General features: G+C 34.8%; 8 protein-coding genes and 1 long non-coding RNA gene across 9 annotated transcripts; 8 read left to right on the forward strand and 1 right to left on the reverse strand.

Moving 5' to 3' along the window:
- Nucleotides 1–840: 840 nt before the first annotated feature.
- On the forward strand, nucleotides 841–2,699 carry LOC136818079 (uncharacterized). Its single transcript, XR_010848202.1, has 4 exons — nucleotides 841–986; nucleotides 1,275–1,346; nucleotides 1,939–2,125; nucleotides 2,480–2,699. It is a non-coding gene; the product is annotated as an uncharacterized lncRNA (long non-coding RNA).
- A 2,201-nt stretch (nucleotides 2,700–4,900) lies between these two features.
- On the forward strand, nucleotides 4,901–55,686 carry LOC136818097 (uncharacterized). Its single transcript, XM_067074453.1, has 35 exons — nucleotides 4,901–5,059; nucleotides 7,326–7,591; nucleotides 8,837–9,018; nucleotides 9,256–9,359; nucleotides 12,814–13,088; nucleotides 20,729–20,961; nucleotides 23,465–23,556; nucleotides 24,476–24,734; nucleotides 25,596–25,856; nucleotides 26,418–26,589; nucleotides 26,989–27,104; nucleotides 27,415–27,659; nucleotides 28,697–29,651; nucleotides 29,883–30,166; nucleotides 30,961–31,119; nucleotides 31,717–35,549; nucleotides 36,695–36,825; nucleotides 37,731–37,968; nucleotides 39,581–39,953; nucleotides 40,451–41,647; nucleotides 42,692–42,804; nucleotides 43,079–43,356; nucleotides 44,073–44,177; nucleotides 44,552–44,782; nucleotides 46,831–46,866; nucleotides 47,545–47,780; nucleotides 47,993–48,223; nucleotides 49,286–49,397; nucleotides 50,172–50,362; nucleotides 50,688–50,823; nucleotides 51,447–51,608; nucleotides 52,722–52,823; nucleotides 53,116–53,793; nucleotides 54,365–54,503; nucleotides 55,192–55,686. Exons 1-35 carry the CDS (start codon nucleotides 4,910–4,912, stop codon nucleotides 55,229–55,231), a joined length of 12,315 nt encoding a protein of 4,104 aa, XP_066930554.1. The 5' UTR covers nucleotides 4,901–4,909; the 3' UTR covers nucleotides 55,232–55,686.
- A 1,943-nt stretch (nucleotides 55,687–57,629) lies between these two features.
- Nucleotides 57,630–65,612, forward strand: LOC136818105 (uncharacterized). Its single transcript, XM_067074462.1, has 3 exons — nucleotides 57,630–57,849; nucleotides 63,892–64,082; nucleotides 64,489–65,612. Exons 1-3 carry the CDS (start codon nucleotides 57,807–57,809, stop codon nucleotides 64,633–64,635), a joined length of 381 nt encoding a protein of 126 aa, XP_066930563.1. The 5' UTR covers nucleotides 57,630–57,806; the 3' UTR covers nucleotides 64,636–65,612.
- Nucleotides 65,613–65,969: 357 nt separating this feature from the next.
- LOC136818115 (uncharacterized) lies at nucleotides 65,970–70,835 on the forward strand. Its single transcript, XM_067074473.1, has 6 exons — nucleotides 65,970–66,233; nucleotides 66,621–66,753; nucleotides 67,481–67,679; nucleotides 68,130–68,338; nucleotides 68,922–69,210; nucleotides 70,030–70,835. The coding sequence occupies exons 1-6, from the start codon at nucleotides 66,016–66,018 to the stop codon at nucleotides 70,617–70,619; spliced, it is 1,638 nt and encodes a 545-aa protein (XP_066930574.1). The 5' UTR covers nucleotides 65,970–66,015; the 3' UTR covers nucleotides 70,620–70,835.
- A 1,136-nt stretch (nucleotides 70,836–71,971) lies between these two features.
- LOC136818114 (uncharacterized) lies at nucleotides 71,972–97,532 on the reverse strand. The gene is made up of 8 exons (XM_067074472.1): nucleotides 93,957–97,532; nucleotides 88,519–88,634; nucleotides 81,274–81,347; nucleotides 80,790–80,902; nucleotides 79,296–80,494; nucleotides 78,517–78,663; nucleotides 72,857–73,011; nucleotides 71,972–72,439 (listed from the first exon to the last, which is right to left on the reverse strand). Exons 1-8 carry the CDS (start codon nucleotides 97,087–97,089, stop codon nucleotides 72,052–72,054), a joined length of 5,325 nt encoding a protein of 1,774 aa, XP_066930573.1. The 5' UTR covers nucleotides 97,090–97,532; the 3' UTR covers nucleotides 71,972–72,051.
- LOC136818041 (uncharacterized) lies at nucleotides 73,692–75,724 on the forward strand. The gene is made up of 2 exons (XM_067074404.1): nucleotides 73,692–74,473; nucleotides 74,712–75,724. Exons 1-2 carry the CDS (start codon nucleotides 74,203–74,205, stop codon nucleotides 75,722–75,724), a joined length of 1,284 nt encoding a protein of 427 aa, XP_066930505.1. The 5' UTR covers nucleotides 73,692–74,202.
- LOC136818116 (uncharacterized) lies at nucleotides 75,749–77,536 on the forward strand. The gene is made up of 2 exons (XM_067074474.1): nucleotides 75,749–76,441; nucleotides 76,616–77,536. Exons 1-2 carry the CDS (start codon nucleotides 75,913–75,915, stop codon nucleotides 77,209–77,211), a joined length of 1,125 nt encoding a protein of 374 aa, XP_066930575.1. The 5' UTR covers nucleotides 75,749–75,912; the 3' UTR covers nucleotides 77,212–77,536.
- Nucleotides 97,533–123,803: 26,271 nt separating the features above from the next.
- On the forward strand, nucleotides 123,804–134,012 carry LOC136818039 (prostaglandin reductase 1-like). The gene is made up of 8 exons (XM_067074402.1): nucleotides 123,804–123,965; nucleotides 124,798–124,843; nucleotides 126,029–126,085; nucleotides 128,724–128,888; nucleotides 129,466–129,736; nucleotides 131,863–132,010; nucleotides 132,604–132,725; nucleotides 133,411–134,012. Exons 1-8 carry the CDS (start codon nucleotides 123,851–123,853, stop codon nucleotides 133,519–133,521), a joined length of 1,035 nt encoding a protein of 344 aa, XP_066930503.1. The 5' UTR covers nucleotides 123,804–123,850; the 3' UTR covers nucleotides 133,522–134,012.
- Nucleotides 134,013–140,452: 6,440 nt separating this feature from the next.
- LOC136818061 (uncharacterized) lies at nucleotides 140,453–143,459 on the forward strand. Its single transcript, XM_067074424.1, has 2 exons — nucleotides 140,453–140,927; nucleotides 141,773–143,459. The coding sequence occupies exons 1-2, from the start codon at nucleotides 140,731–140,733 to the stop codon at nucleotides 142,554–142,556; spliced, it is 981 nt and encodes a 326-aa protein (XP_066930525.1). The 5' UTR covers nucleotides 140,453–140,730; the 3' UTR covers nucleotides 142,557–143,459.
- Nucleotides 143,460–144,179: the final 720 nt, after the last annotated feature.

Below are 144,179 nucleotides of genomic sequence, written 5' to 3' on the forward strand. Positions count from 1 at the left end.
GACAGTGCCAGCAGTGAAAGCTAAATTAATCATAACGCAGTTGCTTAAAAAGAGAGAATGGAGATTTTTATTGTGTGGAAAAAGCACCATAAAAATCGGAAAATACGGTATGAATGTGGAAATTTTCTATTACTGTAAATACGTAAAATTTCGCTCCCTTGGAGCATAAAAGGTACATGTCAATTTTAGGTGATACACGTTTTCTTTTTTATAAGAACATCCAAAATTTTTGAAGCCTTCGGATGTTCTTAACTTTTTGAAGCCTAAAAATGTTCTTAACATGCGTTCTTATTTTCGCCATTGTTTTATGTGTTTTTGTCCATTTTCCTAAGAAATTGGGTGTTTTAGAGTTTTAGAGCCTTAAAATGTTCTTAACTTGATCTTTTTTTGGCACCTTTAGTCTCAAATTGTTCTTATTTTGTTCTTATTTATGTGCAATTGAAGTATTTTAGGCGTTATACCCTTATTCACTACTTTGACCCCTAAATTGCTTTAAATTGAGATATTTCAGGCTCATCATTGTTCTCAAATTGTTCTTATTTTTTGGCGCTTTTGAGCCTCATTGTTTTTATAAGATTACTCATTTTTAATTATTAAAGTTTTTTAAAGCTAGTAATCCTGAGCGGTCAAAGAGACTCACCAGAAAAGTCCGCAAATTTTTGTATGGGTGTCTTATGTTTACCGAATGTTACCTTCAAAAGAAATGCTAGTATATAATTTAAAAATCTTCCTCAAATTTTGTTTTGTTTGCTGACTACAAAAATATTAAATTTTAAACAACAAATACCAAGTAGAGGACGTGCTTTCTATAACGATTTCTTTTCTCGTACAATCAAAGCTTTTAAACCATCAAATTTGAAATCTTCAGCAGACTCTGAGAAATCGATTGAGTTGATAGTGAGCGAAGCATTTTTAACTAAAGCAATATAAAGATATGACCATGCTGAGTGTTTTAGTTTTTACAATCGCAATTTTATTATCAGTAGGTGAGTATAAGTTTACACTTATGGGATTCATTCCTGTATCTTCATTAAAATCGTCCGATACATACGTCGAAACATTTTTTATATAGTCGGTCTTGACCGAGCTTCAGAGCTGCATCAATGATTACAAATTATTATGTTACAAGTACAAAAACACTCAAAAAATGGCAAAAATAAGACCGTGTTAAGAACATTTTTAGGCTTCAAGCTCGGCTCAAAAAGTTAAGAACAATCTTTAGCTGTCCCCAAAATTTTAGATGTTCTTATAAAAATCTGAATTTTCACTTTTAGAAGATGTATCACCATTGAGTGTTGATTGTGGCGAACATCTGGATGATTATCACCTCAGTGTCGGTTGCTTACGTAAGAGAAAATTTATAGAAATTATTAAATACAATAGAATTATTTTTTGATATTGTTTATTAATTAATAACACGAAATTAAACAGATGTTCGACAAGAAAGATTTTCCGCATTGAATGCGCAGTTTATCATTCACTGATTAGTAATTTTAGTCTAAATTTTAAAAAATTTTGATTTTCGTAATTTTGAAACCCTTAAAGAGACTTGATTGCTTTTTAATGATGTTTGTACCCATTTGAGGGGCTTTCGAGGGTGTGAAAAAGGGATGACCCTCATTGCTCGCACATACCCGACACCCATGTTGCCTAAGTACCCCCCGGATACAATACCGAGTTTATGTATGTGTGTTTTTCTGTGACGGAGACGGTAAGGTTCTAATTTGACTAGATCCTAACCAGCTGAGAACGACGGTAAATCAGCGCTTTTACCGTCCTCTATTTTGGGGGTCAGAAGTGCGGGTTATTCCAAATCGCTTCAGTCACTCTACCGTCCTCAAAAGTGCAAATACATAAACTCGCTAATACAAGAGGAACGATTCGTTTTCTTTTGTCGGTCATGGTCATTCAAGTTCGATACTGTTTTTCTTTTTCTAGACGGCTTATGCTCTGAAGGAAGATCCCATTACATGGGTTGTAAAAGAACATGCGATAATGGGTCAAGTTTGTTTGTCCGCAAAAAGAATACGGATGTTGGTGTCCACAAGGCTACGCTGAAAACGAAAAAGAAGAATGCGTTCCTCTTTCAAAATGTCCTTGCAGAGTAGGCGACAAAGTTTACCAGGTATGTTTCCGATTAAAAATATCTATGAACTTATTGCCTGAAAAAAGTAAAGCCAGCAGTGGATATTTTGCACGGGGTGAAGGGGGGGGGCGCGAATAAGGTTTGCACATACCCGGTACCCATTTTGCCTTAGTACCCCTCGGGATGTTTTGTTTTCCTTATCAAGAATCTTCTCAAATGATCAGCAAATTATTCGTAAAAAATATATTGATGATATTGTTAAGAGAGTATGCTAGCAAAGATCATAAAGAGAAAAAGTTGTGCATCAAAATCTAAAGTCAAAGTGTGCTAAACGAGGAACGAGCTGCCATTTATAAACATTTAGTCTAAGAGATTCAATTTGTTCATTTTTAGCCTGGGCAAACTGTGGTCAGAAGTCTCTGTACGACATGCACCTGTTTCAGTGGTTCTATGATCTGTTATGAGGTTTGCATTGTTTAGGTCCTCCTGATCTGGATCAGAATACAAAGAATTTACAAATATTTTATGTTTTGTTTTATGCTATAATCTATATTGAGTAGTTGTGAATGTAATTTTAATTACATAAAACTTGTACTTGAAATATATCACATGAATGACTATCAATATTTGTAAATTTGGAAAATGTTGTGCTTTAGTTTCCGTTTCTTTGAGATTGAGTGTTACCTTTGTACTTCTTCTCTGGAACCTAATAAACAGGGGAGGGATTACCAAAATTCTACTTTAGAGCAAAATAATGGAATGAAATAAATTCCTGTCTCAGACCCGGTGGTACTTTTCCTCAGTTGGGATGAAAAATTCCAATGGAGATGGAAAATCTATCTATAGTTTCAGATTAACAAAAACGCCAGCATTTTGGTTGGTTTTGGAGTGCATTTATTGGCCCAGTGCGCAGCGGAATGGGCCTTTAAAACACAACTGGTCGAAAAGATTTGATTTTGTCCGGGCCTATGCGCGCAATTATCAATTGACGAATCCAGGCTAGAAATTGAATTATCTGAATTACTATTGTGCTAATGCGTAAAAAGATAAAAACCACAAACAATTAATACTTCCGATTGACATGGTCAAATCTTTCTAGTTATATATAAATACTTATTTCAGAAAAATTAATTCTTTATTGCTCGCCCGACTCAAGCTGCTCTACATATCGAAATAATTCATACTCCTGTAAATTAAGTTGTATGGCGGCCCTACCACGGAGAATATGTTGACACTACCAACACTGCTGGGCCTTTAAGCCGTTTAGGCTTTCTTGTTTCCTTTTGATTTCCAATGAGCATAAAACCATATGACACTTTCCTAGTAGGGTCAAGTTTAAGACTAGATTTTCTACCAGACCAGGTATAATTTGAAAGATGAGCCAAGCTGACCGGTAAGATTTTGCAAGAACTATTTTGTTGATAAAATTACAGCTTGGTTTTGTCTTTTTCAAAGTTGCTGCACCGCAACAATATATGTTTAAGGAGCTTTTGGATTGTTTTAGGTACCTAAGTACGGTAAGTCAAGGAAATAATTTTGATTTACCGTAGTATGAATACATAGAGCTATTCAGTAGGAAAAAATCGGGAAAGCCAGTTTATTCTATTCTCTTTATGCTGACAAAATGACTAATTTCGACAGAAATGATAATGTAATGATTGAATACACAGCTTTAAAACCAATTTCAAAATATTTTTTGCCATTAATCATTTTGATGCAGATAATACAAAAGGATAGAAATTGATACCCTAATCAAGCTCCAAGAGCGTCGAAATAGTTGTTTTACGCATTTGACACGTGACTCTAATTAGATGAGACAGGGGTGAGCTTACTCTTCAATACAATATTTTCAAATAATTCATGATATGCACCATTGCAATGTCTTCCATTCCACCCAATAGTTGATTGGTTGAAAGTGACGTATTGACTGATTATACGTCACTTACAACCAATCAGCTGTTAGGTCCATGATGTAATGTCAGAAGACATCGCAGTGGTGCATATCATGAATAAGGAGAGAAACTCTACGTTAGAAAAAGGGAAAAAAAATCGCTGGTCGTGGTCGTCATTTCATTCTGGTCGATGTTTAGAAACTTTGGCTGATACCTAGTGGAAAAGTGGACGAAGTAAATAGCATATATCCAATGCTAATTAAAAGATTTTCCCACAGCCTTTTTTTGGTGGGCGGTTGCCAACAGTGTGTTTGAAACACGCTGACAAAGTTGAATATAACTTTGATCTCAAAGCTTTTACTAATGCCAAATCGTTTTAATTTTTAATCTTTGCTGATGGAAGAAACTCGAGTAAAACCTTTTTATCTTATTTTAAAACACATAAATCTCATTAAAAGCATGTTTTATTTTCTTTTACTTATTTTGTTGTTGATCAAAATCTAATCTAATGCGATCTCACGGCAGGAAAGTTGAGAAATTTTTCTATTGTCATTATTTTGATAATTATTAAATCAAATCTTTGGTATTGATATAAAAAGAACAAGCCGGTGCAAACTAAAAATTTAATTACCATAATATACGTTCTTTTATAAAAACATCCAAAATTTTTTAAGCCTTTGGATGTTCTTAAGTTGTTCTTATTTTCGCCATTTTTTCAGTATTTTTGTCCATTTTCCTTATGAAATTCGGTGTCCCCAAAGCGAAAATATTCTTAAATTGCTCTTAACATTTTGGTCGAAGCTTTATGTTTTTATATAGTTTGTTCTTATAAAAAATATGTCTGTCACAAAAAAAATTCTAAGAAATAGAATTTAATAACAAGTTGATAGCGAGGGAGTGTTTATATGACTAAATCATTTTACAAAAAGGTATGAGAGTGAAAAGTCATACACGAACATGCCATAATAAAAATATGTTGTGGTCTGTGTTAATTTCACTTATTTGTTTGTTTTCTTGGAGTGATGCATCGCATTTTCGAGGAGGTACCATCTCTTGGAAACCAAGTGGACGTGGAAATGAGGTTCATTGTTTTTTTTTCATTTAAATACGCAATTTAGTGTGGTAATTTTAATTAGTTTGAAGGTACAGTTGACGCTCTACTATTCGATACGCTCCATTTTTAATCATATTTAAAGCATCGTATCAACAAGAAACTTTCATAAACGGCGTTCTACTATTTTAGATAATCCCTTATTTGATGAAAATCAAATTCCCAAAGTCAAAGAAAATCAAATTAAAGAGCGTCAACTTTATTTCAAAAAGGGTCAAGTAATTCCCTGATGAATAAGTTTCTATTTTCTGCACTAAAATTTTGGGATTTATTCGCTATTTTTTCCCAGACAACCACTACGAGATTGACAGGGTTTTTTCTAAAAGTAACGGCAAATCTTTTGTTTACTTACGAAGCTCGTTTTTTAACTACTCAGAGAACTGGTCTTCTTTCCTGTGTGTGGCAGCGGAATCTTATTTTGCAGAGTATAATCTTATTCAAAACGATCGTTTTAGATTCGGGGGGGGGGTCACTCAAATGGTCCGACTCACGGCATGTGTCGCCCTTAAGGGCTCTGACCATATTCAAAAGATCGGTTACGAGATTTGGAGATAAAACTTTTACTTTGAGTTCCTTGACACTTTTAACAAAAAACTGTCTTTATAAACTTTTACGATAGAACATATAAACGTTAAAATATTTTCATTGACCAAAATTAATCCTTTTCATCTTGATTCCTAATTGCGTGCAAGTTATTACTTTTGTATTGTCACTAAGTGTAATTGACTTGCAAAAGCAATTAATGCAAAGGATGGCTGCGTTTAGACCAGCCTGGCATTTGTATTCTTGCAGTATTCTTTTGAATTCTATTGTTCCGCGCAATTGTTCGGTTTGTCAAATGCCTAATGATGCCAGCGTGTTGGCATTTCGTTTGGCATTTGAAATCATTTTGAGCAAAGGAATCCCCTTTTCTGGCATTTCAAATCAAACAAAGGAACCAAAACAAAGAGAAAAAATGACATTTTTGATTTTTTAAAGTATTTGCACGTTTTTTATTCAGTTCTTTCTATAGATTGTAAAATTTGCAAAATTTGCCATAGCCTAGCCCTACGGCAAAAAGTTTCAGTCTTAATGACTGCAGTTTTTGAGAAATTCCATGCTTTTCATTGTTTGATCTGTCAAAGTTGAACTTGAGGGAATCACCTTTTCAGTAATGACTCTAAAAAGACGATTCCACTTAAATGCCATGACAGAAAATACAATGGAAAAGCTATTAAAATCGAATCCCTCATGAGCAAATGTCAAATTACAAATGCCGATGATGGGATTAAAACTCGGACAAACAGTAATTTTGATGTCTATTTTTAGAATCACTACGGTATGCTATTTATTCTATCAAGAGTAATTAGCAATTTAATATGAACCTTAAAAATACGTTAATGAAATGTTATATTATCCTCTTTTACAAAAAGTGCTTAATTTTAATGGGTAATTAAGCTTTTTGTTTAAATTCTTTCTTAATTGTCTGCAAAAGATTGAACTATCTAAAATTTTCCCAAAAAGTTATGACTCTTTTTGTACGAAAAATTGGGATGAAAAATTGGTAAAAAACCACTATTTTTAAGATTTGAAACGAAGAAGCTTTTACAAAAATTTTTTGTTTTGCAAAAGATACACCATTTAGTGCAAAAAATCTTTCAAAATGTTTTTTCGAAAATAAGGTCCTTAAAGTTGAAATACTTTTTTTCACAAAAGTCTTCATTTTCTTCTTCATCAATTTTTTTCATCTCAAATTTTACTTTCAGGAATAGTTGGCCTAACAGAAAATATATAGTATGTCATGTTTTAACTGCGTAGATCAGTCAGAAAAACACATTTTTTACACGAATAATATGAAAATTCACTATGGTCAGAGCCCTTAAGAGTAGGTTTTTCGAGATCCTTGAAATGCTTTGTAAGTGTGTACTTTTCAAATCACTGTTTCCGTGCGAAAAACAAAATCGTGTCAGAAATTTTACTTTGGTGTTCTGCGGGCCCTAGGCGCTCGAGAAAGCGCACATTTCTTGATATTTTGAAACGGGAAACAGGGCTAGAGATTGAGGAACTGGGTACTGCAATGGCTGATCGAGAGCTGTGGAGGGAGGGCTATTGTTTATTTCCCACCTAGGTCCATCGGACCTAGATCGAAGGATGATGATGATGGTGTACTTTTGATAGAGTGCTCTACAAGGGTCAAGAAATTTCATGCATGTGTATGTCTACGGATATTTTTATCATAAACATCTTTCTCTCATAGATTTTAGTTGATTATCGTGTTTCATGGAGAAGAAGTTTCAACTGGCGAAATACAGGTTGTGATGATGCAACCATCCAAAATCGTCACGAATTTGGAGGTGAAGGTGACTTGCTGTATCATGAGAATAATCCAGACCGAAGATACTCTCTCACTAAAGCCACTTATATTTGCACTGATTACAGCGTGAAGGAAGACTGGACTACTGGTGAAAAAACAAGCATTCGTGTCAATGCTAGTAGTCCTGATAGGACGAAATTTTGGGTTGGGTAAGAGTGGTCTATGAATAAGACATACTGTTATCGAAGAGGATTAATGGGCTTTTCCAGAAAAAAACCGTGTACCCTCTGTTGAGGAGGTCCATCATTTTGTGGCTGGAATTGCTGCAACCCCCTGGAATTCCAGGCAATTTCAGGCTTAAACCCCTCTGGAATTCTGAATTTTAGTAGGATTTAAAATGCTACCCCCATGGAAATCCAGTTATTTTTGACAGATTTTTGTATCTCCCTATGGAATTCCGCCACATATCAAACCTTACCCCTTGAAACGGAAATGGACCTCCTCAACAGGAGGTATACGTTTTTTTTCTGGAAAAGCCCAATGATCTTTTGATTTTTATAGGTAAAATGATTTGTGAAAAGTTCTTCTTAAGGGAGCAAGGTTTTCCCTTTTATAGATACAGAGTAAAAGCTATCTCAGCTGACATACGACGTTGTTTCAACGTTCATCTAACGTTAAATGGACGCTGTGAACATTAAATTGACGTTGAAAGAATGTTGTTGGGATTGGAATTCTTCTAGTTATCAGTCTTGTGTCTCTAATTTTAGCATTGGGCTAAGTGTTAGTGTTGTAGCATTTTTGTCACATCATTAAGCAAGCGAAAACAAAGAAAGCAGTAGACTAAATCTGTTGTCAAAAAAATGCGGTGGAAATTTAGAAAATTTGGCTTTACAATCAAGAGCATTATATTACATAAAAAGAATTCCCTGCAAAACTTTAAAAACCACAAATGATTTTTTAGTGCTTTAAGTTACTTCTGGAATGTAGAGTTTTAATACAGAGTTTTAACTTCAGACGTATGAGGACTTTAGGATTTCAGGATATTTTAAAGTTCAAAACTGTTCCGTTAAGGCTGGGAATACTTAAAACCACTCTGGAATACTTAATTGTAGACTCCGACCATTTCTTAACACCCCTGTCTCATATGCCCGGTGAAACTTTTTCCAACAGTGGGGATAAGAATTTATATCGAAATCCCAATGGAGATAAAAATTCTATTGTTCCCGAGTATAAAATATCCAGTGGGGATGGTATTGGACAGCAAATTTTTGCATTGAATTTCGAATGGGGATGAAATCAAAGTTAATTTCCCAGTGGGGCTGAAATTGTAGGGTATTTTGTCAACTCGGGGACAAAATTTTCGCCAAATTTTTCAGGGGGTGTTCTTATGATCCTGACCATTTTATCCACATACTACTTCAATTAAACTAAACTCATAACCCTGTTTCATCCAGGTTCTATGGTAGGAATTGGATTGGCTCATTAGTTATTGGTGGTGGAGGTAACTGGGATGTTTGGAGTTGGGTCAATCTGACACGTCGTCATGACAATGGAAAAATCAACAGCTCACCTGTGACAAGAACTTCACCCATTATCCGTGTTCAACACGGTTGTTATCATGAAATCAATATTCTCGGTATGTAATTTTAAATTGGAAAATAAAATAATATTTTTACTAACCACAACAGGCGAAATCGAAATTTGAAATGATGATTTTTATTCATAAATAAATAAATTTTTTTCTATTTTTTTTCCTAGACACGCATACAATTTATTAGCGTCACTTTTTCTTATTTTGAAAAGACTTAGCTCACCAATATATCACAGGTTTAAGTCTCAATAATTAACACAATATTTCTTCCTCTCCTTACAGCAACTGATGTAGATAATGACGTCATTATTTGCAAATGGGCTGATCGAAACGTGGAAGGTTGTGGTGGAATCTGTAATGGATTGCCATACGCTGAACTTAACCCGGTAAAATTTTATATGAAATATCTTGTGTGTCATGTTAATACTTTTACCAGAACTATGCGATATGGTTTATCCGAGCGTTTTTCTTTTACTTGTGTGTGTAGCGATTGCCTGTACCAGACGACCACGGCTTTTTCCTCGATACCGTGTCGAGTGATAAAAAAATCGCGTGTTGGGATAGAGATAGGCTAGTGTAGCGAGTGTACCTCACCAAAAACTGGGATTTTTCATTCCGTTTCTTGGTGAGTTTCACTTTGATGATTTTTGAGAGATAGAAATCTTTTAAGTGTTCTGACGCAAATTCGATTTTTTTCTCTATATTGTAAAGAGCTTGAAAGTGATGTCAAAAAATCAAATGTTTGGAGCCCGAAAACCTGGGCTTCCAACATTCGAAAAAGTCACGCAAAGTGGAACAGACGTGCTGCGTAGAAAAAAAGCCGTGACGTTTAGTATAGGCTAACTTGCGTGAGAATTCCAAAGAAATTTGCTTTGTCTTTACCTTAACGCTACTAGCTCGAGTAATCTCAGCCACAACATGACGTAAGATATGGGTGAGAACAGTGCACTGTAGGATCATAGATTTATAAAACCCGAAGGGCTTTAAGCCATCGCAGGCAAAAAAATTGAATATTGGAAAAAATATTATTGCTATTATTTTCAAAAACCCACAAAGCTTCTGATTGGTCAAGCGCTGAAATTCTATTATAATGTCACGTGATTTAGGTAGGATTTCCTACCTAACTGCGGTACACTTTTCAGCAAAAGTACTCCATCTAGTCCTTCGGGATTTATAAATCTATGTGTAGGATTCGTATTTTGAGTACATTATATTTTTCTACGTCACTGAATTAATCAACTTTTTATGCCTAAACCTAAACACTCTTTTACGAATTGAGATTATAAGTTTTACAAAGGCAACGGCAATAGAAAAGAGCTCATGAATTCCAAGTCATCTTTTTCAACGTCGACCTCGAAGGGAAATCTCCACAGATTTGTGCATTGTGGGCATTTTTCCTCTTTAAATTGAATAGAGAACAGCATGTAACAGAAACACGTATCCTATGAAATTGGCTGATAGTTTTACTGACTAAAGATTAATTATAAAGTGCGTTCAACCATAGTACTCAATAGGAATTATTCTTTGAAAAATACAAAAGAAGATTTCTTAAATCTAGGCTCAATTAAAATGCTTTCAAAATTATAAAAAAACATACAAGATTCATATGCTTTGACTCATACACGTTTTATATAAGAACAAACTATATAAGAACATAAGGCTTCGATGACCAAAATGTTAAGAACAAGTTAAGAACAGTTTAAGGCTTCAACAATTTTGGATGTTCTTATAAAAAAAAAACGTGTACAATAATAAACTTTTAGATTGACCAGGCCACAATTCTACTTTAATTATGTGGAAGCTTAATTAGGATCATTAATATTTAATGCGAGTTTAATTAGTCTTTTTAACAGACGTCATACTGCTAAACTCCGGTCAAGAAGATTATTTTATCAATCAAAATGATCCTCAAACGCTCTATTGACTATTTAAAGCTAATGTAAAATCCCCACTGTTTTTGTGTTAATAACGCTGCTTAATTAGGTCTTATGAATTGTAGTTATTTTTTCACTATAAAACACAGCAAGATACTTGAGGTAAAACATTTATTGACAAAAAGTGAAGAAAAAATTATCGACGTTTATCTTTTGCCGCAATGCTTTACACGTTTTTTTATAAGATTTTTTATCTAAAATTTTTGAAGCCTTCGGATGTTCTTAAACAGTAGCGGTCTGGCTTAATTTTCTTGGTGGTGCAAACTATGAAATTGGCGCCCCTGATATTTTTGTCCTTATTTGTGCCCTCCACCATTAAGTGAAAATATTAAACTGTATGAGCAGTGACTGGTTGAAAGTAATGCCCGGAATATCTGAGTTACCAAACTTTTATTTTAATGATAACTTGATATCTATTTCCTTGTTATTTCCTGGTCTTACTTTACTGTCCATTAAAGATCACTGGCTGAAAGAGGCCCAAAAAATTAAAACGTGTCAAAGGGCGCCAAATCGCCCAACCAAACATCAAAAAAATTTTTGGTGCCCTCTTGAAAAGCTTTTTTGGCGCCCCTCTCAGGTCTTTCTGGGTGGTGCACTGCACACCCTGCACCCCCTGCCAGGCCGCCACTGTTCTTAAAATGTTCTTATTTTCTCCATTTTTTGACCATTTTTACTCATTTTCCTACAAAATCGGATGTTTTAGAGTCCGCAAAGCCTTAAAATCTTCTCAACTTGTTCTTAACATTTTGGCCATCGAAACCTTATGTTCTTATATAGTTTGTTCTTATAAAAACACGTGTATGATCAATATGATTTTTTCACTGAATGATATGGTATGATTACACCCTTCCTTTTTTATAAGCATAGCGTTTATAAACGTTCTAAGGCTCAGATTTTCAAAATAATAAGCATAATGCTAAACATATAGCTCGAAGCTGGGAAAATTCGTCATTCGCAAACATTGTTTTGAAAATGTGATCAATGAGACATTGTTGACAACAAATATTTTGACTTAAAGATATTGGGTTCCTTTTTACACCCTTGAAAGTCCCTCAAAGGGGTGCAAAAACCATTAAAAGCATATGTATGATCAAGCATTTGAGGCTAAAATGAAAAAAAAAATTGCTAAGCATAATGAGCGTTAGCCCGAATTTCCCATATGCTTATAAAGCAAAATAAGTGTATGCATGGCTTTATGATATCATCGTCAAAACGCTTTAAACCTTCATTTTAAAGCTTTTGATAGCAATATATATATATTTCAAAAGGCAGTACCGTTCTAAAGAATCAAAGTTTCATCAAATCAAATTTTTTACGCGCGCCATTTAAAAAAAAAATTTATTTTGCAAAATTCAACAATTTTCGGGAAAAATGGTTCCGAGAAGGTCAAAATGCCAAAATGTCCCAACATTTCAGTATATGTATGTTTTGAAATACCACTTCAAAATAAAATGGAGTTGATGCAGTGCAAAAAAAATTCCAAAAAGACTTCTGATATATGTCTCAGACTTTGATTTGACATCCCCTTATCCCCACCGTTGTTCGAAAAATCTCAATGGATTTTCGAAACAGGGGTACGACCAATGAAGTATAAGCCCGAAGGACTAGAATTAAATCTCCTTGGTAGGATTCGAAGCCAACAAATCCTACCAAAGTTGCGCGGCCTTGAGCGGCTCGCCTGGTTTTTACACAAATGACAGATTTAAACTAAAATTGACCGCTAAATTTCGAAAAGAATATCAATCGTAAACAAAGGAATTGCTAGATTCAATCTGTCGTTAAAAATATGGCGCATTTTTTAAGGCTTCTCTTTTTCTTGCCTGAGAAAGGTTAGAGATTCTACTCTAGCCCTTCGGGCTTTGAACTCAATGGGTAAGACTAATGAAATATTTTTTCACTTTCTTAGAGAACATGTGTCATTTCTTATAACGCAACACGCCAAGTTGGTTGGTTTGGAGTTGCGATTCAAATCTTTGATTACGCAAATATCATAGATCCTGAACCACTGAGTAGTATACCTTTGCAATTTTTATTGAGTGTTTATGAAGGTACAGGAGAATGTACTAAACAATCAATAAGATTTTCTCAATTAACGAGAAAGGATCAATCGTGTATTGGTGTACGTCTTAATGTGATGCATATTGAAAGATTTTATGCAACTACTGATTCTGAAGAAGAAATGTAAGTATTTTTGCACCGCTTTCTCACAGACCCACTGGCAACCTTTCCCACTCCTACTTATTTCGACTTGAAAACAAAAGAATTAGATCCCAGCCAAAAAAATATGGGAACGTCAATCCCATCGATTTCGGTTTCCAAGTACGACTTTTAACTGGCAATTTTTAATGAGCCCCTTGAAAAGAATAAATTATACGTATTTACGTCATTGTATATTTAGCATATATTAGCATATATTATATTATAGCATATTACAGTCCTTTGTATTCTTTTGAGTTAGTTTAGTTATGACCGTAGGTAAAGATAGTATATTTTATGAAATGGTCCACCGAACCGGATAAAAATAAAAGAAGATAGAAAATAAGAAAAAGTAACAAGAAGGAAAAATAAATAAAAATTTGAATTTATGGTTGTGGTTGGAAAGTTGTTTTGATCACTTCATATATTTTAGACACTGTTTGTTGATTGAGTTTTGAATTGTTTTAAATCGTTTCTTGGGCTTGTTGTATACAGTTTGCAATTATGGCTACAAAAAGAACGCTCAGATCGTTGACTAGTAATTTGAAAAATATCGAAGGAGATATAAATGGAATTCTAGATGAAAATGAAAAACTTGATACCGAAAGGATTAATGAGTTAACTGGTTTAATGAATATGATGTTGGATAAAACCAATCGTTTTGTACAAGCATGTGAAGAAGTCGGAGAAAACCATCGAATCAGACGGTGAGTTTGACACATTTGTTAACGCTAATTATGCAATTGAGAGTAGTAATGTAAACTTCTCATGAACAAAGCTGATCACAGGATCAGGGCCAGTTTGCCAGCCAAGCAGTATCAACCAGTTACAGAGGCTAGTGTATCGTCCAACAAAGCAAAATCAGTTGCGCTTCCGAAAATGAAAATTAAAACTTTCTCAGGAGACCCCACAGAATATCAATCCTTTTCTCAATCGTTCGAAGAGGCTATCCATAAAAATGGTCATTTATCAAACGTCGAAAAATGAATGAACTATTTAGTATCTTTGTTGGAAGGAGAAGAAGCGTCTGAATGCATTAAAGGCTTGAATCTTACGAATGAAAATTATGAGAATGCTAGAGAACTTTTAGCTAAAAGAAGATTGGTGTGATAAACAAACCCTTATTTCGGCCCATATGGACGTATTATTGGGATTAGAGAGTGTTGACGACGAACGAAAAAGACATAAAAGGATTAAGAAAACTGTTTGACCGAATTGAATCGCAGGTCAGAAGCCTAGAGGCATTAGATTGCAAGAGTGAAACTTTCGGGCCAATGCTAATTCCAATTGTAATTAAAAAATTGCCAAATGATTTTCGATTACTCGTTTCGAAGAAATACTCCAGGAGAAATTTGGAATATAAATGACATTTTGAAAGTTTTTGAAAATGAACTCTCTGCGAGGGAGAAAATTTCAAAAGATTTATTTTCTAACGAAAACAGTTATTATTCAACAACAGAAAGTTTATTCGTTTCACAAAGAAAGAAATTATCATCATCACAAAGAGAAGAGAGAGGAAAGAAAGAGCGGTGAACAACAAAGAGAAAGGAATTCACCAATGTGCGTCTTTTGTCGTCGAGGCCACGCCTCTAAAAAAACTGTGAAATAATAACAAAACCTGAAGTCAGGAGATCAATTTTGCAAAGAGAAAGACGTTGTTTTATTTGTTTTGCAGCTAATCATATGTCTTCTAATTGCTCGAAAAAGTGGAAATGTTTTAAATGTGGCGGTAGACATAACAATGCCATCTGTACCTTTAAAAAGAAAGACGAGTCTAAAAACGATTCACAAAGCCCAGCTCCTACCCCTCCTGCTACAACTCAAAAAACTGAGCCTGACACAACGACATCAAACTTGACTTCTGCGAAATTTCAAACTGTTTTGTTACAAACTGCTGTTGCAAAAATCAAAAACGGAAAGAATTCGGAAAATTTACGTCTCTTATTTGACAGTGGTAGCCAGCAAACTTACATCAGCCCTGAAGCGAAAAAACTTTTGAAACTAGAACCAATTGACAAGAAAACAGTGAGCATCAAATCCTTCGGAAACGGAAAATCTGAAAAGGATTTAGAACTTGTTGAATTTGAAGTGATTTCAAAAACCAATGAAAAAGTTTTGGTGAAGGCCTTAGTGTCTGATATTTGTCTTCCTATTGAGAATCAACCCATTGAGGTTGCCGTGAAAAGCTATTCCCATTTACAAGGGATTGAGCTTGCAGATAGTAATCTCTATAATTCCCCTTTGAAAATTGACATTTTAATTGGGTGCAAAGATTACTGGAGATTTGTTGGGAGTAATCAAATTAAAGGGACTTCGGGTCCTGTTGCTGTTGAAACGAATTTGGGTTTTATTTTGAGTGGTCCGGTTGATAAGAATTCCGGAAGCTCTAAAACGTCAGTGTTTAGTACGCATACGATGAAATGTGCTACAAGTCTTAGTCCTGATGAACAGATCAGAGAAAGTTACGCGAAGTGTTTTGAGACAAACCCGAAAAGTGACCCCAACGTACAAGAGATTCTTGATGAGTTCGAAAGTGACACAGTTTTCAAAGATGGTCATTATGAAATTAAGTTACCCTTCAAGGAGGAGATTACAAATTTGGGAGACAAACTACGCCAGAAGTAAGATTCGTTTGAAAAAATATGGTTCAGAAACAGTTCAAAGACAACCCAGAATTTTTGAAAACTTATGATGAGATTTTACAACAACAGCTCTCCGCCGGGGTGATCGAAAAAGTTGAACATTACGAAATTGGTCAAACACATTACTTGCCGCACAGACCGGTAGTGAGAGAAGATAAACAATCTACGAAAGTGAGAATAGTATTTGATGCATCATGCAAAAGTTACAAGGGAGGAGAAAGTTTAAATGACACTTTGAATCCTGGCCCGTCGATTACAGAATTACTTGGAGATGTTTTATTGAGATTTCGTAGTTACAATTATGCATTTACGGCTGATATCGAGAAAGCCTTCCTTCAGATAGGAATTACACCAGAACACAGAGATTTTGTTCGTTTTATCTGGTTTGAAAACCCTCACAGTATCGATTACGAAAATTTTGAAGAAAATAAACTTTGTGAATATCGTTTTGCACGTGTTTTATTTGGATTGAATGCATCCCCCTTTTTGTTACAAGCCACGTTAAACAAACATATCACAAACTGTACAGACTCTCTCGAAAACAAAGAGAAGTTGAAAAATTCTTTACATGTCGATGATATGACGTCAGGAGCTAACACAATTGAAGAAGCTGTTGACTTTTATATGAGTTCAAAAAAGAACCTCCACGATGGAGGGTTTAATTTGAGAAAGTTCAAAGCAAGCAATAGAGAACTAGAGAATATTGTTTATGATTTATTTCCTGAGGATAAAGAATTTTCATCTGAACAAAAGGTCCTAGGTTTGAATTGGGACAGAAACAATGATACCGTTTATTTCAATTTTCGAGAGCTTCGTGAAAAATTCGTCGCCATGCCAACCAAACGTGCTATTTTACATAACATGGCTTCGATTTATGATCCTTTGGGACTGATAAGCCCACTTTTCGTTTCGTTTAAAACTTTATTTCAAGATATCTGTGAGGAAAAATTTGACTGGGATGACATTTTACCAGATAGACTAACTGAGCGTTGGGAAAAAATTCTCCTTGAATTTAACAAAATTGACAAAATCGAAATTGATCGTCCCTATTGTATAGAGAGTCTCCATGACAATATTAAAACAGTCGGAGCTCATATTTTCAGTGACGCATCCAAATATATGTTTGGGGCGGCGGTATATCTTCGATTCGTATTGGAGTCTGGTAGTGTAAAAACAGCCCTTGTTTCGTCCAAGAATCGAATTATATCTGCTAAAACCTTAAAGTCAAAACACAATACAACTCCCAGAAACGAATTAAATGGTATCCTTTTGGCAACTTCGCATGGTCCTGTGGTTATAGAAGCCCTTAAGAACTCTTACAATATTTCAGAAACTTTCTACTGGACAGATTCGTCCATTGCTTGTGCGTGGGTCCAGAATGAGAAAAAGAATGAGGACAGTTATGTAGAGGATAGAGTGAAGAAAATTAAGACTGTCATTAAAAAGCCTCTATCCCACCTAAAACTTGTACCTTCAGAGATTAATCCTTCTGACATTTTGACAAAGGTACATTACCCTCTCGGTCTTGCTCGTAATGAATTGTGGTTTTACGGACCTCAGTTCTTGACTGAGAAGAAGAATGCCTGGCCAGATTTAAAACCAGGTTTTAGTTTTAAAACTAATACAAATTCTGTTACAGCTACACCTGCCTCAACTGATTTGAGTGCAGCGAAAATCAATATTAGTGAAATTATTGATTACAAAAAGTTTAATGATTTTAGTAAAACATCCCGAGTGTTAGCTTGGGCAATCCATTTCGTGAGTAAAATCACGCTCAAGAAAGAAGAAGAAGAAGATACAATAGAAACCAAACAAATAAATAATAAAACAAAACAAATAATACATAACAATAAAGATTGTGGTGGTGTGTTATCAATTGTTGAATTGGAACTTGCAAGAAATCTATTGATTGAAGATTCCCAGCGTGGTTTGGAGAATGACAAAAACTTTACAAATTTGAAGAAACAATTGGACTTGTTCCAAGACGAAAATGGTTTGTGGCGTTGTGGAGGGAGGTTGAAAAAACTCTGAGTTAACGTATGAACAAAAGCACCCCCTTCTTATAGACAGAAAAAAAACACCCAATAGCGAAAATGATCATTCGAGAATCACATGCAAACGTCATGCACAATGGAGTAGGTCAGACTCTTACAAACCTTCGAAAACGCTATTGGATTACAAAACCAAGAAACTTAATCAAAACGGTGATCAAAGAATGCACCACATGCCGAAAACACGAGGGTAAACCGTACGGTTACCCAAACGAACCATCACTGCCGAGAGAACGAGTTACTGCAAACTATGCTTACGAAAATATGGGCATAGATTATCTCGGACCAGTCTACGTGAAAGACATTTACGCAAAGAACAATGAAACTCACAAAGCCTGGATCGCCTTAACAACGTGTACAACAACGAGGGCCGTCTACTTAGACCTCGTTTCAGACTGTTCCGGACCGACTTGTGTTAACCTGTTAAAGAGATTGATTTCTACTCATGGCACGCCAAAAGTCATGATATCTGATAACGGGACTAATTTTATCTCAACAGATGTACAAAATTTCATGGCAAACAGAGGAACACTGTGGAAATTTAACATTGCAAAAGCTCCGTGGTATGGAGGCTTTTTTGAACGTCTTGTCCGATCCGTCAAACGCTGTTTACGAAAATCCATCGAAAACGCTAAGTTGAACTATGAGGAAATGTTAACTATTTTGAAAGAGGTCGAGAATATTTTGAATAATCGACCATTGACATACCTTTACACTGAGGAAAATGTTGATCCTTTGACACCCAATAAGTTAATTTATGGGCGTGACCTGAACACGAATATCGCGCCAAACTTGAACGAAGAAGAAAACGAAAATGTCGATTTGGACACACGTTACGTCTACTTACAAACGATTCTAGATCAATTTTGGGATCGATGGTCAAATGAATATCTCGTATCACTTCGTGAACGATCGAGATCGAGAAACATTGCTAAAACGTCCAATATTGACGTAGTTCCTAGAACTGATGACGTGGTACTAATCCACGATGACAAAGTCAAAAGACAGAATTGGAAACTGGGTAAGATCACAAAACTTATTAGAAGCACGGACGGTAAAGTTCGAGCCTGTGAACTATCCGTTATTACAAACGGCAAATTGATGAATTATAAACGCCCAGTAAGCAAACTTTATCCATTTGAGTATTCCAGGAAGAATGAAGAGACCGACGAAAAGGTCACTATCAAATTTGTCGATGAAAAAGACACTTTAACGTTCGTGGCCGTGGCGGGAGTGTCGGAAAAGAAAGTATAATTATACGTATTACGTCATTGTATATTTAGCATATATTAGCATATATTATATTATAGCATATTACAGTCCTTTGTATTCTTTTGAGTTAGTTTAGTTATGACCGCAGCCGCATAAGGTCTGTAGGTAAAGATAGTATATTTTATGAAACCTCTCGCCCCAATCAATACTTTTTTGCTAGCAAGTTGCGAATCGAGTGACTTGCAGTGATCGCTTTGTTATTCTTATCCCTATAAGGATATGTGTCTAAATTTAGCCGCGAACTAATTATTTTCAGGTTACAATACTAATTCTACAGGACATTTTCTTTAATTGGGTTTAGGAATTCTACAATCATGGACAAAATATTTGAGACAAAGGAGATTTCCCTGCGAAATTTTAAACAGCACGAATGATTTTTAAGCGCGTTAAACTACAATTGGAAAGTAGAGTTTCAAATCTGAGTTTTAACATTAGACTTAAGACATACGATCTTAGGATCTCAGGATCTAAAAGCTCTAATTTGCTCCAATAAGGCTTGGAATGTAGCCTAGAAGCCACCAAACCCCTCCAAAATCGAAATATTCGATGAAAGAAAGTGGAAGTGCTAAAATAGCAATTCTCGCCCGAACTTTAAATTCTAAAAAACGTTAAAAAAATCTCAATATATTTTGACCAGAATTTCCCCATTTTATGTCTCGTTAGGAATACGAAAACCATGAAAATAAAAAAAAATCTCTAAAGGGCTACATACACCACACAATATATTGTCGGGCAATATATTGAGAAAATATTGCTGAGTGCCAACAATAATATATTGAAAAGGTGTCCACAATATATTGTCAGATCGATTTGCAATATCCCAACAATATAGGGGGATTTTTAAAGGAAGAAAAATTTCTTTTTATAATAGAGTACCTGTTGTTTACTTTGTACATTACGGTCTGCAAACCATATTGTTGAATATTGTTTGTCAATATATTGTGTCGTCTAAGTAGCCAGAACTTGTCACTCTTCCTCAAAAGTGTAGTCTCTCGGTCAGTTTTCGGAGGTTCAGTCGCACATACCAGAAAAAACCTCCATCGATTCGAAAGTTTTGTGCCCTTTTGGGGTAATTTTTGATAACCTCGCATTTCATTATGAATTCTTGTAAACCTGTGTAAACTAGATTTTCAAAAAGTTCTCCTAAAGAAGATCATGACAGATCATAAAAATTAGATTCTTTATGAAACACAAATTTGGTTATTCAATAAATCTTGCAAACATTTTTTGATTTCTGGGATATTTTTTGAGTCTTTTTGAGGCTAAAAGAGAGCAGAAAAGACATGAAATCGGAATTTTTACTTCATTTTTAGTCTACATTTTAGCTAAATCTCACATCACATCCCAGAGGTATATTTGATCTAAGGACTCAAGAGAGTTAACATGACATTTATAACGATTTCTAATTCGTGCATCTTTCAATTTTCGCGCTGATGTACCTTATCGGCCCTTTTTACCCGACCCTTATTGAGATTTTTTTTGTCTCTGGCTTCATAAGGGGCAGGGCAAGGGATCGGAATTAAATTAAGGCCGGTCGGCTAAAAATGAAGAGCTTTTACGTAATAACAACCGGTGCTAAATTAGGGCCGGCGTAAGAAGGGCCGGGAAGGTAACTAAAAACTACCACTTATTAATCTTTTTTCCAACATTTGATTTTTAGTGTCGAATTCATTACAAGCTCGCCATCTGGAATGGTTAAATCAAAAGTCCAGAGAGTATCCAAAGAAGAAAATCGTTTCCTTGAGCCCTTAACCAATGGATCTTCATGGTACTATGTCCAAGTATCATGGAACCCAAAACAATCACAACTTGGGTCTAATATCTTTTGCTTTTCTGCTGTATCAAAATCCAACAAAGCAACAAAGCAAAGATGCATAACCTATCATGTTGGAGGTATGTTCCATATTATTCCGTTCGTTCATTCGTTTCTTTGTTCAATTGTTCATTTGTTCGTTCCTTCGTTTGCTCATTCGTTCTTTTCTTCGTTCCTTTGTTCTTTCGTTCGTTCCTTCGTTTGTTCCTTCATTTGTTCCTTCGTTCGTTTATTTGTTCCTTCGTTACTTCCATTTGTCAAGACGCTTTTTACTTTAATCTATTTGGAAAATAGTATCGAAATTATATTTCCAAAATTTCAAAAGCTATGGTTGACTTCTTTAACTTTTTTCAAGTAGGTAATATTAGAATTGTTAATCTGAATTATCTAAATTTGGAATTTTTACAACAATAGAATGAAAATTCTTTTTTCAATCATTGGATATAAATTTACAAGGTAATGAAGCAGATTTTTGAAAAAGGAAATAAAGTTCTGCTGTATAATCGATAAATAGAAGGACAAGTGGGAGATTCTTTTCTTTTGCTCCTTCGATTAATCTACGAATGGTCAGAATCTGGCCGTTAGTTGATCTGTTTTGCCGGAAGCCATTTTGGTTTTTTCGCAATGATGGATCAATGTGTGGTCGAAGCCTATTCAGTAGCATGGTATTGTAAATTTTAGCTGCTATTGATGTGAGGGTGATTCCTCGATAGTTGGACGCAACTTTTTTGGGAAAAGGAAGAATACATCCTTCTCTCCATTTGTCAATTGGCTGTCCTTGATAGACAGAGTTACAAAGTGATAACAGGATATCATTGAAGTTTCTTAGCTTCCAGATTTCAGCGGGTATGTTGTCTAAGCCACATGCTTTCTTGTCTTTTATACTTTTTAAAACAATGTCCAATTCTTCAATGGTGAAATCACCTTTAATTATTGGTAATTCGTGTGAGATAATGTTTATGGTAGATTCGTCAGTGTCTGTTGTCCCACCTAGAAGTGTCTCAAAGAGTTTTCCATAATTCTAGCCTTTCTTCATCATTTAGGGCTTTAAGTTTGGAGTTATTGGATGATTTTCGGCCTGTTATCTCATTGATTATTTTCCAGGCTTCAGAAGATTGTTGGTTAATGGATTTTGATGCAATGTCATCAATTTTCTGGTTTAGATAATTTGTTTGTTCCGATTTGTATGTATTTTCAAGATCAATCCTTGCAGATAGGTATTTATTGATGTTGGTCTGGGAAGGGTTTGAGTTTTTTACTTCTGAGCATTTGCGGAGCTTATCTCTTTTTAGGGATATGTCGTTTGTGTCCCAGGGTATGTGCCTTTTGGCTTTCTTTTTTATTGGTATGCTATTATGTTCTGCTTCTTCACAGGCAATGACAAAGTTGTTGAAGGTTTGGTTAGGTGAATTGGTTTCATTTGTGTCTTGTAGGGCATCGAATCTGTTTCTTAAGGATATTGTAAAGCGATTGGATATATCTTGGTCATTTTTGAGAGAAGACCAATCAAACGTCGGAGATTTTTTGGATTTACACTCTAAGTGTCAGTTTGATATGAGCAGAAACAATTCGATGATCTGTTCTGACTCCTTGAAATGAGTTGAAAGCTCTGCAGTCTTTTGCACTATTTCGCCATTTAGTGTTGATCAGAAGATAATCGAGTTGAGTCTTTGTTCCGTTTGGTGCAGTGAATGTCCATCTTTGACCAACACGTTTCTGAAAGGATGTGTTAAGAGCTAAGAGGTTTTGTTCCTTGATGAAATTATTCAGCATGGTTCCGTTGCGATTCGTTGTATGGTGATAGGCAAAATGATATCCGTCTTCTTGTCCGAGGTGAGCGTTAAAGTCACCACCTATTATAAGCAGCAGGTTATGTTTAGGGACTTGTCGTGTGACGGAGGTAAGTTCAGTGTAGAAGTTTTCGACAACAGTTTCATCTTCAACGTTAGTTGGACTATAGCAGTTAATTATGGTCGTTTGTGGGTTTCCGTGAAAGGTAGCTATCATAATTCTCTTAGTAATGCTCTCAATTGATTTTAGAGATTTGTAAGCTAAGGGGCTTAAAAGTAATCCAATGCCGCCAGTGGAAGCATTGACGCTGTTTTTCCAAGCTGAAGATGTGATAAGTTTCCATTGTTTTCCTAGGTCGTGCTCTTTAATCGGACTTTCTTCATGTAGGTAACGATGTTCTTGAATAAAAATAATCTCTTGTTTTAGCTGTTCATGTGCAGATTTTTATGACACGGTAATTATCTTTTATTCCACTTTTTTCTGACTGTAAAGAAACCAAATCAGATATACAGGGTGTCCCTAATTAAAGTATCGAGTTTGAACATGCGATTGAGTAGAAAAGTTTGTGTGTGTTATCGCTAAAATATAAGAACGTTCTCCATCACACAGGCTTATTACAAAAGGTAGTTACAACGTATAAATTAATCGTAATGACAAAGAAAAAAGAGGGAGAGCTTAAAATACAATTTTGTGAACACGCACATAAAACTTTCTACTCAATCGCATGTTCAAATTCGATACTTTAATTAGGGACACCCTGTACATATCATAAATTCATTTTGTCTTTTATAGTGGATCCACCGTCGATCATTAGTTCGAAACCATCACCCAACTCAGTAATCATACCAACTGAAAATTCTTTTGAAATCACCTATGATCAGAAGGTTTGTGTTTGTTGAATAGACTTTCCAAAAAACCTATTTTGAAAGATAATTTTTTGTCACAGACTTGGTAAACTTTTTTCTGCCAGTTGGGGTAAGAATAACGGACTGAAACTCGAGATTAATATTCCAATGTTTTAAATGACTGGGCAATTGAATACCGTTGTTTTTAAGTCAAAAAATATCTGGGGATGAAAATAGGCACATTATTTTATTTGCAGTGGAGAGAAAAATTGGAATATAATTTTCCACTTGGGACGATATTTTGACCAATTTTGGGAGGGGTCCCACCGGGTCTGTGAGAAGGGGATCTTTTATGAAATATAGATTTTGATTACAGCTGACATGATAATTTCTAATAGACACCTGTATATAGATAGCACCGGAATCGGGGGTACTGCACTGCTGGCCATAATAATTTGAAAACAGGGGAATTCCTTCAAAATTTCAAAACCACAAGAGATTTTGAAGTGCTTTAATAACTTAGGATTGAAAAGTAAACATTAGACCTTAAAACTTAAAAAAATCGAAAATTTCAAAAATGGTCCAAAAAGGCTTAGAATATAACCTGAAAGTCAAGTGCGAAAATTGGGTAGGTCAAAAACAGACCTTTACTGTTTACACCAGTCTTTGCCTAAGTAACCCCCCTTCAGATAGATAGTTTTGTATAGCTTTCCAGGGTAAATACTTTTAATTATTTTAAGTCCAGCTCCTCGTCGACATGTTAAGTGACCCTGATACATGCAGTAGCGTAGCCAAGGGGGACGCAAGATTTGTGTAGGAGAGCATATTTTTATGATACAGTAATTATCTTTTAATATCGTGAATAGATAATTACAGTATCATGAAAATCTGCTCTCCTACACTTTGCGTTCCTCCTGTCTACGCTACTGATACATGAGAAAGTGAGTTTTTTTTACAGGTATTACGACCTTATGACATGAGCTTCTTCAAGATTTACGACGAAAATTTCCAAGAAATATTTACCTTGAATGCAGCGACGTCTTTTGATTACCAACTCGTTGGAGATGATAAAATTACCGTCCAAATCAGAGATGTGACGTTTGTCGAGAAAAAACGTTATTTTGTTACGTTGGACGATGGTTTTGTGACTGGTGTGAAGAAATGCGGTGCACAGTCTGAATATATCCGTGACCAGGCTAGATGGAATTTTACCATTAGTAAGTTTTAAAAAAACAATTAAAAAATTGAGAATCCATCCAAATGATAAGTTAAAACGAATTTTTTTGGCTGATATCAAAGTTTTAGAAATGTTTATTTGATCCATCCACTCTAACCAAGGGTTCTGGACAAAGCCTCTCATCCCGGCTAAGCAAAATCTTTGATTGGAGTTTTTTTTTGAAAGACGTATCCGAATGGTAGCACTATACTCAATAGTGGTGTAAATGCATCAAAAGTGCTAGATCTACTTTTCTGGAATACCTGGATATTACCTGAATTTTTAGCATTGCAATGGTTTCTTTGCGGGTACCATTTAAAAAAAAACTTTGATCAAAGATGGCGGATATAGCTTTGTCTAGGTCAGTGTCTTCATCCCCCCTATGGATGTCAAATTTAATAAATTAATCACTGATTCAATAAACTTTTGTCCAATTTTTGTCTAAGTTCGGGTGTCAAACTAACCTCCAAGTAGATTCTGATTAATAATCCACGCATTGCACTATTCACTGTAGAGGGGATAAGAATTTGTCATTGTTGGAGAGCTGTTTTGATCTTTTATACCAGAGTTGATATAAATATTAAGATATGAACTTTTGATGGCGGCGAATGCAATAAATAATTACAATAAAATCAACCGTCAATCATAAATATGAAAATTATAGCCCAGTTGCTTTCGCTTTCACTTTTAGGCAAAAGACAACGCGGTTTTTGAATATTCTGACTGAAAAACTAGATCAGGTCTTTACCTTCGCCATATCCCTTTAGAGCAGAGTGTGGTGTGCGCAGAACGGATGATTAGTAATGAAATTAAGGGTTATTTCTATTGCATTTAATTTTCTCCATAATCTTTTCTTTTAAAGAGGACGTCACAGAACCGAAGCTAAATTTTCAGAACGCACCATCCAAAACGAATTCTTTGGTCAATATCACTTGGCAATATGATGAAAAGGCCACAACCAAATGTGCTTTGACCACACCTAGCGCCTATTTAAACGATGTTAATTGCTCCGCAACACAGTTTACCGGTAACTTTACCAATAACGGCTTTTACACGTTATGGATTTACGGTATGGATGAGTCCGGAAACACCGGTTTAACCGGGCAGCATAATTGGCTTGTCGGTAAGCTCTTTAAAGATATCGTTTTTTATGGTGCAAAAAAGAAGCTCTTATGCTGACAAAGTGAAATAAACAAAAGAATTTCTCAAAATTTGGAATCGCGTGGCACGCGAAGGGGAGAATTATTTTCATTATTTTGATAAAGAATGCTGTGTAAGCAAATTGTAGGAGATGTGTTAAATTGTACCTTTTATGTTCGATTTTTTAAATAATGTTTAAAGCTTTTGAAAGATTTTAAAAATAATCAGGGCCTTTATGCCCATTACACCCCTGTGTCACAGACCCGCTACCCCATCACCACTTGAAAATCTGGCAAAAATTTCGTCCCCGGTAGGAAAATACCCTATAGAATTTTAGCCCCACAGGGAAATTGACTCATATTTCATCCCAACAATAGAATTTCTATCCGCGTTGGGATTTCAATAGGAATTTTTATCCTTACTGAAGAAGAAAGTTCCACCAGGACTGTGTGACAGGGGTGTCCCATTGGAAAGGACATTTTAGTAAACGGAGATAAGAATTTACAAATTTTAAAATATTTAAGACATTTTACTTTCTGCACAGACACAACGCCACCAACTGTTTTGATCGATATTTCAAAATCTCCGAATGTCTCTAACCATCGAAGATACGAAGTGTTTTTCCGTTGCTCAAATAACGAGCCTTGTTTTGCGAAATGCCGTTTGTTACATCAAAAACAAGTTCTCCAAACATTTACTGATTGCTCTTTAAGAAGGTAAGAAATATAATTGTTACTGCATTGTATAGCGATAACTATTTTTAAATGTTCGAAAGACTAATTTAACAGCTCTAGATTGAAAATTTAGGTTCACTATTGAAAAATATTGGCAGTTGGTACTTTTGTTGAAAACATTGCTCTTGAAAGTAAAGAAATATAATGAAAAGTAATAACTCGTTGTTAAGATAATTTTGAGTGGCTTGATTTAAGATTTTTAGAATTTGAAAATTAAGATGAAAAATGAAGGAGAAAAGAATAAAAAATTTTTTCAACTGGGCTTTCCAGCTCCCTCTCTCAAGCAGAATATTTGAATAAACACGGACTTCCAACTTATTTCGGAACAAACTTTTACAACCATTCTTACCCTTAAAAAGGAAAAACTTTTCTTCTTTGAAGCTACTCTGTGCAGAATGCAAGTTTACTTCAATCTGGTTCAAGATATTCTATTGAAATCATTGCAAATGATGATGTGGATAATGTTGCACCACCAATGATTTGGTCATGGCTTGCTGGTAAGGTTTTCATGCTGGATTTTTTTAACACTTTTCAGCCTTAGTTGGGATAAGATGGTGAAGTATCCAGATACTAACGAGGATTAAAACATTTCCAATATCTATTGAATTTTCCCCCATTTCGACCCCAGCGGGTGTACCTCCGCCAGCGTGGAATCAACGAACAATGTCTTAAACGTGAAAATTCCCATTTTAATCACTTTCAGCTGACCTGCAACCTGAAAACGTGATCCTTTTATGACTTTATGCTCAGAATTCAACTCTGGTTAGATCAGGAAAAGTTTCAACATTTTTTTTTTCATTTTTCAAGATTTTGATAGTCCAACATTGCAAGGCTTATCCAACCATTCAATAGTATGCGGAAAACCAATAACTCCGCTACAACTTGGAACACCAACAGTTCAAGATAGCTTAGATCCAAACCCTTCTTTGTCTTACACTGACCAAGATGTACCTGGATGTACAACCTTAAGAATTTGGACTACGATAGATCACGCTGGTAACAAGGCTATTTTGAAACAGTTTATCAAATTAACGTCATTGTTACCTATTCGGGTAAGACGCCATAATTTTTTGGTTTTGCTGAACAAATATGGCTTACTTTTATCACCACAGGACTATGAGTTATAAGCCCGAAGGACTGTAGAAGAATCTTCAGTTTTCCAAGTAACCCAGCTGGCACGTTGTTTCAACGTTCATCTAACGTATTATATGGACGTTGTGAACGTTAGATAAACGTCGAAAAAACGTCGAAAAAAACGTTATGTGCCAGCTGGGAAGAAAAATTGAAACCTAGAGATTTGAACTGCATTTGAGACGATAAATGAAATCTAGCGCTTTCTTTGTAACCCTGCACATTTTCCTCTCCAGTACTTTGGGTGGTCCACAATTAATTACAGTTAAAACTTCCAATGAACTATTATCATTTAGAAAGCTTAATGTACAAACTACACTTCAAGAAAGTCCGATTGATTGGAAGTGATTGTGTTATCTCTTCCTTATCAAAATAGTTTTTATCTAATTGAAATTAGTGACCGTAGTGCAAAGGTTGAGCGCCCTGCTGCGGTGTGCAAGGTTGCTGGTTCAACCACTTGCCGGTTTATACAAAAGACTTTGCACTTAGTACAGAAATGGTACTTGATGCCATTGAGTTTAAAGCCCGACGGGCTAAAGTAGAATCTCTAACATTTCCCAGACAAGAAAAAAGTGAAGCCACTTATCTCCCATCCAGAACGTGTCTAGAACGCGCCGTAATCATGACGAAGAATTGTATCCAGCAGTTCCTTTGTTTTTGAGGACTGCATTTTTGAAATCTTGCGGCGTTTTTGTAAAAACCACGCGCGGGCGTTCTGGATGGGAAGTAAGTGGCTTCTCATCCAGGAGTCTCGAATCTAGCCCTTTGGGCTTGGAAGTCAAACCTTGATGTCTCTCTGATGCTCAGTAATTAAGATAAAGATTAAGGCCTCCCCTACCTTCGGGTCGCCTCCAAACTGCGCTCAAAGACTTTAGACTTTGATGGGAGAGATTTTAAAAAGTTGTTCTGCAGCCTTTCTATCAAAAACATCAAAGATAATGAGCTATTTCTTTCTTAGGTCAATCTCTTAGCCAAAGATCTGATGGCATGCTCAGATGAATTGTACGCAAAACCCGACGTCTCAACTTTTACAAAAGAAGGTCTATTGGTTCACCCGTGTAATAAATCTATAGATGGAATCTTTACTTATTCGCCTTCAACTCTTAGATGTAATGGGTTAGTCACCAGGAAATGGGTCTTCACTGACAGCTGTGGACAATCAACCAATTTTGATCAATTGATCAAAATTTTACCGATTCAAGACCCAAGTAAACCTAAGAAAGGTGAAGTCAACGTAGACCTTTGGTACGAACTTGAATGGCCACCATACCCGAACTGTAATAAATATCGCTTGTTTATTTGGCCACTTGGTTCAGTTCGAGGAGAGGCTATTGAAACAACATATATCTCATACTCCCCTTCTCGAAATAACTGGTATCCTTCAAACACCAAAATGTTATGGCAAATCGAATACGTTCTTAATGATGGAATTACAATCAATGATCGCTCTATCGTTCCTTCGCCAGTTTGGGGTTTTACAACTCGTCCCATCAGCAATTTGGAGGTTATTAAAGTTACAGCACCGCCTGAAGCTTTTACAGGTCGTACAATACGGATTACTTGGCAGGTCACAAATGTAGGTAGTGGACAAAACTTCAGGTCGTATTATTGGAACGATAAGGTCTTTCTCACCAAAAGCAAAGAAACAACCTCTGGATTGTTGACTCGATATCAAAGACAACATCGAATCTTATTTCCCAATGATGCATACACAAGCTCTGTGGATATCTACATTCCCAAAGATTTGATTGGTGAATTCTACGTTGTGGTAGTAGCAGATATTTTTGAGAATCTAATTGATGAAGACCGCCAAAACAATCGACTTTCAACGGTCAATATGATCAAGATTCGTCTAACACCACCTCCTGATTTGATTGTGTCAAATGTCGTTATGCCAAGTCAAATTTTCTCAGGTAAAAAAGAGTAGTATTTTCCTTTAATTATTTTCAGTGGAGTTTCCATAGCTCGAACCTCTATAACTCAATTCGAATGTCTGAAACAAAGATTTTTGGAACCATGAAAATATCCTAATGAACTATTATAAAAATCCATTACAACTCGACTGTCTCTATAAGACTATAAGACTTTAAGTGTTAATTTTAATGAGTTCCTTTTGAGACTATTTCATAACTCTTATTTTCAAGGTTCAATTATCGCAGCTCGGTGGAAAGTTAGGAACAATGGTAACGGGCCCACCGTTAGTTCCACGTGGACAGATCTTGTCTATCTGAATTCTTCAAGTAGTGATTACACATACTTGGCACGTCATGGTAATACTGGACAACTATTTCCTGGTAATGAGTATCAAGTCATCATGAATATCACCATTCCCAAGTATATTGCTGGCAAATACAATATATTTATTCGAACCAATGCTTATAAAGAAGAATTTGAGTTTCAATCTTATGATAACAATATTGGACAATCGGTTCGTAGTTTTCTTAGTTTTCTTCACCTAAGTACAACAGGCTCCGAAAGTCGAAACTTTACAGCTTTAATCTCTTTAATCTCTGGAACATTTTTTTATTACATCAATTCATACTTGATTTCTATAGAGTATCCATAGCTCGATTGTGTTATTACTTGAGTACTAATTGATAGAAAAATCGACCAGTTCTTTAGTTTAATCTGATTGACCCGTAAAATACCATTCGCTAGTGTGTACTAATTTTTCTTCTTCTTTCCAATATTTTGTTGTTACCAATATTTCAATGTTTAACATATAACTTAGCGTTGGAAAGATTATTCAGAACACTAAAATTGGTGAGAAAATGCAGATGAAAAACGAGCTTTTTATCATTTGTTACTAATCTGCAGCAGATATAAAAAAGTGAGTGGGATATGATAAAACAGAAAAGATTAGAGTTCGAAGATGGAAAATGAAGAAGAAAGAAAGCAAACTTCTTGTAGAATTGTTCCATGATCTTCATATTCATATTAGGAAATCTTCAATGCTAGAGTGTTTATCACTGTGAAATTTTTAATTAAAACTTCTTTTTTGATAATATTCCACTCCGAATTATCTTTTTAACAAGCACAGAACCGCTATCTAATTCTAATTCTATCAAAAGTTACAGCCGTTTCTGTCTCCGCTGCAAATTATATTGAGACAGAGTTTAGGTTCAAAATGGAAAGTAAAACAAAAAAAATGATTGCACGTTTAAACCAAATGGACTTCAATTTGGTCTCTTTTAATAAATTTTCTATATTCTTAATTTCAAGGTCATGTTTGATATCTTTTTGACACCACCGCCAGACTTGCGTTTGAAGAAGATAATATCTACAAAATTTGTTTCCAGTCGTGGTTCTCTCAATATCACTTATACTGTTATCAACCAAGGTAGTGGCTCCACTGATAACCCTAGATGGACAGACATAATGGTTTGTATAATTATATTGTTCGACTTTATCACTTTCGATATCCTATACAGCCCCAGCGGAATAACCGTAAGTGAGGAGGCTGAAGGCTAAAAATGTGGTAAAATTCGCTTGGAGCTTGAGCAAAAAAATCTCATTCGCTCAAAAGTGGGGAGGCTAAAGTCTCCCCAGTCTCCCCGCTTCCGCTGGGTCTCCTATGAACTCACTATTGAGTATTGTGCCATTATAAAATTGGTTCCTTAGCTGCTGTAAGTGCCGTAGGAAGTAATTTGATATTTGGGAGGGGGTACTAAAGTTAAATAACACCGCCAGGGCCAGCCATGGCCAAACACAAAATTCATGAATTCAAGCGAAAAAAACGTATTTCCTTTAATGTTTTGAATAGTCGTCTTTAAGAAACCATATTTGGAAAAAGCATTGGGGATGAAAGTCCTCCCCTCTCCCGGTTGCTACGGCACTGTCATATGGACCCAAGAAATCTCGTACGGTAAAATTAAGCTTGAGAAGATTTCTTTTTAATTTTCCACTATGACAAAACCGTGTTTGTTTCCGTAGAAAACATTACGTAATAAATATCATGAATGCTTTTTTTTATCATAGGAAATTTCAAAGGATGGTCAAATCAAAGAAAGAAGATACCTAACACATTTTGGGCATTTGGAAAGGCGAGACGAATATTCTGGTAACTTTCGCTTTGTCATACCATCGTTTTGGGAGTCTGGTGAATATAGCATATCCATCACCACAAATTTCCAGCAAGATCTGTTTGAGAATGAAGAATATGTGAACAATCAGCTGTCCGAAATATTTACTGTCCAACAAATCATTCCTGACTTGAAAGTGGAGTCTTCGTTGAATTTTAGTTTACCAGTTCAAAATCAATTTGATTCTGATGGTAATGTGTTTATTACTGTTGATGATATGGTGATTCTTAATGCTGGTGAAATCGGTGTATCTAGTGAAGTTGTTTGGAGAGATGCTATAACGATTAAGTGTGATTCTGGATACAGAGAAATGGTGAGAGGAATAAGATTCAAACAAAAGCTTGATGTTGGACAATCCTACACATTCCCAGGTTTCAATGCAACCATCAAAAGACAAAAACCAACTAAATGTCTATTTGAATATCGCGCCAATTTTGATGAAAATATCTTGGAAAGAGGACTTGGGAATAATGTTATTCAAAGTGATGAATTTACATTACCAACTGCTTTTGATAATGTTCAGATTCGTCTTGGTTCCATCTTATTAACTGACTCAGAACCGGTAGAAACCATATTTTCTGGTAGCACTTATGTAATGGACGTTGTATATGAAGCAATTACTTACCCAGCAAGCCAACCTTTCCATGACACCTTAGAGCTTCAACTTAATGATCAAAAGTACAGATTGGGTAGCCTTGAAATCATTCTAGATTCTGCTGGTATATCGGCTACAAAGAGATACTTAGTCAACCTTCCAAAAGATATATTTGGAAATGGTGTGTTGATTTTACGTCACGATATCAAGGGTGTATTAATCAAGGAATCAAAAGCGAATATCATTCTTAAGAAAGAAATTTCGATTGATTTTCCACCAACTCCAGATTTGGTTCCTACTAATCTAGCTTTTGAACGTGTATCTGACGGCATAATGAGTGTCCAATGGAGTGTGCAAAATCAAGGCAACTCCATGGAAACTGAAGCGTCCTGGATCGATGCTGTATATATGGTGAGAGTAAATTCTACAGATTCATATCTTCTTTTCAAGAGTCCAATTGCTGCAAAATTAGAGTCTGGTCAAATCTACCAAAAGAAGAAAGAAGTTTCTTTACCAACGAATCTGATTGGGGAATTCAACATCAAAGTTACCGTCGACTCTGGTAATGATATCAAGGAGACTGAAGGAGAAGAGAACAATGATTTTATATCTTCTTCAATTTCTACTGGATCTGAAGGAGAACGTTCAACATTGGTAATGAAGAAAGAATCATTGCCAGATCTTCTTATCGAACTACTTCCATCGTCTACATTAGGTGAACATTTAGTTGCTGGTGATGAATTCAATTTGGACATCAAGTTTACTAATAATGGCAGTCTATTAGCAAAAAGTCCTCTTTTTTACACTATTGAGCTTCAAGCAATCTCCCAAGATTTCAATTTTCTTATGTATTCGACTGTAAAGTATGCAAGTTTGGAGACTGGATCTAGCCTGTTTGAGCTCTTGAAATTACGGATACCTGTCACCACTCCAATAGGCAACCATACAATTGCAATCACCTTAGATAAGAATAGGAAAATCAGGGAGAATCGGAAAGATAATAACATTTTAACAACGCATGAATTCGTAGTCAAAGAAATTCCATCTTCAAGAATTGAAATCATTTCCAACGTTCAAAACATTTCAATTGTAGCTGGCGAACCAATCAAGATCTCTTTCCAATTCATCAATCAAGGACCAGGGATGTTGAACTACTTCACTCCTTCTTTCGTTACCATGATCCTAAGTGAAGATCAGATTGTGGATCCAATAGATCTCAGATTATGTGGTAAACCAGTAATCCAAAATCTAAATGTTCACCAAGCTCATCAACACACCATGGAATGTAGCCTACCCTTTGATCTACCCTTAACCAAGTACTACCTGATCCTGACCGTCAATGGACGTACAATATCCATGGTTGAAAATACCAACAATTCCAACATCATTGAGATGGACAATCTAGCTCAGAAACTTAGAACTGACATTGCTGTCATCAATGTCAAAACGAGGGACCATGCATTAAATATTGGTGGTAGTTTAAGTGCCAATTGGCAGATTGTTAATAATGGCTCTGAAGTCGTTGAAAAAGCATATAAATGCGATACTTTGTATCTGTCAGAGGATATGAAATGGGATCTGGATGACCGAGAAGTTGATAAACAATGTGGAATGATGAATAGAGTACAAGCTGGTGCTGTTCTAGATTTCAATGCGAACTTGATCAATATACCAATGTTGAAACAAGCTCCTTACTATTCAATCGTTAAAACACGATCCAGTATCCGAGAGCTGAACACCAAAAACAATAATGCAAATTCCAATCAAACAGTTTTGATTCTACACCAAAATCTTACGCTTGGTATCGAGAATAACATCAATATTGGTGCAAGTGGTGTGGTTTTGAGAATACCTAATGTCCCACCTGGAGAATCTTTATCAATTATGGCAGAAAGTGATGAAACATCGCAATTCATTGATTTATTCATCAATAGTGGTGATATTGCAACTTCAAATAACTTCATTGCACATTCCGGTGCTCAGACCAGCTCTAAGCAATCAGTCACAATTTCAAATACAAAGAAATTGGACTATTATATCTTCATTCGAAGCTTGCTACCAACAAAGACTAACTTTAATGTCAAGTTATTAGCCAAGATTGCTGTATTTGAAATCATGTCAGTGTTTCCGATGAGATTCCCAGCGCTTCAAGGACAAAAAGTAACTTTTGAAATTAAAGGTTCTCTCTTCCCTGCAGAATGCCATGCTCATTTATTGTCTAAAAAAGGTACACAGCAGATTGATTCGATTAATGTCTACAGGCTCAGCTCCACGAGACTATTCGCAACATTCGTGTTACCGCCATCTTTAATGTTCAACAATGAATTTATAATGGTGATTATAGATGTGAATGACGAACAAATATACAGTGAATACATCGATCAGTCTTTGATTGTAGACGAAGGCCAACCTGGTGTTGTTAAAATACATGTAAGCCATCCAGCTGCTGTTCGACCAGATGAAAACATTGAAGTTGAAATCATCGTTCAAAATGAAGGGAATACAGATGTTCTTCCACCACTGTTATATCTCAATATTACTGGAGATGTCAAGGTACGAAACATTCGTGAGGATGTCATATCTGATTCTGGTGATGTGTTGTTCCTTGGAAGCTCTTTCGATCAACCGGCTGGTATATTATCACCGAAATCAGCAACTAAAATATCTTTAGAAGTGATCCCAAATGAAAGGGGTTCAGCCTCGTATCCAATCTATATCCAACGCTTGGATAACATAGATCTTGGTAATCCATACTTAAAACTTAAAGACAAGTTCAAACCTCTTCACATGAGTAACCGACGCTGGGAACCCGTTTGGAATCAACTTATAAAGAACTTAGGTTCAACAATGAAATCTTTCCACCAAAGGCTCTGTCAAACAGCTTCTCACTTTACCATGATTCAAGACCAAACAATATTCATTGATAAGTTGATTGATTACGAACTGGCTTTTGCTGATGGTCTCTACCTATCCAATAACATACAAACGGAGATCGACTTGAAAACAGAATCGGTTAGCTTCTTACCAATCACCATTAAACGTTATATCAATCCACTGTTATCTTTTCGTGATATCCCTGGAAAGTACAATGGATATGGTCCTTTTGGAAAAGCATGGCTTGCTCCCTATTTTTGGTAAGGAAATTTCTTCCTTTGCATTTAGCCATTCCATTTTTTATCCTTAGATGGGGTTGAATGAACATTTGGGGATCCCTATCAAAGAATAAATTCCATAGGGGGCCCAAGGAAAGCTTTTACATTTATCCAGGGAGTTCCAGATTTGAGTTGCTTTTTTTACAGGAGGTTGGATAACCATCATTATCTACATTGTATTGCTATTTTCCAGGGCTAAAGTGGTATGCTCGTTTTGTATTGGAAAATTTTGAAGAAATCTTTTGAATTTCCAGGCCCTTTTTTAAATTGTCCAGGGGTTTTTCTGAAATTTCCAAGGAGTGAAAAATTGATTTTTCTTCGTCAACCCTTGTTGCATATCACGGTATTTTAAAGTAGATCTTTTTATCCAAGGGTAAAAGAATGCCTTTTTCCAGGTTTTTCTTTGCAAATTTTGTCAATTTTCAAGTGGATATTCAAGAATTCCTTTCAACACAATTCCCTCGAACAGTCCATTTCATTAGTGATTTTGATATTCTCATACATTTTCTCCATTCTATAAAAGGTACTAAATAAAAGCATCCCCAGTAGGTTATAAACACCCAAACAGTGTCTATCTAACTGATATGTAATGGAGGGGATGGCGGTGGCGGTGGGGGCCATGGCCCCCCATTCCCCAATCATCAATTCTTTTCTTCGGATTTTTAATAATTGTAAACATCCATCAACCTAAAGATATTAGAAAATAGAATATAATTAAATATTCAAAAATTATTATTTTCAAGCTGTTTAGGACCTTAAAACACCCCCTTCTCACAGAGCTGGTAGGAATTTTTCAGCCAGTGGGGATAAAAATAATGGACCATATAAACAACTTGATGGGGATTGATATTTCCATGTTTTCATGGCTAGAGATTTGAGTTCCATTATTTTCGAGCCAGAAAATTCAGCGGGATGGAAAAAATAGTAAACATTTTGCCGTCATGAGGATTTGCTTATTTGATTATTTTCAGTGGGGACAAAAATTAGGGTATAATTTTCTACTGGGGACGATACCTCGGCTAATTTTTCCAATGGAAGGTTTCCTAGTGGGTCTGTGAGAAGGAGTTGTCTTAAAATTTTTATCCAAGCTTTATTTGACAATAACTAGTTACTTTGGTATTTTTTAGGAGTGTACATATCATTTCGGAGAGTAGCGAAAAAATTGCTTTGGCTTTCCAGTATGAATTTTACGAGTTCATTTACGTTGAAGAAGAAAACACTTATATGAATGTAATTGGTACGATGAATAGAACTGAAGGTGCGTGAAGAAATAGTTGTTTAATATTGCATAATACACGAAAATAAATAGAGATATAATAGAACTTTTTCCTAAAGTACGCCACGAACAGCACTTGCCTCATATTCAAACAATTGCCATGGTGATTATGTCCCTTGAGACATTAAATGATTTATTTATGAATAGAAAGTAGTTTTAATAAAATCTGCTAGGATTAAATTACCATGACAATAATTTCAAAACGAGGTAAGTGATGCAAGTGATATTCGTAACGTAATTTGTTGAAAAGGTCTATTAACGGCCTTGAAATTAACACACAAATTATATTTGCCCTTTTCAATACCACCTTTACACTACGACCACTATCAACTTAAAAACCTCACTACAGTCGAGTCTTCATAATAGCTCGAACACGTACGGGGAAATTATTATTTCGAGTTCTATGGAGTAAGGTTTATAAGACAGGGTTAACGGAAGAGACAATAAAACTTGTTTGAGTTACACGTTTTTTTTTAATTAGAACCTAGTTTATAAGAACATTGAGGCTGAAATTGGTCGAAAAAGCTCAGCTCAGTTTGGAAAAAAATGACAAGAAACTAAAATTTTTTCCTCTTTTCAAGCAGTTTTAACCGAACTTAGGGATGGATTTTCTAAAATCGAGAGTCAAATATTGTCCAAATTTTACCAATTTTAAGTGCTCTTTATTTTGCATGATATTGTCTATTTAGAGTAGTCTGAAAAATTAAAAACGCATTTAAGAACATTTTAGGCTGAAAATTGCTAAAAAAAATAAGCACATCTAGTCTCAGCCAAATTTTAGGTGTTCTAATAAAAAAAAACGTGTAAACAGACGTTCGAGTTGAAGAGACTCTTTTGTATATATTTTGTCAAGATTTCTAATCTCATTTTACAATTTTCTATCTTAGATGGTTTAATTTTCGAAAAGACTGATCAAGCTCCTCCATACATTTACCATTTCCATAAATCAAGCAACGAACTAGTGAAAGTACAAAGTAGTGATAACTCGTCTATCATTCATATCAATGAAGCTAAAACAGCTATCAGTGATATTTTTGGAAATCGTTTCAGTATACATTATGGAGATAATCAACTCGTGGACAGAATTCAACAATTTGAAAACGATGTTTTGATTCATACCGTAGAGTATGTTAAATATTTTGTATTTAAAGTGGTTTTAAATTTGTTTTATTCTTTATCATAGCTTGTACGCAAAACAGTTCCTCGAGAATAGGACAAGTACATAGTGAGGTTTAGCCATAGATCTGTAAAGCCCGAAGGGCTAGATCCGCGGCCTTTATCGCGAAAAGTGAAGCAAGTTTTGGTAGGATTTCCTACCAAAGAAATCACGTGACAACAAGTAATTTCAATGGTTTGAGAGATGCAAAATAGCGTTTGCCGCCTACTTTTTTTTATCTCGCGCTCCAAAAACAATTAAAATGCTAGATACTATCCATCGGCACGAAATTTAAAAAGTCAAATTTTTGCTTCACTTTTTTTTGGCTGGAGAAAGCTTAAAGCTGCCTATCTAGCCCTTCGGGCTTTACAGATATCTGTGGATTTAGCTAGGTTTATCTTAGACTTGATCGACATTTTGCCATTCTATCACCGAACAGTTGCTGCACTTAGCGAAATCATGATTTTCCAAAATGGGAAATATAGTAGAAAAAGATATTTGACAAATTTGCCAAATTTCTTTGCAATTGGATGTAAATATCACATTTACTAAAATGTAAATTCGACTCCTTCAAATCAAAGGAAAAATGATATTTCCTAGGAATGGGAAATATAACAAAGTCAAATCTGTATATTTCTAATCTCATTAGGAAATATTTTAATTAGGAAGTATTTTATTCCTGCTATACACCCCTGTGTCACAGACCCGGTGAACCCCCCGCCCCGGTGGAAAAATTGGCCAAAAAATCGTTCCCGGTGGAAAAAATACCCTAGATTTTCAACCCCACTGGGAAATTGCACTATGATTCTATCCCCATTGAAAATTGAATGGAAAAAATTGGACTCCAAAACCATCCCCACTGGAATTTTTGAGCTGGAAACAATGGATTTTCTATCCCTATTGGGATTTCGATAGAAATTTCATCCCCACTGAGGGAAAAGGTTCCACCGGGGCACTGAGACAGGGGTGTTACTATATTTCCATTTTGGAAATCCATGATTTCGCCTAGTGTTGAGACCAACTACCATTTTGGTAAAGGTTTCTTTCAACGAATCACAGGCATTCCAAATAATTAGTGACAATGAGGCAGAGTTTAAAAATTACTGCTAATTACTAGTTTACTTCAAATAGCTGATCGGGAAATTAGTAATTAGTAAAAGAAACCTTCACAACCCCGAACGACTTTGCCGGAGTTTTTAAGTAAGAGTGATATCGTTTGTTTACTCATCAATTTCAATTTACAAGCTTTTTGATATTGGATATGGAGCAAGATTGGCAAGAAAGAGGAAAACATTATTTTGCTTATATCAGCACAATATAACAATAGACAGGCACTGTCCTGATATGTACACTTATGTAAAAATTAGACTTTTAAGAAAACTAAATCTTCTTTATTCATGATATGCACCATTGCAATGTCTTCCGTTCCACCCAATAGCTGATTGGTTGAAAGTGACGTATTGACTGCTTTTACGTCACTTCCAACCAATGAGCTATTGGTTCCGTGACGTAATGTCAGAAGAAATTGCAGTGGTGCATATCATGAATTGTAGAGTCATTTTTTTCTTGATTTTCTTTCAGTTATGTTTACGACGAAGCCAACTTCTTGACAAAAGTTGTTTTAGACTTAAACAAAGAACAGCATTATTACTATTCGTCACGTGACTTCACGCTTGTACGCACTGTTAAGCAAGATACTAACCATTGGATAGAACACGAGTATAATTCTAACGGACACTTGATCGCTTCTCGGACAAATGTATTCGGACACCATTCGCAATCCTATGAACAAGAAGGCGTTGGACATCTCATTATAAAAGAAACGCCGGGAGATAAGAAAACCGAAGTCAAATTTAACTCTGGTGGAAAAGTAGTTTGGTCCCGTTCGCAAGGTTCATTTCCCAAACTTGAAGTATTTAAAAATGATGGGCGAACCATCTATATGGATGATATGGTTAGTAAATATGCAAACTTCTTTATGAAATGGTATTTAGAAGAGGAGCTGTTATTTTTCGCGACCTTCTAGAAATCAAAACTTCCAGAAGCTGCTATATACTGAACAATATAAGATTTTCTATTTATAATCTAGAATAGTGCTTCTCGATTTTATTGTGGATATTCTTAACTTTTTGAGGAAAATCATCCTAAAATATCCTTCACGGTATCTTTAGGTTAGCATCCAAATTCACCCAAAATTCAACATGCAATACAAATTTCAAGCAAAAAATATAGCATCTTTGTTAAAGTTTTTAGCATTACTGGGAGATAATTGATAATTTCAAGGTAGAAATGCTTTAAAGATGGTAGACTTAGGTTCTGTTGTCAAATTCAATGATGTTGATATTTTTAACATATCCTTATTTTCTTGGCAAATTCACCATGAATGAATATTATCCTGATGGAATATTATATTCTTATAAGAAAAGCGTGTATTTTTTCTCTTACTTCTAGCTTCTTCTCGATGAGGTGACCAATGACGATCTTGTTCAAACATCCATCAATGCCGAAGGTGCCATTTCATCAGTACAATATTCTGAGAATGGTCGATCCTTGGTCAAACTGACTGATGGAAACGGGGTCACTTACCATAACACATTCCTTGAAGACAGTAATTTAAATGTGACCACGTATCCTGATGGTTTGACTGAAGAATATAAATACAACGAAAAAGGTAATTTAATCAGCATCCAATCAAGAGATGAGGAAATAACCAACTATTTATACGACCAAGATCAAAGGCTCAATCAAAAAAAATCCAAAGAAACATCCACCACTTATGAGTACTTCAATACCGGCCTGTTAAAGAAAGTAAAAACGAAAGATAGTACAGTTGAGATAAGTTATGATGAAAATAAAAGACCTGTGCGTGTTACTTATGATGGAAAGACTAACTTATTTTACAAATATAATGATATTGGTCAGCGTGTTTCACTAACAGACTCATCTGGTCTGTATAATATCACATATCATTATGACGTGAACGGGAGATTCGTTTCTGCAAAACAAAATGGCCACCATAGATTGTTGAAAGTAAATCACGGGAATGGAGTGATCGACTCTTTTGAAACTGGTGACAAAACTGTCACCTCCCTCAAGTTTCTTAACCGAACAGGAGCTTTAGAGAAAATGAGTATCAAACGAAAAACCGGTGAAGAGCAGGTTTTTGAATACCAATATGATAGGTTAGGCCGAAAAAAGAAAATCGAAGAAACGTATGGGAATACAAAAAGAGTCTGGAAACTAGCTTATGATCGTATCTCACAGCTGATTGGCTTTGATAATGGAGGTAATATTGAGAATGAAATAACTTATGATGATAATTGGAATCGGAAAAGTATGAAAACAAAACAAAAGACATTTGAGTACCAAACGAATGACATGAATCAGTTACTCTCGGTCAACACTGATGAACAAATTACATACGATTTAAATGGAAATTTGATACGCGTTGAAAACCTTGCCGAACAAATGGATCAAAAATTTGAATATAATGATGGTCAAAAATTGAAATCCTTCTCAGAGAAAAGTCAAACTTGTTCGTATGTTTACGACGCGCTTGATCATTTGAAGCAAGAAATATGTGCTGGAGTTGTGACAGACTTTTTGATCGATCCATTTGGTATGTTTGGTGCAGACATCATTGGAGAGGTAACACAATTTATGAAACTCCTCAAACTTTACACAAAGGGTTATGTTATGTAGAAGCAAGTCAGCAATCGTCCAAATTTCCAAGAGCCCCCTCCCCAAGCGGACCCTCAATCCATGTAATCACGCAATTTTTTTCGAAACTCGCGCATTCACGTAAATCTTTCTCGAGTTTCAAGCAGAAAATCAGAAAATGGGGGAACATTTTGAAAACCGAGAAAGTTACATCATCGGAGAAAAAAGAGAAATATCACGTATTCACACACGAAATAGTGCAAATTCCCGTATTCACGCAATTTGGATTTTTACGTTCACGCAATTTGTTTTAATTCGTGCATTCACGAAACTGAAAAAGCCCATCTACGCACTCACGCAAACCGCTCGGAGGGGGGGGGGGGTTCAAGCAGGTACACGACGTTATTTCAACGTTAATCTAACATTAAAGGGACGTTGAAACAATATATTATGTTTCTACTTTACCTTGATAAACCATGGACTAAGCTATATCCGTCATCTCTGATCGGATTTTTTTAAAGGAGTGATACCCTAATGGTAGCTATACTTGATGTGGGTATCAAATCTTAATACAATAAAACTCTCGGTTTTTAAATGTTTTGACCTGCAATGAGTACTATTAGGGTACCAGTAGCGTAGACAAGGAGGAGGCGCAAAATTTGTGTAGGAGGGCAGATTTTTATAACACAGTAATTATCTTTTTATGTCATGAATAGATAATTGCATTGTCATAAAAATCTGCCCTTCTACACAAATTTTGCGCCCCTCCTGTCTACGCTACTGGGTACCACTCTCAAGAAACCCCAATTTCGTTTGGACCGGGGTCGAGAAAATTTGTCCAAGTTATAGAAAGGAAAGCTACCAGTTGGGTTGCGATTGAACTGAATGTTTAGATGTAGTTGATACTAAGCAGAGTGGTACTTTAGGGGAATTCAGGCTTTTTCTCTACTTGCTTTTACATACTAAGCATTTTAAAACACAGTGAGTTCTTTTTTTCAAGGCCTTCAATTCTTTGTTTATTTCTGTTTTTAGTTTACTGGTGGAAATTCAACTTACTTTTTCCACGGAATGGAACATGGACTGATCAGTCAGTTGCAAGTTCATAACAACAATGCAATGTTTTATTATCAATTCGATCATATCGGGTCAGTAGTTTGGTTTTAAAAACTTTTCTTTTGAGGGGTAAATTTTCTTGACCCTTTTACAATGCACTTTTTTTAAAAGAACAATTTAAAGATAAATTTGAAATTAGAAAATTGAAATTTTCTAAAACCAGGACTATTGCCCCTGAAAAAGTAAGTATATGGCCTGCAATCTAAAGCATTTTATATAGAAAAGAATATAAGAAAACGAAAACGACACAAGGTCCAAAGCTTCATTCAATTTATGACCAAATCTAATTCTAAACTCTATTTGTAGGTCAGTTATTGGTATGACAGATGTCCAAGGTCAGATTGTAAACACATACACATATGATCCATTTGGAAATATCCTTATCAAAAATGAACAATTTCAAAACCCATATCAGTTTATCGGTCAATGGGGTGTAAAAACATTACCGCATTTATTGGGTGTCTATAGTATGAGAAATCGGATCTACTTTGCTCGATATGGGCGTTTTGGGGCGTTAGATCCAATTGGATTTGGTGGAGGATATATGAATCTTTATTGTTATGTTGGTAACAATCCTACAAAAGGTTGGTTACTGGTTACTTGTTTTTTTTTTATTTCTATAACAAGCTTTTTTATAAGAACACGAGGCTGATGTCCAAAAACATGAGTTTGAGAGGTTGCAGATGGAGGCTGTTCTTTCAAGAAAGGATTGCAAAATAATAAAAAAACAGACGCACATTTTTTTTCAACCCGGGGTGAAAAAGAAATTGTGTATATGTACATGTAAAAATCTGCCAAAATTCGCCTAAATACCTGTATACAAAAACAGTGTTTTCTTTATAGACCGGAGTGAATTTCACCCCGGGGTGACATTTTTTTTTATTTCACCCCGGGGTGAATTTCACCCCGGCTACGTGTAACCACCGCCTTAAGAAGATCGTAATAAGAACATCTAAGCCTAAACATTTCAAAATATTAAGAACCCATTCTGAATCAAAACTTAGCTGGTTCTTATAAAAAAAAGCGTGTACTTGTTTATAAAATTTCTGATTTTCGAAGCACATCATTTTCTTCTAAACAGGAGCCGATCGATTATATGTTTTGAAGGAAAAGGATTATAAACCAAACTAAATTTTGCTTCAATATTTTAGAAAAACTAGAAATTCTCTCAAGGTAGGTTTTGAAATCTAAATATTCTGGGTTCAGAAAGTAAGGTTCACCTGGTCTAAAGTGTATTCTTTACTCAAATAAAAAAAAAGATCAAGAATCAATATCAAGGAAATTTTCTGTTTTGTTTCAGTTATTGACCCACAGGGAACAATTCCTTTGATTCTCGTAAGCGCTGCATGGAATGTTGGTATATATCTTGTTGATCAAGGCATCAAACATTACAATGGCGAAGGAGGTGATTTTATTGATAATAAAAAAGCTGATTGCCATTGAGAATTACCATATTCACATGATTTGTGCAAAAATTTTAAGTTTTTGTGATCATTCAATTGACTTGGAATTCAAGAGCTCTTTTCCATTGCTGTTGTTGTTTTTAGTAAAACTTAAGGTGGATTACATCTGAAGGGGAGAATCGATTATCAATCCCTGTGTCGACATAACAATTCAGAACAAAAACAAAAACCAAAGCTGACAATCAGTTATACGAATTCTTTTATAAACTTAATTTATGTTCCCCTCGCCAAGGCCATTGTTTCAAGAGGGGGGATGGGTACCATTTCAAAGCTTATAATCATATTATTGTATATCCTTCGATTTCTTTCTCTTCAGATTCTGGTACAAAATTTTGGGCAGGTCTCGCAGGAGCGACTGTTTCAGGGCTCATTCCGATCCCTGGAACCGGTGATGCATATGGAAATATAGTGAAACAAAGTATTAATATCATGTTTGGTGATCAAGAAGTATTCGACCTTAAAGACTATGCAAAAGATGTTATCACGGGATTAATACCTTTTGGTTTGGGCAAAGCGAAACATATAACTAAAGGAGTTCGTGGGAAGGGTAAAGTCATTTGTTTACAAACTAATTTTTATATCACCGCTTCTTCTTATGTAGTCTGGTACACAGACCCGATATCTACTGTTGAATTCATTACCGTAGATGGTCTGTCTGTCATTGTCTTTTCTGATTTAAGAATTTTCACGATGGAGTGCGGGGGAGAGAGGGGAGACGACGGGAGAAGTGTCGCTATTTATAAATCATCACAGTGGTTTCGGGAACTTTTGTTATCAAAACAGACAATGCGCTTCGTCCGTTACCAGATTTTCTCGAGATTTCATCAATAGTTTTTTTCCGATTTTCATGCCGAGAATCACCTGAAAACGGTTTTTCTTGAATTTCTCGAGCTCCACTTTTTTCATGAAATTTTGCAAAAAGATTTCCGGTCAAAAAATCTGGAAATATGCTGGAAAAGCCAGTTTTTTTGGCATTTTCTCGAGCTTTTATCATTAGTTTTTTTTCCCGATTTTTTGCACAAAGATGCGTAATAGTAATGCCAAACACATGCCCGAGTACGATTTTTGGGAAAAATTTTTTTCCAGTAGGAAATATGCCGGAAATAGCCGTTTTCGCAAATTTTCATTTGACTTTTTCCGAATATTCATTATTGTTTTTTCACACGAAAACATTGATAACAATGCCCACCATCAGCATGATTCAATTGTCAATAAAACTGATTTTTGAAGCCGGAACTTTCTAAAAAGCCAAGAATCTCCGGAAAAAGGGTTTCTTTCTTGAATTTCTTGAGTTGTTCTGTATCATTCTGTATTTTCATACTATATAATTTGCCATTTTTCCGATTGTATTATTACATCAATCTTCAGGTAGGTCCACTCAGCTTGTTTGTATAAGAATTGATATAGTCTTGGGAAATATGATGAGTTTTGTTTTAAGTATTGTCAGATTTTATTGAAATAGCGTTTACGAGTTCTATAAAATAATTGTCAGTCGCAGCATCACTTTATCAAAATGGCAATAGAACTGTCTTTTTAATATTTCTCGAACGGGAAGGTGGTGTTCCCTAAAAAGGATATATTTTCCCGATTTGATTACCAACAGAAAACCGATTTTTAGTACTCCGTTCGGGAAGTTTGTAAGAGGCATTTACCTGGTGAATAGCCTTTCTACCCGGTGAATATTATCTATTTTCCCTCCTTTACAAGAGATGTTATTTATCTTCCGTGACCATTTCCGGGGTGCTCAAAGCCAATTTTCCCAATTGGGAAACATGAAACTCTAGCGGTTTTGAGAAGTTTTCAACCTTCCTGTTCGGGAAATATTTCTGGCAATCTATACTTTCTCGACCTCGACCTCGACCCTAACCTTCGAAAAAGGCCGACCCTGGACCCTTGGAAAAAGCCGAAAAGCCGAACCTCGACCAAAATACAATAAAAAGCCAACCCTGAACGCTTTAGCAGTTTTTATAAGAATTTTTTGGATGAATATTCCATAAACTTATCATTAGAACACTTTAAGAATGGTCGTCGGTCGGCGGGGGTGGGGGAGGAGGAGGAGATCATTCGTCACAAACCCCCCGCCCCAGGTCATCATATTATTGACCAACATTTAAAATCAGCCTCGTATCCGTATATCCCATGATATAACTTACGTTTAACTCTCAGTAAAACGTCAGTAAAAAGTAAATAATACGACGAGGTAAGAGGTTGACATATTCTTAGAAAAAAGCGTGTATCCCACCCCTGCTTGTCTCCGAGATTTTTGATATTAGGATATATGTCAATCTCATTTCAAAACCCTGCCAAAAAGCTATTTTTTCACCCAGGGTCGGCCTTTTATCTTATTTGGGTCGAGGGTCGGCTTTTTCCAAGGGTTGAGGATCGGCCTTTTTCGAAGGTCAGGGTCGAGGTCGAGGTCGAGAAAGTATAGATTGCCAATATTTTCCGTTTTAAGGCAATACTTGCTATTTCGATATAGTGTTGCCAAATGATTGTACAGCTTGTATATCCACAGGCTCGACTTCAAAGAAGGCACGGCATGTGGAACCCATGATACATATTTCACTATTTATACACTTTTATTTTGTGTTTTAGTCTGGGCTGAAAGATTGAAGAATTTGCGTGGAAAAAGTAAGACTATAATTTCTTTTATAGGTCCTTCCTTTCTCCTTCTTGAACCCTTTCTAAAAAAATAACCGTACTCTATAAAAACAAAAGAGCTTGGCTATACCTTTATAGTCAAAATCCGAACATTTTTTGAAATTTTCCAAGGTTTTCTCTCAAATATAGCTAAAAAACAGACCCTGATATTCTTATGAAAAAGAGTGTCAAGAAGAAAATATCACTGAATGGTCCTTCTTTACAGTCGTTGAAAGGGAGGCCCCCATGAGGTAACTCACTCACGATATCACGCAATATTTGTCTTCAATCACGATCACGCAAATCAGCAAAAAAATTGAAAATCACGCATCCCTTTGAAAAAGGCTTAAAAATCTTTCAAATTGCGATCACGTTTTGACCTCTCATCACGCAATCACGAAGAAAAAATTTCCAAATCACGTAATCACGCTAAAAAAAAGTCCCTATCACGTTCTTACGAAATCCGCTCGGGGGGCCTCTTTTATATCATGAATATGTTTTTTTTTTGAAAAATATACAATACAGTTAGTTAGGCACAGGTCATAGTAAAAAAAATCTAAAAAAAAATCAAAATATTAGAATATAGAAAGAGATTAAGAAAGAAATTATACAATAAAGCTTAAGAAAAAAGCATCGTCGTAAAACCAAAAATTTTCAAATCTTTTGTAGGCTGGCAAATAATTGGTGGAAACATTAAGAAGATTCCTAAAGCTGGTAAATGGTTAGCAGAACAGGCTAAAAAAAGGATTAAAAATTTATTTGAAGGCATAGAAAAATATGTTGATGGGAAAATTAAAGATCAAATTTGGAATTTTATTTCTTGCAAGAATGGTACATCGGCAACAGTTTGTGATGCACCAAAATTATTTGATGACTTTTTGGAATGGGTTTTATCTATTGATCCGGTAAGTTTCCCCAAATTAATTACTTTGTAATGTACGGGAGCTGTGCAGGGGTGGAGGGTAATTTTTACACCCATCTGAAAGTCTCTCACAGGAGTTTTACTTTATTTTCTATTATAGATCAGCGGAACCTCAAAATTCAATTTTTATATTTAATTATATGTTTTACTGGATTTATTAATTCAATAATATCTTCTTTTTGTAATTTTTGCCAGAACGACATTATTGGACCAGCAGGGTATGGCGATGGCCATTTCATACCGCTAAATACCGATCTCAAGTACAAAGTCCGATTTGAAAATGACATCAATGCAACTGCGCCTGCGCAAAAAGTATTGATTATGTCACAACTAGACGATGATTTGGATTTGACAACTTTTGAATTCTGTTCCTTTGGGTTTGGGAATTATACTTTTGTTGAAAAAAGATGCAGCCCGGTTGTTCAGGTAAGGCATTGAAACCAGGGGGGTCACTGACCTTGATGATCGACAGGGACGTGCCGCTGGAGTTTCAAGTGGGACCCTGTCAGATATGAATATTTGGTAAATTTGGGACCGTGTCAAAAAGAAAAATTGAAAAGTTATCCTATTTTCACCTTAAAAGGAGGCAAAAAATGACTAAAAGTAGACAAAAATTGAAAGATTTTCTAATTTCCATCCTGAAAATTGTACAAAATAGCCAAAAGTCAACCTTGTTAGTTACACTCCTTGAAAATTAGTAAATTTGAGACCCTGTCAGATAACTTCAGGACCTAAAAAAGGGGGCCTTGACCAGCAGCATGTCCCAGTACCCGAATTTGCCTGAATGAACCCCTGGGCATCGAGTTTTCCGTTTTCAGATCAGGCATGCTTTCGCTTTTCCATCGGCCTCTAACTTTTCTCAACTATCTTTTAAGAGGATAAATTTATTGACTTTTTTTTACAAACAAAAAATCTTGACCAAATTTCACGAAAATAGCCAAAAATTATGAAAATTGCGGATCATCAACACGAGATTTACTCCACTCAAGGTAGCAAGCAAACGAACATAGTTATGATATGAGTCATGATAAAATGCCAAATTAAGGATTCTGGGCCCGATATATGCGTGATTTATTACTAAGCATGCCACCGTTTTGATAGCCTTTTACAAAGTAATAAAAATGTAAATGAAATTCTTTGTTTACATCGTAAGAACTATTTACCTAAAGGTCTTGGGCCCACTTGAAACAAATTCAATCAAAATGAAACATAAACAAGTTGAAGTTAAATGGATAAACTTTGTTTCAAGTAGCCTACCTGCCTCAGAGAAATCTCAGCAAAAAAATTTTCGTCACCGTCATGTAACTATAATGAGAAAATTTTTTCTACAACTCTTTCTGTATAGAAAAGGTTGCCTTGTAAAGCTATTGAAGACGCTTACGAACGCTCCTAAGCTAAAAAAACAACTATATTTCTATTTTAAAAATGTAGCCTATTTACATGATTTCTGAACCACATACAGTCACATTTCTTTTTTATGTTTTGTAGAAAATGTTGAACGTGAAAGAAAGCATGTCAATTTATGTGAGACTATTTGCTGCATTGGATTTGAAAGAACGAAAGATAACAGTGGTAATGGAAACTCTGGAGCCTACAACAGGTATGCTGCGCCGTGTATAGTTGATAGTAGACTTCCGTGCATTGAGTTTAAAGCCTCGAAGGGACTAGAGTTGATACTCTTCAGCACTAGACTCAATCCGTCATTCAAAAGCTTTCTTAAGAAAGGTTGTAGATTCATCTCTAGTTCTTTGGCTTTAAACTCAATGGTTCTGCGTTAGCTTTTTATTGTAAAGTAACTTGAAGCTTTGAGGCTTTGACCGCTCTAAAATAGCATGCAACGTTCTTTCGGCATTCATAAAAGTTATTTGGACGTTTTTAACCTCCGAGCATATTCTGATACTCGGTGTAGCACATATTCATTCTAAAGGCCATGGCTCCGTTAGAAAATCTGCCCGGATTTGGCGACCAATTTAATCTTTTTCATCCAGATTTGGGATATAAATATTAACTGAAGTTTCGAGCACTTTGATTGTCTAAAGCAATAAACAATTGCACCAAAATAAAGCTTAAATTAAAAACTTAAACATTGGTACCCAGTCGCATTCGCTTACAAACGCGGTTTTGAATTTTTTGGCTGAACAACCTGGTCAGATTGTAACATACCCCATATTTCTTAAGAGCAGAGAGTGGTATACGAAGAATGGATGATCTGCTATGAGAGTAAGACGTTACGAGTGTAAGATGAACATTAAAAGTGAGTAAAGAACCATGGTCTAAGTATTCATCTGGATCTCTATCCATCAAATTAACTCAGTTTTTCAGTCTTTCTTACAGGGATCCCTTTCAGATGACCTTTCACTCGTTTTAATCATAGGTGAGAGACCATCAAGTCCATTAGTTGGTTTTTTACCTCCCAACCCTCTCAATGGGACAGATGGACAAGGATTCTTCACATATACTGTTCGCGCTAAAGAAGACACTTCAACTTATTCTGTAATCAACGCAAAAGCCAGTATTATCTTTGATCAGAATGAGGCTATAGAAACTCCACCTATATTCAATACAGTAAGATTAAATTTTCGTTTGGGACGTTTTGGTTGTAAAAAAAGCAATATAAAGATATACCAAAAGCAAAGATTTTATTCCCATTTTTAGAAAAACAAAACATTTATTTCCAGCCCCCCCCCCCCAAATATCAAAATACTTTTGATATTAGGAGGGATTTTGTTTCAAGCGCTTGCAATTTTGTCTAGCCTTGGAATTAAAGCGGTAAACTTTGTTCACGGTCTAGTTTCTTTATATTTTTGTTGCTGGTTTACCGCTTTCCCAGGCTACAATATGGTATGAGTTTTTTGACAAACAATCGAATTCATATCTTCTACGTCAACAGATCGATGGTGATGAGCCCTTTGTCAATATTTCATTGGTGAACACCACAAGAAATTATTCATCCTCCGTCATCATCAAAGTTAACAGTCAAGATGAAGGATCAGGACTCAGTCATTATGATGTCTTCAAAATCAATGGTTGTTTTTTTTACTTCGAATAAACACCCCCGGGCGTTTATTAAATTTTCTGGATTTTAAAAGGGGCGTTTATTCGAGGCGGCGTTTAAAAGAAGGGGGGCGTTTATTGAATCATCTGTAACAAAGGTCACTTTATTAAAATGAATGGGAACTTTATTTTACCTTTCTTTTATATTTGTGTACAAATATGTCAATATAGGGCTGTACTGTAGAAATAGGTCATAATTAGTCCAAATACTTTAAGTTTTCCTTCGTATTATACTTCCTTATTGCTACCTGTTTCATTTAGATTTTAAGAGGTGGGCGTTTATTTGAAGCGGGCGTTTAAAAGACGGGGGCGTTTATTCAAAGTAATACGGTATTTTAGTATTAGGTGTGTTGTCCCTGAATATAGATTTTGTTTTAATTACACCGCAAAAATTTAACCATAGAGAGATTTTCCAAATTCGAACAAAGTTTCGCAACCAAGCTGGGAATCCCCATCATTACGGGAGGAAACATTAGATAAAACAAACGATTTCTTAATGCAGAGCCGAATCCTCTACTTGAGGATAGTGACTAGACCAAGCCTGAGATCTTTTTATTAGGTCTTACTAATACATATTTTTCTGGTTTTATTCTAGAAACGGATGGGACACGAGAACCACTCTTACATAATATGAATTCCAATTTGTTCACATTGGATTTTGCCAGTGGTACAGACAATGTGATTAGTGTTTCATCTTACGATAATGTTGGTAACCAAATGGTTGATGGACCGAGATTGAATCTTCGTATCCCAAAAGGTATACCTGTTACTTGATTTGTTGATGTACCAGTTTAAGCTAGAGTGGGAGGGGATTAACGCATACATTAAGATTTTCAGGCTTCCTTGAAATGCCTTGTAGGGTCAATTTGAACGACGGTGCATTTTCACGAGAAGGGGTTTTCTCTTCCTCAAAAGTTGAAACAGTAAAAGTTTCGATTCTTAATAAGTATAAGAATATCTTGTTCAGAGGAATCTTTAAAGCAGTTCCGGCGGGAAAATAGAACGTTTCTTAAGGGCTCTGACCATAGTGAATTTTTCATAATTGCCGTGTTTAAAATGTGTTTTCTGACTTATGTAACCAACAAAACTATGGCATGTTATACATTTTCTGTTAGACAAACTATTCCTGAATCTGAAAATTCAAAAATTGCATTGAAAAAATTTGATGAAGAAGAAAATGAAGACTTTTGCGAGGAAGATTATTTCAACTTTGAAGAGCTTAGTTTCGGCGAAGAAAAAACATTTTGAAAATTTTTTCGCAGTAGATGGTGTATCTTTTACCGAACAATAAGAATTTTTGCGGAAAATTTTTGTAAATGCTTCTTTGTGTCGAAATCTCCAAAATAGTGGTTTTTAATCAATTTTTCATCTGGATTTTGCTTAAAAAAACAGTCATAACTTTTGACACATCTTTTTAGAAAAATTTTCCGCAAAATTTAAAATAGTTCAATTCTTTGCGGACAGTGGAAAGAAATTTTGAAACAAAAAAGTTAATTACCCATTAAAACTAAGCACTTTTTGTAAAAGAGGGTGATGCAACATATTATTAACATCTTTTTAAAGTTCATAACGTCATTTTTGCAATTAAGTTCTTAATTACTCTTAAGCAATTCATAAAGGCGATTCTTTGTTAAAAGTGTCAAGGAACCTGAAATATAACTTTTATGTTCAAATACCAAAATAGATTTTTGGACTATGGTAAGAGCCCTTAAAGCATTGGAGGTTTCTGCGCGGATGATGCAGATTTATGTAAATTTTCCGAACGGATTTTCCACCGAAAGAAAAAAGAACTTTAGGGGTGAAATTTTGGTAAATGCGACCATTTTTAAGTATCTTACTAAGTTGGTGTTTAAATGACTTTATTCTCTAGCCTCGTGCAAATTGTTGAATGATTGTTCAAATAATGGTGCTTGTGTCAGTGACAACGTATGCTCATGTTTCAACTCAAGATATGGAAAAGATTGTAATTCAAGTAAGACCGTTAGATTAATATTCTTTTTTTTTTCAGCCGTATAAGGTGATGAAAATCCATTCTTTAGTTTTTATTAAGCGGTTCGAAATAACGAGCAGTAGTTCTTAAGATTTATATTGATCAAAAGTATACTGTACTCATAGATTGAGGATAATTAATAAGTTTAAGTGTTTATTTAATCAGGGATGTTTTCCCTGGCAATGCTTTTCAATTTCCGCATTTTTGTTTCTAGAAAATATTATCCAAGAAAGCTCAACTTTCAATAATTTAAAATTCACCTTTCTTTTTATAGCTGAAAAACCGCTAGAACCACCCATTATTTTTGTTAATCCTATCCAAATTTTCAACTTTACTGGAAAACTACCGGTATTAGTATACGTTAAACGTGCGCCCGGTGATAACAAAACTCAAATCACTGCCGAACTGACCAATATTCCGGACAGTGTGAAAATTTCGACCGGACAGCGTGTCAATAACACTGTCTTTTTGTCGGAACAAGAACTTTCTGAAATGGAAATCTCTTTTGATGGTGAACAACAGGATTTCAAGCTAAAATTAACCGTTCACGTTGAAAAGAAATCTGTCCGAAAAAGGCGTTCTTTAGATGAAAATGTCCGAAAATCACGATCATTTGAATTCACGGTCAGCACTAAAGGCTCGTTACAGCCTGATTTAACAATGGAGGACAATTGTTACCCAAAAGATGCTTCGAAATTACAATTCATGTATAACATCAGAATGCCTTTAAATTCTCTCGGTACCGTTAAATTGATCCTTTCAAATGTGCCGAAGCATCACAACATTCAAAATGGTAACCTTGTGAGCAATGGAACATATCAGATTGACAATGCTTCAAATTTTGATTTGTTCACGATGACAGGAGCTTTTAGTGAACCGTTTAACATTTTGGTTACGGCGTCTGCAGCTCCAACGTACGGGGACGTCGAGAAAGTGATTCGGATTACACAGTGTAAGTAGTACCGGTACCATAAAACAATAACTATAAAAGAATTTAAAATTTTGCACTACTTCTTTTATGGTGTCGGATAATGATGCGGGGGAAATTTCCCTGAATACAAAATCGATATTGAGATTTGATTCTGTTTTAATGTGGAAACAAGTTTGACTCATAAGGATAGTTTCCACATGCTGGTTTCAGTGAAAAAAAGACAAGGAAACACTTTACGAGGTTGACATTTTGAAATAAAATCACCAAAACGTTCAAATACTTGAACTGAAGACAAATTTAATATACATAATTTTGAAATAAAGTTCAAAATTGCGCTTTCCAGTCTATTTGAATAGTATTAATTGGTCTCCAGGCTAAGGGACCATCCACATAGTACGTACGCACTGAAGAGGGAGGAAAGAGGGGGCTTAGCAAAAGCGTACGTCTATTGTTTAAATGACGTAATTTCTATTGTTCTCAGCTTACAAGGGGGGAGGGGGTATTCAATATTTGGAAAAATTTTGCGTACATACAACTTGGATGACCCCTAATTATAGTTAGATATTGAAAGATGTATTTTGTTTCTTCTTAGGTCAAAATAATGAAGAAGGAAAGGAAAGCGATGATGATTCATTTCCATTGATCATTGGTTTGCTTGTTGCTGGTGTCGTTCTTGTCATTCTTATTGGCGCCATAGTAATTTGTTGTAAACGAAAACGAGGCCCAATTATGTAAGAACTTAGTCCTTAGTTTTTGATCACGTTACCTAGTACTCCTCTTGGGATTGGTTTAAGATTTAATCACTTGATCAAAAAGTGAGCGAAACAAACTGATTTCACAGCGCTAGTTCAAGTTAGAAACAATGGAAAGAAACAAAAAGCTTCCAGACCAGAGTTTTTTATACGGACTATGGTAAGAACTTAATATTGATAAATGATCTCTTCCTTCTCCTCAGATTTCGAAGATTTTAATAAACATATGTATATTTTTATAGGTCTTTTTAGAGTGGCCGGGTAGCTCAGTCGGTAGAGCATTTGCCTTACAATCTAAGGGTTGTGGGTTCGATCCCCGGTCACCGCCAACTCAGCGGATGAGTAGCTTAGATTGGGTAATCTGATCTAGGCGGTAAGTTACTGGGAGCTGAGAGTAGGTGTGGCGCTCCACCTCAGTATTCGATCTCCAAGGTCTAGCGTAAATAGAAAAGGGGATAGACTCCCTCACTCCCGGCTCCGCCGACAGCCACCAGATCAATATACTTACTACTTATAGGTTATTACTATTAGGACTCTCTAACTTTATGGCTTTCAAAAGGATTAGTCGTAAAAATGTTACCTATACATAAGATTTTGTTGATTTCTTAGAAAATGGAAAAAAGTGATCTTTTCGTCCGGTATTTTCATTTTTCTAATTCTCTTTTAGATCGAAATCTTCAGGAATCAAAATGAATGAATTTATTTGATCAGGCCATCGTTAAATATGAATTATTCGGAAAACCAAAATACATACACAGTTATGATTGATCCAATGGATGAGATTTAGTTATTCAACTGTTTTGGATGATGTTTGTTATTTGGATCGTTTATTGACAATGGGCCCATTGCGGTGGCTCATAACTTGCTGATAAAGATTATCTACTTTAGTGATTAATTAGCTGCCTATATCTTGTAACGTTTTTGCTGATATACAAGTTTTAGGTTGTCGTGATAAAATGATGATATTTAAAGGGAAAAAAAGAAACTGAACTTACTGTATTAATATTTGAATTTCAATTTCTTTCGGAATTGATAGCACAGAACATTGTAAATAGAACACCAATTTATAATTTTTCTAATAATCATAGAAATTTAAATCATTTTTGCTCCCAGGACAATCTCAAAGACTGGTTTATCAATCTTTAAAATATTATCAACTATTAATGAAAAATCAACCCCGTGTCACAGACCTGGTCGAGCCCCTCCCCTAACCCTTGAAATTTGGTTGAACAAATCGTCCCTGGTAAAAAAACTAGTCTTAAACTAGACCTACTAGGAAAGTGTCCTATGGTTTTATGCTTATTGGAAATCGAAAGGAAAAAATGCACTTAAGGGCTCTGACCATAGTTGGAAAATTGATTTTAGTATTTGAACATAAAAGTTATGTTTTAGGTTCTTTAACCCTTTTAAATTGCTTTTTAATCAAATCCCTTCAGAGTAATTAAGGATTTAATTGCAGAAATGACGTTATGAACTTTAAAAAGACGTTAAAAGCATCACCTTCTTTTATAAAAAGTTTTAATGTGTAACCTTTTTGTTTCGAAGTTTTTTTAAAATGTCCGCAAAGAATTGAACTGTTTTAGATTTTTCGGAAAATTTTTCTAAATTAATGTATAAAAAGTTATGGCTATTTTCCTATGAAAAATTTGGATGGAAAATTGGTCAAAAAGCACTATTTTCAAGATTTTGAAGTAAATAAGCTTTTAGAAGAATTTTCCGAAAAAATAATTTTAGTTCGATTAAAGATACCATCTACCGCAAAAATCTTTTCAAAATGTTTCTCAAACCGAGTCTCAAACTGCATTTTCATAATTATATACTTTTATACACTTGCGATTGTGTTGATACTTTTGGGTTTCTCTTTTTTTTTAAATCATTTTTGTAGTTTTTTGTATCTGTAATATACGAGTCTTCTTAGAGAATTTTTTTTAAAGTTTTGCGTTTACTTTTTCTTATTGAGAAGCTGTACCCCATACCGATACCGATACCATCATCCAACTGCTGCTGTTACCGAAATTGTTCAAATTTTAATAGTAAGCACCCAAGTAAACAAGCAACCAAGTAACCTTATAAAGGTTACACAGACAGATAAGTATAGGCACTTTAGGCCGATTTTCGAACTTTTAACTACCCCTGTCAAACTTGGTTCATTGGAAAGCTCTATCTTTTCTAAGTATCTTTTATAAGTACCTAGTTTTTTTCTCAAACTGCATGATTTTCATAATTATATACTCAAACAATTCATGAACATAATCCATGACACAATAAAATTAACATTCGAACATTCCAAAGAAAGAATCAACTTCCTAGACCCCTCAATTTCTATCTCTAACCATCAGTAGTTCCACACTTCTATATATACAGAAAACCCACGGACCGCTCTCAATTCCTTCACTTTCAATCAAATCACCCCCTACATGTCAAAGAAGGAATTATATACTCACAAGGACTACGATACAACCTCATAATCAGTAATGACCGTAATCTAACAAAAGAACTGAATTTCCTTACCAAAGCTTTTCTGGCTCGTGGATACTCACTATCCCTCATTAACCACAACATTGCAAAGACCCTGTCAATACCCCGTGACACTTTGCTCTATGGTGGCTACCGAAATGTGGAAGTATGGAGGTGATACCCATGTCCTGCGTTTAGTTTATGTTCCCGCGGTTTTGATGAGGGAATCTCTACATTTTTTCTGGAAAAAAATGAAATCGCGATTCTTTTGGGAATGCGACACTTATTGGAAGCTCGACAGTTTGAAAGAAATCTTGACAGTTTGAAAGAAATCTCGACAGTTTGAAAGAATTCTCGACAGTTTGAAAGAAATCTCGACAGTTTGAAAGAAATCGCCAAATGACTCTTCTCGGCTTCCATATTTTAGCGTATTAATATATATAGATTTTTTACATTAGGATTAGGTTTTGTCAGTTTGTGGTTGCTCCACAACCTTGTAAAAATATTTTTATCCGCCATATTTGTTTATGATTTTTCGCGGGAAAACCAGTCGGGAGACCGGGGAAAATTTTCGGCTTCATAATCACTCTCCTTCGTTAAAAAGTTATCAGGCTTTTCTCAAACCCTGAAGTTATTAAAACAAAATTTATTCCGGGATTTCACCGAAAAGTCACAGCGGAGAAGAGAATCGTCAAGGATTCTCAAGCTGTGGGACGTTGCTGGCACAAACAACTGAAAACAACAACAAATCAGACTCATCCAACTACATCAACATATCAAGAAAGCTCCATCAAGTTGACCATTTACAGATTTATTGATCCAAAAATGGAACAATACAACCAATACACACATCTCGGCAGAGGAAATGGTAAGGATGCTGCTGTATATACAGTTAGTCTGGGAATCCTAAGCTCTTAATCTTAGAAAAAACAAAAACACCTCACAAAGTTCTAAGATTATGGAGCTTGGTGCAGGTAGATTAGTCTGACACAGAATGTTATAAACAGTCTGTGTGTGAACCCTTGTTGACAGACTTTCTAAACTTCGGAAACCCAGGCAAACATTCATAATCAACTTACCATAAAAACTCCTCCACAAGCTCTTAAGAATTTCAAAGCTACTAAAAAACACATCAAAACATCAGGCACATGTATTTAGACTTTCAGCCTTTCATTTAGACTTTATGTTTTCATTTTCATTTGTTTTTCTTTTTTCTGCAGAGTCAGCTTTTTCCATAAATTATGCTCGCACATCGAAATTATCAAAATGCGCGCAAAAGTACTGCCAAGTAATATGCTGAAAGATGGCCAATCAGGCCGAACCTGCATTGCAGGGAAAAATCTCCCTGTAGGCGAGTTACCTGCACGTAGCGTTAAACAAGCAGCAAAAATATCATAAACTAGACTGTGTAAAAAATGTGGGAGAGCTCCAAGTTGGAAAAATTTTCCCCGATAATCTAATTTTTCCAAATCGGAAAATCAGGAAATCGGGTGAATTTTCCTGCGAAGACCGACATCGGAAATTTTTTTCGCGAAATCGAGGAATTTTTCATCCCAATTTTCCAAACTTGGGAAATTTTGCCATTCCATTTTTTCAAAATCTGAATTTTTTTTCAGGAAATTGGAAAATTTTTGGAAATGTGGGAGATGCGGGAGAAAATCCTGAAAATGTGGGAGAGTTGACAGCTATGTGTATATACTGTATTATGATTACCAGTTGAAGAAGTGAAAATTATTGTATCAATACTGACAGTTTCAGTCTTATTTAAAACAATCCTCAGTTGAAAATAAAATTAAAAAAAACTAGAGTTTTGTTGCTCTTTACAAAAGAGAAGTTACTGTAAGAATATTTTCTTTTAAGGCTTTGCGAAGACTCAAAGAGTTAAAATCGTACGAGGGTGCTTCAAAAATTTTCAATGTTATTATAAAAAAATTGAATCTTAAATTATCTTTAAAATTAAGAATTCAACTACCATATTTGTCTTTTCAGTGGTTCCAAACCTGACTCTTTTAACCACTGGGCCGCTGAGCCGCTAGAAAATTCTGTAAACTAAGTAAATTTATAAAGTGACATTTAAAGTATATAAGAGGGGTACTGTAACCAGACCTCACATAGGCTAACTGAAGCTATGAATTGCCAATCCTCTAAATGAGCCCCATCCTCCATAAATAAATCCTGGGTGGTTACTCCTCCTGAGCCATGAGCAGCTTCGGGGCCTAAACTGGAAGAAACTCTTACTTCACCCTACGTGCACAATACTTGTCTTCTTGGATGAGATTTAGCTGCTTCTGGCTGCTTGGACATGCAGTAATTTTGAACTTTCAGATTTTAAGGCTGTTTTTGAGTAATGTTTCAAAACCTAAAACGACAAAAAGATGGAGATGTTCTTGGTAGGTTAGAAGTCATAAGTCTTTTGTTTGGTTAGTGTAAAACATAGGTCTGAGGTCACAGGTCAGTGCTGATAGGTCAGCGTCAGTTACTGTAAAACACAAAGAAAATATTTGAAAAACACCTGATGATGTCCAAAATATCATTCAAAAGGTATTTTATTGATCTAAAACTATTTTAAAGCTCAAAATCCAACCACGTGCTCAGCACGTACTTTCGCGTTCTATGCTGTGTACAACATGGACCTGATAGGTACCTGTAATATATATTACACCTATTATATCACACATGCAATAAAAATTATCTTTTCAATGTTATCAATGCATGTTACACATGTTAATTGTTATACACAAAGAACACATTAAAAAATATTAATGTCACCTTTTGCTTTAAACAGCCCATGAAAATGGTTATTTCACAATCACTATGTGATTCTCATTTTATCTTCTGCATCACTTTGGGTATGATAACAAGAATCGATTAAAATAGCGTCAATGGGATTATATCTTATAAATATTTAAATAATTTTATCCCCTAGCTTTTTGGAGCATTTATTGTTTTCAAAACCTGTCAAACTATATCCACTTGCAGCGTTGCAGCATTCTTATATAAGCATGAAAAATATTTTATTGTATTGTAAATTGATGTACAAATAACTTCATATTTTGAGATAAATGTCATTATTTACATAATTTAAGTGTCATGGGTTGTGACCTGTGACCTGTGACCTGTGACCTGTGACCTGTGACCTGTGACTTGTGACCTGTTGTCATATGACCTGTGTTTTACACTAACCAATCTTTTGTATTGACATTATTGGCATACATTTCCCAGAGTTGACAGGCATAGTGAAGATGGGGAGGCTAATATACCAAATAAAATGATAGACTTTCAAGACAATTATTAAAAATTTATTCATCTCAGAGAAGAATCTGAATTTTACTGAAACAAACAGACACAGAATTACGAACCTTCCAATTCAGAGAAAAATCCTTGAATATTTAAAATTTCCTATCCTTGAAATCAATCTTGAATTACATCCTTATTCTTTAAAAAACAATGATCAAAAATTTCTTTTTCTGTTTACATTGTGTGACTTACAGTAAAAGAAGATGAGAAATATTTTAAAAAGACCTTTTAAAATTATTTTTAAATATTTCCTTTCCAGAAGGAAATATTTGTTAAAACGGTAAAATTTCTTCTCCTTCAAGTCTAACGCTCGGTTTTGGTCAATTTCGTGAGTTTGTACATGAGTCTCTTTTTAAATCAAGCTCCGGCGGTGAAAACAGTAGAAAGTTCTTTTCTTGAGGCGGAAGACGTCATTTCTTCGAGAAACGTCTGTGGTAAATGTCCGTACGGCGCTCTATTCTCCTTACGTCGATCGGGCAACGTCGGCCGTTTCAAAAGCGTATTGTTGATCGGACCATACTGATTTGTTTCTAACTGTCAAAACAAAGATGGCAGAAAATAGACAACAACTTTTGCTCTTTCGCTAACTTTTCTTTTGATGAGTTGAATTGGATCATGATTTTTGTACGATTGTCACAAGGAATGGTCGATAGTGAACTTTTCATAATATTCCTTTCTGGATTTGATGTTTCGTTTTTACATTCTGTTGGTTTGGCTGGAATGAGCTGGAATGAGAGATGATACAATCTCTTGGTCTTGGAAAAACAGGACATTTTATCAACTTTCACAACAAAATAACTTCAATTTTGTTTGTATATTTACATAAATTGTACGAAGGCAAGTGACTGTTAATAAATTTGACCATGTTATACCTGAAAAATTACTTACTTGCAATGAAATTAAAGTTTGCACCCAACGAATGCAAATGCCGACAATGCAACAATGGGAATGGTCGATGAACTGATTTTAGTTAAACATTTAAGCATGGAGCAAAATTGACTGGTTAATGATTGAATTTCCCTTGGTTTTTTTTTTTATCTACAACAATAATGAATTAACTGCTGGGGTTAGTGACAGTTAGGTTAGTGAAAACTCGGTTATAAATTTAAAATTTTAAAGATGCCACAGCCCCCTTAAAAGGTTTATTGCATTGAATATGGATGTAAATAATTTGAAATCACCTCACATGTACAATTAAAATTTTTCTTGAACTTGGAGATTTTCTTCCCCGCGTGCATTTTAAAACGTGGAAAACTTTAGTTGTGAATTTAGAGATCTTTTATAACGTGTGTTTTAAACGTGGAAACTTTTGTCGTGAATTTGGAGATTTTCTTACCGTCAACTGCTCTAACTTGGGACTATCTGACAAAACATGGGACGGCAATTTGGCCACCATTTCACCGAACCTCCAAAGTCATTTAATTTGAGTTAATGAACGGCGTATTAAAAAATGGCAAAACGATGGAGCGCGGCAAGTTACACACGTGTTATTTTGTTAATCCCATCAGGTGATAGGCTGTTAGGCAGCGGGCGTTCTCTAATTCTTCAATCGGCGCTATCAGTGAAAGTTATCGTGACATGTTATGAAAGGAAGTATGATTGATAAACTTGGTGGAGTTATCAAAACAAATTTGTTGTCAAAGAGATTTAACAAGTTAGTGAAAATACAGACCAGATATCAAACAGTCCCATGTTTCGACCAATCGTCCCAAGTTAAAGCAGTTGGCGGTATGTACTGTATGTACATTTAATAAAACGTGGAAACTTTTGTGATAAATTTGGAGATTTTCTTACGCGTGCATTCAAAACGTGGAAAACATTTGTCGTGAACTTGACATTTTCTTCCACATGCATTTAAAAAATGAAGAAAACTCAAGTGATTTCCTGGCATGACAATATATTTTCTTTTCTGACATTTTTTTGGAAATTTTGATTGTTTCCAAGTATGTGAAATTTTTTGCTCTTGTAGCATGCTTTTGGAAATCATAAAATGGCTTCTGTTCTAACAGAAGATTCCCCTAAAGGGGAATTTTTTCCTATCAACATTCTTTCATATTATTAAATGTTTCCCAGTATATAAAAATGAGATTTTTTTTTTTGCATTCTGTCGGAAAATAGGAAATTGTTTGCCTGTTTTGAAAGATTTTTACTTTTTAGCACGTACATTATTTCAAAAAACTCCGAAAGTTACTTTTTAAATTTTTACATTTTTTACAATATTTTATATGAAAGTATAATGCAAAATATTTCATCTCATTTTGAAAATATATATTCTTTGGTTTTCTTACTGTGAATATATTCTCCTTTTTGTCATTCTTTCATTTTAAATATTTGCCCTTTTTGGCTATATAATATTTCTGGAAATCAGCGCTTAAAATAATAATTATATAATAAGGTCTTTTGATATGTTCAACAACACTCTACTTGGTGACCGCTAGTATAATACTAAAATCCATTTAAAGTCCACCTAACGAAAATAGACCTTTTTTCAAAGAGACCACCCTGTTGAATAATTATGTAGTCCAGCAGAAAAACAATGATAAAACCATGCATAATTATTACAATATGCATGATACAGTAACTATGCATGGCTCTATCATTGTTTTTATGGCTGGACTACATAATTATTCAACAGGACGTCCTCTTTGAAAAAAGGTCTATTAAAGTTCCAGCCAATTTGATTACTGCATTGTTGTTCTCAGTCGGGTTCAGCTTGGATATATTTCGTGATCCATAGCTTTGAACCTACAGTCATCTTATGAATAATCCTGTAAATACTGGCAATATCGTAAATGGAATTTTGAAATTCTTAGGGACTTGTGTTGCTTGATGTTATCTGAGATTTAAAGCACTTTGAAACCTTTTTAGGACATCAATTATTATTTTAACATTTGTAAAGGAAATATTTATCCGCATCTTTGCGGCTCTTGTTAAGCATCAAAAGAATTTCAAATCGCCCTCAAACATGATTTTCAGTCATTTTGAGCACTTTGGAGTCCTCAAACAAATTTTGAAAATTTTACTTTAACCTTTTGTGCGCGCTGATTTTTTTGAAAAAGTTGAAATTTTTCTAATTTTTTTTTGAAACTCAAAACTTTAAAGCGCCATAAAAGCTTGTAGCCTTTGATTTAGAAGATAGTTTTGGTACCATTGAAAAGCTATTTTCATACTCTTTCTTAAAGCATTTGGTTTATGCTTCTTTAAATCAAGTGGAGCTATGGCCTCAAGTGTGAGACTCAGTATTTTGGCTTGTTTTGGACGCATATTGGCGTCCTTCGGTGTCTAAGGGTTAACAAAAAATGAATTGCCTTTTCAATTTTTTCAAAATTTTTGACAGATTGTTTCTTATACAAAATCATCAATGTAGTTCAAGGAAATAGTGAATGTATTTGAGAAATGGAAATTAGTGATTACTATTTTAGACAGGAGACCCGTCTTGTATTTTATAAACTGATGTATACAGAACAATTTTTAACCACTCAAGTAGATATCAATCCTATCTAAACCATGAAGTAGCTGAAGGAAATTGCTGGACATAACCCTTTTTAACAACTCCTCAATCCAAACATCTTTAAGAAAAAACACGAATGAATAACAAAGAAATTTTCTTTAGGTCGTGGTCGAGGTAAACGAATCATGGAATTCTTAAAGAACATCCAAATAAAGGAAAAGGAGAAGATTGGTCGAAGATCCTTCAATAGAGCACCTGGATCTCCTGTACGAGAACAATTTCAAGACGTAGCGGCGTACCAAAATTTACAGAAAGCAAATGCATGGAAAGCCAAGTTAGATATGGAAAGCCAGGTACTGTAATAGTTTATCTTCATTTTTTTTTCTTTCCTTTGAAATTAATACTGAAGTTGATGGAACAGCTTCCCTTATTATTGAAATTTAATGCATTAGATAAATCTGATATTTAAATAGAGGAATTAGATGACCCAAGAATGATTAAATATTGCTAATTCTTATAATGTTGGCTCACAGCTCATATAAAAAGTGTCGTCGAAAGAAAACGAACAAACTCGCTTGGTCGAGCTATCAAGTAAATACAAATGACGGAAATGAATTGGATTGTTTTAAAAAACATGATGTTTATAATTTTTGTTTTCTACAGACCAATTTATTAAGTGAAGCATAAAAAGCCATAAGATGTGTAACCAAATAAAGATAGAAACTTAAGTACAAACTTATCAAATTCTTTATTTTTCAGTGTATTTGCGATGAATCGGTCGAAAAGTTGATTTGTGGCAACTGTAATGGTATCCTTAATAAAAGACCTCAGATAGTTTGCAAAGTCCATAGAATAATTCACCTAATGGACTATAAAAACTGTCCTCATTGTAAAGTAGAGCTGTAGGGCTCTATGCGCTATTCTAATTAGTGTTTTTTTTCTTGTTTGAGTTTTTCTTCTGTCGTGTTTTTCATCCGGGCTCCCTCCCTATGACCTCTTTTGTTTTCTTCTCGAAGGCCCCATCAACACCCTACCTCTTCTCCTCTCGCCTTCCCTTTCCCCGTCTCTTGTGTTTCTGTTTTAATATTTCACAACCATTCCTGAGAATCAAAATACCTCAATAGTTTTTATGCTTTGGCAGCTTTTGGAATTCTAATTTTCTCCATCTATTAGAATGCTGGTCATCTATAATTCTTTTTCATCCTTTGAGTTAAATGAAAAGATAGATAATTAAACATGTAGTCATTCATCGTCAACCGACTTTTTTTAAATCATATTCAGTCAGTCAACTTAGAATGCTTTTAAGTTGTTGCTTTTCAGAAGTTTATAATTCCCAAACCTTAAAAGATAAACTATAGAAAGGCCTTTTTGCAACTTTCAAATAAAATAAAATGTTTGAAACAGGTTCTGAACATCTTTTAGGGGGATTTCTTGTTCTATGTATTTTTTTCCGTAGAATTTACCATGCCCCAAGTTTCAAATAATCATCGTATTCCAATTTGCTTTGTTTTTAACATGGTAATAATTGTCCAACCCTTTGTTTATCAAGTCAAGTGAAGATCGCCATGGTCTATTTTGTATGGCAGGAAATGATTGTAACTCTTATTATAACAACAATAATAATTCTTGCGAGTCTTAAAGCTTGACCCAACTCTGAAGATTTATTACTTTAAACTACAAGCTTGCAGTTTTATGCCAAAAAGCTATTCTTTATATTTTGTTTACATTCGTAGATTTTCAAGTCCGATATTTTTGTACTTTTTATGAAAAATGAAAAATTAAATCTCATTCCAAATGATAGATATTATAGAGATAGGTATATATTATGAAGGCTGTATATTTTATTTATTTTTGAAAACCGAAAAATATTATTTTCCTATTTATGAATTTCTGATTATGATTTAATTTCTATATTCCTTACTTTCCAAAATCAATTACAGTGTTGAGTCTCTGTAACTCGAACACGTACAAATTTGTTCGAACTAAAGAATTTTAAAGTTGTTAAGGCATTGTTAACTGAAGGGGCGAGAAAACTTGTTCGAGTTAAGGTTATCGAGTTGAAGAGACATTACTGTATGATAATTTCTCAAAAAATGATTAATGACTAATTAAACATTTTCATATTGCTAACTATTATCATTCCCAAGTTAATCAGGTAATTATATGAAAATTCTATAGAAATTTTTGATTACTCAAAATTCTGATTACACTACCATGTAAATTTTTTTATGGACAATTTATTTATCTTTGCCTTTTATGTAAGTGAAATCGTTTGAAGAGTTTAAAATGTCGCTATGTTGGAGGTTTTCTGCGGCCATTTTAAGTCGTTTAATATTTGTTTTTCACTCTGTATGGAGTTTACGTGAAATTTTACAAAGAATTTACGTCGATGATGCAGTTAGCGTTAAAGAGAGTAAATACTGGTTGTTAACATTGATTTTAGCACTGATCGTTTTGGAAGGTGCTTATACGGTGATTATAAGGAAGGGCCACGAATATAAGTAGTAAGTATGAAATTTTAAAGTTCATCAGCTCATATCAGTCTATAGATGTTTTTCATAATCAACAAAATTTTTCCATAGGAAATCATAATTTTTACAATCTAAAAAGAAAATATAAACTTGAGTTTCTTTAATGTGCCTTTTTATGGATAGATGAATAAACTTTCAGACTGAAGTCTCGAAATCTCTCTTGAAATCTCCTTAGCCTAGCTGCATACACTTTTTTAATTTAAAAGAACAATGAGGCTCAAAATCGGCAAAAAATAAGAACAATTTAAGAACAATACTGAGCTTGAAATTACTTAATTTCAAGCAATTTAGGGGTCAAAGTAGCAAAAATTGGGTATACATTGAGTAGTCTGTAATTTAAAATTTACTTTATACTTTCAGTTTTTGGCCCAGTGGATTTATTTACATTCTCATTATGATACCAAACACTTGTATTCTCGAATCATTTCTTATGGATGAAGAAATCAAATGCACTGCATTATGGGAACAACAAAATCTGAATCCAAAACTTCAGGTAATTTTAAATCTCTCCAAAATTTCAAAAGAAAGAATTACTATGTATTATGTTTGTTCGATTTTTGTTTTGTTATTCTGGATTTTCTCTTTGACACTGGTTGAACCACAGATACCTTATAAAACACTAATAAAGCTTTTCTTAGCCCCGGGGGTACTAGGTTCGCGAGGTGACGGGTATGTCCGAGCCAAAGATCGACCCTTAAAGAGAGGGAAAATGGCGTTTTGGGGACCCTTAGAATGACTTTTCCTAAAATGAGAGAGAAAAACTGCGACGTTCTTGCGACCCTTAGAGAGACTTTTCTTAAAATTTTCACCCGATTTTTGTCCAAATTTTTGAAGTTCACGACACTTTGAGAGAAGAAATTTAGATTTTTTGTGAATTTTGAACCCTTACAAAGACTTTTTAATGGTTTTTGTGAGACTTTCGAGGGTGTGAAAAAGGAAAATTATATATGGTTGGTAGGTACAAGTCGTTAGGTTGAGCGTAATTATAGAGTGTAGTCATTGGTGAGGTTATTAATTATGCTTAGAACAATTTCAATACAGTGTGTCTGTCGAGAAATTTCCGCAATGACAAATAAACTGGACATTGGCACGGAAAGGGTTATTAGTGTATCAGGTTTTACTGTATATAAGATCTGTTTCTATTCTCCGGGCATACTATATACTACCGAATTTCTTATATGCGATAAACTTCGCACCACGATTTCTCTTTTCCTTTACAGTATGACGAAGAACAAACAAGACTTTGTCTTGCAGCCAAATCAAAGATGAAGGATGATCAGAAACTACGTGCAGCTATTGAAATTGGAATGTTAGGGGCTCTAGTAATGGGTCGTTGGTTATTGCCGAGAGGTGAATTGACACGTGATCAGTTATCTGCATTGCTATTGGCTTTCATTGGGAATGGAGCTGATTGTATTGGTAGGTTTTAGTATGCTCTGAACTTGAGGACTTAATGCATAGCACAGGATTTACACAGCCTTATTCCATCAAATTTAAATCCCGCCAAATTCAATTTACACCATGCATTCTCTAAATACTTTTTATTTCGGACCTTTTTAGCTTATTTAATAACGATTGTTGGCCAGAAATTTCCTACAACCACCAAATTCTAGCCATTTGCCAAAGTAAATTCCCTCTAAGAAACTTTTTCGACCATTCGTCAAATTGGATTCTAGCCAAAAACTTTCCTTGAAGGTAATTCATACCTATTTCACTCTCAGCCAAAATTCTTCACTGTTCCGATAGCTATTTAGAAAAATGTTTAATATTTTGGGGGTAACTTTCCATTGCTTCTTTAGTCACTCTTCCAAAAGTCGAACCATGTACGAAACAAGTCCTTTAGCATATAATAATCTTTTTGTTTTCTAGAATTTCTAAATACCTGGAATGATTTTCCTGATTTACGAAATCGTCAAGTAACAGACACGGTCCTTGTTTTGTATTCGGTCAGTATTTTACAATTTGCTGTTGTTACCACCAAAACTACTGATGAATACAAAGAAGAAATTACTGAAGATGACCAAAATTTGTTCGGCGAAGAAACCAGGACCAGAACAGACATTAATGGAAATCTAAAGGTATTAATATAATGACGATATTTTTTATAAATACAACCCAGATTTTGGACTCAGGGCTAGAGTTGCTTAGCCTTATTTGAATTTCTGAAGAGCCTCTAAGATTATACCATATAATGTGCTTACTGGGCAAGGGATATCGGACAAAAAGCTTCTTTTGTTACGATGAAGTACAAAAGTTATCCTTCCAATTTTAGGGCCCGAGCCTTAAAGAACTGGTTGCTTATAGAGAATGTGTAAATTGTTGTTTAAAAGTATAACTGCTCTACTTTGTTTCATAATTTATTGCATCTTACATTTCTGCCTTAAATTTTCAAGATTTACGAAAGCTTGAAGAAGTAAAGGCCAAAGATGAAAAAAAAAAAAAAATCCAATTAAGAACTTTTTTTCCAATTAAATTAAAGGCCCTCTGGTTTTCCTAGTTCGCCAAACCCCCCAGTCGGTAATTTCTGTAATTTTCGTTAGGACTTGCGTATGGTTTCCAAAGAACAACATTTGGGGGGGGGCTCTGTAACCAGATGGGTAGACCTTGGGTGAAAATTTAATACTTTTTATATGTAAGTTAACAAACCTTTGTGTCTTTCAGCCTGTTCGAACGAGTGCAAGTGGAGTACCACGCTACATTCGAAAATTGATGAAACAAAAAAGTAAAACACGTGCTTCATATCACGCTACACTTTCTTCAGTCACCCTAGCATTGAAAGATGAACGATCTAATACACTATCTATGCCGACATCACCTCAGCGATGTTCGTCATATGAGTTTCGTACGCGCGCGTTCACGCTGGAAAGCAAACTGATGGATGATAACGTCTTTGAGGATGATCATTCTATTACAAGAAGTCAAATTCCTCAAATTCCTCGACGTAAACAAGGTATAGGCAAGGAATTTTAATTTATGATATTCATGACGTAATGTTTTCTACGGAAAGACCCTGGTTTTTGCGAGTAGTGAAAAATTTTATACAACTTTTGTCTAGTTTAATTTTGCCACTACTAGCTAAGACCGGGGTATTTCCATAGAAAGCATTACGTCATGAATAAAACCCTTTTATTTAATTTTCTTGGTATAACATAACCGCGATATATTTCGTGGATTGCAAAGAATATCTTGAATGAATATCCTTTTTCTTTGAACATTAAATAAGTTTTTTTTCATTTCCAAACTCGAACCCAGTCCTTTAGTTCACTTTTTATCCTGATAATGCTCACGATTATTGTCAACCTCGTCCCCGTGTATTCCAGGCTTTATTTATGTTACTGATAGACGCCAGCAATGTCAATTGAATACTATACATTTCTAGTGACTATGAATAAAGAATTCTGACGTTACAAAGTTGCACTGCAATGCAACGGCTTCAAAAAAGAAGAACGAATGAAATCTGACGTTTTGTTTTTGGATTACGTAATCTTACACGTTCGAAAACCAGCCAATGTCAGGGTATTATCTAGCGCTATCAGTAAGCAATAAATAAAAAAACTAATACTACACAGAGAACGAGGCTGGATTATTGTATCAAGCCAGTCAGTAAATGACTTTATGTATGGGATTGATTCACTCCAAGGAGGATTTCTGCTGCCCCACATACTAAATTTTAGGCCTCTGCTCATCCTCTTAAGGACAAGTTTCTTATAGAATATAAAAGTAGCTCTGCCAACTAGACTAAAGTATTTCGGTTTTTCTCTCTTCCAAGGTACTTTTTTATCAGACGCAGTGAAATCAGATGATCAAAAAAGAAGTAAAAAGATCCGTTTCCGTGCAGACACCAATTTGAGTACCAATGAAAGAGAAAGCAAAGAAACTGCTCGTTACTTGCAAACACTTGCACATTATGGTCGATGGGATGAATTCTCAAAGGTCTTGAAGCAAGCTAAGAGTTCCGGATTCAATCGTAATTCAGTCCGATTTTCCTCTACAACGGAACAGTTGGATGATGACGTCAATAACAACGAAACGGAACAAACCAAACAAAATCGTCTTGCAGATTTTTTACAACGAATCCCAAAGTTAAAATCAATGAATTTGGTGGACCAAGATTTTTTTCAAACCTTTTTCTTACTGACAACACTGGAGCTGCCCTATTTCATTGCCAGAGTTGTGTTTACTGTTAAATATAACGTGTCAAGTACCACAATGGTGTTTTATACTACAAAAAATGTGGTCATGATTATTTTTTTGCTTTACAGACTTTGGGTGAAATTTTCCGCTGATTTAGATTCTGCGGACCGAGAGGAGACAGATGAGAATGGTGATTATTCAAGAGACTTGATGAATGTGAAATGATTGAAAAAACGTTAAAACCTGATGGAGCAAACTGTAGAAAATTTTCGAAATTAGCTGAAATTTTGCACACTTGCTCCTAGGGCAAATTCTGAAGATATTTTCCTTATTTTTCAAAAGTTTTTTGATTTTAGAACTCTAGAAGTTAGACTGTTACTTATTGTATTGTATCAATGATTAGAAAAGAATATTTAAGGTCTTTGGTAAGCCGAAGTATAATGTTGTATCGTCTCCAGTGGATAGTATTTTGTGCAAAGTTTTGGATGGAATTTTATTTATATTATTTTTTGCAAAGCGAAGTCCTTCAGAAAAATAATCCACAATCCTTCACTTCCGTTACTTATACATACAACAACAACAATTTTTTTGTTTGTTTTTAAAAATAATATTTTTTAGATAATTTAAATTATTACATTTCTTACAGGAATATGGTATAACTCTTTCATATTTTTTTTTATTTATTTACAACATTAAACTTAAGAAAAAAACAACAACAAAATTTAGATAATATTGTTAAAACAAATAATTCGATGAAAAAAAACAACTAAAAATCTTCAAAAAATCGATGTTATAAAATAAAGATGACAATTTGCTAAAATGTAATATCATCTTATTGTAACGTAAATTTATATAAGTCTAAAAGGACATATCAAGTGTCTGTGACGTACAAACTTGTAACTTTTTTCACAACAATTTATGTAAGATGAAAGAACTTGATCCAAACTTGCTCTTAGAACTCCCTTAGAGATACCAACATGACATAATAAACCAAACATTCACACACCTAATATTTTGGTGACGTAACTTTCTTTATTGACATTGAACATTTGTCCCACACATAACCAACACTTAACATTTTGCGTTCCATCAGTTAGGAAAAAATTATGTTTTCCCTGTCTCGTAATTATTCTTAATTAATTTTAAAGATTTTACGAAGTTAACATCTATGTACCCGTTGCGAGTACTAAAACTTATGGGACGAGATGGAGTTTTTACAAGGTCTCATTTGATTTGGTTGGTCGTTAACCAGTAATAAAACAATTTTGTTACTTTTTCTAAAGAACGCGTCATTTTTTTAACTTCAAATGACCAATTATTAAAGTATCTTCTAAAAACTCCATCTCATCTGAAACTTATAAGATATTTCCAAAGCCGAGGACAAAAACATGAACTTAAAACTCGTCTTAATCGAAAAGAAAGCTGTAAAAGACGAAGCGGTCGGTTACGAAAATTATAACCCCTATGATTCGTTAAAAGATTTTGACAGCCTCTGCTTGAATGGTAAAGTCTGTTAGGACAAATGAACCTATCAAATAATTCTTGATTTTGTTAATATTGTTAGAAGAAAAAAGATGACCGAAAATTCTATTTAAATACATTTAAAAGTACCAATTCTAAAAAACATAAAACCTAAATGTCAATTTTAAAAATAAGACTAGCTAGAATTAAGAAAGACAAGCCCTTTTCCGTCACCATTGATTTTGTCGAGCGCTTCAATTTGTTCTCGTAGATTTTCTGGGATATTTGGACTAAGAATATCTGACATAGAGGCAGCAGTTTCAGTACGGCTTAGCCGATGGCTAGTTGCAGTGCGGCGTGAGCGGGAAGATTGCGCATCAAAATGTTGTGATTGCATATACGGCTGTTTGGTTTTGGACTTTTTAGATGTGATGTTTTTCGAAGGTGCGATAATACTTTGACGACGCTGTTCCACGAAGAAAGAGTTAACATATTTGATATTAGGATCTGATTGGTCAATAAGATTTGGCATACAGCTTCGATCACGTTGCCAGAAAATGAATTCTTGTTGATGCTTGATTTTCCTGGAAGAATAGGAAAAAGATCGTTATTACAGTAGTTATTCCTTGAGTCATCCAGTGAAGACAAGCTGTAGTCAAAATCAAAATCAGACTAAACGATTCTACGTCTCCCAGGCCCGGTGGAAGTGGGGAGACTGGGGAGACTTCAGCAACTTTGGGCAAATGAGATTTCTTTCTATAAGAACATTTTAACTATAAGAGCATTTATTTTAATAACAAAACTGACCATGTCTATGATTACTGAACAATCAATTCAAGAGTTAAAGTAGTATAAATTAGGTATAAAGCCCAAAAACTTCCATATTGAACTAAAAATAAGAAGAAGATAAGAACAATTTAAGGGTTGGTAAAGAATTACTGGTTCTTATAAAAAAGAGCGTAATAGATTGTCCAAATGTAGAAATGAGGGGAGGTACTTACAAGTATGTGTAAGGACTGATGTGAACTTTGCCAGCTTCACTTGACGACTCCATCTTGTTAGCCAGTGTTACATTTTTACCGAATAAACAATACCTTGGCATTAAGGTACCAACTACACCAGCAACCACTGAACCAGAATGAATACCAACTCGAATCTACAAATACAAAAGATAGAAAAACCATGAATGATGAGTTAATTTTTCGAGAGCTTACCTTAAGGGAATTAATTTTTGTGGTAACTTACTTTCACGATGCAAGGGTTTGAAATTGGCGTTTTTTGCGGAACTAATTTTCGCGGTTGACACACACACTTTTTGTCGAAATTCTTTTCCTAGGAATTTTTAGAATTTATAGTAAAAACTAGTTTGAGTTTTGGCTAACACAAAGCATATATTTATAGTAAAGACTACATTTCACGGAACTAATTTCGCAGTAGACACCCAAAAACACCGTGAAAATTAGGTACCTCGTTTTAGCAAAAATTTACAGAGGTAAACAGATACCTTAAATGATGAGTACGTTAAGTGAAATAATCAAGTGTTCGCAAAAAAAATTGAAAATAGGATTTCTACCAAAACTCCTATAGGTCAAAATGAAAGAAATTGGTTGAAAAAGGGGTCGATTCGCAAAAGAAAGGCCCGCGTAAATTTATCCACTTAAGGTACCACGAGGCATCGATTCATTGCAAAATTTCGACCTTTATTTAACTGAAATTTAACACGAATATTGTCTAATAATCAATTCTTTGATCCTCTACAGGGAAACTAAAAGCAGAAAGGAATGTCCTGTTAACATGAAAATAGATTCCTTAAAAAAATATGAAGTCAATCTATTTTGATATTTTTTTAATTCGACCAGGATGGAATTAAATCATGTGCATCCTATCAGTGCTAAAAATAACTGATAACATGAAATATGAGAGATTAAAGCATTTGTTGGTTTTTTAGAGTAAACTTTGCTAAATGCCTGCAAAACTATTAAAGTTGATTTCCTAATAAGGTTATAAAAATTTGATGCCCTCCCACACTCTTACACAAGCTTTTACATTTAGAAGCCTATTTAGCCGAAAGATAATTATGTTTACTGTCAATTAAGTATAGATTTGAAGACTTTTTTTCAATTCCTGTTGTCTTAATTAAAGGCTAATGAAAAGATACGAATATGAATGGCTAATTATCAGTCTGGAACATGGCGTTCTAAATTCAAGGCCTAGCAAGCGTGCTTTGACGTCAAAATCCTGTGGACCTAATTAATGATGTCATTGCAGTGTTGACGTCAAAAGAAAGAAAAAAATCTAACGTTCACACCCATTTTTGACGTCGTTCAAGAAAAACAACACCGAAAAAATGGGTAGAAAATGCATTGTGCGTGGCTGCAAATCTAATTATAACAAAAGTAAAGCGTCGCAAAATGATAATATACGAATCAGGAATGAAGAAAAATTAGCCGATTTTCGTAAAATTCCAATGTATGGTTTCCCAAGCAAGAAGAAAAGACTCTATGAAAGGCAGCGCTGGATCAAATCCATTCCGTACCTTACCGAAGAGATCGTCAATAATAACAATACACCAGCGGTTTGCCGTAAACATTGGCCAGAAAACACTACTTTTGAAACAGGTGTGTAACCTTATTGCTTTCGTGGAATATTTGAACAAGCTAAATAAAGTCTTCGGATAAGTTTTTCTCTGTTCATAGCTTATCTATTAACATAATTTCGATATTATAAAAAATCCAAATCTGATGCTTGTTTTTGTTGAAAATTTGTATTTATAATTCACTCATAGGCCCATAAGATACAAATCTACAACACAAAGTTCAATTAACTCTTAAACGCTATGTTTATTTCTTTCTTTAGGTCAGAACGGCCTTCCTCGACCAATCGAACCACCATCAATCTTTGATAATATACCGTCCAGTTCCATTCCAACACCTCTTCCACCTCCAAGACCAACAAAACGCACGTCTTTCGAAACCCGCAGCCAGCAGGAGGATGAGATGGAAGAGTTTAGAAATCGCGACAAACTAAAATTTGAGGACATCGCCAACTCCGATCGATTGACATTACTCGGTTTGCCTATCGTCGCATTTCAAGTCAATGATGGTGAACAGTGGATTCAATCTGGTGAATATATATCAGGAATACCATCATTTTCGCTGAAAATATCGAAAGATTTGAGATTCATTGCGTACAAAATGGGTGTTCAATGTACCATAAAATCCCTTTCGAAAAATCGTATCACTCATCTCGATTCATGGTCGTGTCTTGAGGAAGCAATTTGCTTTTTGAAAAATAGTGAATTCACTCGGCATCAAACCATTTTACAAGAACAAATAGAATCTATGAAACCACCTCAAGTCGGAAAAAAACTCTATTCTCCGCAAGTACTGATGCGAGCATTCGGCTACTTTTCTCAATCTCGTTCACTCTACTCAAGGCTCCGATCCGATTTCAAACTCCCCTCAATCAAGACGCTAACCAACATCTCGTCCAAAGTCAACAACACATCCGACAGGACATTTATCAACGAAATCATCAAAGCTGTAAAACCTGACCAGAGAAAGTGTATAGTCATGGCAGACGAAGTGTATGTAAAACAGTGCCTACTCTATCATGGCGGAACCGTCTTTGGTCAGGCAGAAAACAACCCATCCAGTTTAGCAACTTCCGTACTCGGAATTATGGTGAAATGCTTATTCGGTGGTCCAACGTTTTTATTCAAAATGATTCCTGTGAAAGCTATGACTGCTGCTTTTTTGTTCGATCAAATTCAGCAAACTATTGCTCTGTTGCGTGGCGCTGGTGCCGATATCAAATCAATAATCGTCGATGGAAATCGAACGAATCAGAATTTTCTTCAAGCAGTTTGATACGGTCACAGACAAACCCCTGGTTGACAACTGATGGTATTTTCCTTCTGTTCGATTTTGTTCACCTGATTAAAAGTATTCGAAATAATTGGTTAACAGAGAAGACTGGCCAACTCACATTCAAAGAAGATGATGATACATTCGTTGCCAAGTGGTCTGACCTTATCCGATTACACGAAGTTGAAAACATGTCAAACTTCTGCGGAGTTCGTGGCTTATCAAAGTTGACCGAAGTCGCCGTACGCCCCAAACCGGTCGAACGGCAACGTGTATCGACATGTCTCCGTGTTTTTTGTGAAGAGACGTTAGCAGCACTTAAAGTTCACCCACAGATGCAAAACATGAATGTCACCGGCACTGTCAAATTCATCGAAAAAGTCAACACTATGTGGAAGATCTTAAATGTTCGAACCGTTGGGAAAGACATCCGACACAACAACCCGTTAGAAGCCGTTATCAACTCTCCTCAAGATTCTCGTTTGCAACAACTCATTGATTATGCTGATTGGTTTCTCTCAATCGGAAAAAAATCGGGAGGAAAGCGCATGAAAACATTGACTAAAGATACATCAAATGCACTCCACCATACTCTAAATGGTCTTGTGGAGCTGACGAAACATCTTCTTATGTCACCTCAACAAAAATATGTTATGATTGGAGAATTTTGCTCAGATCCATTGGAAAAAGAATTTGGAAAGCTGAGACAAGGTTCCGGAGGTGAGAACACTTTTTAATTTCTTCTAATTGAAATGAGGTCTTCATTTTAAACATTGTTAATAATTTTACGGCTTGAATTGTTTACCCACGTAATTATTAATTTGCAATGCGTTTTTCGATTACTTACAAGTTTACACCGAAAATTCAAAATTTTCCTTTTATCTTTATCTACAGGAACGTATTTTATCACTGCTCAACAAGTACTCGAAAAACTCGATATCAAGAAAACCAAACTTTTGCTAAAGTTGAATGTCGACCTGTCCGTTTTACGAGCTGAACCGGGTCATTGTTGTGACAAGTGTTTTTTTGCTCTTGATCGTGATGGAATAAGTTTGCTCAACCAGTTAGAAGAGGAAGAGATGTCCATCCCGGTCGAAACGAAAATGTCTCTTATATATATGGCCGGTTATGTAGCTCGTAAAGATGAGATGAGTGAGCAGGAGTTATTCGATGCTACGATGTTTTACGCTCAAAAGTACGGGAAATTTCTTCACGAGCTTGACCGTGGTGGTTTGAAAATTCCGACTGATACGATTTGTCAATGGACGATGTTTTCATACATAATGTTCAATTATATCCGACATCTCGTCTGCCGAACATCACTGTCTGATGTCTTGATGTCTATATCTCACACATACGCTTTTGACTCTATCACTAAAAATAATGCTATGATATTATCGAACATCTTTCTGAACAATTTCTGCAAATCGCAGACGCCTCGCTCCTCGAAGGAGGCGAGCCAGAAAGTTCTAAAGCTAAAAGAAAAATGAAACATCTTTTTCTATCATCACACTCTGAGTGTATCCAGTTCTTTCAATTTTCTATAGTTTATTTTTTTAAATAAAGTGTTCAGATTTCATTTGTACTTAGGATATCGTAGTGAAAATAACAGAAATGATAAACTAACTTATTCCTAAATCATATTGTCTAGATAAACATTTTCCGTAGCTATCTCTCTTGAAAGATTTGAAGTTTCATCGTAAAACCTTGAGTTTTTTTCTTTCTTTTGACGTCAACACTGCAATGACATCATTAATTAGGTCCACAGGATTTTGACGTCAAAGCACGCTTGCTAGGCCTTGAATTTAGAACGCCATGGTCTGGAATGAATCAGAAAAAAAACCCTAACTTTTCAGATAACCCCACATAATCTAAATTTAGTAGGATTAACTCATGAATTTGAAATGTTCAAAAGAAAAGTCATTAAACATATGTAAAGTAAATTATGCAATTTTAATTGTTTCCTGATTTTGGATAAATCTTTTCAACAATAGACAGGATATCATTGGCACCTGGTCTCTGGATTTTATATACAATGTCATTACTTTCGACCAGGTTTTATTATACATCTCAAATATTGGTAATAGTCTTCTATTTTACCCTGGATACTTTCATTTATACCATTTGGATATGTTTTTTTTTACTTCCACACCTAAAAAATTGGCCCTGACATGATAAATTTATCCGCCACCCTTAGTCCAGCTCCTAACCACCGCACAGCTTTTTCATTGCTGCTACTATAAGGTTTACAAAAAAAATCGAGAATTGACTATTCTTTCTTCGGATATTCATATCTTAGAAATTATATTTACTTCATCAAGGCTCGATGTACAATTTCTATTTAGAGGAATCTATTAGCGAGATTATGTATCTGGAATTCTCTACGGCTACGGCTAAAGCGGCGAAGGGAAATGGCGAGTAAGTCAAGTAATGGCGGGTGAAAGCAAGTTCGATATTTGACGTACGGCATTATGTCGGCTTTGCTTATACGGTGTTTTGGTGTTTTTCCCGTACAGAGCAAAGTAGACAACGATATGTCGCCTTTGGTGACGACCCGCATGGGCAGCCCCGCAACCGTAGCCGTAGAATATCTCCGATACATAATCTCGCTATTATTAGACAGGGGTGTGATGAAATGAATGAAATATGTCAAATTTCAATAATCAATCGGCGGCCCATTAAGTTCTCAGTTCCATCGAATAAGATCACTAATCCTGGCTTTAGGTGTGACCACTCCTATCCATGAAAAATCATTGGATTACCTCAACCCAGTACCTTTAGAGTGAAATTCTTACCTGAATATTCTCATTCTTCCTTGGTATTTTGACTTTCTTTGCATTTTGAACCATTTCAACGCCCATGGCGGTAACATAACGCCCATGTTCACTTTCACTTTGGTGCAGGCCACCAACTGCCATGTAGGCATCACCTATAGTTTCAACCTGAATTCGAAAATGAAACAAATGATTTCGTATTAGAAATAGAAATATAAAGTAAAATTCAAGAGAAAATTCCATAAACATCCTGGTTTGCAATTGGAGAAACTGGATGTTTATTTTCTTCGAAATACTTTAGTCTTTAATTTAGTAAAGCAGGGAGGCCTATATGCTTTTATAGGTTCTTGTTCATGTCGTTCGTTCACCGCAAGTGTGTTGGCAATTTTGACTTTAAAGGCATTCAAAATAAACCTCTGTTTCGATTTCCAGACCACTATTCTTTTAACACAAAACGTAGGAGCGATCCTGCTTCAAAGTCAAAAAGAAGAAAAAAAGCCGTACGGGAAGAAAACAAACTTCTAGGTAGGTTTTTTCTACTACTGTAAAAGAAGTTTTTGAGTAAAACTGATGTTAATGAATAATGCGTAGCAAACATCAAAATGTTAAAAACATAACTAAAAGTTTCATGCACTGATTGTACGTAAGTGCATGAAACTTTTAGTTATGTTTTTAACATTTTGATTTTTGGAAAATACATAAAACTGATGTTAAATTAGTAGTCTAGTTCTAGACTAAAATAAACCTGAAGCTATTAGCCATAATATGTAGTGTTCTTGAAACTGTGGAACAACCTTTACCTTGTAATTTTGATATTTTTCACAGAGCAAATCGAAATTGATGTACAGCTTGTTCAACATGACAGTCACTTCTTCAGGATCGCATTGTTCACAGATAGACGTAAAACCAACAATATCGGTGAATAAAATTGTTACAGATTCGGTGGTTACCGTGGGAACAGGCTGGTTACGCATTAGTTTATCAGCCACATCTTTCGGGAACATCTCATCGAGAATAGATTCTGTATTGATTCTACCTAAAGCAAGTTCTTTAGATGTTTCTTTCAATCGATTGGTCATGATTTGGAGTTGATTTTTTAGCGTTTCAACAGAATGTTTTTGTTCGCCTACCAATAAAACTTCACGTGTGACGTCATGCAATGGGATATCACTTAAGAACAGGTTACTTTGACCGTTAAAATGCTTCAAATAATCTACTTTTGGTGAACCAATAAACCAAAGGCTTTTAGAACTCTCCAAAAATGAAAATTGTCCTTTCAACACAAGGCCGGCAATTTCGTTTTCAGCAACTTCACTGTCGACGAATTCTCGGCGTAACGAAACGACAAATGAAGTGTTCAAGTTTTTACGAACCATTGAGTAGGTAAAGTCTATGGCTGGTTCATCGAGTTGAAAATAAGTTTGAACATGATTACCGTAATTCCGTATAAATTGTTCCAGTAAGCGATTCAAAGAGTCTCCTAATTGTGTTATTTCTAATTTATCATTCAATATAAAATGGAATGGAAATACACGATCCATAACGTCAGGTTCTAAGATGAGATCCTTGCATTTACCGGACATTTGCAGTTTAGACAAAGATGGTTTCTTGATCAATGACGTAATAGCTTTGATTTCAACGATAGAGTAATCTTTGGGATCGCTTCGTTCTTGTTTAAGACTGACACGACTTCGAATTCCGAAAAGATCTAAAGCAGCCCGTTTAATGAATCCGATCATAAAGTATTCTAAACTTTTGTTTCCCAGGCTAGATTGAATGTACATCGATAAAGTCTTTTTATCGTTCGTTGCATGAATAGAAGGTGGAAATTCGTCAGGGATCTTTTCAATTTTGTGGATGTGTTTTCGAATATCGTCCATGTTATTGATAAAGTCGGTGAGATTGGTTGCAATAGATTTGAGGATACCTCCGTATTTCTCCGAGCAATATTCATAATACTTCATACCATATTTACTCAACAGCAATTTGAAATTAACAACTGTAAAGGAAAGATGAGAAAAATGAAAGATTTTTGTTTGAACAGAAAAAATACCTTAAATTCAATTGATGTACTTGGGAAAAACAGGCAAAATAATAGGCAAAGTCCTTTTCTTAGATCTTCGAAAATTTCTGAAAAAAATGAGTATCTGTAATGACACTAAATCACAAAGATTCCTCAAAGGGTTATGTATACGAAGTACAGGGCATGAAAAAACTTGGCTTAGAAGGTTAAGGTAGTTGGAAAAAAACAAGAACAAAAAAAAAAAAAAAAAAACACAAAGTATGTAACATACGTAAATGTTTAGCAGCGGCGTTCAGAACTTTATCGGTAATTTCATCATCAAACATGATATGTTTTGCATTCTTAAACATATTCTTCTGTTCCTTGGTAAGTTTCAACGATCTCCTGAAAATGATGATGGAGATATTGTCAAAATTATCCAACGATAAGTGTACAATTAAAGCTGAGAGGAACTAAACAGTTGACAGTCAAATAATCTTGAACTAAGAAGCGAATAAAATATTTTAAGGGTGAGAATAATTTTCACGCTTGATACAAAAATACAGTAGAGTCTCTTTAACTCGAACCACTATAACTCAAATGTCTCCTTAACTCGAACAAGTTTTCAGGTCCCTTTAGTTAACAATGCCTTATGAACCTTACTCTTTAACTCGAACAAAGTTGTGTTCCCTGAGGTTCGAGTTATGGAGACTCCACTGCACATTATTTGGAATAACCTCCAGCAAAAAAAAATAAAGAAAAGACAGGAAACTTACGTAATTTCAGTCCATTTATCGTTGCCGTACTCTTTGGTGATAAAGATGTAAAGAAAATGGTTAAAGTAACCAAACTGAAAAATACAGAAAGCAGAAGAAATTCCTCATTAAATTGTTCTATTAAAACTTGGGATAAGATTTAAGAAATACGTGGACAAGGAAGCCTAGAGGATAGCGATCACTTGAATGATAGCCAATCGACGTGCCTAGAAAAAGATCCACTTCTAAAATTCTATACATATATCCATGGCAATTATTTGAATCACTCCCGACCTGTTGCCGTCTATCTATCATAGGAGTGGAATATGGTATTATCTAAAGCGAGTTTAGTCTAAAAGGTAAAAAACGACGAAAACTTTTTTAAGGGGTAGCTGTTGTTGTACCTCTCTCCTTACAACATTTTCCTTCTTCAACTTAGTTTTTCCCGAGGTTAACGGCGACAACATCGTCCATAATCGGGAATTATCAGATAAGGAAAAGCTGAGGAAAAATTAACCATGGGAGAGGGCGCTGGTAGTAGAGAAGTTGGGAAAAAGAAGGGAAATAACACACATGAATCTGTCAGCATTTAGAGTATAGATCACTTATCGGAAAGATCAAAAAGAGAGCAAAGTAATATATCACTGTAAAAGGATAGTTTAGTGACTTTCGTGCTCTTTTGTGGATTGCCTACACTCTTAAAACATACTCTGAATTCCTTTGTGATAGGTCAGAGGGTGAATGTGCTATGAAGCAATGTCATAACATTGATATTTGTTGTAAGTTTAAAGTGATGTCGAATTTTGCTAACTGAATGAGATAGAAAACTGGTCTTTCTCAAATTTTGTAGCTGATAGCGTCTAGTCTAGTACTACGAGGGAAAGGAAAGGACAGACACGTGATGTCTATATCTGTATGATGAATCTTAGAAAAATATTACTTCAGGCATATTTATCAATTTGAAAAGTTGATTTCCTGCTGACGAAAGAGAAAGAACCACATACTCTTAAACCATGTGGGATAAAAAGTCTAGAATAAGTTCAAGTGCACAAAAAATCAAAAAAAGGAAATCATCAAAAATTGTTGTTAAAGTAGTTCCGGAAAAATCATGAGATGCGTCCCTTCCGTTACTTAATCTCTTGTGGTCTCTCGATAGGAAATCAAGAAATATACAGGAAAAGTCATATTTGAAACACAAAAACCTCATTCAGACAAATGCCAAACGCGTGTTTTATTAAGACATAAGACTTTAAGAAGTAAGGTTTTGTTATTTTTCCAGTAGTTTTACCATAAAGAATCTAAAAATAGTTACGAAACCCCTTGAAAGCTTCAACAAAATCTGATGGTAGCTCTCTTGTCATTATTTACAGTGTAAGGTAATGATTGTGCAATCGTATGGTAGGAGATACTTGACCTTAAATAAGCACATGAAGTTGTTTCTCTTATGCTGTAAAGGGAGTTTTTCCTCTAAGACTATTTCAGCTGCATTTGATTTGGGAACAGTGGTAAACATTTTAGCTGTCAAAATTCGGGTTACTACAATATAAGACTAAAACTAGCCAAAATAATGGGCTGTTCTAAAAATTTTCCACACCCTGGACGAACCTTTTCAAGTCAAAATGAATTTCTTTGAAATGTGTTAATGCCCCCTGGAAAATAGCAAAATTTGCAAAAAAGAGCCTGGAAAAAGTTATTTTCATGTATTAAAGTGAGGGTGGACGAACTAATATCAGTTGTTTACCCCCTGCCAGGAAAAGTTCGTCCACCCCCCTGTATGGTTATAAAATGGAATGACCCAATTGAGCTAAGAATTTCCAGCTTCTATCTTTTAAGATCGTAAAATTCCTATATATCAAGGGAACATATTCATCACGTAACCTACTACATTTTATTTTTATTTTTTTTTTTTTTTATTTATAAGTAATGACACGAACATAGAATACAAACACTAAAAGGTTCCAGCCCTCCCGCAAAAAACCGCTAGATTATACCGCCAGGAGAGAGGAACCTTATAAAAAGAAAAACGAGAAAGAAAAAAAAACAATAGAAAACTTAGGCAAAATTAAACAAAAAACAAACTAAATGAGCATTGTGAACAATCAAAACAACGGACCCTCGAATCGACCGGTATCTTGGATAAATTTTACGGTTATACTTATTATATCATGATTTAGGTTGTTACTAAAATTCGAATCCCCAAAGAGAAGTATTCTGGAAAGTATTCTTGGGTTTAATGGTAGCAAGCATATGTCAAGTTGAAGAAGGCTGTCAAACATTACATGTCTATCATCGGAGAAATAGAGAAATCAGAGCAATGCATCAGAAAATGCTGTGTAGTTTCGATAGAGTTATTTCGACAGTTGCAAAAAGGATCAAATGTGTCTGCAAAATTGTGTTTGAATTTATGTTCCCGAAGATGACTGAAGTCGACCCTTAAACGGTTAAGTAGAACCACACCTCTATTGTTATCAAGTCTGAAAACCGAATTGGCATTGGGTTTTAAGAATCTGAGTATCGCGGTTTTGAAAAGAGAGATTGAAGGAAGATTTCGTATGTTATTCTCGTCCAGGTTATTCCACTCACTGATACAAAAAGGAAAAAAGGAAGCACGATATCGTTCGGTTCGACAAAAGGGTGGCACAAAAGGAGGTCTAATCCTACGTCTTCCACCAGCCTCCTCATCTTCATCTTCATCAACCTCCTCCCCCCTCTGGGGAGGAAGGATATTAGAAAGATAAGTTGGCGCAAAGCCATTAATTATCTTATAGAAGAGAATAAGTCTGCGGCTAAGTCGCCTGTCCGCTAGACTTTCAAGACCTAGCTCAAGATAAATTTTTTCTCTAGATGTTCCTCTGAAACATCCTGTTATCGCAAGACAGGCATTGTATTGAATTGATTCGATTTTTTCAGAGAAAGTGGAATTACCTACTACATGCTACTACTATTGGCAGAATCCTTATAAATCAGCTTGGCACTAAATTCTACTCCTACAACTATCAATTTCGTTGCCAATATTACTGAGATAAGGTAATTATTGCTGGGAATTAGTGCGGGAGTTCTTCCTTGTTTCGTTTTTCACTCATTAACAGTAACACAACCAGCTCTCTGAATTCAAATTAGTTGGTATTTAATTCAAAGAAAATCCTAGGCTGCATGCATCCCCAAATTAGTTTTGATATAGGGGATGCAAATCGGGCTCTGATATCGCTTCCGAGAAAATTACCGAATAGCTATGTATTTTGCAGAATTTTGGCGACTTGTATTTTTCAAAAAACTCGATGTGTATTGTTTGAGTTATTTGATGACGTAAATAGAAATCAAATAAAGATTCAAATAAAAGGAACATATGGCTAGAAATCTCTCTTTCTCCTCTATTTCTTTTTGTTTATCGAAATTAATTGAATTAGCAAACAAAACTCTCAAGATAACAAAAGACGACAAACTGTCAATCAAAGTTCACTATCATTCAACTCTTTTTTTGGTTAGCAGATTTTTTGCTAAGTTCGGAACGGTTTTGTGAGCCTGATTCGCATCCCCTATATCAAAACTTATCAGAGGGGATGTGTGCAGCCTAAGAAAATCCCTATTGAATATTGAACTGAAAAAGTTCGAATAATGGTAAAATAATGCATTCTAAAACCAAGACACGGATTTTTTCAAAGAAACGACAATTTTATCGATCTAATGAGTCTTAATTAGAAATAAATATCCCATGCCGCAAAACTAAAAGAAAATACCATGGGAATAAAAACTAGCAAAATTTATGATCTGATACTTGCAATCTATATCACGTAGAAACTTTTACCTTTCGATATTATTTTTGTAATTGGTATAAATGACTCTCCCCAAAACATGACCAATATTAAAATTTAATTTAAAAGGTTTAATTGAAACATTTTCACACGATCAATTTATGGTAGATGCCTCCTAATTATAGATTGATCTCGCAATAGAGCACCTTATTTAGGTAAAAGTTAGAATCAGCTTTGAAAACAGTAGATGTTCTTTCTACCAATGACCATAACTTTTGTAAGTCATATACATTGGAAATTGATGGAATTCATCCTTGAAATTAAGGCAAGGGAGATGCATACATGACTACATCATTTTAAAATAGATCTTATCAGAGTTTTTGATTTTTCTAAAAAAGCGATGCATTGTGGGAATGTTTCGGGGGTGTTGCAATAGAAATCTCTTAGGAATTCCTCGAGGGAATTCTATTGTAATACCCCCGAAACAATCCCACAATGCATCACTGTTTTAGAAAAATCAAAAACTCCCATAAGATCTATTTCGTGCCACGACCTGTCTGTTATTAGGATTTTGAATCAATTTTAGGGATGGCTTTTAATTAAGTGGTGGAAAAATATTTCTGTTATCAAAAACACTTTTAAATGACCTGCTTCCGATTTTCGAGAGGTGAGAAGATATTTGTTTGTATTATGTGTGTTGTTGTGTTTCGAGTTCGACCCACTCAAAAACTTTATAAGCCACACCGAGCAAGCACTGAGTTTATTTGCTTGACGTTTAAACAATTTTAAGCTAAATATAATTCTCGATGGATTTGAGTTCACGTTTCATAGAAACTCCAATGTTTCTATCCTCAGTTTAAAGTGGAACATTAGTTCCTGTTTAACTTGGATGAAAATCTGAAATGGTTATTTATGAAATATTTCTAAAATAATTAACCATATAAAACAGATTTAAACAGCTTTTTAAGATAAATTTGAATGGTTAAAAATAGTTTCAAGTGGTCAAGGACATAAGAGCTTTCCAAATAAAATCAAAATCAAAATTCCTATAATCCCTTGTAAATTATGGCGCTTACTATGCACATTTTCTATAAGAACATCTAAAAATTTAAACGCCTTCAGATGTTCTTAACTATTTTTAAATTTCTAAGCATAAATGTTCTTAAACTGTATGTCGCTATTTTTGAGAGTATTTTTGTGTAATTTCTTATCGGGTGTTTTAGAGTCCGCAAAGAATTGAAATGGGCTCTTCCAGAAAAAATCCGTTCATGGGGGGTGGAGGATGAATTGTCCAGGGGTATTTTAAAAATACCAAAAAATTGCAATGTCCAGGGGGTAAATTCCAATGCCCAGGGGTAATTTTTTGTGTCCAGGGGGTTGATTTGATGTTTGTCCAGGGGTATAACCCGTGTCCAGGGGGTTAAAAATCAAAATGTCCAGGGGTGATTCATGAAAGAAATAATATATCCTCCACCCCCCATGAACGGATTTTTTTCTGGAAGAGCCCAATGTTCTTAACTCGCGTTAAATATTTTGACAATCGAAGCCTTATATTCTTATATGGTTTGTTCTCATAAAAAAACGTGTATATGGGTAAGTGTTTAACATAGGCTGTATGACGTTTTGTTTGATTGTTTCAGGTCAAAAAACATCAGCTCCCAGCTGGCACACAACGTTGTTTCAACGTTCATCTAACATTATATGGACGTTGTGAACGTTAGATAAACGTCGAAAAAACGTTGTGTGCCAGCTGGGCTGTCATACAATCCTAGCAAACTCGAACCCAGCCCCCGTGGCTTTACTAAGGACTCAGTAGGCTCTTGTATGTGAAACAATTTCAATTCTTTGGCATTCATCACTTCATGACTGATTTTCTTTGAGTCCCACGCCTTTATTTACAAAATCGCTAAACTTTTTTTGTGTGAAAACATAAACGTATTGGTAATATAGAGCCTTGAACGCGGCATACTCATTTTGAAACACTTCAAGTTTTGAAGAGACATAACTAATAATGCGAATAGATTTTGGAGTGTTTTTTTTAATACCACTGTTTTCTAACTGTTCAAGGAGATTCTAACTCCGGCAAAAAATTTTGATAGAGGTACTTCAAACTTTTAAAGCTTCCAAAAACAAAATACTCCTGTATTTTAAATACCGACTTGGAGAGATCTTGGTATTTCTATGCATGTATTTACAAGCATTATGTAAAGATTATTATCTATAATCCCTTTAAGGAATTCAGCCTTCTTTTCCAACAATTGTTTGTTTAATCATCTATGATAGCAGCTCTGAAACTGAAAAGTATGCAAAACTACAAGGATAAATGCCTGTTTTCGTTTATTTTCGTAAGGAAGTGAAACCCTAGTAAATGTACATTACAATTTGATCACATTGCTAACAAGGAAATCGAAATTTCTAAAGGAAACTCAAGTGCATCATATACAATTATTAGTCGACCCTTGTTGTATACGCTGCAAAATATGTAGACTCTTTTTATAAGAACAACGAGGCTCAAAAAGGCCAAAAAAATAAGTACAACTTCACATAAATACGCCTATTTTTAATTAATTTTTGGAGTCAAAGTAGTTAAAAATTGGGTGCAAAGCCTAAAATATTTAAATTTTCAAAATATAAGAGCAGTATAAGAACAATTTAAAGCACAATTTTTTACAAAATTTATTGCTTCCTATAGAATCCTCAATTGACAGGACGTAACATAGGTATTACTGGAAGCAAGGTTGTCAAAAGACACCAATATCTATTGTACGTTCAAAACAAACAGATTGTAAAAAAACATACAATTATATAGTTGTTCAAATCGGAAGCTAAATTTGATACCCTATCATTAAATCTCTCAAAACATAAGATCCTTTTGATAGACAGGTTTTCATTGGGCTCGTTTAGTTGGGAGGTCTTTCATAATAAACCAGCACTCTTTTTTGTTTAAAAATAACTTTCAATTAAGAAGAACTCAAAAGTCATGAAAAATAGAACAGGTTTCAAAATGTTAATATAGTCGTTAAGTCTAATGAAGAACGTTTGAAATTTTCAAGCTCTTTTAAACTTTTCACTGATGTTTGAAGACTTAAATTCAATTAAAATTTAATCTGATAAATTTGAGGAAAACTAATGAAAGTTGCAATATTAGTTCGTTAAATTCCATATGGATAATCGTACACCCCTTCTCACTGACCCACTGGGAACCCTTCCAAAGTATCGTCCCCGGTGGAAAATTATCCTGATTGCAGAATATTATGCTATTTTTCCAATCCCCACTGAATTTTCTGACTTGAAAAAAAAAAGAATTTAAATCCCCGGTCATAAAAAAATATGGGAATATCGATCCCATTCCACTGGCTGAAAATTCTACCGGGTCTGTGAGAAGGGAGTGTAATCATTGACTTAATTCTTTTTCAAACAAAGAGCGTGTAATGTGCTCGAAAAATGCCATTATGCAGATGAAACTGAAGGACTAAAGATGTAACCGTTTAATGAAGAATCAATTCAGACTTACCATTGTTGAGTAAGCAGTATATGAACATCCTCCTCCATTTTGGGATGTGTTTGAATCTGTTTCATCGACAGATACCTTGGGTGTTGATTGAACACTATCTGTTTGATCACCGAAAACTGAAATGGAAAAACAAGAGAAAATTATACAAACTTTTTGCCTAAACATCACACAGCTGAGTCTTTTAAATTCAGACCTCTTTCACTCGTTTTCTCGTCCCTTCAGTTAATAATGCCTTGTAAACCTTATTCCATATCTTACAGCTTGGTGTACCTAGATATTTGTAAACCCTGGGACTGCAAAATATTAGTTGCGTGCAAGCATTGAATAGATAAAGAAAGTTTCCAGACTGGATATTCAGGGATAAGCTGGAGTTTTTACAAGATACTTAACTAATTGGTCATTTAAAGTGATAGAGATAATACGTTCTTTAGAAAAAGTAATAAGATTCTTTTATTAATCTTAACAACCAACCAAATCAAATAAGAACTTGTAAGAACTCCAGCTTGTCCCGATATTCAGACAAGAGAAAACACAACGACGAGAAAGTAATCGCCTATCCAAAATTTCATACAAATACCCCTTTGAAGTAAAGACTGCGAACAAATCAAAAATAAATTGAAAATAATACCATGTTCAAACTGCCGTAAGAAATGTGGCATAGGTAGATCATTGTACAAACTGACATTACGAAAAGGTGGCTCCTTTATAAAGCAATGCCGTTGGTAATCTTTGTACCATCGCAACACACTAAGGCACATTGTTAAAAAACACACTTGACAAAACGAAACGAAACGATAAATGAAATGATTCTAGTTGTAGTAAGGCTGTCTCTTGATTCGATTAGAAACACAAATTACAATCAATTTTGACAGTAATGAAGTATGGTTTTACACATTTTCTGACCACAATGATAATTTTTGGCTTTCGTTCCAATTTCGAACAAAGAAAGGTATTTATTAGAATATTAAAAGCACGTTCATCGAATTGCCTTAATGATTTCATTAAGTCTTGACTTAATAGGAATTTGATTTCTTAACGACCTCTTTATCATCTGAAGATGGATTTTTGATGAAGGAGGCATTTTGCAATGGTAATGACCACTGCTTTATGATTTCTTAGTTTTCGAAACTAGAGCATTGAATTCAAAATGAGGTGCCCAAGTCCTTATGAAGAAGTGAATGAGTGAAGTGAAAAATTATTTTTTTATAAGAACATCCAAATTTTTCAAGTCTTGGGTAACTATAATTCTGGTAGTTTATAGATTCTGAAAGAATTACTGAACTTTATCAACACAATGAAAATATAAATCTCGCATACAGCACTGTTATTTGACCTTTCTCAACATATTTAAGGCTACTATAATGAGTTAAAGGTTAAAGTGATTGAAAAAATGTTTTCTTTGAAATCCTTTTAAATGCATCGTAGACGAAGCTCGGTACCAAAACTCCAAAATTTGAGGCTCGACTACTAATCCTTGTAAATTGAGAAACGTATAAGCAGGCATTATGCAATACAATTGGATACAAAAAATAACTTAATCCCCTAATATTTATATTAGTCATTAGAAAGTTCACTCAAAAAAAATGTATGGCTTAAAACTTTAAGCAATAAAAATTTTAGTCAAATATTATGTTGGATAGTATTTGACTTGAATTTTGATATTTGATGAATTTTCAGTATACTTTTCAAAGACTGACGTTCGCCTTATTGTTTATATTTTCTGAACGATTAATCCCTTACTTCTAAACTATAAGGATTAACTTATTTACAAAAGGATTTCATATGTAACAAAGTTAAGTTCAAGTCAATGGTATTATTTTTCATGGCATCTATGAAAAGATGAGTGACATTTTATATGTTTTTTTTATAAGATTATCAAAAAGTTTTGAACCATTGGACGTTCTTAACTTTTTGGGTATTAAAGCCTAAAAAAATCTTTTTCTTCGGAATTTTGCTAGAGCATTTTTAGTAAAATTTCCTAATAAGTTGTATGTTCTAGAGCCTGTAAAGTCGTTAGATGTTCTTTAATGTTTAGCCTCGAAGCCCTATTTTCCTTTATACTTTGTTGTAATAACTAAGACGTGTAACAATATATTCAAACTTATCCCCTGCTTGGAAATTTTACTGATAGAAAATCTGTAGTCAAAGCTTGAAAAATCGCACTACTATTTCAAAAATATGTCTTATGTAACAACAATTTGTCATTTCATCTACGAGTACAAATTGTCATTCGTTAAACGTATTGACCTTTTTTTGCTTTTCATACATACAATACACGTTCTTTTTATAACAACATCCAAAATTTTTGAAGCCTTCGAATGTTGTTAACTTTTTGAATTTTAAGCCTATAATGTTCTTAAACATGTTCTTATTTCACCATTTTGTAAATATTTTTCACCATTTTCCTAAGAAATCTGGTGTTTTTGAGTCCCCAAAGCCTTAAAATGTTTTTAGCTTGTTCTTAAGATTTTGGCCACCGAAGCCTTATGTTCTTATATAGTTTGTTCTTATAAAAAACGTATATACTTATACCTTAAACATGTATTGGCTCTCTCACGAATTCGCACACTTTATTTTAACGAGTACTCATTTGTCATGTGTCAAGAACTTTCTCCTTTAATGGAGTGTTAAGCAGTAAGAAAGAAAGACAAAACTAACATAAAGTGAACATGAAATTTAAAACCCCTAATCATAATTTATCTGGAAAATATAAAATTCATGTATCAATGAAGGTATATCAGAGGTGTATATTTTAACAGTTGATAACATACTTTCCAGTTTCTAGTTTCTCCAATTTTCTTTCAAAAGATTAAACTTTATTAACCTTTCGTGAAGTACCTAAAAGTAACATTTTTTTATAAGCATAACGCTTATAAGCATATGAAGGCTCAGATTGGCAGAATTTCTAAACATAACATAAGCATATATGTCAGCCTGAAATATTTTTCCAGTTGTCATTTTTATCTGTTTAAAAAGGTTTGGTAGAGGTCAAGGAAAAAAATCTTTCCATGGTTTCCTACATTCCACTGCTCCCAAAATCGGAACAAATTTCTACAAAACTTCTAAATTTTCACTAAAAGCTTGGCTCGAGGTAAATCATAAGCATGGTTCATAAGCATATAATAAGCATAACCTATGCCTGGATGCTTTGAGAACTTAAGCATACACGAGCCTGACCAAAGGGCATACACTTGCTTATAAAAACAACAACATGTACATAGAGTTTTATCGTTCATGCGATCGCTAGATTAAGGCAAGACAGAATTCCAAACTTATAACCTTTAAACTTTATCCTTCATTTCTTGGACAAGACAAACATCTACCTAAACAAAACGTAACTTTAGTCATAAGTGTCGTAACTATTCAATTTAATATTTTCTTCCAAGTGTACGTGCTTTTAAAAAAGCTCAGAAATTTATTTTTGACTTTAGTTGATTTCCATTATTTTTAAGGAAGCACAAGCTAGATCTAGACACAACCTAAAAATTGTAAAGATCTACTTCTTGGGAATTTTTACCGCTTTAATCCCCTGTTTGGCTGATCACTAAGGAAGCTTTACGCTTTTGCTTTGTCGCAAAAGCTCTAAAAAGGGAAAATAGACTGTTTTTCATCTCAAAAAGGAGTTGCGACTTTTTTAAGGAATTTTTCTTATCTCTGACAACCTACGTAAATGGGAGGCAAATGCACTCGAAAAAAATATTTTCAAAAACAATAAAAAGGAAAGCCAGCGAAAAGAAGGGTAAAGGCATCAAATTCTCCGCTTTTGCAATCGCTTGAAAAAAAAAGACTTCACGAAAATCAAATAAACTAAGAATGTTGAAATTTTTTTTGATGTCATTGGTGGTAGATTGGGCCTGGACTGAGTCTCAATTTGCGCACATCATATTTTTTTCCCTGCGTAATATTATTACGGTGGGAAAAATATTCTTGACACAGACAAGATGATGTCATCAAAAACAATTAATGTTGTCAAAATATGAAATAAATTTGATTACAAAAATGACAAGTTAAACGATTGTCAACCTAGTTTAAGAAATTTATGAATTTTAGAATTCGTATAATCAAATTTTGCAAATAATACTGGAAGCCTGTGACAGGAAACATGATTTTTAAAGTAAACTTAAAATTTGACATTTTTTGGCATTTTATGGTTGAATTTTGACATTTAATGACAAGTAATTATCAGGACTAGTTGAAATATAACTTTTTAATAATATTACTCGAACTAGGTCAGCTAAAATGGTTTTCTTTCAGCAAATTTAGTCCTGCTTTTTATCAAACATTCTTAAGAATCTTTTCATTTTTTCTCGCGAACTCTCACCTTTTCAAATAAGTTTGTACAAACGAATTCCAAATATAGAGGTAAAAAAAAAGCCGATAGCTATTATTATATAAGAAAATTCACAGATTAGCAAAATGGTATGATATAAAATAACATTGATTAACAGTCATGGGAACAATATTGCAAAACCACAACCCCCCCGTAAAACGTGCCCCCGTTTTTTGCAAGGATGGAAAGATTTCAGGATGGAAATAACATTGAAAACACCCACACTCAAAAGATGATAATTGGTGTTGTAAATATTTTTGATACTTTTATAATTGCATCTGCCATATTGGTTATTATCCTTATTGAAAATATTACATACGGTAACCGAAGCTCTAAGATACGGTTCCTACACGTCATTCAGTGTTGACCCTTAATGACGTCAAATTCGTATCCAAGGACGTCAAAGCATGCAAGACGAATTTCCTTTGAAATCACTAAAGTCTTCAAACGTTACTACAAAAATATTATTTCAGACATCAGATGAAATCCTTCGCCAGGCATATAAAATGCAGAACGAGAAAAAACATGCTTTGATTTTAGATGTAGTAGATAAATCTATTGCGTTAAGGATCATTTTTGTTTAAAGCTTTTGTTTGACCTGATGTTTTTCCGTGCGTAACCTTAACTTTCTGCTAATCCTAATTTTTCGTCTACACTTAGCATCTGAATGATATAAAAATATCACGAACCCAAAATTATGAGAAGATCTGACACTACACTTAAATATATTTATGGGAAAAAGTAGACGAACAGTGACAGAAAGATAAACATGACCATCTACAACCAGTCGAATCAATTTTTTAATGGAAAAGCCAGCTTTATTTCTTCTATCTTCAGATATGTTACAGAGTTACTAATTCTGAGAAGAAGTATCGCTTGCAAAATAAGGGAAATGATATCGCAATTAAAAGTTACAGTCAAAAAAGCGTTAAAATTCTGAATTAATGAATGAATGAACGAGATGAATTCAAATAGATTCACTCTTAATATTAATTAGATCCCAAATTGGAAAATATAAAGTGACTAGTTACCCCTTAAAACTGCTCCTGTAGGTTGAAGCAGAAAGAGAGAAGAAAATAAAAAACAACTAAAAGAAGAAAGAACTTACATTTACGGTTTGTTTGTGGTGAGCTTGCATGTTCCCTCGTTGCATCTGATTTGACCAATAGCTCACGTCTTCGCTTTTCCAAAAAGCCTGACATATTCTGGTAGCTATCTTCTGAAAAAGGTGGTGTTGTGCCAGCAGTAGGGGTCATGATCTCCTGGTCTTGCTCCTCCTCCTCCAGGTTATCCAGCTGTTGTCGGTAGAGAAGATGTATGTTGTTGTTATCAAAAGGCTGCACCGAAGCCATTCCTGATGTCCCTCCAGCGATATCGACATCCATGTTCAATGCATCATAACTGTCCACGATAACGTTTAACGTGTTTTGATCAGATACTAATTCTACTTCTTCTGGAAGATGGGGATATGGCATGGCTGCAAATGCAGTTGACATTTTTCGTGTTGGACCAGAATCATTGGCGTCATCTTGCATGAAATGTGGGAATCCTCCTCCAAAAGCTGTGGAGATCTTACGACTTAGACTACTGGATGGTTCAGCAACACCATCGAACGAGTTGGATATTTCCGACGTGTCACGTTGGTAAACAGAACGTCGCCGCTGCGGTAAGGAATCCAACGCGTGTAGATGCACGATACCAGTTTTCCGACGTCGTTGCCTTGGCAATGTTGCCGGTAGCTCTGGTACCATATTACGAAATTCATTTGGCATATTATTGTCAAAAGTATTTGCACGACTTCTGATTTGGTCTTCTAAAGGGTCTAAAGGATCTAATGAGATAGCTTCTAAATTTGAAGTTAAATCAATGTTAGGTGCATTTTTCAGATCCTTTAGATTCACGTAGTTCTTTTCCGTTGGTTTGTCAAAATCGTCTAAACCATCATTATGATCATCATAGTAAGATCGCTCACGTTGAAGAGCGATTTGTGATAAATCAGGACGATGGATGACAGAGACTTTTGGTTGATCATCAACAGCTTCACTAGCACTGCAACTCTGACTGGTCGTTTCTGTTTCATCCTGTGATAAGCTAGTACTCAAAGCTGTCGTCCTTATATTCGGTACCACAGGAGTTTCATCTTGGTACCATGGCGCATTCGATAATGGATGGTTAATACTGTTTATTTCGTGTGATTTATTCCTTCGTAGCGGCTTCTTAATAGGTTGTGTAGGTTGTGGGTTGTACGAAAACTTTCGGCGCGGTTTGCTTGTTTTTCTAACATCATTGGCAAGAGCATTTTTCTGCCAAGAAGGTAACGAAGATGGCTCCTCAGATTCTGATAAATCAGTATTACCCTCACTACTGCTTACTCCACCAAATTCTTCTTTCTGGTACGATAATTTAGCTTGTCTTTGCCATGAAGGAAGACCTGTATCAGAGATTTCGGTGTTAAAATCACTATCGGGTCCTGATGTTCCGAAATCTAAATCATCTTCATCATCAATGTCCTCATTTTCCTCAGCGATTCCCCAATCATCGTTCACATCATCAATAGTGTTCAGACCTATATCATGCTTTTTATTGTCATTACATTCCAGTGTATAATTACCACATCGGCAAATCATACTCCTTGATTTGCGTTGATCAATAAGTTCACTTTCAGGGATTGTTGAGTTAGGTTCTAAGGGAGAAAATTTTTCACCGAAATCATAGTTTGTGCTTCCGAACATTCTCATTGGTAGAGAGCGACGCCTTTCTTTTGGTGGAGAAGGTGAAAGGCTTTCAGTGTTATTAAAGTGTTGATTGTTGACAATTTGAAGATAATGAAGTTTGTTGTTAATTGTCTGTGTTGCCATATCGACCGTTTGCGTTGATTGGTCAACTAACTGAGTATTGGCAGCACTCGTTCGCCGACGCTGTGGAGCCGGAGTGTTGGCTGAAAATTTACGATGAAGTTCAACAAAAGATAGTTTACGTTCTTCTTCTTTATAACGATTGTTTGTTTCAGATTGTCGCCGAAGTTGTGTCACTTGTTGTGAACTGAGTTGTAAGTGTTGTGAAGTTTTACGACTTGGTGGTCGGGATTTTGGTTTTTCCTCTGTCACTGTTTCTTCTACTGGTTGGACAGAGGCTGAAATTTTTTTCTTAATAGCCTCTTCTCCTGTTGAATTGTTCGTAACATCTCGAGAACGTTTCTTACCGAAAAACGATGAAACTTTCGCTGATATGGATCGATGAACTTTAGGTCTAGGTTCAATTTTTTCAATTCGTTCCGTTTCGTCAGAAGTAATAGTGGTATTCCGTCGACGCGCTGGTTTAATTTTATCCAGACCATCGCTCTCGTTGCTTTTATTGTTCTCGTTGCTTTTATTGTTCTCGTTAATTTTATCTTGAGCGTTCGATTCTTTCTTAGATGTGCGTTTCTTTTTATCGCGTAAACTATAAATAGTAGATGTCTCATTATTTGCTTTTTGTTGGGAATTAATTTTCTCAGTCCATAATCCAATTTTCTTACTGGTTGATTGACGACCAAGTTTATTATTCAAATTCGAGTTAAAAGTACTTGATGTTTTAGGGACTCTTGCTTTCTCTTTCATAGATGAATATCCTAAATCTTCACGACTGATATCTGAGAGTTTCTTAGAACTGGATCTTCGAGAAACGGCTGGTGATGAGTCTGTAGAGCTCATTAATTCGTCAATAGAAATGTCCGAAAATTTACGATCATCCTCAAAAGGTGTTTCACTATGTCCGGTAAAATGAGTATGTAGCGGAAAATTATTATCTGATGAGGAAGAACTGACTCCTGAAGATGACTTCTTCTTTTTAACGTTTTCCGAATAATGTGTTGTAGATCGTGTCGAATTAAACATGACAGACGTTTTACGATTCCTTTGGATCAAGTTACGAGTATAGTTTTTCGTTAGTTCGGTATTCTTTGTTTGATTATCTTGAATATGTGAAGCATCAAATGAAATAAATTCATCATCATACGAATTCTCATTAGTATCATTATCGTAATTAATTTCGCTACGTTTTCGATCGAATATCATTGGTACATCGACAGGATTGGATATTTTACGAGTAGGTGTAATTTTACGCGTAAACGATTTCTCGTAATCGGGTTGGAGAGAGTTAAATCCATTGTACTTACGACCATTATTCTTCGGGATTACGATGGGAACGGAACTTTTTCGCTGTGGTTTCGTCTTTTTTTCGAACGTATCTTTATTCACCATGATCGTCCACAAAAAAAAACAAGACGTAAAATTTCTCTCCCTCTCTCGTTCTTTGATGCTTTTTCGCCAATAGAAATGACTGCTAACTACCTCATCGACTCAATGACAAAAAGATATGTTTATATGTTTGTATAGCCTCATGACAAAACACAAAAAAAAGATTTTTTTTTGAACAATAGCCAAGTCACTATTTGAAGTCAAAACATTACACTTCAAAAATTTGTGAAGATATAGTTGGACTTTCCTCTCCAAAAATTTCGTTGCTAGGTAACCAAAATTTAGCAAAGTCGATATATCTGATAAATGTCTTCTTTGTTAAGATCTAAGATCTAAGTAATGAACACTAGAATTCGGTTCCACAAGCCAATGTCGTTATAGTCACACTTGTGAATAAAATGCTCCCAATTTATTCTAAATGACTTCTATGAGAAAATATGATATCAGAAAAATAATGAAAAATGACATTGTCATTCAGGCATGTAAAATACATTAAGTGTAACAATAAACTCCCTTCACAGATAAAAATGCCTCTTTTTTTAAAAACAATTACACGTTAGAGGTCTAGAAAAGAATCAAAATGTCAAGAAAAACGAATCTAAAACATATATTTAACACGGCTAGTAAACAAGGGGTCATATTTCAACAAATTTGTAAGGCTTTTGAACCGGTAGATAACGAGATGCTTTGTAACTTTCATATTCAAAGAAAAAGAAATTCTCAACTACATACCCTCCCCCTTTTGTTGAAATTTAAGACTAAGGTGAAAATGATTATTTAAAGATGTTTTCATGGAAAAAGTATTTCCTTTTTCACATCAGATCTCAACTAATAACGTATGGATGCTTTGGAGATAAATGAATCTTGACAACAAACTTTGAAAGCAAAATGTCAGTAGTTACTAAACAATTTCTTTGGCACTACCTCGTCATGATAAATATAAGAGAAAATGCAAAGCTCGTTCGAACAATAGAGAAAGAGGTTTCTATAATTGAGCTAATCTGAAGTGGAGATGTCAAGAGTGGTAAGAAGAGCGAGAAGTAGCCAAAAGACAAGAGATCTCATGATCACACACAAAGAAAAACAAAAGAATTCTAGTTATGGTAGACGTCATTGCAAAACATCACATCATTGAACTAAAATTATCTTTTTGAAGACACTTTAAAAGTAGAGTTATGTGATATACATCATTCCCAATGGAAAATCAATAAACACAACAAGAATTTTTAAAGAACCAATATCACAAACAAGTAATTTGTTAACAAAATATTAAACAACGACCAACTAAACAATGCAATATAAAACAAAAAAGAAAAATTGAAACGACAAAATTTTTCTTCTTCAAAAAAATCACTACTCGTCATTGAGAAGTGATTGAGAAGCTAATAAAGTTTGATTGATCTAGTTGATTGCATTATTAAAAAGATGGATCATTTAACGAAATTAATGCAATGATACAAATTACATAGTCATTAAGTAAAAACAAGAGTGAAGAATTGCAGAATTTGAAAGACTGTATATTGATGTAATATCAATTTACTTTAGAATACAAAACACTTGTCATTAAAATTAACTATTTCATCACCACATTCAAATTTCATTTTTAAAAATAACAATTATCAAAATATCTTAGTCAAGAATAATCATTGGTGCATTTCAATTCAACAATAGGAAAACATGAAACTGATACAAGGGAGACAGGGAGCAAGAGAGAAGAAAAAAAAGAGAGTTTCAATTAAGTGTACCAATCAATTTTGCGGTAGCATCAAACACAACAAATTAATGTGCCTCAAACATCAACGTACAGATTGTCAAAAAAAAAGAATCATAGAAAAAAAAGTGTTAATAAATGATAAAAAAAACAGCAACAACAAAATACATTTCAAATGAAAGCGGAGAGAAATTGAAAAAAAAGACATTCAGTGTCAGTCAGTATCACAGAAAGTTTACAGTATAATTAATGAACAAGAGAATTTCCTGTATTGCCATGGTAAAGAGTTTAAAAAGTTAACGGAAGATGGGATGGAAAAATAAAAGAATAGAAATAATATGGACAAAATGGTTGTTTAATCAAGGAAAGTGTATCCAACATACATTAGTTTTAACAGCCAGCACGAATAAACATTAATTGAAATGCTTTATATTGATTTCCAACTATTGTAGAATGAACGTGATATAAATTGATCAAGTTCTCCTTGCATTAATGTAGATGACAACAGAAACTGGTCAAATTAAGTATTTGAGGAGATCGATTGACCATCCCATACGCTTTTTTTAGTAAGAATACACTTTATAAGAATATTCATGATGAAATTAGCCAAAAAATTAAGAATATCGTAAGAATGTCACCATCATGGAATTTGGCAATTAAACTTAAGAATGCTTAGAGCATTTTACCATTAAATTGCCAATTATTCCCCAACAATGCTAAAAGGTTCCACAAAAAAATCCAAATCTTTGCCTGAGGTATGTCTTACAAGCTAGAATTTGGCTGGGTTTCGATCCAAACTTAGGAATACCGTAAGAATAATTTCATAATGACTTTTCGCAAAAAGTTAAGAATATTCATGATGAATTGGAAAAACACCTTTCTTATAAAACAAAAGCATGTATTGCAATCCAAAAAAATGGTATGACACTACTGTTGGGAAAATCTTAATCTTCCTACATCTCATAAACAGATAAAAAAAAGTTATGATATAACAGCAAATGTTTTCAAGAATCCTGACCAGTCGAAATTTGTCGTTATAAATGAAATACTTTGAAAATTTACTATGTAAGAGACTTTTGACGGTGTACAATATTCGAAAAGTCTTTATCGATGCATTCAAACCAAACCTACGCTATCATACTAAAACGATTAGTAGTTGCTGTAACGGTTTCATTACAATAGATTTTCTTTGTATTAAATTAAATGAAGCCATATCATGACTTCCAAAACAAGATGGAGCTGATTCTCATCCAAAACAAACTTATCAATGAACCTCTAGTAATCAAGATAAACAACTAAATTACACTATTTTTTAAACCTGATAAGAAGTTGCAGACTTATTTACTTTTCCATTGTTTAACGATTTACACGTTTTTTATAAGAACATCCAAAATCTTTAAAGCCTTCGGATATTCTTAGCTTTCTTAGTTTTTCAGCCTACAAATGTTCTTAACATGTTCTTATTTTCACCATTCTGTGAATATTTTCGTGCAACTTCCTAAGAAATTGGGTGTTTTAAGGTCTGCAAAGCCTAAAAATGTATTTAACTTGTTCTTCCCATGAAAGCCTCGTGTTCTTATATGGTTTGTTCTTACATAATAAAAAAATTTAACTCCTTAAATCATCTCCACTTAAAATCGTATCAATGTGATCTTTAAATAGTTAAAGAAAAATGGAAGTAAGAAAATCGATAAATTCTCCACACATTCAACCCCGTTGCAAAAACACCATTTCAAAAATATTTGTGACAATTTCAAGTGGTAGGCTTAAAGAATGCGTAAGTAGCATTGACTTTATGTTTAGTTAGCATAAATTGAAATGGTTTGCGCCAGAGTAAACAAGTTTGCTCTTTGCGCCTTGCTTGTTATTGGTTTGACATAAACTTCTCAAAGATTGACGTGATTATAGGACAGGATATAACGTCAGCAACTTAAATTCTACCCCCAATCTATTCTAATACAAATATCATGCCAATTATAAAAAATAATCCACCATCAGAAGAAAAGAAAAGATACTAAAAAGTGACTTTTTTTAATACCATGAGAAAATTATTAAGTGTATGTGAGTATCAAAATGTGTATTTTACAGAAATCTCAAACGGTCAGCCAAAACGTCTTCTCGGCTTCCGAGTGGGTTAATAGGGTGTTGGTATTACTAGATACAGCCTTATCTGCTGGAGTATGGCATATCAAAGACCTGAATGGCCAACCAACCGTATCCTGGCGAACCATCCACAAAGCCAATACATTCATTCCAGAAACCAAACGATGCAATTTGTGTCTAGCTGAGAAATTCGAGATCGCTAAAATTGCCAAATGTAGACACAGACGTAAATTTCAGCTTGATATCTTTGAACCACCTCTGATGGCGTTTAAATGTGACGTCAAAAACATTTTTGAAGACAATTTTATTTTCTAACGTATATCATTTCACTGGAGACAACTCTTTATTATGGTATTACTAGACTCAAAGCCTAGTACCAATTAATTTTCCTTTTAGACGACACGTAATGCTGCCAGAGTTCGTTTTAATTGGCATTTTCTACTCATTATGGTATGAATTCGATCAAGCTTAGCTCACCAATTGATGTGGTTGTACTAAAGCTGTAATCAGAAAATTGTACATTGTTATTCGTCAAAAATAGCAACATATGATTTCTTTTTAAATTGTAATTATAGTATGTTTTTACCGCAAAAAGATATTTTCATTTGCGATACGAAATTCGCGATCAAAAGGATAAAACAATGGCATCAAATTTAAAAATAATAAAAGGAAAATCCAATTGGAAAACGAAAGAAATGTCAAAAATCCAATTTTAAGTCAAATTGAAACGAGTCAAATCGTAAGAAATACGAGGACTGGAACGAAACATCAAAAGGACGTCCATATAAAGTCCAGAACGATCATACTATAATGTAAGAAAACCGTTGAAACAGCATCGCGGAGCTGCACAGCGCAGTTTGGAAAGAAATGCACGTTTTCTTTTTTGATAACAATAAATTATATAAATAAGAACATAAGGCTTCGAGACCAAAGATTTTTTAATAGAACATGCAAGACGACGGTTATACAGTGTGTCCCAAAAAAAGCGGAAAATTTTTTATATAAAGTAAAAACCTTATAACTTATGCAAAATTTTATGATTTGGGAATTGATTAAACAGAGGATTTTAATCTTATTTCAATCATTTTAAGCCCAGTTAAGATGATGAAATTTGAGGATTTTATTCTATAAAAAAATTTGTCTGCTTTTTTTTGGGACACATTGTAGGTTGGACCATAGTCTGTAAAGGTCAGTGACAATTATCGACAAATCTATTGAACAGAAAGAATATTAGAATATTAAAGTTATTGTACATCTTTAGCGAAACCTCACACGATGCTGTTACAGAATAATTCGAAAACACATTATCTTAACATTTCCATAAGACCTCCTTTTCATAACAATCGCATGCTTGTATAGCAGAATGTTTGTGAAGGGAAAATGTCAGGAATCTAGAAATTCCTTCCAGTATTATATCATTCTAATATTATTATTTTAGGGTGATTCGAAGGCTTCCTTTTCATTAGCTGTTACCCGAAGGTAGAGGAGAGGGCACCGGTATCCTTGCTCCCTGGATTTCTTCACTTACCCTTGAGCTTTCTTTTTAGTTTCTGAGTATCTCTAGCAGAAAGGCATCAAAAATTATTTGTGAATACAGTTGACGCTCTCTAATTCGACGTTCTACTATTCGATAGGTTTCCTTATTCGATGAAATTTTAAGTCCCCGTCAACAAGAAACTCTCATAAACGACGCTCCCTTATTCGATAAGCTCTCTTATTCGATAAAAATCCAATTCCCCTTGAAGATAGAATTAGAGAGCATCAACTGTATTCGATGTGACCCACAACCTTGTACGCCATAACCGGATACCGTGTACTTTCTTAATGCTACGGCTAACACAGTAAGGACTATCTGATTAACTTTAGTGCTTATTTAAAAATCCTGTTCTTGGAGATTTTTGTTTCGTACCATGGTTTTTCTCTACTCACTTTTTAATCATATGTGATATATTCTAAGAGCTAAACCCTAATCCAAAAAGAGCTTTAAGGACGTGATGAAAAAGTTTTTAAAAGTGAAGCCATTGAACCTTAGAATGGCAACACGATCTTGCTGTAATTTTCAACTAATATAATCACTAGAAGTCAAAAATCACTTTTCAAAAAGTGCAAAAAAAACGTTAAAAAAGGGTGATAAAAATCTAGTTCGGTTTGCTCTCTATTTCATTATCTTCTTTTTCAATCGAACCGACGCGCATTTTTACGATACAATTAACTATTCCATTGAGTATTAAAAGATACTAGAAGGTATTCAATGTAAAATTAATATTCAAAAATATCATCTGGTAAAATTTTATTGAAAAGATACCAACATATACCTTGTGTTACGAATAGGACCAGTGAGTGTGGGTTTGTCATGAGTGTCTGTCTCAACTACTTTCCATCCCTCTAACTTAAACTTTTCTCTCTCTCGAACAAAATATGTTTATGTTCAGTATCATTGAATAAATTAAACTATTGGACAAAATTTGGATTTAAACACTACAAATATTCCTATCGAAACAAATCATATACTTAAATAAAGAATGCATAATATCCAGCGCTTATGATTTAGAGATTTTCTTGTGATGATGGGAAGGCATGGGGATCAATCCCAGTATATCAATTCTAAAGGATTAGGTTAGAGTACGAAAAACGTCTCAGTGATCCAGTCTAATTTTTTTATAGCCTTGTGAATATTTTCTTCATAATAAAGAAAAAAATTTCACAATTCTTCAACATAGAAATGTTTCCCTACTAACCAGCCCACCTTCAAAATAGCGAGTTTATGTGATTTGCACTTTTGAGGACGGTAGAGTGACTTTTTTTGACACGCAAAATCGATGAGGACGGTAAAAGGACTGATTTACCGCCGTCCTCAGTTGGTTAGAATCTAGTCAAATTAGAACCTTACCTTCTCCGTGGTAGAAAAACTTACATACATAAACTCGGTAATCTAGGGTCGGGTTACGGTAAACCAACATTCTTTTAAGTGCAGCCTTATGGCGTTTCATTTTAATGAAATGCATGAATTTCTGATCAATTGTTCGAGGCTTTACCTGTCTTCTCACAGCAAAAGTAGATGAATAAGTAGTAGCATGACAGATACAGCTCATAATTTAAAAAACAATTAACCAAACGTTTACTTGGATTCAAATCGATGTTTTCTGATTCGGATGCCCAAATTTATCAAAAGCTTTAAATCTTGCAAAATACTTACTAATACTAGATTTTGAGATTTTCGAACTGAAATCAGGAAGTGAATATTTTGAAAAGAATAGGTGAGCTAACAGGATAGTACTGTTTATTTTCAAGTAAGTTTAAGATTTAGACCCTCTAAATGTCATCTGTGCCAAAATTCATGATTTTATCACTATCAGAAGTTATATGCTATGCTAATAGGCACTGACTACATAAACATATAACATAAACTTTTCGCAATTTCCAATCAAAATAGACCGGATTTTGAATAGACAGACGGCACACACCTGACCTTGATGATTGACTAGGACCTGCCACTGAAGTTAAAAAATTGGAACCTGTCAGACAAAAGTTTAACCCTGTTGGATTAATAATTTCTAAATTTTTCTAAAGCTAACTCTGATAAGTGGTGGGAATGATAAAAAATAAATCCTTTTAGAAATAATGCTCAAAATTTAGTGAGTCTGTAACGCTACCAGATACTTTTGTAGCTTGAAGAACATAACCCTGAACAGCAGCATCTCCCCATATCCCACTTTGCATGTTGACCCCCCAGACCTAGTCTCCTCCAGGTCAACGGCTAGTTAGTTTACCTTTGTTTTGCGTAATATTCCACTTCCTGCATTAAGATTTCACAGCCACTTTTCTAGCGGAAAAAAACAAGACTCTGGGTAGTTGGAAAATGAACCTCTGAAAGTTAGGTAGTTTCGTAAGTGAACACAAGATTTTCCCTACCTTAGAAAAAAACACTTTTCAATCTCATACTAGTTATCCTGGGGAAAAAATAGCAGAAAGATCCCAGAAAAGTCAGTTGAATCTTAGTACGGGAAGCGGAATCTTATGCAAAACGATGGTAGACTGTAGTCTATTTTTGACAGATTCTATTTTATTTTGATTGATTGCAATTAGCTTAGGCTTACTTGTGTAATGTCCGAAAAAAGCCAAGTTTGGTGCAAAAAACTTGGAGGCTTAGATATGTGACTCCCAAAGCGATTTGGAGTACACAAAAGACCGATCGGTCAAAAGCATAGCACGGAAAATTAGTTATTTTTCAGAATGGTCTTTTGTTCAAATTCAAGCGACTAAAAAAATAATTTGGCTCGTTCCTGAAAAATCGTTATGAAGCAAACAGACCAAGCACTTTTGGAAGCTCCTTTCAGCCTCACGTGAAGCAAAGGAATGGACTTATTGCTGGCAGCTTGGCTGAAAATTACCATCTCTTTGTTTTATAAAATCACATGTAATCAGTCACATATGAAGGTTATTGAAAACCTTCTAATTTCTTCAATAATAAACTGTTTTTGTATTAAAGTTTGTATAGAAAGAAAACTCTTAAAAGGCATTGTCAACTAGCTCTTCAACTTTAAAAAAAAGTTCTTGCCACAATATTTAAAAAAAAAACATGCTCAAGATTAGGAGATCAGGCCAAAAAGATATTCTAAGTTTAAGATTACTAAAAATAAAAAGATAAAAATTTACTCATTTGATAAAACATAATGCTCCTACTTCTATAAAATGAGATTTGATTGGTGTTTAGTAAATTTATCAAAGTAATAAACAATGACAATTTAACATTCTGGAATCCAATCCAAACTATTAATTTTTTTGGTCTCGACTTTAATTTCAGCATAATTACAAGTCATAAATAATGCAGAAATACAATAAATAAAAAACTATCAAAGTTGCATTTGTACAAAATATTTCTGAACAAAATCTAGAAATTTTTAAGATACCTATAATTTTAATTGTTACTGGCAAAGTGGAGGAATCTTTAGATGTTGCAAAAATTAATTGATCATACGCAATTGAAAAAACACATGAGTAAAAGAACAGATTTCAAAACAATGAAAGAAGTCTTTGCAAAAAATAATGAAATCTTAAAAAGCAGAGCAAAAATCAATAGCAGCCACCAGGACAAAGCGGACCGAGTATTGGACAGCTCAAGGGCCCCTTTAGCGACCCTGAAGACTCTTTGCTATGGTATTTGATAGGATGTTGTTTTTAGAAATTATGGCTATTGTTACTTCATAATCGATGGCATCATAAAACTTTGATTTTGAATATATAAAAAAAGTACTTCTCAAAGGATTATGAAATATTGCCCCATTTGAGATCTCAAACCTTTGAAAAAAAAACTTCTCAATTTTTTTGATGACGTCAGAAGAAATTAGCAAAAATCAATTTCGGCTGAAAAAATAATGACATCATTGTTTTTTCATGAATACTTCTATTTGTAAGATTTGCCGTTTTAAAAAGGTTGGATTTATCCAAAACAGAAAGGGAAGCTTCAGAAGAAAATTCTTCTAAAATTGTTACTTTAAAATAAAAAAAGCTTAACTAGCTTGACTGTCAGCTCTCAGGATGTATTAAAAAACACAAGTGCTAAGTGCATCTAAATGAAAACACTCAGATTTTTAACTTTTAAAGATGTTTAGAGGGCTATCCAAAAATTGTTCTGTTCGCGTCACTTGCCCACATCATATTTTCCGCTGATTTTTAGGTGCAGAGAAGCGGGAAAAAATCTGGAAAAATCTAATTGTTTATTTAACGTATAGCTTTTTTCTCTAGCCCTTCTCAGCAACAAATGAACACATAAACAAAACAAAAAACATTGATAAATCAATTTGAAACTGGTGGAGGGCTAAATTCATACATTTTCTTCTCTTGCCTTGGAAATTTCGAATTTTGGTGAAAACTTTTAATAATAACAATAATAATAATAACAAATATTTTACGTGACATTTAACAGCTTTTAGGCATCTAAGGAATTGTTTCCACAAAGGGCCACAAAAAAATTTTGCCCTCAGAAATCCTGTGTCGTCCGCCCCTGTTACAGAAAAATTCTGGAATGGCCCACTTATATTGTACAAACTCAGGTGAGTTATGGCATGTCTCAAAAACTGAAAATTACCATAATTTTTAGATCGTATTAGTCGACAGTAAATGACTAAACAAAATGACAAACAAGTTTCCACAGTGATCTTTCATTGGAACTAATGTAAAATCGGGATTATTTTTGGTAATATCCCTTGTATCTCCTTAAGTAGTGCTCAAAAGGAGATGAAATTTGGTATATAAAGTCTCCTTATAGCAATGTAAAAATAGGAAAAAAAGTTTTTTGATACATCAACCTGTTTACCAGTTATTGTGCACTTTCGTTGTCGAGAGATCCCTCTATCCCGTCCTCGTCCCGGTTGAGATCCCTCTAAATCGGAATCAAGATAATTCCGGATAGGAAAGTGCTAGAGACTTGAAATTCTCACAGAAGGTACTTATATTTGTTCTCTAAAGGATAAAAGAAAAAGAAAGCATTTCTACTTAGTTAACTTCCTCAGATTTGTCTAAAACAACGAAATTTTAATCCGATTAATCCGATCAAAGATCGCTGTGTTCTAACCTGATGGAATAACTTAATTGTTTTTTCGCTGATTTTCGCGATAAACCGCAATAACTTATTATGACGTCATAATCGATGATGCCATAGAAACAAAAAATTGAATTTCTCAAGGATTGTATATCCAATTGTCTTCAAACTATCACCAAAGATGTATTACGTCAGCAAAAAATAGGATTTTTCGTTTTTTCCTTATTTTTGCTGATGTCACGAATCAACCTTCGCACCCGAATCAACTTCCTCAATAGTTTTGTGAGAAGTCGGCTTACGTACGCGTGTCAAAACTGGAATCTAACAAAAAATCAATTTGAAAGATTGAATGTTAGTTATCGTTCTTTTCTTCGGCGAATGATACGTAATGGTCGAAAGTTTGTAAATCCGACTGAAAATGATTATCGTTTGATTATATCTAATCAACGTCTGCACGAAATTTGTCAGACACGTGACTTAGAATTTTTTATAAGAGATCAACAAAAGAACTATATGTCACATGTTATTCGAATGAACGCGGAACGTTCAATCAAGCAGCTGGCTTTTAACAATGATAAATATACAAAGAGAGGAAGGCCTGTGAGAACTCTACTCGACCAGGTCTTAGATAACTTAGATATTTCTATTGATGAATTTTGCACTCTTGCCCTTAAGGGCAAGAATTAGAATTTGATGGAGAGATGTGTGACTGAGAAAACAGGGACTTATCCCAGGTTTCCTCTCCTTGCACATCTCTCCATCTCTGTTTAACCTAGGAATAGGGATACAGTAAATTTTATATATATATATATATTGCGATTTAAAAATTGTGGTAATTTTAAGACATGCCATGTAACTTCCCAAGAACTACAGACTATATATTAAACTAGCCATTACTTTCATTAAGGTGCCAGGGCAGCAAAACGAACACATAGAGTTGAATTCGCGTTCAAAAGGAATGATCTTAGCCCTACAGTAATTTTTGTTAAGAGTGACCTCTCATCTGAGACAAAATTCTTTCAATTGCTAACAAATGTGTCAAGGGAGTGATTTACAGTCTACTTAGAGTGACATCCGTGCCTTGTCTTACACGTTTTTTATAAGAACAATTTCATAAGAATACGAGGCTGAAATTTGGCCAAAACCTAAGAACAAATTAAGAAAAATCTGAGCCTCAGATTTCAGAAATTACTGAGAAGTACATGTTTCCATTTTAATTAATATTGACATTTAAGGCTGAAAAACTCATATAAATTTAAGAGCAGCCCAGCCAGAATCATATGACTTACTGGTTTTTCCTATAAAAAGCGTATATTATCTGAAGATACTGCTCTTCATATGTTATTTTACTAATGTACACATTTAGCAACATAACTGTTCGAATACTTTGAGTAGAGTAATATTTTTAACCTATGAAGAGCGCTTTAATAACTACTTGTGGTATAAAAAGGGAAAATCCCAGAAAAGGGAAATTCATTTAACTTTCTAGGGATAAGAAAAAGACAAACTGACATTTCAAAATGAGTAATCAGATAAAAATAACTCCGGAAAAGTCTTTTTGATGATGATAAAACAATAGAGAGACCGTAAGATAAGAATACTACCGTTAAGCGGAACTAAAATACTGAAAAATGCGCAAAATTATAAGATGTTTGCCCAACTTCCTTACGCGTGAGGCTATGAATGCCATCCTCAGAAGCTTTAGGCTTCCTCCGGTGGCAATTAATAGAAAATCACAAAATAATGTTGCGCTTGTTTCGAGCTCAAACCCTAACCCCACCCAAACTACACCCAAACCACACCCATACACAACCTTACTAGGCTGCCTATAGGTCCTGACACTATTTCTGCATGCCGGATCCGTGTCTTTTGCTTTTACGAGGAAGCCATCACCGTCATGTTTAGGGCCAAAAAATAGCAAAATATTCTTTCGCAGCCCAAACATTCAGCCCAAACATTTAATTAATGTTTGGGCCAAGTTCCAGCCACAAAACTTTAGGTTTTTGCCTCCAAAAACCCAAAACCTGGCCAGAACATGCCTGGAACATGTGCTCAAAATTTCCAAGTGGCCAGATAAAAAATTTGACCAAACCACTGTGTTGTTCTTGACATCAGCAGGCGCCGTCTAGACATCTTAAGTCATCTTAACAGCTTAAGGGCATGAGTTGAAAGAAAAAACGTCTCTTACCATAAGGGTCATTTGTATGTACTTGTTACAGGACGATTGGTACTATCACATAAAAGAAGATAAACTAAAATCAATCCTCCTCTGTTCTGTCATTGGGTTAGACTTTTAGATCTGCTTTTTTCCTCAAACACGCTGCCCGGACCAAGAAATCGAAAGTATAACTTTTTTATTTTCGCGGGCTTTTTCCCAATGCACTGTGGGAAAATTATGGTTCTGAGAACTCTAAAAACATTTAGTGCGCATGTGCGTTCCATAATGGTGGACAATTTTGTAAACAAACCAAAATGATAAAAAAAAATCAAGGAAGACCATGGTGTAAAGGTTCCAGGTGTAACCATTCTTAAACGTACCTACATTTTATATTGTGAGTACTGATTTAATTAATTAATTTATACTTTAGGAAAATTTCCGACTTTAATTTTTTGTGTGCATTCTTTATTTTTGATTTTCTGAACATTTGCCATTTTGGCTCATTTATTTTTTGGTCTGTAGTACTGTACCCTTGGTAGCTACACAGTCATATTTTTGTTTCCATAACTCAGAACAACAACAACAATACATAGCTGCATGGGACAATATTTCTGCACTAAAAGACTATGACAAATAAATTTTCACTGTTAGGGCACCCTTCTTACTTTTTGTTTTCTTTTAAATGGCCAACATCGATTGGAAAATTAAATTAGGGAGTGCCTGCCGTCAAACTGCTTATGTCCTCAATAAGAAAACAAATTACCAGTGTGTAATTTGCCGTGCTGGTGACATCCATGCTGCCATGTGCTCCATGCCTTCCATTTGCCACCGCGATTGAAGTTACGGGTAAATCTCTTATTTGGAAACACAGGTCACAGGTCAGCTTTTTAATTATTGTAAAACATAGAGAAAATGATTGAAAAAAACTTGTTATTCCAGGCGTCCGCGCTCGATAGGATCGATCATCGGAACGGCTCGATGACGGATCGATATGTGATCAATGGATTACTTATCAATCCGGATAGGAGATCGATAGAGGATCGATACTCAAGATTTTTTTAAGCTTATGATTAGTTATCGATCTATCATCGATCTATCATCGATCTATCATCGATCTTTTATCGATCTTATCAACCCTATCGACAGCTTGGTAAAACCCGTGTGTTTTCATCATGAGAAATATCTCGCAAGTCATCAATGACGTAAGCAATTAACAAAAGAAAAAAAAGAAAGATCAAAGAGATTTTTTTAAACCAAGATTTAAGATACCTTCGCCAATCTTGGGAATCTCCATTTTTCGATATTTTATTAGCGCTTTTCGTGACGATTACTCTCATATAAATCTTATCACCACCAGGATTGGCGAAGTTTGTGAAGTTGAAGCACACGAAGAATTGACTTTCTCAATCATCTGCGGTGGAGCTCAAGTTATCTGAAATTGGAATCGTCTAAAACACGATGTGCAATGGATTGTAACGAACGATGATTGTTTATTTTAAAGTCGTTAAAAGTGCGAAGTAATTATCTTTGGAATAAATGAACTGAAAATCAATTAAAACGATGTAACAAAAAAGTTACAGAATTATGTCAATTATGAACGACAGGTGAGACTTTTATTTATGGCTTTTATTCGCCAATACGATGACATGGTTTTTGGCTAATTTTACGAAAAGAAACACACCCCTGTCTCACATGTCCCGCATGTCTGTTAAAGAGTTTTTATGAATACGGGAAGATTGGCGAGTTTAGTTCGATTTTCCTTTGAGTTCAAGCTGCAAAAACATCTTTATAATGTTTCGATGTTTTTCCATTCGATGTAATTTTTACTTAGAAAGGACATGAGAATTTCGGTACGGTTTGCCTTTTAATTACCTTAAATTTCCATTTGATGAGATAGGGATATGAAGGCCAAGTAGAAATAAAGAGCATTGAGAAATGTGAACTTTCATCGGGTAAAATTTTGACAGGCTCGGAGATGCTTCGGTCGAGGGCTTGAAAAAGCTGAAAGATGCTTATAACGATACTAACGGTGTATTTTACCTCTTTCATAGTCCTCCTGGTAGATTTCAAAACTTCACCGAGACAGGGGTGTATAAATCTTACATTTTACTTTAAGGAGACGGGGGTGTATAAATGCTAACTTTTCCCAGTTTTACAGATGTTTTTTTCTGTCTTTAAACTTTCGCGAATGGCCCTTAAAAGAATTTTCAAAAAATGCTGTGGCGAAGGAATTTGTCCGCGCAGCCATACTTTCGATTTTCAGATGCGGAACATACGAAACTTGGAAAACGGGCATTGTGTGATAACGATGTTTCAGAACCCTGATCTTGCCACTCCATGCTTATTACTAGGTCTCCAGTGGTCTAGATTGGATGAATCACAACAATTCTTTCGTGCTATTTTCATTTCAGTCATTTTTATTTTTTATGGGAACACAATTGCAATATCATTTATCCAGATGAGACGAGTATTTTCCACATTTTCCACTGTCGTAATATCATAATGAAAGACATTTGTTGGCGAAGGCAAGAATCTGGAAACCTTCTGGAGAATACCTATGTGTCAGAGATCCGGTGAAATTTTCATCCACACTGCAGGAAAAAGCTCCACCGGGGCGGCATTGAAACAGTGGTGCGTGTGCGTGAGAGAATGAAAAGAACGCCCAGAAAGAAAAGAAAGACCATCGAAGTTACAGTCTATATTCTTTTAACTTGATTGTAATGATCAGTGACCTCATTTTTAATTTTCGCCACTTTTTTTAATGTTTTATGTATTTCGTAACGTATATTATTATGAATTGTTAAATTTAATAAAAAAGGTGGTTCTTATTTTCTTCTTCACGACTCTCGAGCAACACGCTCTCCCTGAACAGCTCATAATGGTAACAATCGGTACCTAAATAAAGAAGAACAATTTAATAGTATTATCATTCATATGACTGTTAGAAGATCAATGGTACTGTAGATTTTTTAAGCTTGAAACTATATAGACAAATTGACAGTCGCTCAAAAGTCGGTAGATAAACTGCCGAAGTTAAGGTGACAAGAAACAACGCACACTAATTGATGAGAAGCACAAAAAACAATCTAGATTTCAACATAGATGAGATAATATGTTTCATACATATAACAAATTGGCGTATTTGCCTGACGCGTTCTAGCTCATTTGCACAGGGTCGGGAAAACCCCTTGGGGTACTTAGGCAAATGGAGGGTACGGTATGTGCCACCCTTAAGGGTACCTTTTTGGATAAAGTCCCGGTAAGGGTCGGAAAATTCACAAAATTTTCCTTTGTTTTCTCCTTTTTAGTCCCGTTAAGGGTTTGAGGGTCGAATGTCGGGCGGTACCCCCTCTCGCCAGATCGCAACCCTAGTATCCTCCCCCGGTGGGAAACCCGTTAAGGATTTGCCTGACTGCCAAATATAGTCTATCTAAAATAGATGCAAATTTATGCCAATTTCATTCCATAAGTCATTTTGACATTAAGTTTTTCGAATACAGTCGCCTGGTATTCAACTTTTATAGCTTAAAAAGTCACTCACGCATTAAATGTAATGTGCCGTTTTTAATTCTCACTTGGGAATACGGAATACGTAACCTGTTATGTCGTTTACGATTGATTCGTTTTTTTATACTACTTAATTGACAAGGAATTTACGATGTTCTCTACCGTTTTGACTTTCTCGACGTCACGACTATGTGTAAGTACTTTCGTTTACATAATGAAAACACACGGGTTTTACCAAGCTGATCGACTCTTTCTAAAAATCGAGCTCTAATATTAATCGATCTTTCTCGCTATCGATTACCTATCGACACCTATAGATTACCTATCGACACCTCTATTGATCCAATCAAAATATTGACCGTTTTTTTATATTGATTAATCGATCCATTTCGATCTAATGGCGTCAAACCGGATTCACTTATCGGTACTTAAAGTATCTATCGGTATCTTTTCTTTCGACACGCTAAGAAAGCTCTGGGAAAAGGTCGGGGAAACTTTCAACATTAGAGCCTGAAAAATTAAATAAGCTTATTCGAGGATTTACGGGCTCGATGTATGATCGATACATGATCGATACATGATAGATGCATAATCGATTTATAATCGATGACGAATCGATTAACGATCAATGACGAATCGATTAACGATCGATGACGAATCGATTAACGATCGATGACAAATCGATTAACAATCGATGACGAATCGATTAACAATCGATGACTAATCGATTAATGATCGATGACGAATCGATATACTCGATTGAAATACTAGCTCGATAATGGATCAACGAAAGATCGATACTCAAGACTTTTTAATGGCTGAATCTTCCATCGATCTCCTATCCGGATCGATAAGTAATCCATCGATCACATATAGATCCGTCATCGAGCCGTTCCGATGATCGATCCTATCGAGCGCGGACGCCTGGGTTATTGTCAAAAATATCATTCTGAAGGTATTTTAACGATCTAAAATCTTTTTAAAGGTCAAAATCTATCCATATGGTTTCTCGTTTTGTGCCATGTACCGTCAAATGCTCTAACTTGGGACTATCTGAAAAAAACATCGGGCAGCCATTTAGCCACCATTTCCACCGAACCTCCAAAGTCAATAATTAACATGACCATGAATCATAGATTGCAAATAATGTGAATACCATACAGTACTCTCCAAAAGTTTTTTTTGTAATAAGTGCAGTATATACTGTTTTTAAAAATGGCCCATGTGTGTTCATTTGAAAACAAAACTTTTTTTTGATAAAAACTATTCAAAATCGGGAAATTTTTGAAAAGTTTGATTTTAAATCGTGGGATTTCCCAAAGATAGATTGGAGAATCAACTTTAGTCTAGGAATTGAATATTTTTTCATCTTGATCAGTCTTGACAGGGGACCACTCCAAATTGGGATTTAGCAATAGGAGAAGAAAGCAAAAATATTAGGTTAAATATTTCAAATTAATCATCATTGTTTTTATGCTTCCTCGCCCCTCCAAAAAATATATTTGGGGACCTAAAAAATAATCTAAAATGGACAAGGTACCTTATTGAAGTATTCCCAAAATTAGGGGCACCTGATATGTTTGGGGGCATTTCTTAAGGATCACCAAATTTTTTATAATCTGTTCATTAATCAATTTTTTTGTTAAACATTTTCTAAATTTGTCTTTCTGGCTTGTTCTTGTGTCTTGTGTGTACACCATTGAATTTTAAAAGTCCCAAAGTGGCAAGTGTTGAAACTGTTGGATGGTAAATGAAGCCACTTACTTCCCTTCCAAAAAGTTTGACCTGTCTCGGTCTTCCCAAAAATGCCAGATTGAAAGTAGAATCTATTGATGGATTAGAAAATTATGAAAATACTTTGTCCAGAAAATTAAATTATTATGTTAATCACAGCAAAGGGCAGCAAGTAGATTGCATAGGAGGAGAAAATAACTGAAGATGATGAAAGAATGAATGAATGAATGAATGAATGAATGAATGAAAGAAAAGCCTTTTATTCTTTAGACCTCAACAATAAAATGGGGAATTCAAAGGGTGCTACTTACATACACTATACATTTTTGGGATACACATTTGATTAGGGGTACCTACTTTTTGGGTTCCTATATATTTTGGGTACCTGAACTCTGGGGGACCCTATAGTTTCCAGCAGGATATTGCTATTTAACAAGGACAGAAACATTGTTAGGTAACATCTCAGGCTAGGAACTGCATCATTTCACCCTTCTTTTTCAGTCAGCGTTTGGTTATTTTTCTGTTATCTAATGGGAATCAAAAATTATAGTTTTTAAACTAATACATCAATGTTATACACTGAAGTTCAAAAATTCTTACACAAAAATTGAAATCACCAAAAACTCATTTCAATTTGCCTAAGTATATTTATAATGGTCAATGTCAGTGTAAAAATTTTTATGAGAGATTTTTTAAGGAAAGTTTTTGTTACAACAGGCTTCTACATGCCCAGCCTGTTAAAATCTATTTCAAGATAATAATCCATTTATCGCTTCAATTAGGAAAATCATACTCGGGTGAAACAAGGCATGTCCCAAATATATTTTGCGTGACGCACACCGCCTCCCATTATTCATTAACTTTCATATATAGTTCAAAAGAATCGTATCAACAAGAGGATTTCGAAAAGTACTGGGTCAAAAATTTACATCAAGCCAATCTCAAGATATCGGCCAAAAACTGATTTTGACGTTATAAAATACATAAAAAAAACACGTCAAAAAGACAATTTAAATGACGGCATTATTGAAAAAAGGCGATAATTCCGATTAACTTACTACTATCAAAGCAAAATTTTGACTGGAGATGTAAATTAACAATTCTAAAATATTTCATGAAAAAAAATTTGAAAATTCATGATGACGTCAGCAGTTTTTGACGTATTTTAATTTTTCCCGACAACAAATGACGTCATTCAAATTTTCTGAAAATTTTTGAACAAATATTTCAGAATCATTAATTTACAACTCCAGTTAAAATTTGGTGTTGATTGCATTAATAAAATTGAAGTTATCGCTGTTTTTCAATAATGACGTCATTTGAATTTTACTTATGACGTGTTTTTTCGATTATTTTATAACGTCAAAATCAATCTTTGACCGATATCTTGAGATTGGCTTAGTGCAAATTTTTGACCCAGCACTTTTCGAAATCCGCTCGTTGATATGATTCTTTTGAGCTATATATGAACGTTAAGGATTAATTGGAAGCGGTGCGCGTCACGCAAAATATATTTGGGACATGCCTAAACTCACCCGAGTATTTATTCCTTTCGTCAAGTCAAATAAGAATAAAAGAGTAACTCGTAACCTTAAAGTGCAGACTAAAAAACTTTCTTGAATGTAAATTTTGAATGAAAATTTAAGTGTAGGTTAAACAATCTGAAAAATTCTGAAATTGAAGATACATAAGTGAAACCTTTTTTGCAATCCTTGAAAACATTTTTTCGAAAATTAGAGGTGAAAGAACAGCAAATCTAGAATATTGTATATTCTATATTATTATTTATTTTGAATCTGAAATCAGTCAATTTTCAAGGAGATATAATAATTGTTAGAATAATTAGAAAATATGCTGACAAAGTCAAAAAATTGCGAAGCGCCTCTGCCAAATAATTCGACTCAGTTCCCCACCAAATGCTCTTGATCAAATTAGAAGCCTACGGAAAAAGAAATAAGTTGCTTGAATGGATCAGATACTTCCTGAAGGATCAATTTCAGATACATGTTTTTTTTTTATAAGCATACAAAAATCCGAAAACAGGCTCAGAAATCCGAAAACAGGCTCAGAAATGCTTAGGTCGAAAGCTTAAGGCTGAAAAATGCTTGAGGGGATGCTTATATCTAAAGCATAAATTTAGGGAAATACTGAAAATCGGTAAAATTCCAGCCAAAAAAAGCCAAAATCAGGAAAAAAACATTTTTCGTAGGCTCAAGTAATGCTTGCCATATGCTTAATTTTTCCCCATATCTGAGCCTAGATATGCTTATAAGTGCAATGCTTATAAAAAAAAAACATGTAGTTAAAGTAAATGGAGTTGAATCCGAAAAACAACTACTTTAATCGGATTAATTTTCGCGAGATTAAATTTTACGATTTCACGAATTTTTGCCATTTTTGCGAAATTAAAACTTGCGAACATGCGTTAGATTCCTGATTCCCAAATTAAATCCACCACGAAACTTTTAAAATTGTATTTTGGCAGAGAAACTAGTTCCAAGTCTCCATTTATGGCAAAAAATGGCTATTTTCAGCTGTTTTCTGGCTTATTCGCAAAATTAAATTCACGCGAAATATTTCAAAACTCTGACTCGCGAAATTAAATCCAGAAAATTTCGCGATTTTTTTAGCTCGCGAAATTTAATCTGGTTAAAGTAGTTCTTAGTGGAGTACTCCAAGGTAAGTACTCCTAGGGCAAGGGCCTACCCTTTTCGTTCTTTACATCAACGATTTACCAGATTCAATTAAATCACAACTCTTTCTAATTTGCTGACGGCACTAAACTTTTCAATAAAGTAGAATCAATTGAAGATGCACTTATAATCCAGGAGGATATTGATCGACTACAGAAATAGTCAGATACGTGGCTTTTAAAATTTCATCCCGAAAAATGTCATGTACTAACGTTAGGTAAGCCGAATATAATTAAACATGTACATCAATACACACTCGGAGGAGATTTACTAAAACATGTACAATTCGAAAAGGATCTAGGAGTTATCTGTGACCAAAATCTCTCATTCGACCAACATATATCAAACCAAGTAAAAAAGGCAAACTCAATGGCTGGTCTAATTAGACAAACCTTCACGTCTCACTCCTGAATTATTCCGTAAACTTTACATAACATTTGTCAGGCCTCACCTAGAATATACCCAAGTCATTTGGTCACCAAAACTGAAAAAAACACAAAAAACTTATAGAAGGTGTTCAGCGGCGCGTTACAAAAACAGTCAAAACATGTGGACGACTATGTTATGAAAGCAGACTACAAAGAATTGGAATCCCAAGTCTAAAATATAGGCGTGCGGTAAGTGATATTGTTGAGATCTTTAAAAATTTAAATCATTATGAAAAATCGTGTGTTTCTAAGAAATTTAACCAACGAATAAGACCAATGAGAACACATAATTCTGAACTGGTAAGAATTTTGGGGAACGATGGTGTCCGTAGACCCCAGAGCAACTCTCTTTACTATCGGGGCATTCACAGTAGAATAGCCTACCTGAAAGTAGTTAAATCATCTACAATACAAGAGTTTAAAGAAAACCTCGGTCTAGCTTGGAAAGAAAAAATGTTTGAGTATGATTGAAATTATCACTATTGTTGCATATCTGTTTGAAGTTAACCCTTTGTAATAAACGAAACCAATGTATGAGCGATTCATAGAGGCCCATGTGCTTGCGGTGGCCTGGGAATCTGTAAAACATTATTATTAATAGCGCCTTTGTTTTCATGCATCTTTGGAACCAAAGAAAGTTTGGCTTTTCGAATTTATTTTTGATTTTAAAAAGGTGAAGTATGTATTACAAAAAGAAAGAAAGTTAAAATTCACTAAATGGAAATTACTAACCTTGATTCCTTTTGTCCAAATCTTTGATGTCTGAAAAAATTTCATACTTCAGGATCATTTTTAGTGTTTTTTAGAGTTTGTATTTTCTGCTTTCTCCAGCTAGCACTGTTTTTAGATTTATTTTTTCATACATTAATCCTAATCCATTATGAAAAACAAGCAGAACTGTTTCATATTTTATAATCTGCTTTTTACAGTAAATTTTCATCTCAGGTTTCATATGATTCCAGTTATATTTATGGTAATGTATTGTATTTATGGTAATTTAGCACTTTTCAAATTTGCTAAGAACCATTTTTTTTTTGCTGAACAGCAGTTTTTACACAACGTTTTTTGATTTTCAGGATTAAAATTTTCGTGTTTTTAACATGTATTTTAGTTTTTACACTTCATTATTTTCTTCAGATTTCTCTTAACCTTTATTTACATTTAGGCTAAAATTGAGCTTCTTATTTTCAAGAAAATTCTGATAAAACCCTACTATCATTCCAGTCAATTATACTAGTTTATTGCACATTGTGTTGTATTTCTATTGTATTGCATTTACGATTTTCTCATGACAAAAAATTTAAATATAATATTAATGAGGACATATTTTGTTGGTATTTGGACAAAATAGTTGTTTCACAGATCATGAATGATATTTTCCATTTCATCATGGATATTTTTAACATTTTTGACAAAATTATAACCTTAAAAGTATTCCCAATGGTTATGTAATACCGGGTGTCTCTGAAAAAACTTCCCCCTGTTTGATTCAATATTGCGAAAAAGTGAAAAAATATATTAGCTTGATTTTTTCTAAATCGTTTAGAGGAGGGTTTAACTTAAATTTTGGTATATCAAACTTTAAAATTGCATCATTAGATCAAAAGTTATGACAAAAAGAGTAAAAAAATCGTTTTCAAAAAGAGCGCAAAAAGACGAAAAAACAGGGTATATATATTACTTTTTCCCAATTTTTAATCAAACAGGGGGAAGTTTTTTCAGAGACACCCGGTACATGATGCATACATTTTAATGCTTAAAAGCAGACATATATTGCATTTTCGTAAAGGACTTGAATATTGCTTGGGGATAAAATGACAATTGACAGGGCAGGTAAGATTGCTCTAAAAATGGCTGGTTGGTTCAGTTGCCAAATTCTATTATGGTAATATTCTTAGAATATTCTTATTTTTTTTGGCTTATTTTTTTATTGTAATATTCTTCATAGTACATTCTAATAAACACACACACAAGATTCGGTCTACACGTTTTTTATAAGAACATCCAAAATTTTAAACCTTCTGATGTTCTTAATCTTTTTAGTTTTAAGCCTAAAAATGTTTTTCATGTTCTTTTTTGTCCATTTTTCTAAGAAAAGGGTTCAAAGGGTCCAAAAAGCCTTAAAATGTTCTTAGACTTGTTCTTAACATCGAAGCCTTATGTTCTCATATAATTTGTTCCTATAAAAAAACGTGTAGCCACAGGGGGGGGGGTCAGGATCCAGATACCAAACCCAGGGCCGGGGGGTGGTGTCAATTTTTTTTTTCAAATTTCAAAAAGTCAAGTTGGTATTGATACCAAAATGAGGGGGTGGGTCCCCCTTTTTTTGAAAATTAGGAAATCTTTAAGTTGGTATCGATACCAAAATGAGGGATTGGGTCCCCCTTTTTTCTAGTTTTTGCTGAATTTGAAATTGGTATCTGACTTAAAATGTTGTATAATGTAAGTATAAAAACTTATTTGAATCGTTTACACTATACCCTGATTCCATATAAATACATTCTTCATTCTATAATTGAAATTAAATTTTTATTTAACTTTTGCTGCTCTCAATCCTTTCAATCAACCAAAATTCATTCAAAACTAGAGTGGAACAAATTGAAAATTTTTTAGTCGTGATAAAATTTTTCTGTACATAACGTTCATCATATAGGCTATGTTACAAAGACTGTGCCTAATACAATGAGTTTTTTTATCTAGTCTAGTTTATCAACTAGTTTTTATGAATTTGATACATTTTGCCAATTTTAGTTCAAGAAACTTAATTTATACGTTGTGTTAGAATGAGAAAAACTTGTTTTCATGTTTTCAGGAGTCTAAAGTGTGGTACATAATATAAGTGATTAATAAGAGGAATGTTCTTTGAATAAAAACATCCACAGATTTTGTTTAGCGTCCCTTGTATGCAGTATCCTATGCATATAACTTCTTACAATTTTACTGATTGCCAATTTAGGGAGGGGGTGGGTCCCCCTTTTTCAGAAAAATCGAGATTTTCAAGTTCGTATCGATACCACTTTAGGGATGTGGGTCCCCTCTTTTTCAGAAAATCAGCATTTTCATGTTGGTATTGATACCAATTTAGGGGGTGGTGGTGTCTACTACTTTCAAATCTCGAAAAGTCAGGTTTTCGGGCCCTGGGTTGGTATCCTGGACCCTGACCCCCCCCCCCCTGGTAGCCAAAAGAACTTTCGCTGGCATCACTGTTGGTTCCAGCTTAAACCACAAAAGTTCCACCAATTTAGTTTTCTACTACACATCCGATTATCGTTTCCCTTTAAAATAGAATAGGTATTAGATTTTGAGATTATTATTAGTAATCAGTTCTTAATGAGTTTACCATGACAAACTATTTTATGACTGTGTACTTCGACCTTTAATTTGTTATATATCATCTTTGTTGAGCAAATACGATTTGTTTGATTTTGTATTAAGATGATATTTGTAAATTGAGATTGAAAAGTTTATTAGCATTAGTGTTTGTGGTTATGTTAGTACAGGTCTGTCAAGATCTTTTTATTTGTTAAATCTTGATAATACAAAAAATGATAAGACTTTCCACTTCTCTGATTTCTTAAGATGTTGGTATTGAATGGGAAAGAGAGAGTAAGAGCAGATTAGACGGGGAAATATCATCCTCAACTTTTCCAATACAGTATATAGTTTTGCTTCGAATTTGTAAGAATGATACAATGTTTGTACTATTATTGATATATATATGGTTCAATGAAATTGGTGTTCAAATGTTGTATTGGGCTCTTCCAGAAAAAAATTGTATACGGGGGGTGGAGGATATAACAATTTTCAGTGATTTACCCCCCGGACAAAGTGACTTTTGATCCCCTGGACAACGGGTCTCACCCCCCGGACAAGCATCACCTGACCCCCTGGACACCCGAAAATTAACCCCAACCAATTACCCCCCGGACAAGGTAAATTTTGACGAATTTTTGCTACCCCCCCCCCCCGTACAATATATCCTCCACCCGGGGTGTACGAACATTTTCTGGAAGGACCCATTGGAGCTCTTTAGAAATCGTTTGTTTCAGGATACTTTGTATACTTTGGGTGTACGCTACAGTTTATGTAAGTCTAGAAAGACATTTTTAAGTGTACTTTGCCAGCTTTTTTGTTTTAGTTGATAATGACGCGGGGGACCGAGGCATTTCATATCATCAAGTCCAATATTTTCAAAGAGAGGGGAGATGTGAATTATATTCTAGCAGAAGTTTTAAACATCATTAATACGAAATCTTTTTTCTGATTTATCCAATAATCTGCTGCTAGAAAATTAAAAGACTGGCCAGATTTATTTACATCACCTAAGATGTTTGAGGTAAATAACACGTGATTTTTTCATGCTATAGAACAAATATAAAACGTGATTTTATTTTTATCATTGTCAAAATATTTTTGTTTACCAGAAAGGGAGAGTAAAAAAACACAGTTTAGATCCATCATGTACATTATCTTTGCCATAATTTCAAAACACCTTTTTTTCAGTGTTATATCATTTTAGTAAATTGTCAATTCAAGATGTGAGATGATACTTATTGCTGGTACTCAAACACATACGGATTTTGCTACAGCTCTTCCCGGGGGGGGTACTAGGTTTGCGAGGTGACGGGTATGTCCGAGCCGAAAATCGAAAATTGACCCTTTGAGAGACAAAAGTTTGGTGATTTTGGGACCCTTTGAGAGACTTTTTCCAAAATTTTGGTCCATTTTTTCCAAATTTTGGTTTGATTGTCACGTCAAAATTTTCGATTTTCGTGATTTTGGGACCCTTTCAGAGACTAACTTTTGAATTTTTACCCCTTTGAGAGACTTTTGAGGAATGAGAAAAGGTACCCTTATGGCTCGCACATACCCGGCACCCATTTTGCCTAAGTACCCCCCCCCCCCCGGGCAGCTCTTAAACCTTTTTAAAAGCTACATACACGTTTTTTTAAAAGAACATCCAAAATTTTTGAAGCTCTTGGATGTTCTCAACTGAGTTTTAAGCCTAAAAATGTTCACCATTTTGTGAGTATTTTGGTCCATTTTCCCAAGAAAATGGGTCTTTTAGAATCTGCAAAGCCTTAAAATGTTCTTAACTAGTTCTTAAGATTTTGGCCAGCGAAGCCTAATGTTCTTATATAAGTTTTTCTTATAATAAAAACGTGTATCAGAAACAGTTACACTCTTTTTTGATTTATAAATAAGTATGCGTAAAAATTTGGGCTGAAAATACTTAGAAAAATTTCATTTCCAGCCTCAAATTATACTTAGTCATAAATATGTTTACGAAATTCTTTTTTTCGAGCTATGCTTATTATTATGCTTATGTTTTGCTAATTTTATCCTCTGTATGCTTATAAACGTTATGCTTATAACAAAAAGTATACCAAAATGTCAAAATGGCTGAAATCATTGTTTTTACCATTGAGTTTCAAGCCCGAAGGGCTAGAGGTCAATCTCTAACCTTTCTCAGGCAAGAAAAATTGAAGCCTTAAAATAATGCGCCGTATTTTTGATGACGGATTGAATCTAGCAATTCCTTTGTTTTCGAGTGATATATTTTTCGAAATTGAGCGGTAAATTTTAGTTCCAATCTGTCATTTGTGTTAAAACCAGGCGGGTCGCTCAAGGCCGCGCAACTTTGGTAGGATTTGTTGGCTTCAAATCCTACCAAAGAGATTGACCTCTAGCCCTTCGGGCTTGAAACTCAATGGTTTTTACACGTTCACAGACCGGACATTAGTGTGTTATTTTGATTCTTGTAAGTCTGCTTAACATCACTCTTCACTAGCGCTCCAAACATTGAAAGGGCCTTTGCCAAGCGTTAAATGAATACATTTTTGTTTCAGTAAAAACCAAAAGTAATAACAGCAACTATTGAAAATCAAAATGGCATCTGATATGAAAAGTAAACATTATACCTTGAAGAAACACTTTGTTGGATTACCTCAAGAAGATGATTTTGGTCATTTTGAAGAAGCAATAACACCCCTTGCAGATGGAGGTAAAATCTTCCTCAAAGACTGATTTTCAGGCTGCAAGCATCCCCTTAGACTAGTAAACTAGTCGTTGAAAACAGACCCATATACAAAAATTCAAGCTCCAAATAAAAAGAATCGAAGGGGTGAAGTTGCGTCTCTTTTCTGAATTTCAACGACTAGAAGCTACTTCCCTCAAAAAACGTTGTTTAATTTTACAACTTTTTTTAGGTTTTTGAGAATCCATCCAACTTTTTTGACAAAATGATATTTCATAGTAACATTGAACATGGGAACATATGAATAAATGGGCATTTCCAAAAACGCAATAAACAGAAAGAAAAATAAATGCAATCCCGCACGGGTCAGACATACAGAAATCTGTATGTCTCTCCTTACGATTTTAGGTGAAGAAAAAAAGGCGTTGGAAGTAGCTTCTAGTCGGTTATTTTCCTTTTCTCTCACGCGCGCTGAATATTTAATTAGTGTTTACATTATTTGATTGACAGTTTTATTATAAGGTTATAAGTAATAACCGACTAGTTTACTAGTCTAGCATCCCCTTTGATATGTTTTCATATAGGGGCTGCTGATTGTGTACGAAATTCTCGCCCAAGAGTTACCCCCGTGTTTTTAATTTTTTTTAATTTTTATTGTAATAGACGATATTGGCTTAACATGAAAACTCAGATTTGATCCCGAGAATTCCCCACAATTCTTTGCGCGGAAAATATTTCACCGCGAACTTTTTTCCGCGCAAAGCATTGTGGGGAATTCTCGGGGATCAAATCTGAGTTTTCATGTTAAGCCGATATCGTCTATTCGTACATACGCAGATTTTTATTCTTCATATTTTAGAATTCTTGGCACAAGCATTGTATTTGAGTGTAGACCCTTACATGAGGTAAAAACTCTTAATGTTAACGATTTATTTGTCTGTACACAAACCCAATATCTACGGCTAATTTCAAAATTCATTGCCGTAGAGAACTACGCTACGATAATCGTGAGATACACTCTGGTACAGAGTAACGATTTATCAGACAATATCAAAACAATATCTGGTACAAACTTACGAAAGGTAGAAGACTACAAATATCTTGGTTCATATATCTCTTCTTCTGAAAAAGACTTTAAAATTCGCAAAGGTTTAGCTGGGAGTGCATGCAATAAGCTGCAAAGTATTTGGTCATCTTCCTTCATCGACTCTAGTCTCAAAGTTAAAATTTTCAAGTCAACTATTGAGCCAATTCTTATGTATGGCTCAGAAACTTGGTCCCTTACCAAAAAGTTTGAAAAAGCAACTAGACGGTACCTATACCAGACTTCTGAGAAGGGTTAAAAATCTCTCTTGGCGTGACCATCCAACAAAACGCACCATATATGGTTCCTTGAAACCAATCTATCTCCTCCTTAAAGCCAAGCGCGTTCAATTTGCTGGTCATTGTTTTCGTGCCTCTCATGAGGTTATTTCCTTTGGAAACCTAAACGTGTGGCTCAGAGATCGAGAAAATTCACCTTTCCAGATGTGGTAAACAGGGATACAGGCCTTGATCTTAGCGACCTGTGCACTGCTATGCGCAACCGCTACTCCTGGCGCTAGCGAGTGGAATCCATTGTCTCGACTGCGGTCGAGCAATGATGATGATGATGAAAGAATTAACATTATACGTAAAAAAAATATTTCTCGAATCTTTATTTCTTCCAATTTTTTCCTTTTCCTAAGAACGTATAAAAAAAATTGGAAAGTAAATAAAATTGTGACAAGATTAATTGCTCTACGATATACCTTTTTGCCTTTTTTTACGCCGCTCCTTATTGGTAAATCTTTTTGTCTCTGACGTAAGAAAGGCTAGCGTTAAATTGGGACCGGCGTAAAAAGGCCCAATAAGGTAGTATTATGTATCACCTGTGAGTGCACGAATCGCATAACGTAGGGTTATACTTATTATTTTTGTCAAATAATTACACCCTATCTCGAATCAAACCCCTTGTGGTATCAGTGTTTACAGGTGTGTACCCTATTTTATCAAGGGTTATTATTTAGTTTTCCTCCTCATTATCCCAGAATGTTGTTTTTCCATTTTAGACCATACTCACGCAACATGAAAGAAGGAACAAAAATGATTGGCGGAGGTGTTGGCAGGTAATCTTCACTTCCTATTTACTGCAATTATTTTCCCTTAAATGCCAAAAACTTTATAATCTGATAAGGGCTCACGGGTTAATACAGGTTAAGCATTAACCGTTTAATGCTTAAGTGTTTTTTATAAGAACAAACTATCAAAACAATAAGAACAAGTTAAGAATGTTTTAAGGCTTTGTGGACTCTCTAAACGATGCCCCCAAGCGGTTTTTGTGATGGCGTGATTGGCCTTTTTCAAGTTCGTAATTTCGTAATGTAAGATTTAGTGCGTGATTGAAGGAACGATTGTGATCAACATGATTGTGATAAAGGAAGTTTTACTCGTGATAACGTGATTTGGAAATTTCTTTGGCGTGATTGTGTGACACAGGAAAAAATTTTCGATTTCCAAGGTTGGAAATTCAATATTTTTGGGTTGGAAATTTTGGTTTTATAATTGAAGGTTGGAAATTTGAGCGATTACCTTAAGCTGATTTGGAAAACGTAAATTACCCATAGGTTTTGTAGAATAAACCAATGCCCTTGAAAAATCAAGTGAAAAAAACCCATGTAGAAATGACAATTTTCCAAAGGCTGGTTGGAAAACATGACTTTTTGGGTGGGAAATTTTTATTTTCCAAACAGTTTGGGAATTGAAAAAAAAAGGTCAAAAATCGATGTGAAAATACATATTTTAGTAAATTTAATACCTCAAGTTGAAAAACTAGACTTTTTGGGTCGGAAATTTGTGTTTCTCCCAAACAGTTTGGAAAACGTTAAAAATCCATGTGGAAATTACATTTTTGTGAAATTGAAACTTTTTCGATTGGAAAACTAGACTTTTTGGGTTGGAAATTTGTGTTTCTCCAAACAGTTTGGAAAACGTTAAAAATACATGTGGAAATTACATTTTTGTGAAATTGAAAGTCTTTCGATTGGGAAACTAGACTTTTTGGGTTGGAAATTTGTGTTTCTCCAAACAGTTTGGAAAACGTTAAAAATCCATGTGGAAATTACGTTTTTCTAACCATTTTCTGCGCATGTCCTTGGGAAAACCACAAGCGATTTTTCGCTCAAAACTGTTTTGATGTATAGCTAACCTAGATATTAGGCTATAATGTGAGCAGTCAAGCTGTAAGTTTCCGTCAGGTGAGGCGTCTCTTCGGAGCGGCCTCGGTCAATCGCAGTGAGTTCGCACAGTGAAGCACATAGGGTACTTGTGTCATAGTTTCAAATAGTGCCCTGCTGAGCTGTGTGAGTGATCTAAGATCAACCACGTATATGTGCGAACAATAACGAGAGATTGACCGGGAGCCATCGAGCCTAGGCTAGCGAGTGACTGTTCACAAAAACAAAAACCTTGTTTAAGATCTCTTTTCCACATCTCTGCCATCACTTTTTGGATTTTGGCTTTTTTCAACCTGAATTTTCGAAATTTCCAACCTTGTTAAATTTGGATTTTGGCTTTTTTCAACCTGGATTTACGAAAATTCCAAGCCATGGAAAATGCAAAATTTCCAACCTTGGAGAATGTCCCACATTTTCAGGTTGGATTTTCCATTGGATTTTATCTTTTTTCCAACTAAGAAAACTTGAAATTTCCAACCTTGGAAACCGAAAATTTTTTCCTGTGTGATTTGAAAGCTGATTTGGGGGCTTCCTAAACCGCAAAATTCCTTAGGAAATGGTACAAAAATGGTGAAATGAAAAACATTTTAAGAGAATTTTTAGGCTTAGTATTCAAAAAGCTAAGAACATCCAAAGGCTTAAAAAAACGTGTAGGTTACCTTCTTTGGGTTACATTTACTCACCGATCCCTCATCAAGATTTAAAGATAATCTTTACATATGAAGTTGTTTGCTGATTTTGCAAAAGCTAAGGAAAAAGATTTACATTGATCCATCAAAAACGTGGACCATTCTTTTCAATTCTTATTCAACATTTTTAATGTCAAAGTTGCCCCTGAAAAATATCCTATAGAATCCAATTACATTGAGGTTAAAGCCCGAAAGGCTACAGTAGAATCTCTAACCTTTCGCAGGCTAGAAAAAGTGAAGCCACTTATTTCCCATCCAAAACGTGCATAGAACGCGCCGTAATCATGGCGACGGATCTAGCGGTTCCTTTGTTTTGGAGAACTACATTTTTTAAATTCTAGCGATGGATTTTAGTTTCAATCCGGCGTTTGTGTAAAAACTAATGGGAAATAAGTGGTTTCATTTCCAATCCAGGAGTCTCGCCTCTAGCCCTTCGGGTTTGAAACTCAATGATTAGGAATGACTTAGCGACCGTAGTACAGTGGTAGAGCATCCGGCTACGGTTCGCAAGGTTGTGGGTTCAACCCCCAGCCGGGTCATACCAAAGATTCCCAAAATGGTACTTGATGCCTCTCTGCTTGATGTTCAGCAACTAAGAGAAGGATCAAGGGTAAGTGGAGAAATCCAGGGAGAAAGAGTGGCGCCCTCACCTACCTTCGGGTAGATAGCTATCGAAAGAGGAGCCTTCGGGTCGCCTCCGACTGCGGTCGCAGACTTACTTAACCTGTAAATACTATTTGGCTAGCTCGCCAAAATTCTATTAAATACATTTATTTCGAAGGTAAGTGCAACTTATATTTCATTGTCCATTAAATCTTAAAATGTTTTAATTGCCTCTTTAGAGTTGTCGATAGTAAAAATGAAGAATTTCCAAAAGGTTGTTTAGTGGTCGGCCCCTTTGGATGGTCCACACACGTGGTCTCGAATCAAGGTATTATCAAAATGTTTCGAAAAATACCAGAAATTGAAAACCCATCATTAGCACTCGGAGGTCTTGGTCTGACAGGGTATGTATGATATATATTTTCTATCATAATAAATTTTTCAGTAAAAGGTTTTTGTTCTTTTGAAAATAATTTCTTATTCTTATTACGATACGTTCTTTCAAATGTATACTAGATTAGACTATGTTATGTCACCCCCCCCCCAACGGACGACATGGAATTTCCGTAACAAATTTACAAAATACCTATCAAAACCGTGGAATTCTGGTACTGTAACCTAAAATAATCATGGAATTCCAATACTTAAATGCAAAATTAAGTAAGATTCATGGAATTCCGATACTTTCTCTTTAAAGTTTGCTGAAATTTATTTTAGAAATTGATGTCGTCCATTAGGGGGTAATGTTTTTTTTCTGGAATGGCCCAATGACAATTGTACACGATCAAAAGAAAGAACTTACTTATATGCGATCGGTATGCGATCTGTCCAATTTTAGTTATCCGTGAAGTAAACTATTTTGCTAATATTTGTTACTACCAATGCCTTCTTACATACAGAATTTAAACCATTCATTTGAATTCTTATTTCTTCAAATTTATTTCATATATTTCAACACAACTTTTATCGAATTTGTTTCAGAATGACGGCTTATTTTGGCTTATTGAATATCTGTGAACCAAAAGCTGGAGAAACTGTATTCGTTAATGCTGCTGCCGGCGCCACAGGGTCGGTCGTCGGACAGATCGCCAAAATCAAGGGATGCAGGGTCGTTGGATGTGCCGGTTCAGATGCTAAAGTAGAATATTTAAAAGAAATTGGTTTCGATGGTGCTTTTAATTACAAGACAGCCGATTTAGAAAAGGAGCTCAAGAATCTTTGTCCGAAAGGAATCGATTGCTTCTTCGACAACGTAAGTTAATTCCGGCCGTCTGTTGCGCGAGTTAGTGCTCGTAACGTTCATTCATTTCTTTCATTTTCCTGTCTTGAAATGCCATAAGTTGGGCGAAACAAACAAACCGAGGACCTTAATAATGATAATTTACATAATAAACAAGCGATACTTTTATGGACCTACCTAGTTATCAAACTAATCAGTGAACATTGAAACAATGAAACACATAAGACATAACTGGTCAAAATACAAAAAAATAAAGAAAATGAAAGCATATCTATTGAGAGAAACTATCAACACTATTGAAAAAGATTTTTGAAAAAGAAATAAAAAAGCTACCAAGCGCTTTTCTTTATAAAAACAACTATCAGAAAAATGCACAGCTTAATAAATAAGGTTTCCAGTAAAGTCAAACCGTCGCACTCTACCGTGACATTTTCTTCTGTTAGAAAAATAATAATAAAAAAACAATTTGGCTAATAATATTGATCTATGCTCATAAATAATGATTCTTATAGATAAAGATTCGTTTTTCAGCCAAAAAAATAATAAGTGTTTACAGAAAACTCAAATCATTACCCTCCACCGTGACATTTTCATCGTAAAAAAACTAATAAAAATAATAATAATAATATGGCTAAGAACATTGATGTATTCTTATTAAAAGTGGTTCTTATAGATAAAAATGCGATTTTTGAGCCAAAAAATTTTTTTTGTAAAAATCTGCTTGAGCCATCCTTTAACTATAATTGTACCCTACTTTCATGCTAAAAATCAGAAAAAATTAATGATCCAATTTTTCACAAAGTCCAAAAAACCCGTTTTTAAGCCGTTTTTTGGCCCTAATTTACCCAAAAAAATTTTTTTTCGAAAATCGGGCTCCGTCACATTCGAGGGTTTAAGGTCATGCACCTTTGTGCCAAAAATCAGAAAAAACTAATGAGCCAATCTCGAGAAAAGCTGGTAACTAACACACTAACTAACTAACTAACGAACGAACATGGGTTAATTTATAGGACCTCCACCCCACCGGGGTAGGTCCAAAAAGAAGCATTTTTGGATGTACAAAGAATTTGGAAAATACTGTTAATATTTTTTTTGGAAATTAGGGGAAACCTTAGATTATGTTATGGCGTTTTATGAAAATATTCAAAAAGCAATGTCTTTCGTCACAACAGTTTTTATGACTTCGTCACAATAATTTTCCATCTCGACATTAAGACTTTAAGACTGTTGACTTTTATATCATAATTTGGTATATGTATCGTAATGGTATATATCCCCTATATAAATTAGACTGGGTTTCTTGAGATACTATAGGCTCTTTCGAAAAACGTGTAAACAGTTCGATGCTATACTCTCCTGGAGTGGCAAACAAAAGGTCAAATATAGCTTGCTCTGGTTAGACGTAATTTTGCGGTGTTTTTCCGTCCAGCAGGAAGAGGAAACTTATTGTCTAGAGAAGGTTTAAGATCTTAACGAGGAGATCTTTTAAAAAAAAGGTGACCCCCTGGATTTTTTTCCAATTTTTCAGGCCCCCCATGGATTTTTTTCTCCCATTTCTTTGGACCACCCTGGATTTTTGACCATGTTATACTGACCACCCTGATAATTTTCAACCCGATTTTACTGACCAAAAATTTTATCATTCAAAAAACCAGACCATCCTGGATTCTTTATTTTCCAGACCGCCCTGGACGTCACACCTCCTCAACATAGGGGGTACAGACCAATGAAGTATAAGCCCGAAGGGCTAGAAGTCAATCTCCTTGGTAGGAGTTGAAGCCAACAAATCCTACCAAAATTGCGCGGTCTTGAGCGGCTCGCCTGGTTTTTACACAAATGGCAAATTGAAACTAAAATTTACCGCTAAATTTCGAAAAAAATATCAATTGTAAACAAAGGAATTGCTAGATTCAATCTGTCGTCAAAAATGCGGCGCATTTTTTAAGACTTCACTTTTTCTTGCCTGAGAAAGGTTAGAGATTGAACTCTAGCCCTTCGGGCTTTAAACTCAATGGTACAGACTATTTCTGGAATAGCCCATTATGTTCGTCACCCAGTGTGAACCTTTTTTTTTTGTATGGAAATCTCAATTCGAGCATGAAACACACGAAACTCAATCTTCATCTTTTGTTTTTTAGGTGGGTGGCAAAATGTATGATACAGTATTGAAACAAATGAATAGACATGGTCGTATTTCTTTATGTGGTTGTATTTCACTTTACAATGAAAATACCGATGGCTTTGGAAACACCAAGGGTGAAAATACAGTTCACCCCAACAGTTTAAGTAAGTTTCCTTTGCATTGTTGAGATACATCTACATCTTTTTTTATAAGCATAACGCTTATAATCATATGGGCCATATGATGGATCAGATTTGCAGAATTCCTAAGCATAACATAAGCATAAATGTCAGCCTGAAATATTTTTCAAGTTGTCATTTTCTATCTGTTTAAAAAGGTTTGGAAGAGGTCAAAATAAGACATTCCACGGTTAGCTAGATTCCACGTTCCACAAATCTGAACAAATTTTTGCAACAAGAAATGTTTTTTCACTAAAAGCTTGGCTCGGGGTGAATCATAAGCATATAATAAGCATAAGCTACTGTATGCCTGGATACTTTGAGAACTTTGAGCATACACAAGCCTGACCAAGGGACATACACTTGCTTATAAAAAAAACATTGTACCAATGCTTTCGCAGTTGTTGCTGGAGATATGACCTTTCAAATAATCCCGAAAATGGAAGGGCTGAAAATGTTTTGATTTTTAATTTTGTCGGGGATTCTGAAGCAACTAGGCTATTTTTCTCTTGGAGGAAGAATGAGTGTTTTTGACTTTCTAATTTCTCAAATATAACTGCTTCTTTTTTTTAATTCAGGTCCTTACGTTCATTTCGAGGCTATTCCAAAAGAATTGAAAATCCAAGGTTTCATCGTCACATCATATTATGATAAAGGTTTTATGGACGCTTTCACGGAGCTCTCTCAATGGATAAAAGAGGTAAGAATATTTCCTACGTGTTAAATGTAGATATTCTTTTTGCTCTTAAGAAATTTTTCCGCTAATTAAGGTCTATGTCTCCCGTGGGATGGGGGGGGGGTACCTAGGAAAAAGGAGGGTAGAGATGTGCCGCCCTTAAGGGTCCCTTTTATGGGACATTCAAAATCTCACTAAGGGTCGTAAAAATCAAATTGTCTAATTCCAGTCCCCCCTTAAGGGTTGTAAACACAGCTCAAATTCCATATCATGACCCTCAAAAGCTTCAATTTATATGAAATAGTCCCAATAAGGGTCACACAATTCACGTAAATTCGGGTTTTCTCCCCATTTAAGTCCCTTTATGGGTCCGTTTCGATACTTATAAGGGCCTGGCCACTAAAAGTCGGGCGGCACTTACCCGTCATCCCGCAAACGCTCAGTTTTTAGAGCATTTACGAAAATGGTATTGTCTTAAAACAATGGGTAATCTACTATTTAAATAATGTGTTGGTTTATACAGTTGTGGAGATCACCCCTTTACTTCTCAAAGGTGATAGTCATCTTGCTGCCTCTTATGTTTTTTTAGCTTTTGAGCCTCAAATAAAGAAGGACTCCACCCATCCTGACTTAGGCTACTCGTGACTGTACGAGAAGTTCATTTCTCTCTTGATTTACAAATTATGACCTTTACTTTCTTTTTCTTTAGGGCAAAATTGACGCTCGTGAACACGTGGTGGAAGGCTTTGAATCAATGCCCAAAGCCTTTATCTCATTATTTCACGGTGAAAACATTGGTAAAATAGTTGTCAAGGTGTAAACAAGACTTTAAGAACTCGTAGGGTATGAAATATCTTTCAATCGGTTACTTTGAGATTACTTGGGCTTTTCACTAGGTCACAAGCCTTATAACCTAACTAATAGGCGAACAGCTCTCAGGTTTTATGATTTTCTATGTCACTTTGGTGCTACTGCAAAGAATACATTCGTTTTGGTTTTCTATTGATTATGGGATAAACATCATAATCTGACATTTTTTTCCTTTTCGTTTTTTGGAATTATTTTATTTTCGTCCATCTAGTTTGTGGTTAAATCCTTATAATTATAAATATCTCTTTTTTTATCATATGTTTTTTCGATTTTATTTTTCTAATCCATCTACTTACTATATACATACGTACATACGTGAATAATTTGTTAAGATTTTACTTTTGAAATATGAAGGACAACTGTAAATATATCTCAAACTTTAGGTATTACTGTTAAAAAAAGATAATTGAACTGTTGATTTTAAATTCACCTTGAAATTGATCTCCGTCTTTTCTAATTACTCTTAGGTTCCAAATAAACGGGGGAGGGGAGTTGGAAAATTTTCGAGATTTTAATAAACGGGGGGGGGGACCTAATAAGGTCCGGGGGTTGGAGTAACTAATACACATTTTAAGTCCAGTTGTCCTCATTTAATTCATTCAATTGAGCGGTATATGAAAATTTTGTATGAAATTTTAAATTTGTGAAAAACAGGGAAATTCCCTCCTATCACAGACTAGATGGAACCCCTTCCCCACAAAACAAATTAGGCTAAAAATTATCCAGGTGAGAAAAATGGATCATGTGCTGTTTAAGGTACCCAAGGTCAAATTGTGGACCAATGGGTTTCACTAGTCCAGTTGTAATCCATATCTGTAATTTTTTAGGGATTTCTAAATCTGAAGACCGGAATATCACTGGTCCAGTATTTACCCAATTTACCATTTCCACTAGTACATGATTCGTCCAAAGCACTCACTGGTCCAGCGTTTGCCCTAATCACCATCCCCACTGGTCCAGCGTATACCTTAATCACCACCCCCACTGGTAAACTATTCGCCCAAAGCCCTCACTGGTCCAGTGTTTGCCCAATACCATATTTCCACTGTTACACGATAAGCCCAAAGCCCCCACTAGTCCAGCGTTTGCCCAAAATAGAATAAATCGATTTCAAAATACGCGAATTTTAGTGGTAAAATTTTCAAATAGAAGATTTTTTATTTTCGACCAATACACTCTTCTCGAGATGCATGAATTTATTGTTGTCCTCATTTTCAAACAGATTTCATTGCTATGAAATTACATATTCACAATGATAATTGTGTTGTTTACACCTCATGAGACATTTTGAATTTCAAGTACTTTTGTTTTAGAGTTAATGTTTGCCTTTTGGGAATTTGAATTGGTTTAAATGTATAATTTCATAGCAATGAATTCTGTTTGAAAACGGGGACAACAATAAATTTATGCATCTCGAGAAGAGTGTATTTCGCACAATCTTTATTGTTCCGAGACTGGACAATGACTAGGATCATGTTAAAGAGCCTTGCTGGTGGCTACACCAATCTTTTGAAAGGGGTGCAAAACCTTGACTTGCGCAATCACCCAATTCTTCATGAAATCTCTAAAAAGCTTCCCAGAATTCCATCTGTTTTAACCAGCAGGATGCTCTGCTTTCTCAAGTCATTGCTCCCGTGCAAAACACGAAGTTGTTTCATATATATTACTTTGGTGTCATGCAGGTCCAAAGCGCTCGAGAAAGCGCATATTCCTTTACATTCTGAAACAGGTTACAAGGATAGAATTTGAAGAACTCGGTACTGCAATGGCTGACTGCAAGCTGTGGGGAGATGGATAATGTTTGTTTCCGACCTAATTCTTGTCAGAGGGTCGAAGGATGATGATGGAAACGGTAATTACTTTAATCGGACTAAATTTCGCGACGCGAAAAATATCGCGAAATTTTCTGGATTTAACTTCGCGAGTCAGAGTTTTGAAAAATTTCGCGTGGATTTAAGTAATTTCGCGAATAAGCTTGAAAAATAGCCATTTTTTGCCACAAATGGTGACTTTAGACTGGTTTCTCCACCAAAAATGCAATTTTGTGGTGGATTTAATTTCGCGAGCCAGGAATCTGACGCGTTTTCGCGAGTTTTAATTTCGCGAAAATAGCAAATATTCGCGAAATCGCGAAATTTAATCTCGCGACAAAATATCTCAACTAAAGGAAAATCTTATATTTTGGAAGCTTGTCATGTTAGGTTTTATACTCTATTGACATTCTGTCACAAAAATATTTCAAAAACTGCTCTAAATTTGATCAACTGTAGAACAATGGAGGGAGAGACTTTCTTATACATTGATGGAGCGGCGATCACATGCTATCAAAACTGGCAAATAGCAAACATGATATTTCTTGGAGCCTGGGTTGTCCCATTCCCAACAGCTTACATAACTTATCATCTAGCCCTTCGGGCTTTATAAATCTATGATTATTACGCCATAAAAGGACAACATAATGTTTTTCCTATTTGGATTGATATTCCCAACTTTCATGATGGTAATATTTGGTTACATTTTAGTTAAAGATAGGATATATTCCAAGCTAAAAGAAGGCGGTTTTGCCTTAACCATAGATTGAAATATCGTTTTGAAGAAACTTTTGAAGAACCATATAAAAGTGATTTTGTTTGGTGGGAATCGAGGTGTTTAATTGAACGTTTTATTGTCAGTGGTCGTTTTTTAAAGAAACTTGCTAGTTCAAAATTTACAGGCTTATATCTCGAGATCTAGAAGGAGTTAGAAGCTTGTTCATAGCTCGTTGGATAGCTTAGAGTTTCTTCTTTCTTTTAGGCACCTTCGGCGCCGCCCTATTTAGGAAGGGCGGGGTGGACGGCGGCTAAGGGGGGTGGTTGGTAAGGGAAATTAAAACAGACCTGCCTGAATGAAATTCTAGGTTAATTTTCCCACCGGGTACGAAATTTTTGCGAAATTTTTGCGAAATTTTTCAGTGGGGCTGGGGCCCCAACGGGTCTGTAACACAGGCGTATTATACACATAATGTTTAACACGATGCAATCAGTATCGCATTTTTATGGTTTGGACCATAACCAGGCCCTGACCAAGTTGATGAATTCAATCCATTTGTTTTCAAGCGAAGAACTTGTGTCTCCTCTATGGTATTTGATACTTTCACTAACTTCCAAAAAGATTATAATCCCTATAAAAGGGGGTTATTAAAGGAAACATTTCAAAAGAATTCATTATGCATGTTTGTTTAGACAGCATGATATTGAAATCCAGCTCAAGCCCAGCTCCAAAACTCTAATCATTAACTTTACTCGATATGTTTTTTGGAAGATACTGCAAATACAGGTAATGACTTATCTGACTATATTATAACAATTCTAGTCTAGACAAAAACGTTTACTGTTCAATGAGGGTTTTGTCCTGACCATAAACAAAAGTTCCTTTCGATAAAATTATCACATCATTTTGTTGATTCACGGCAATCCGTTATGTGAGAGATCGTGACTAGAAATGGTGATCCTAAAAAGATAACTTCAAAAATAGTCATGACACTTTTACTTGGAATGTTGAACCTTTGACATCTTTTTCTTTTATAAGAAGTGTATCTACACAGGGGGTACTAGGTTTGCGGAGTGACGGGTATGTGCCGCCGCCCGACTTTTCGCGACTGAGCCCTTAGAGAGACCGAAAAGGACCCTCATTGGGACTATTTTAATAATAATTTAGGCTTTTGAGGGTCACGAAAGGGAATTTTAACTGTGTTTATATATTATAAGGCCTTAAGGGGGACTGGAATTAGATTCTTGTGTCAAAAGCGTCAATTATTTCTCTCCCATTTTGGAAAAAGTCTCTCTAGTCAACCAGATAAAAGTTTTAAGCGTTTGATAAGATTTCATTTATAAATATCTTTTTTTTGGTTCGGACATATCCGTCACTTCGCAAACCTAGTACCCCGCGGGGATTGTTATGATCTTCATTGAGATTTTGAAGATCCAAAAGGCGGACCCTTAAGGACGACACATACCCGTACCCTCCTTTTCACTAGGTACTCCCCCAGGGAGTATCTATAAGAATACTAGGGTGAAAATCGACCAAATCGTAAGAGTATCTTAAGAATATCTCCAGTAGTGATAAAATACCCATTCGAAAAAGTGTCTCAGAGTAACAGAGAATAGACCAGTTTGATTTAGGGGAAGTGCATCCTCTAAGACGGGGTGGAATAAGTTTAAGCTCAGTTTAAGAACGTTTACAATAGGCCATACCAGCTTAACGTGAAAACTCAGATTTGACCTCCGAGAATTGCCCACAATGCTTTGCGCAGAAAAAAGTTCGCCGATATCGTCTATTTCTATCATTTTCCAAGAGGTTTTGGCGAAAATTTGGATTTTTTTAGAAACCGGTCTTACCATAGAAGCTTATTGTTTAAATTTTTTGTTAGCTTTTTCCTTTGGCAAAAGATCAAAAGATAAAAATCGATTTGCTCAGCTTTTGATCACGTTACCAAGTACTTCTCTTGGGATTGGTTTAAGATTCAATCACATGATCAGAAAGTGAGCAAAACAAACTAATACACTTTTTCTATTTAATAATATCATCAAGATGAGACTAGCACCATAGTAGGACGGGTCCCAAAATGATACAAGTCATCGGGATGATAGCCGGTGTCATGCACATCAGGAGTTGTGATAACAGAGGTTATAGGATTATTAGTAAGTGTTAACGGGCCAAAATTTTGTCGAAACAAACTGAATGTGAAAAAAGATTTGTGTGAGATCTTAGGTTTGGATGTCAAAGTTATCGTTCTTATAACTTTAAACCTTCTTTGCGATGGAGATGGAATATGCAAAAATTTGCATATGTGTTTAGTTGACTAGGAAGAAGAGCCCCAAGACTGTACAATTGAGTAGTTGAGCTGCGAAAGAAAAAAAATCTAGTGGATTGTCATCGGGGTGATAATTGAGTGGAATTGTAGATTTCATGCAATGAAGACTACCTTAAAGGTAGACTATGCTATAGTCTAAGACGAGTTTCATCTAAGAGGAACAAACGTGAAGACGGGAATTTTTTACGGGAGTAGCTGTTGTCGTAAACATAGACTCTATCCGCCACGAAACATATTACGTTTTATAGTATACAAACTATGTTATATCATAATATTATATTATACGGACGATAGCATCGTCTACCTTAAAGAAAGAAATTTTAGCGGGAATTTAATTTGGCGGATGGCTGAAAAAGTTTTTTCAGAGGGAATTTAATTTGGCGGATAGCTGGATAAAATAAATTTAGCGGGAATTTAATTTGGCGGTTGTAGGATATTTTTGGCTAAAAGCGTTATTATGGATGGAGGAAAAAACTTGATTTGGCGGATTTTGGCTAAATGCACCAAATCCACCAAATTTTCTTTCCGCCAAAATTTCTTCCTGTAAGGTACGGTGGCAGAAGATCCTAGTGCTAAAATGTGAAATTAAAATGAACAACAGATAAGATGGAGACACCCCCCACCAAGGGGGTGCCTGGAGACAGGTGCTCGATCCAATCATTTTTGACACCTTTTTCTATTGTCTATAGGTGCGAAAAAAAGACTTTCCAAAAAAGACTGTTTTTAGGGTGGTAAAACGGTGTATCTTTCAACGCAAGTTCAAGTTTGTAAGAAGCAATGGAAAGAAACGAAAGGCTTCCAGACCGGGGCTATTATACAGACTATGTTCAGCCCTTTAATGTTATTGGACTAGTAAGGCGTTGTCAGAAAGCTTTGCTCAAGGAGATGTAACTAGAATTGAAAAAAGTGCTAACATTTGAATGAATGAATGAATGAATGAATGAATGAATGAAAAATTTCAGAGCTCTATCACAATTTGAAGTATCGCCCCTTCTATATGTGTCAACCTACCCAACTACCTGGTCTAGTAATGTATTGTTTTAGCGTTATGTACTACATGCTGAGCACTGTTCATGCTAATTTTCTTTATCGTATCAATCAGTTAAAACGAGCGAGAATCTATTGCTAAAGTGTGTCTCAAAACAACCTGCGTTTTCCATTGAATTCGCATTTTTTCTCCTTGTTGAAAGGAAAAATTATCAAATAGAAAAATTTAAAATATCGGAGAATGAAGATTAAAAATCAAGGAGAAATCTATTTCTCGAAAACGTGTAATAATTACAATTTTTACAAGAGTGATCTTTTGACCTTTGGTCATTGTCACCGTGAATAATTTTTCGAAAAATATTTATTCAATCAAAAGATATAGCACAAAATTTATCACTGATTAACTTTGGAAATCATTAAAACACAGCAATCAGAGCCATTTTTCTAGTCAACCAGATAAAAGTTTTAAGCTTTTGATAAGATTCCACTTGTAAATATCTTTTCAACAAGCACAAAACCGCTATCTAATTCGAACTCTACTAGAAATTAAAGACCACTTTAGGAGCTTTAGTGTAATTTTTTGTAGGCAGTGCAATGAAAGGAAAATTGAGCAGAGATGTTTGTATTTTACGCGCACAAAGGTTGGACGGCCTAAACGAATTTCGCCCAAAATCAACTTATTTTACGTCATCATATTTACGTCAGAAACACACACGGTAAACCTATTTTACGTTAAAAGAGGTAGTAAAAAAGTCAAGTAGAGAAAGAAAAAAATGTTGTTCTTAAATAGAGCATTTTAACATATCAACAACGGTTTTTCTCTGATGATCTTATTGCGTGGAGATAATCAATCGCTGTTTATAAGGAGCGATGTTATATGACCTTATTATAGCAGTGTACTGTGCCAATAAATTAAACTTTGCTTGTCAAAAGTTTTGTTTTGATTACGCTTTAAGATGCCATCAACAATGTCCTTTTATTTCCTTAATATGACGTCACTTTCGGTTTTCACAGGGTATAAATAGAACAACAATCTAAGGAAGGGAATTTTTTAATATCATAAACTAAAATATCACGCATTAAAGCATTTAATTACAACATTTAGCAGGGAATTTTTGTAAAGATTTTTCACTTTCTAAGAAAATAAGTCGAAAAATCAACAGCAATTATATAAAGTGTGGTTTTGTCTGGTTAGAAAAAATCAGTTTGAAAAAGTGGACAACCGCATCATATCATCTGTTAAAGATTTGAATCTGGAAAAAAACTTTTGACAGAAAAACGAGCAGTCTGTTGAAGTAGTAAATCAATCATAACATAATCATGGACGGATACAAACTAGCCTCGGTCCAAATCAACGTTTTGGTGTTTTTCTATGTCGTTATCAAAAGGTTCATTCAAATTTTTCGAAAACATGAGAAACGAACAAAAATGGACAATTGTATATTGAAACCATTTCCATGTGAAGAAGTGACAAGAATGAAGAAAGAAATTCATGAAGAACATGCTAAAGCAAGAATGTAAGTAAAATTGACAATACACGATTTTTTAAGAGCCTCCAAAAGTCTTCCAATGTCCTTTCAACTTTTTTAGTTTTGATCCTTAAAATGTTCTTATTTCACTATTTTGCGAGTGTTTTTGTTCATTTTGTTAAGTCTGAATAATTTTTTAACTTGTTCTCGTGTATCCTTATATCTTATATAGTCTATTTTCATAGAAAAAACGTGTATTATAAGTTTACTAAAAGACAACATTGTGCCGACGTAGACGATGCTATCGTCCGTATAATATATTATTATAATATTATGATATAACATAGTTGTATATTATAAAACGTAATATGTAGCGCGGCGGAAAATAGAGTCTGTGTTTAAGACATTGAGCCCCTCCGATTATTTTTCGCCCGCGCGGACAAAATTTCCGCCCGACTGCTAATTTGCGTGTTTCAGATTATTCTTTATTTTTCGAATTCGTCTTAGACTATAGCATAGTCTAGTGCCAACGTTCCTCTAACGTGTCTACCCTTTTGAGGGCGGCGGAGTGACCGAAAAGATTTGAAATAATCTACAGTTCTGACTTCCAATCTAAATTGAGGAAGGTAAAAGTGCTGATTTGCCTAAGTCCTCAGTCAGTCAGGATCTAAAATAATGAAAGCTAAACATATATATGCCACAGTAACCACAGTATACATAAAATCGACAATACAAAGACTAAGGTTGCTTAGACTCTCTAACCCTTTATTACCCAAAATAGCATGGTGGTTTAATATTATAAGAATTTTGTACATCGGTACTATAAATGATGTGCAATATATCAAATGTTTTTTCATTCAGCGATCCTTATTCTATTTTTTTCTATATTTCAGGGTGGTCAACTCAATCTCCAGTATCCTGATATTTGCAATGTCAATGGAAATCATATTTTGCACAGATCTTATCTCCTATCCTTTCATTGGAGTACATCAAAAACTCTACTTCGGTTCAATCTCACTTATCAGTGTATGTGTCTTCAACTTAGTGTTAAGCTTAGCAACATACAGAAACAAAACAGCAATGCTTCATCATCTATGTCGATACATTATTGGTCTAACAGTCTTGTTGACATCATTATACACAAATGAGATACCTTTATGTTCTGCCATTGCTATGGTTACCGTTGGAAGTGTATTCACTGATGAAATCAAAGAAGTTCTTAAACTGAACGAAACCAGAGGGAAATATTTCTCAATCTTCTTATTAGCTCATCTCATCATGAATTATTTCTGTCAACTCTTGTTACCTATCATGATCGTAGTATTCGCAATGTGGAACACTAAACAAAACTTCTTCACTACTCATACAGTATCCATGGTAATTTTTTTCATAGCATCAGCTTTTATGTTGGCCTACAGCATATGGCGACTGAGGAAGCTTACCATGGCTTACAGTAATGAGAAACTAAGAATCAACACACGTAAAATAGTTGAACAATACGGCACAGATACAATCAATACTGCATCAGGATTCACCAACTTGTCATTGGTGACTGACTCCCAAGGAAGACGTACTTCAACCATTCCAATACCTTCTACTGCTGAATCACAAAAACTGGAAACAATAAAAGTCATTAAAAAGGGAGAAGATGATTTTGTGCCTTCTTTTACATTCTAAGAACTTTATAGTTAAGCTTTTTCTAGACAGCGAACATTTTGGAAAGAAAGACACTCAAAATTACTCAATATTTTGGAGAAGTCTTTTAGATGGAGCATGATTGGATTTTACTGGATTTTTTAAACGACTTTTTTCTTACTGGGAATAGAACAAAATTTTCAAAAGAGTAATGCAAAGACGAAACTTATAAGATTCAAAACTTAGGATATACCAAACTCAAACAAAATTTGTTTGCTCATAAAGATTTTTAACTATTTTGTGTGCGAGAAAGACAAAAATGAGAGGAATTGTGTTACTTTGAAAGATTTTTTGATGTCTTATAAAGGTATTGTTGGTTTAGTCGTTTTTTTTTAGATATTGTCTACATAGCCAAGTCGAGTCAGGACTTGCAAGTTTCCTGTCCAGAATATGTCACGACTGTAGTTATTTACTTTAAATGATTGCTTTCTTACACTGTAAACCATTTAAAAACATTTTCGTTTTCATACGAAAGTTTATTTTAAACCTCCTTGAACGATACGTGTCTTTGATTTATTTGAGCCAATTAAAATTTTGTTTGAAGAAAACTAACACCTCAGGCACTTCCACTTTAGACCTAAATTTTGTGACCTAGTAGTAGTTTTTTTTAATTATGTGGAAAAGAGCTATCTCTACGTGTCTGACGTTTTGAGGTCATATTTGCATTTTATCAAAGTATACGATCAATTTCTGACACTTCTGTCAATCAAAATTTCAATTCATAACAAGACTGGAAGTGTAACAATCTTTACTTTATTCTTATAATCAATTATGTTTTTTAATACTTTAAATTGTAGATAATTTCAAAATTTTGTATTTCAGATTATATTTTGTATTTTCTTTTTTTAACTGTAAATTTTAGAATATAAAAATCAAGAATCTAAACTTTACTTTCTACCACTTCAGGAAACCCCCATCAACAAGGAATAGGGTGCAGGAAAATCTTTGATTCAAACATCGCGATACCTCTATTTTCTCAGTTAAGTTTATCACTTTATGAACTAGACTTGGATTTTGTATCATTCCGAGACAAACCCATGTGACAAACCCGGTAGGACTCGAGTTTCTGGGAAAATAGATTTATTCTCTCCCCATTGGGATTTCGATAGACATTTCCATCTCAACTGTGGGAAGTACAGTAGTTCCACCAGTACACTGATTATAACACCCCTGTGCCACGTACCCACTGGGACCCCAGCCCCACTGGAAAATTTGGCAAAAATTTCGTCCCCGGTTAGAAAAAACCCTACAATTTCAGCCCCACTGGGAAATTGACTTTGATTTCATCCCCATTCGGAACTCCATGTTTAAAAATTGCACTCCAAAACCATTCACACTTGGAACAATAGAATTTCTATCCCCATTAGGAAAAAAGTTCCACCGGGGATGTGAGACGGGGCTGTATTATAAGAAGTATTTCAAGAAGTACTCACTGACCTAAAAAGTTGCGTTGTAAAAAAATGTGCGCATTTCATTTGCAGCGTTACTATCAGCTACTCTTATACATCTTGATCTTAAAACGTTCTCAAAAAAATTAAATTGAATTATTTTCTTTTTTTTATTTCGACTATGGGGCCATCCACATAGTACGTACGCACTAAGAGA

The sequence above is a fragment of the Clytia hemisphaerica genome, unplaced genomic scaffold (genome assembly GCF_902728285.1).
Source record: "Clytia hemisphaerica strain Z4C2 unplaced genomic scaffold, Clytia hemisphaerica genome assembly, whole genome shotgun sequence".
In the NCBI taxonomy this organism is placed as follows: domain Eukaryota; kingdom Metazoa; phylum Cnidaria; class Hydrozoa; order Leptothecata; family Clytiidae; genus Clytia; species Clytia hemisphaerica.

Coding starts and splice junctions, on each gene's coding strand:
- LOC136818097 (XM_067074453.1), top strand. CDS start 4,910: ATGAGAGTGAAAAGTCATACACGAACATGCCATAATAAAAATATGTTG. Junction 24,735..25,595: donor TAGATGGAATTTTACCATTA/GTAAGTTTTAAA, acceptor TTTCTTTTAAAG/AGGACGTCACAGAACCGAAG. Junction 39,954..40,450: donor CCATCTATATGGATGATATG/GTTAGTAAATAT, acceptor TCTTACTTCTAG/CTTCTTCTCGATGAGGTGAC.
- LOC136818105 (XM_067074462.1), top strand. CDS start 57,807: ATGGAACAATACAACCAATACACACATCTCGGCAGAGGAAATG. Junction 57,850..63,891: donor ACATCTCGGCAGAGGAAATG/GTAAGGATGCTG, acceptor AATTTTCTTTAG/GTCGTGGTCGAGGTAAACGA. Junction 64,083..64,488: donor AGTTAGATATGGAAAGCCAG/GTACTGTAATAG, acceptor TTTATTTTTCAG/TGTATTTGCGATGAATCGGT.
- LOC136818115 (XM_067074473.1), top strand. CDS start 66,016: ATGTCGCTATGTTGGAGGTTTTCTGCGGCCATTTTAAGTCGTTTAATA. Junction 66,754..67,480: donor ATCTGAATCCAAAACTTCAG/GTAATTTTAAAT, acceptor TTTCCTTTACAG/TATGACGAAGAACAAACAAG. Junction 69,211..70,029: donor AATTCCTCGACGTAAACAAG/GTATAGGCAAGG, acceptor CTCTCTTCCAAG/GTACTTTTTTATCAGACGCA.
- LOC136818041 (XM_067074404.1), top strand. CDS start 74,203: ATGGGTAGAAAATGCATTGTGCGTGGCTGCAAATCTAATTATAACAAA. Junction 74,474..74,711: donor AAACACTACTTTTGAAACAG/GTGTGTAACCTT, acceptor TTCTTTCTTTAG/GTCAGAACGGCCTTCCTCGA.
- LOC136818116 (XM_067074474.1), top strand. CDS start 75,913: ATGTCAAACTTCTGCGGAGTTCGTGGCTTATCAAAGTTGACCGAAGTC. Junction 76,442..76,615: donor GCTGAGACAAGGTTCCGGAG/GTGAGAACACTT, acceptor CTTTATCTACAG/GAACGTATTTTATCACTGCT.
- LOC136818114 (XM_067074472.1), bottom strand. CDS start 97,089: ATGGTGAATAAAGATACGTTCGAAAAAAAGACGAAACCACAGCGAAAA. Junction 81,348..88,518: donor ATACTGCTTACTCAACAATG/GTAAGTCTGAAT, acceptor TGTATTTTTCAG/TTTGGTTACTTTAACCATTT. Junction 78,664..79,295: donor AAAAATATCAAAATTACAAG/GTAAAGGTTGTT, acceptor TTTCGAATTCAG/GTTGAAACTATAGGTGATGC.
- LOC136818039 (XM_067074402.1), top strand. CDS start 123,851: ATGGCATCTGATATGAAAAGTAAACATTATACCTTGAAGAAACACTTT. Junction 124,844..126,028: donor AGTGTAGACCCTTACATGAG/GTAAAAACTCTT, acceptor TTTCCATTTTAG/ACCATACTCACGCAACATGA. Junction 132,726..133,410: donor TCTCTCAATGGATAAAAGAG/GTAAGAATATTT, acceptor CTTTTTCTTTAG/GGCAAAATTGACGCTCGTGA.
- LOC136818061 (XM_067074424.1), top strand. CDS start 140,731: ATGGACGGATACAAACTAGCCTCGGTCCAAATCAACGTTTTGGTGTTT. Junction 140,928..141,772: donor GAACATGCTAAAGCAAGAAT/GTAAGTAAAATT, acceptor TCTATATTTCAG/GGTGGTCAACTCAATCTCCA.